This window comes from Schistocerca cancellata, chromosome 3 (genome assembly GCF_023864275.1).
Source record: "Schistocerca cancellata isolate TAMUIC-IGC-003103 chromosome 3, iqSchCanc2.1, whole genome shotgun sequence".
Classification (NCBI taxonomy): Eukaryota; Metazoa; Arthropoda; class Insecta; order Orthoptera; family Acrididae; genus Schistocerca; species Schistocerca cancellata.
The window spans coordinates 357,942,521-358,086,699 of record NC_064628.1 but is presented as its reverse complement, the minus strand read 5'-3'; the positions used below and the strand labels follow the sequence as shown (position 1 = coordinate 358,086,699).

Here is a 144,179-nt window from a genome sequence, read left to right as displayed (position 1 = left end):
GTGAAGACGACTAAAACATTAACAAAAGAGCGTATCTTGTCGTCTCTTTAGATCATTTTGTTATATTTCTTTGCACTCGAAACTTACACAGAGAAATTATTATTTTAAGGGGAACATGATAAAAATATATATTATTCAGTTATTAAATGTCTCTTCTTTATAAATACTGTTTTTTAAGTCTTTTCGTATTATTTTACTTGGGACGCTATATTGCCCCCCCCCCCCGAAATGTTTATGTCATAAAAAAATGTTCGTGTTTTTTGACATAAATACTTCCTATTTCGTGTCCACAGAATCCACACGCAGATTTTTCTTTCACAGTTTACATATGTCACACGAAGTGTAATACAGCTAAAGTTATTTACATAACAATATAATACACTCCTGGAAATTGAAATAAGAACACCGTGAATTCATTGTCCCAGGAATGGGAAACTTTATTGACACATTCCTTGGGTCAGATACATCACATAATCACACTAACAGAACCACAGGCACATAGACACATGCAACAGAGCATGCACAATGTCGGCACTAGTACAGTGTATATCCACCTTTCGCAGCAATGCAGGCTGCTATTCTCCCATGGAGACGATCGTAGAGATGCTGGATGTAGTCCTGTGGAACGGCTTGCCATGCCATTTCCACCTGGCGCCTCAGTTGGACCAGCGTTCGTGCTGGTCGTGCAGACCGCGTGAGGCGACGCTTCATCCAGTCCCAAACATGCTCAATGGGGGACAGATCCGGAGATCTTGCTGGCCAGGGTAGTTGACTTACATCTTCTAGAGCACGTTGGGTGGCACAGGATACATGCGGACATGCATTGTCCTGTTGGAACAGCAAGTTCCCTTGCCGGTCTAGGAATGGTAGAACGATGGGTTCGATGACGGTTTGGATGTACCGTGCACTATTCAGTGTCCCCTCGACGATCACCAGTGGTGTACGGCCAGTGTAGGAGATCGCTCCCCACACCATGATGCCGGGTGTTGGCCCTGTGTGCCTCGGTCGTATGCAGTCCTGATTGTGGCGCTCACCTGCACGGCGCCAAACACGCATACGACCATCATTGGCACCAAGGCAGAAGCGACTCTCATCGCTGAAGACGACACGTCTCCATTCGTCCCTCCATTCACGCCTGTCGCGACACCACTGGAGGCGGGCTGCACGATGTTGGGGCGTGAGCGGAAGACGGCCTAACGGTGTGCGGGACCGTAGCCCAGCTTCATGGAGACGGTTGCGAATGGTCCTCGCCGATACCCCAGGAGCAACAGTGTCCCTAATTTGCTGGGAAGTGGCGGTGCGGTCCCCTACGGCACTGCGTAGGATCCTACGGTCTTGGCGTGCATCCGTGCGTCGCTGCGGTCCGGTCCCAGGTCGACGGGCACGTGCACCTTCCGCCGACCACTGGCGACCACATCGATGTACTGTGGAGACCCCACGCCCCACGTGTTGAGCAATTCGGCGGTACGTCCACCCGGCCTCCCGCATGCCCACTATACGCCCTCGCTCAAAGTCCGTCAGCTGCACATACGGTTCACGTCCACGCTGTCGCGGCATGCTACCAGTGTTAAAGACTGCGATGGAGCTCCGTATGCCACGGCAAACTGGCTGACACTGACGGCGGCGGTGCACAAATGCTGCGCAGCTAGCGCCATTCGACGGCCAACACCGCGGTTCCTGGTGTGTCCGCTGTGCCGTGCGTGTGATCATTGCTTGTACAGCCCTCTCGCAGTGTCCGGAGCAAGTATGGTGGGTCTGACACACCGGTGTCAATGTGTTCTTTTTTCCATTTCCAGGAGTATATATAATTGGTTACGAATATAGTCATGTACAAAAGAAAAGGACGTAGAATACAATTAGTTTGACAGTTACGTTATGATATTTCATATTGGTACATTCATTTTGGCTGCTTCTTTTTGTGGTTGCAACTTCTGCAGTGTTCGAAGGTATACAATCACGAGTTAGTCTGTAATTCTTGAAGTCCCAGGGGTGTCAACTGTTCGCTCCCGATTTGGCGCGGCCGGAGGGAAACCCTGGGGAAATCCTCGGCGGAGTGACAGACTAACTGCTTTGGTTACTTTCACTTAATTGTTTCTGGGGTGTCATTGGAGTACAAGATGTGCATACGTTACGAACAATTTTTCGTTGCATTATGCAAAGAAATGAGGTCATTATAACAATTAATATGTCGTCGTTATTGACTGCGGTGTCGTTGATGATCTACGCCGCGACGTTTAGCTCACGACGTCGCCGGTTGGTGTGTTCGGTGCTCGGCGTTCGCGGCGGCTGCGGAGAGGTCAACGCCCGCTCGACGCCAGCGTGTCTCTCGCCGTCGCGGAACGTCAGAATCAGCCGATCGGCTGCTCGGTTGGCGATGCGCTTCTGTCTCGGCCGGGCGTGGCGGAGTGGGATGATATCCGCCCCCCGCGCTTGTTGGCAGGAGTCAGCTCTGCTACGCGTCTCCGACGTAGTACATGAAACATACACGCAACCAACGTAATATTTCCCTTCCGCAGGAGGTGGTTATGCTAGTGGGAAAGAAGCATTTATTAGTGCGGCAGTTGTTAAGATTTCGCCAGTTTCCGAGTGTCAAGCCAGCATTGTCTTGCAGAATACATGACATGGATCTTCTCCCGTGAATGCAGTTTTGATGCGCCACTGCTTACGCGTCAGTTTTTGTCTTGATAAAATTATTTATGTTTTCGCCGCACTCGCAGGCACTGGTGAGTGTCCCAATACGAGCTTAGCACAAACATTCGCCGTTTCTGCGGTTGCTGTTTTGCAGCAGTCCACGCATCGCATTCCAATCTCGCATTATTGTACTTACTGAAATTACAGTCTGTCCCAAAAATATTGACTGTGGGTTCACTTCACGTTAACAGTTCACATTTATAAGTAAATTCACAGTTTTTCGTGCGTAATATTGGCGTTTGGCGTCTTCACCGCTGTTGAAGTTCAATACTAGCACTTCACTGTCCGTATTACAGTTTCACCTTCACAGTTTTTCACACTGTTTAAAGTAACTGTTTCGATTAGTTCACAAACACTAACGTATTTCATTCAGTCTGAACTGGATTTTGGATCATGCTGGATTTTACCAGTCTCTCGCACTAATTACCTCGTTCCATTTTCCACTATAGTCGTACTTGCCTTCAGACTTTTGACTATACAATTGTATTTCCGTCTCATCTGAGGTAAGTCCCCATGTCATGTCTGCCCAATCATTGCGTACTTGCCCACCAGAGCCGGGCTCGACTTTACAAAGCTTTGCCTCTCGCATTATTTTACACATTTTTTAATCTAGGTCTAGCGTGCAAGTTCCTACATTAGTGTTAGATTTATGACTTATGTTTACACGATAAATTCGTGCAAATCTCTGCCTTAGAGGATGGCAGTGTATTTTAACAGTGCTTAGCGTTAGTCGCGTTTACTAATTTGCTTTGTACCTTGTCCGCAACACATGAGGTACCTTGGGTGATGTACACCCTGCACTCATGTTGTTTAGTAAATTACGATTGAGCATATTTCGGGAACGGTATAGACATAAATACATGAAACAACATATACACTATAATATTGAATTTCATAAGTTTCATTACTACTACAGTTCAAAAATATTCATGACACACTAATGAAAAGTTCTTTCATCATTACATGTTGTTGAAATTTTTTTAAATATTTTTAAAGCATTTTTAAAAATGAAATTTGTGAAGTATTTTATGTTCATTTTCTTTCAAAATGTAATTACTTAAAAATACTGTTATTCCTTAACATCTACAAAATTGAATCGCACTAATCCTGTGTGGCTCACTGTCTTGAAATGTTACACTAAAATCTGAACATTTACACACAGAAAAAATACACTCTAAACTTAACCTACTACTCACATATGTAAAAGTTCTCTACTGAGCGAATTTTTTTAAGTCTTTGTAAGGATTTTCCTTATTTCCTTCGTAACTGCCTCCTTATTTGACCACGGGATGGTGTAGTCTGCGTGACAGAAAGTATCGTGAGGTACCCCCTCGATGTTATAGGTGTAGCCCTCGATAACACCGTGTTTTTCCGAAAACACATTCCCATAATCTGTAAGTAGCTGAGTCAATTCGTTTTGTTGTGCTTCAGTCAGATGGTCTGACTCCATGACTTTCATGGCTATCAGTTTCCTTTTTTCCTCTCTATCTTCAGTAATCAACTCTTTAAAATATGCTTGTCTTGTACTTAAGTCAGAATATAAATTCATTATCTGTATTCCTCCGAATCTAGACCGAAAGCTCCGGCAATATTTATCGTGCACTTCCCGTGTCCTCAACAATGACAAAATTACACGTCTACCCTCATTCATAAGGCTTACTTCCCCTTACAAGAGATCGATTTTTGCGTCCCTCTGGCGTAAAAATTCCATCCCCAGGATACAAGCAACACCTAATCCCTTAACTACATTGCTTCATTTCCTACCGTACACTCGACTTGCACCTGGTGCTTTACGATATGAGATTGTGCACCTATTGCACCTGTTACACGGCAATTCTTCACTGGCAATACTGGTATTCTATTATTTTGACTCAAGTGCTTGTGAAAATTTGCACTCATAACATTGGTTGACGCACCGGTATCGACTATTATCTGTATTGGTGCTCTGTACATATCTGCTTGCAATATAGCCTGCACAACACTTTTGTCGGTTCGGTTACATTTCTGCGGTATGTCTACAAGTTCCTTTTCTATTTTTATTCCTTCATTGTATCTCAGCATACAAAGTCTATGGCTGTCATCCGTGAATGTGCCCTCACTACACCATCCTGCAGCCAACAACAGAGAGCGTATTGTGGCTGTCTTTAGTTTAACGGATGAACGTTAGTGGGTTGACAGTTGTCTGTCACTTCCACTAACCTCACATTGTGGTTCTGGTTGTTGTTGCTACTGTTGGGTTGGCCGCCCTGCCTCCCCGATGGTGTATTTTGAGGTTTTGCGGTGGTCGGTTGTAACTTCTTGACATGTTCTGTGATGGACCTGGGTTGGCGTTCCATTGTGGCGCTGTGTTTTGTTGCCACTGTGGTATCGGTTCATTACTACCACGCCACTGGTTTCGGTTGTTCCGCCATTGCGGATTGCCGTTACCATTATATCCATTAGTCATGCGTCCATCATGATGTCTCTTCCGATTTTGACGATTATAACCGTTGCCCTTATAACCATTGCCATTGTTTATGCCTCGATTCTGTTGCCGGTGCTCTTGCCTAATCCCGTTACCATTTGGTACTAAGTTACTACCGTTACTGGGGCTGCCATTGTAATCGGCTTTTTGTTGACTACAGCCTGCATGGTTCCACTTGTTTTCGGTTTTCATGTCTTCGATCAATAAGTCAACAGAATCCACTATTTCCATGAATTGTTCTGTATGATATTCCGGAATATTGATGAAATATCTTTTAATTTCGCTGGGCAACTTCATTTTTAATAATCTGATTATGTCACGATCGGACATGGGCTCGTCCCAGTACCTGGTTTTGTTTATATACTTTTCAAAATATTTGCGTAACGTTCCCATCCTAGGATTGTACATTTCTGGACTGTACAACTCCTTCCGTAGTCTTTCTTGGACGCTATCGGACCAGAATTTTTGCAAGAATGCACCTTCAAACTGTTGCATCGTTAGACATTTTTCGGACACGTCGGTGGCCCACAGTGCCTCTCCACCTTGAATAAAGGAGACCATGAACTGTATTCTTTCTCTTTCCGTCCATATGCTGGGAAACACATTCCTGAAGCTCTTAATGAATTTCCTTTTTCGCTATTGGAGGGTTGGAATGTCCTGTGTTTTATCCCATTGTCCTCCTTTTTGCACATCAGATTGCTACCTTCTGTGGTATTCATTACTTCGTGATGTGCGCTGCACGGTATCGCATATTGTTCGTGCCCGTAATTCACATTAGGTTGCGGTTGCGCACTCGCACCGTGCATACAGTCTGCGATATTATAGTAATCAGTACGCGGAGTCGGATTCATCTGTCCGCCACTGTTTACATTGCTTTCCAGCGCAGACAGTCTCCACACGACCTCCTGTTGCCAATTCGGCAACTCCGCTGTCACACGGGATTTGATCTGTGTTAATTCGGCGTGTAGTGCGACAGCGCTAGCGTCAGTATTTACACTCGCGGCCGCAGTCGCTTGTTCTACAGCTGTTTTTACGTCGCTTTCAATCTTCGCAGATATCTCGCGATCCTTTACTTCTAGCCATTCATTAAATACTTTTTCGACTTTTTGAGCTTGCAATTCCAAATATGTATCAATACTTTTCCGTGCATCTATCTCCACATTATCCACGCGGTTGGTTAAAGTTTGGACATTGTCTTCAAGCCCAGCCTGCGATATATACACAAATAGACACAATTTAATTTGTACTTTACTTACTATTTTTTCACCGAAGGTATCTCATGTGCATATGGGTTCAATATTCCGCACAGAGCTACACAGGATGCTTGCACAATAGGCCTTACCTTAGTTATTTTTCTTTCTCGTAATCTTTTTCCTTTTCTACACTTTTTCTTCTCCAGATCTCCTCAGGGTGTGGTTTTGTTGTTGTACATATAAAGGAATTCATATAGACATTAATATTTCACAATTAGGCACATACATAATTACATTCATTACAATAGAATCATATTGATCGGGCCCCGCGTTGGGCGCCAATCTCGTGTCCGTCGGCCGTCGTAATTTAATATATTATTATTATTATTTTTATTTCGATTGTTGCCGACTTACGTGGTGGGCCTCAATAAAAATGATATTTCATTCAATTTTGATTTACGATTAAATGCTTTTGTGAAGTTCACCTTTTTAACAATATTAATCTTAAATTATTTGTTACATTAATGAACGTTAGACTCGCTGAATCTTAAGATTTGAGCATATAAGTTGAACAATGGAATAAACTTTTCATATTAATTTCCTCGGCTAGTCAGTTCGCTTTAAAGCAAAAAATCTTTAGTTATTAATTACAATTGCGGCCCACACACGCGCGAGAGTATTTTTTCTTACTTCCGTTAACTATTGCATTGTAGTCGGAGTCCTAGCTCTGGCTCTCGGCTGTGGTACTGAAAATAAGAACCTTAAAGCTACGTATTTTCTGCAACGTCGGGCGGCTGTGGAGAAAAATGTATATTATGTTAATAGCGGGCGAGTTTTTCATCATCATCATCATCATTTAAGACTGGTTATGCCTTTCAGCGTTCAGTCTGGAGCATAGTCCCCCCTTATACAATTCCTCCATAATCCCCTATTCAGTGCTAACATTGGTGCCTCTTCTGATGTTAAACCTATTACTTCAAAATCATTCTTAACCGAATCCAGGTACCTTCTCCTCGGTCTGCCCCGACTCCTCATACCCTCTACTGCTGAACCCATGAGTCTCTTGGGTAACCTTACTTCTCCCATGCGTGTAACATGACCCCACCATCTAAGCCTGTTCGCCCTGACTGCTACATCTACAGAGTTCATTCCCAGTTTTTCTTTGATTTCCTCATTGTGGACACCCTCCTGCCATTGTTCCCATCTACTAGTAGCTGCAATCATCCTAGCTACTTTCATATCCGTAACCTCAACCTTGTTGATAAGGTAACCTGAATCCACCCAGCTTTCGCTCCCATACAACAAAGTTGGTCGAAAGATTGAACGGTGCACAGATAACTTAGTCTTGGTACTGACTACCTTCTTGCAGAAGAGAGTAGATCGTATCTGAGCGCTCACTGCATTAGCTTTGCTACACCTCGCTTCCAGTTCTTTCACTATGTTGCCATCCTGTTAGAATATGCATTCTAAGTACTTGAAACCTTCCACCTGTTCTAACTTTGTTCCTCCTATTTGGCACTCAATCCGTTTATATTTCTTTCCCACTGACATTACTTTCGTTTTGGAGATGCTAATCTTCATACCATAGTCCTTACTTTTCTGATCTAGCTCTGAAATATTACTTTGCAAACTTTCAATCGAATCTGCCATCACAACTAAGTCATCCGCATATGCAACACTGCTTATTTTGTGTTCACATATCTTAATCTCACCCAGTCAGTCTACTGTTTTCAACATATGATCCATAAATAACATGAACAACAGTGGAGACAGGTTGCAGCCTTGTCTTACCCCTGAAACTACTCTGAACCATGAACTCAATTTCCCGTCAACTCTAGCTGCTGCCTGACTATCCATGTAAAGACCTTTAATTGCTTGCAAAAGTTTGCCTCCTATTCCATAATCTCGTAGAACAGACAATAGCTTCCTGCTAGGAACCCGGTCATATGCCTTTTCTAGATCTATAAAGCATAGATACAATTCCCTGTTCCACTCATAACACTTCTCCTTTATTTGCCGTAAGCTAAAGATCTGGTCCTGACAGCCTCTAAGAGGCCTAAACCCACACTGATTTTCATCCAATTGGTCCTCAACGAATACTCGCACTTTCCTTTCAACAATACCTGAGAAGATTTTACCCACAACGCTGATTAAAGAGATACCTCTGTAGTTGTTACAATCTTTTCTGTTTCCATGTTTAAAGATTGGTGTGATTACTGCTTTTGTCCAGTCTGATGGAACCTGTCCCGACTCCCAGGCCAATTCAATTATCCTGTGTAGCCATTTAAGACCTGACATTCCACTGTATTTGATGGGTTCCGACTTAATTTCATCCACCCCAGCTGCTTTATTGCACCGCAATCTATTGACCATTTTCTCCTATCCCATTCTATCTCGAAATCTGAAACATTTCTGATCGTATTTTCACCTACATTGAGCAACTCTTCAAAATATTCCCTCCATCTGCCCAAGGAATCCACAGGATTCACCAGCAGTTTTCCTGACCTGTCCAAAATACTTGTCATTTCCTTCTTACCTTCCTTTCGAAGACTGCTAATTACCCTCCAGAATGGTTTTCCAGCAGCTTGACCCAAAGTCTCCAACCTGTTTCCAAAGTCTTCCCAAGGTTTCTTCTTGGATGCTGCAATTATCTGTTTGGCTTTGTTTCTTTCTTCAACATAACTTTCTCTTTCTACCTGAGTTCTAGTAAGTAGCCATTTTTGATACGCCTTCTTTTTCCTTTTACATGCTGCCTTGAATGTGTCATTCCACCAAGCTGTTTGCTTCATCCTGCTTTTACACACTACTGTTCCAAGACATTCTTTAGCCACTTCTAGTACTGCGTCCCTGTACCTTGTCCATTCCTTTTCCAGTGACTGTAATTGACTACATGCAACTAACTGGTACCTTTCTGAGATCGCTGTTATGTACTTGTGCCTGATTTCCTTATCCTGAAGTTTCTCCACTCTTATCCTCCTACATATGGAGTTTTTTGCTTCCGCTGAATTTTATAAGTTAATATCGCCACGTAATGGCGTCGTTGGCTGCGTTGGCCGCTGCGATTGTTGAACTGTAAATTACTCGAATGCAGGTTAATTCAAAGGAAGGCGGACATGAACTCGGGATCACCTCTTACAAATTAAAAGTGAACAATAATATTAAATCAATATATTATCTTCTTAATTAGTACAAATATGCTTACATTTGCCAGCACTCGCAAGATGTCCGTCTACACGCAACCAAGACAAGAGAAGAAGTGAAGACGACTAAAACATTAACAAAAGAGCGTATCTTGTCGTCTCTTTAGATCATTTTGTTATATTTCTTTGCACTCGAAACTTACACAGAGAAATTATTATTTTAAGGGGAACATGATAAAAATATATATTATTCAATTTTTAAATGTCTCTTCTTTATAAATACTGTTTTTAAGTCTTTTCGTATTATTTCACTGGGGACGCTATATTAGTGTGCATATTAGGGTATCTGTAATCGCAACGAAAACGACAAGGCTTGGTTCCATCTGAAAACTTCCTTGGGATAATCACCACTGAATGGTACTTTCCTCACGTGTCTCATAACTGCTGGCTAACAAATCTGTCCATCGCTGGTTGTAGGTGGTGAGGCACATGGTATAGTTTACGAAACATAACTGCAACATTTCTAGTTTGGAATCGATGGTGTGTTACCATCGTGGCTGGCAGTAGCCCACGAGGATTATATAGATCCTCAAAGTCTAATAAAAACTGTCCCACTGCTAGCTTTTCTGTTCCTAGAGTCGAAATGTGCTCTATCCAAATCATCTCCCTCTATAATCTCCAAACTGGTTCCTGTGAACCCTTCAGACAATTCTACGTCCACGCACCCAAAGTTATCTATTCTGATGAGCACTACCTGCTCGTCACTTAATTTCTGTATGTGTACCACACTCCGGCATGTGAAACACTGTGTCTTATCCAATCTCTCATTTTCCTTTAGTGGCTCTACCATACACAACGTTTACTGGACAGTCAGTTTCCATACTCACCCATAGTAGTTTCCCATACTTTGCAGAACATTATGGAGCAAACTGATCCTTGGTGCCCGAGCACACAGTTTAAACGGTTCACTTTGCAGTTGGGATGAACCATAGGGCAGTGGAGTGCTGTATGTGGTTTTCCCAAATGGAATGTTTCCCACTGAGTACCACTAAGCGACAGTCAAATGGTTCAAATGGCTCCAAGCACTATGGGTCTTAACATTTGAGGTCATCAGTCCCTTAGACTTAGAACTACTTAAACCTAACTAACCGAAGGACATCACACACATCCATGCCCGAGGCAGGATTCGAACCTGCGACCGTAGCAGCAGCGCGGTTCCGGACTGAAGCGCCTAGAACCGCTCGGCCAATGCGGCCGGCAAGCGATAGTCAACGTCAATTTTAGAGTGAAGTTTAATCAAGAACTCTAACCCTGAGATAGCACATTAACCTTGGCCTATATGAGGCAATACAAGTGTCATAATAAGTGGGCTGATCACCCACAATGGTAATTCTTAATTTACACAGAAAAGATTCCCCTTCTATCTCGAACTTGGATCACTGCATCCACTTCTTCCAACGCTGTTGCAGTTCCTAGGGAAGTCTCCTGTACAGTCCTCGACACATACCAGGCATCCCCGCAAAAATGCAACCAGTACCCTCTGTTCTGCATTTTGCAGAAGGACCCAGTTAATGTCATCACTCTCTGCCCTTCTTCTGTGACACATTGCTCAAGTTTCAATTTAATACCTTTAGCAGTTCTTTCTTCTGTACTGTTGTAACAACTGTGACCTTAGACTCTCAAACACTGGCGCATTTCGTAACTCCGCCTTATATATTAAACACAAGTTAGCGATCCCTACCAAACTTAATTCAGCTATATACAAAAGTTGTTAATCTGACCAATTTCCAAACTTAGCGTCTGTTAACAAGTTATCCACAAATGCCAACACACCTTCCCCTGCTTTACTCGAAAAAGTAGAGACTAAGCGATTGGTACTTACAGCTAGGATGGGTATTGATGTAATGAATGAAGATTGTTCCCTTCTATCTTGCTCAATGTGAGATTCTGTACCATTTAATTTAGTAAGAACTGAACTGCCTTCGCCATGATAACTTCTCTATTCCCGGTTCTGACATTGTACAACCTGTGCCTGCAAGCAAGGAAAATATTAAACAGGAAAGGAACCAACACTGAAACCAAAAGTGTGAAAAGCAGTGCATTCCACTCACCATGCTGAATTGTCATCATAGACTGATCCCCCACGATTCCCTCGCTGGTTTCCGGGAAAACTTCTGATAAGAAATTGTAGTAGACTAGGCTGCTGACTCCCACATCGCCACCCAAGGATAGGAGGGTGGCTGCCTGACCGTCAGGATGTCAAGCGTGGGTGACCTCAGGGAATGGGTAGTATCAAGTCTGTGACATCAGAGAACACAGAGAATTGCCTCATACAGTAAACAGTTTTCAGTGACTCATTCTATACAGCAGACAACAGAATTGGCCAGCGCTTGAAATCGGGAAGCTGTGAGGCAGTGGAGTGCGATGTCAGCAGTGCTGTCAGTAGCCAGCTTGGGCGGCCTCGCTGAGTCAACGGTGTCATCACAACCTTCTGCAGAGAAACAGCCAGCGCCGAGTTCTGTTGGCAAGCCTGGAGGTGACAAGTTGGACTAGGTGTGGTCCAGGACGAATCCAGTATCTCTGGAGACGACAGCATGCTAGGTGCCAGCGTGCACTGAACAGCTCCACCATAGTGGACCCAGTTCGAGCCCAAGAGTATCACACTAGCTGGCTCTAGCAGACACTTGCCTGCTTCTAGGAGCTGGTACGGATGGAGGGGGTAGCCAAGAGAAAAATGGGCTGCATTGGTGCTGAGGTGGAGCCGAACTCCTGACATCAGGAGAGGATAGGTCTAACGTCGGGTGATGAGAGACAGGTCTCCAGTACAAGTGATCCTCGGCTGGGCTGGAAGCCAGATATATTCGTCCAGGTGGCACTGTTGTGTCAAAAAAATCTGCTTTTCTCGCTGCTCCAGGAGTTGTATGTGGAATGTGGAACAAACCAGCCTGCAGAGAGCAGGAGACTGAGATAGCGGTATTACAGAGATTGCCGATGGATTGTCGTTACTGTCGTCCCACTTGTGACCCACTTGAGTAAATGCTTCAATACGTGATTGAAATTTTGCGATTTGTTTGTGTATCAGTGTGAACAGTCTTGTATGTAAGCAAGGATGGTTTACCACTCGTAGTCAAACAAGAGGATATAACAACAGTGGTCATAAAAAGGGCCTAACCGACAGGGACAGGAGACAAGTGACACGCCTTGTCAAGGACAAACGGTTTCAAACACGAGAGGAATTGCGATTGTCAGCGACTGCAAACCATTTAAATCATTTTCCAAGCGATCATTGCTTGGAACTGCTTGTAGTGAACATCTTAAGTCGGGTATCTCCAAAAAGGACATTATTTTCTAGGGCACATAAAACTGCACGTCCGCAGTGGGTCAAATAACAGACAAAGTTTACTGGAGATGCGTAGTACATACAGTGATGCAAGGTGTTGAGTGCATTGATGGCCCAATGAGGAGTTTAACCCGTAGTGCGTTGAAGATGTAGTTCAGATCCAATTTGGTTCTGAGATGTTTTGGGCTATTTCATGTATCATCACTGTAACCGACTAGTGCACATCACTGTGGACGTTAATCAAATGGTCCAAATGGCTCTGAGCACTACGAGACTTAACATCTGTGGTCATCAGTCCCCTAGAACTTAGAACTACTTAAACCTAACTAACCTAAGGACATCACACACATCCATGCCCGAGGCAGGATTCGAACCTGCGACCGTAGCGGTCACGCGGTTCCAGACTGAAGCGCCTAGAACCGCACGGCCACACCAGCAGGCGGACGTTAATCAGAACGTTTATTTCAACATTGTCGATGAGAAAGTGTAGACCTTTGTTCTACATCTCCATGATAAGATCGCTGTGTACACACTTGTCTTCTAAGTGGACAACAGGCGTGTCACAGTTCTTGGTGTGAAGAACACTCAAGCAACTTATCTCATCACAACTGGCCCAATAACTCGTCCGATTTTAATCTAACAGAGAATATCTGGGAATATTTGTAACGCCAGGTGACATGTACACTCATGCTCATAAATTAAGCATAACCGCAGAATGTGGTGCCACACAACGTGGCACTACACAAAACTGGCCCTATAGCATAGGCACATAGTGAACACACACGACACAGATCTGTAAGTCTACGGTATTGGTGATAAGTTGAGAAAACCGTCCCGAAACACATGTGCTACAGAACGCCACTGTTTCCTACGCATGTACCCCGACATGAACATGGGATATGATCACCATGCACACATACACAGGCCGCACAACGGGTTGGCATACTCTAGATCATGTGATTGACCAGCTGCTGGGGTATAGCCACCCATTCTTGCACCAGTGTCTGTCGGAGCTCCTGAAGTGTCGTAGGGGTTTGAAGACGTGCAGCAATACGTCGACTGTGAGCATCTCAGACGTGCTCGATTGGGTTTAGGTCTCGAGAACAGGTAGGCCACTCCATTCGCCTGACATCTTCTGTTTCAAGGCACTTCTCCACAATGGCAGCTCGGTGGGACCGTGCGTCATCATCTATCAGGAGGAAGGTGGGACCCACTGCACCCCTGAAAAGGCGGACATACTAGTGCAAAATGACGTCTGATACACCTGACCTGTTACAGTTCCTCTGTCAAAGACATGCAGGGGTGTACGTGCACCAATCATAATCCCACCCCACACCATCAAACCACGACCTCCATACAGGTCCATTTCAAGGACATTAAGGGGTTGATATCTGATTCCTGGTTCACGCCAGATGAAAACCCGGCGAGAATCACTGTTCAGACTATACCTGGACTCGTCCGTGAACATAATCTGAGACCACAGTTCCAATGACCATGTACTGTGTTCTTGACACCAGGCTTTACGGGCTCCCCTGTGACCAGGCGTCAGTGGAATGCACCTTGCAGGTCTCCGGGTGAATACCCCATGTCTGTTCAGTCGTATGTAGACTGTATGTCTGGAGACAACTGTTCCAGTGGGTGCGGTAAGGTCCCGAACAAGGCTACCTGCAGTACTCCGTGGCCGTCTGTGGGCACTGACGGTGAGATATCGGTCTTCTTGTGGTGTTGTACACTGTGGACGTCCCTGTACTGTAGCGCCTGGACACGTTTCCTGTCTGCTGGAACCGTTGCCATAATCTTGAGATCACACTCTGTGGCACACGGAGGGCCTGTGCTACGACCTGCTGTGTTTGACCAGCCTCCAGTCGCCCTAGTATTCTACCCCTCGTAACGTCATCAATATGTATTCTTTGAGCCATTTTCAACACACAGTCACGATTAGCACGTCTGAAAACGTCTGCACACTTACTCGCTACACCGTACTCTGACATGCACCAACACACCTCTGTGTATGTGGACTGCTGCCAGCGTCACCGTGCGACGACCGCAGGTCAAATGCACCGCATGGTCATAGCCCGAGGTGATTTAAACCCGCAAACCGTCGACCAGAGAGTTGTTTCACCACGTATCCGCATTATTCTTAATTTATGAGCATGAGTGTAGCTATCAGCATACCCTAAATTTGGTAGTTCTACAGTATCTAATCATCATTAAGTGGCCTCTGCTCGATATGGCTTACGTGAAGGAACTTGTGAAGACTCTTCGTTACTGTATTGAGGCGACTATCAAGACTAGAGGCAGCGTTTCTTGGCACTAGCGTGATGTCTTCTGGGGTGACTATTCTCATGAACGGTATTGTCATGCTACAGAATGAAATGAAGTGACGGTTTAACCATTTCTATCAAACACTTTGAAGACTCTTCAGCAAAACAGTGTTACTGCTGAGTTTCGACAAGTAAATATATTTCAATTATCTTAAAACTTTCGTGCATTTGCGATTAGGCTCAGTTTCTGTCTAATACCAATTCTTTCTACTGATCATATACACTAGCTTGCAATACTCTGGCACCGGGTGCTGCAAATAACAGAGACGTTTGTGCAGCAACCGTTGTGTGAGACTTTTCCAAAAACCAGACAGGGATGGATTCACTGGACTGTATACCTCGCACAAAAAGGACATCCCAATGTGGAACCTAACGGACGGTAATACTGGTGTCACAAGCACCTGGAGGCATATGAACGAAGCGAAGGCATTCCCATTACAAACAAGAGGGTTTATTGTTGTGTGGCTGCTTTCTTAGTAACTCATGAATGCAGACAAGCACTTGAAACAGTTTACTTGGGGAGACTGTCACAAACAGCGACAAGATGAGACGGGGGTTCACAAGTTACATTACAGAGCGGAATGAATACACAGCCCTGCCGCATTTGGCGTTGTGCAAGATGAGTCATTAGGCTCGTCGTATGTGACTGTGTGGTATGGATTCACGTGCAACTTTATTCTCTATCCGTTCTCCTTCGAAGGGAATACATCAAAAGGGTTTGTCAGGTGAACCGTGACGTCTGGACGTTATCGAGACCTTCTTGCACACATGTGATTCCTGCTTTATAAGAGCGCAGCTGTGTGGAAACCACCGTTTTCATACAAGATGGGGTAACACCTCATGTCACTCACCGAGTGAAAGATCTGCTTAAAGCAACCTTCCACAAACGTGTTATCTCCAGAGGTTTTTCAGATGCTTGGCCCATTATTTTTCTCGAATAAGAAACATACAAATTTACAGTAGCCATACACATCAGTATAAACAAGTTGTATTTATATTACATGTGCCCAGTACTTTGCAACCTCCAAGGTGCTTGGAGTGGCTTGCAGGAGATCATTCTTCGTGCAGGATGTAGGGCACAAAAGGCACTGGAGCATGTGGCTTGTGGTTCGTCCTTCTCCACAATCACAGGACGTATCTTCTACATCTACATCTACATTTATACTCCGCAAGCCACCCAACGGTGTGTGGCGGAGGGCACTTTACGTGCCACTGTCATTACCTCCCTTTCCTGTTCCAGTCGCGTATGGTTCGCGGGAAGAACGACTGTCTGAAAGCCTCTGTGCGCGCTCTAATCTCTCTAATTTTACATTCGTGATCTCCTCGGGAGGTATAAGTAGGGGGAAGCAATATATTCGATACCTCATCCAGAAACGCACCCTCTCGAAACCTGGCGAGCAAGCTACACCGCGAAGCAGAGCGCCTCTCTTGCAGAGTCCGCCACTTGAGTTTGTTAAACATCTGCGTAACGCTATCACGGTTACCAAATAACCCTGTGACGAAACGCGCCGCTCTTCTTTGAATCTTCTCTATCTCCTCCGTCAACCCGATCTGGTACGGATCCCACACTGATGAGCAATACTCAAGTATAGGTCGAACGAGTGTTTTGTAAGCCACCTCCTTTGTTGATGGACTACATTTTCTAAGGACTCTCCCAATGAATCTCAACCTGGTACCCGCCTTACCAACAATTAATTTTATATGATCATTCCACTTCAAATCGTTCCGCACGCATACTCCCAGATATTTTACAGAAGTAACTGCTACCAGTGTTTGTTCCGCTATCATATAATCATACAATAAAGGATCCTTCTTTCTATGTATTCGCAATACATTACATTTGTCTATGTTAAGGGTCAGTTGCCACTCCCTGCACCAAGTGCCTATCCGCTGCAGATCTTCCTGCATTTCGCTACAATTTTCTAATGCTGTAACTTCTCTGTATACTACAGCATCATCCGCGAAAAGCCGCATGGAACTTCCGACACTATCTACTAGGTCATTTATATATATTGTGAAAAGCAATGGTCCCATAACACTCCCCTGTGGCACACCAGAGGTTACTTTAACGTCTGTAGACGTCTCTCCGTTGATAACAACATGCTGCGTTCTGTTTGCTAAAAACTCTTCAATCCAGCCACACAGCTGGTCTGATATTCCGTAGGCTCTTACTTTGTTTATCAGGCGACAGTGCGGAACTGTATCGAACGCCTTCCGGAAGTCAAGAAAAATAGCATCTACCTGGGAGCCTGTATCTAATATTTTCTGGGTCTCATGAACAAATAAAGCGAGTTGGGTCTCACACGATCGCTGTTTCCGGAATCCATGTTGATTCCTACATAGTAGATTCTGAGTTTCCAAAAACGACATGATATTCGAGCAAAAAACATGTTCTAAAATTCTACAACAGATCGACGTCAGAGATATAGGTCTATAGTTTTGCGCATCTGCTCGACGACCCTTCTTGAAGACTGGGACTACCTGTGCTCTTTTCCAATCATTTGGAACCTTCCGTTCCTCTAGAGACTTGCGGTACACGGCTGTTAGAAGGGGGGCAAGTTCTTTCGCGTACTCTGTGTAGAATCGAATTGGTATCCCGTATCCCGTATCTGTTACGTAGTCCCATCTCTTCAGGTTGTCTCTGGATCGTCCAACTCCTGGTCGTAATCTGTTTAAAGATTTCCACACCAGCCAGCTCTCGTTGTGTCCAGGAGGTAGTTCTTCAGCTTCTGGCGTCTGCAGGTGAGGCGTCGACTTCTTCCATAACTCCAGCCTTGCCTTCTCTGGTGAAATGGTGAGCTTCTCGGATGTTCTCAGGAAGCTCTTTCGCTATCTCAGTCGTTGCTGTGGTGGATTATGTCCGTGCAGTGGATGGGCACTGTCCTGTTCCACTTTCAGTCTCTCCTTGTTGGCAGCCACTGTTCTGCGTATCCATGGCGGCGCTATTCCAGCTAGGCAGTAGAGCTTATCAGTTGGGGTAGGTCTTAAGCAACCTGTGATCAACCTGCAGGTTTCATTGAGAGCAATGTCTACTTGTCTGGCATGAGATGACCTGTACCAGACTGGAGAAGCATATTCAACAGTAGAAAAACACAGTGCCATTGCAGAGTAGCGAATAGTTTGTGGATGTGAGCCCCACTGTGTCCCCGCTGGTTTGAGAACTAGGTTGTTTCGAGTGGAGATTTTCAATTTTGTGTTCTTGCAGTGGGTTTTGAATGTCAGAGTTCTACCGAGGGTGGCTCCCAAGTATTTAGGGGCGTGACGATGCTGCAATTGGATGCCTGACCATTCAACATGTAGCTCACGACTAGCTTCCCTGTTCCTTAAGTGAAAGGCACACACTTGTGTCTTCGAAGGGTTTGGTCTGTGTTGGTTCCGAATGTAGTAGCTTGACAGTGTTCTAAGTTCAGTTGCCAGGTTTCTTTCCACTGTTTCAAAGCATGAGCTCTGCGTAGCAAGCGCTCGGTCATGTGCATACAAGAATCTCCTCGTGCCCGGGGTCAGTGGCTGGTCATTGCTATAAATGTTGAAGAGAAGTGAAGCCACGACGCTTCCCTGCGGTAGACCATTTTTCTGCGCTCTCCAGCGACTACGTTGTCTTTGAAATTCAACAAAAAACCTGCGGTTTTGGAGGAAGGTGCTGATTGGTCTAACTAGTTGGGCGTTCTTGATCATACTGTATGATTTTGCATGCAGTAACCGATGATGGACGTTATCATATACTACTGTGAAATCCACGAAGACCACGCACGTTACCAGTCGGGTTTCAAAGCCATCCTCTGCAAACTGAGTGAGATTCAAAAGTTGCCCTGTGCACCTTCTATTTGATCGAAATCCTGCTTGTTCGCTTGGGCTGTAAAATCGCCTGATCTGAACCTGTGTGACATCTAAATGAACGCTGTTACCAGGAACAAGTTCGGTCCCTACTTGATCTGGAAGGTCAGTATACAGGAACACGTTGGTCAGGTTCCACCAGAAATGCTGCAAACAACTGGTGATTATGTCGTTTTACGGATGCAGCGTGTCGTCCACGTCTCCGGTGGTCATACTGAACAAACTGTGTTGGCGCTGGTCAGTTACAAACTCAACATTATGCCTTTCTCACGTGTTTGACCATTTCTGTCTCTGTCCAGTTCCTAATCCATTACACATGGAAACATATTTTACAAACTTCTTTTGTGCATTCGTAGAGCTAGATTTGCACATGGTGGCCAAAACCTGGAACTAATTATTTTTCAACGTAAATCGGTTCCGTAGTAACGCATTAGTACATCTACAACGTCTAAACGAAGTTGCCAACTGTAGCGCCAAGCTATGTGCTCGAATTTCGTGGAAAATCCATGTGATGCCGCTGCTCACAACACTATTTTCTTCGCTTGAGACAACTGTTCCTTGCCCGGAGCCGTAAGTCCGCAGTAAACTCTTTATCAGGGCGTTACGGGCTTATCTGCCTGGTTTACAGCTCTTGTGCGTTTTGCGTTCTCGAATGTCCGTGATTGCCACAACGTTTAAAATGTCTGGCACAAGGAACCTACTTTTTTTAAAGCTGTAGCGCGAAAATTCATCTCCTCAACTAAGCTAAACTCCACGTGAATTCAAACAGAATGCACAAATTTGCTATTTCTTTTCTTCACCGCGAAATATTATAAGTAACTGAATAAAGACGCTGGCTACGTAAGGTAATTACTCGTTAGCAATTGCAGTGAAGAGTCAAAGAAAGTGGTACACCTGCCTAATATGGTGTAGTGCCCCCGCTAGCAAGCAGAAGTGCCGCAAAACGACGTGGTATGGACTCGAATAATGTCTGAAGTAGTACTGCAGGGAATTAAAACCATGAATCCTGCAGGGCTATCCATAAATCCGTAAGAGTATGAGGGGGTCGTGATCTCTTCTGAACAGCACGTTGCAAGGCATTCCAGATATGCTCATGTCTGGCGGTGTCTGGTGGCCAGCGGAAGTGTTTAAACTCAGAAGAGTGTTCTGGAGCCACTCTGTAGCAATTATGGGCGTGTCGGGTGTCACATTCTCCTGCTGGAGTTACTCAAGTCCGTCGGAATGCACAATGGACGTGAATGGATTCAGGTGATCAGACAGGATGCTTACGTACGTGTGATCTGTCAGAGTCGTACCTACACGTCTCAGGGGCCCCGCATCACTCCAACTGCACTCGCCCCACACCATTACAGAGCCGCCACCAGCTTAACAGTCCCCTGCTGACGTGCAGTGTCCGTGGACTCATGAGGTTGTCTCCATATCCGTACACGTCCATCCACTCGATAGAATTTGAAACGAGACTCGTCCGACCAGGAAACATGTTGCCAGACATTAACAGTCCAATGTTGGTATCGACAGGCCGAGACGAGGCGTAAAGATTTACGTCGTGTAGTCATCAAATCCATATCGATGATGTTTCATTGAATGGTTCGCAGGCTGACACTCGTTGATGGCTCAACACTGAAATCCGCAGCAATTTGTGGAAGGGTTGCACTTCTGTCACGTTGAACGATTCTCTTCAGTCGTCGTTGGTCCCGTTCTTGCAGGATCTTTTTCCGGCCGCGGCGATGTCGGAGATTTGATGTTTTACCGAATTCCTGGTACTCACGGTATACTCGTGAAGTGGTCGTACGGGAATATCCACACTTCATCGCTACCTCGGAGATGCTGTCGCCCATCGCTCGTGGGCCGACTATATCACGACGTTCAAACTCACTTAAATCTTGATAACCTTGAATTTTAGCAGCAGTAACCGATATAACAACTGCGCCAGACATTTGTTGTCGTATATAGGCGTTTCCAAAAAAAAATTGTTCAAATAGCTCTGAGCACTATGGGACTTAACTTCTGAGAACTTAGAACTACTTAAACCTAACTAACCTAAGGACATCACACACATCCATGCCCGAGGCAGGATTCGAACCAGCGACCGTAGCGGTCGCGCAGTTCCAGACTGCAGCGCCCAGAACCGCTCGGCCACTCCGGCCGGCTAGGCGTTTCCTACCGCAGCGCCATATTCTTCCTTTTTATGTATCTCTGTATTTGAATACACATGCCTATACCTGTTGGCGCTTCAGTGTATTAACGTCTGTGACGTTGAGAAAAGGTCTGAAACCGCTAAAATTTTACAATGTCCTCAAGGCCTGATGGAATCAAAGTCAGATTCTATAAAGAATTCGCAAATGAGTTAGCCCTCTCTTAGCTGTAATACATCCCCCCGATAAAAAACTATGCCCTCTGGGTGGAAGAAAGCGGAGGTCATATCCATCTACAAGAACGGAAAAAAGAAGTAATGTACAAATCTACCATTCACTGCCACTGACATTAAGCTGCCACTAATTCTTATAACGTATTGTGTCTCAAATATGATGTATCTCGAACAGAGTCACTCTTCCACGCCGATCTGTATGGAATCCGAAAATATCTATCATACTAAACTCAGTATGAGCTGTTGGGACCCCGTGGTAACTCCAACAATGACGAGGAAACGACTGTGCTGGGGTCAGAATGAAACACCGAATCAAAATCGCTTCCAGACGCGACAGAAATTGCCGCAGGCAGTGAATGGAGCTCCATCCTCTCCTGTTAGCGAGGGAAGATTGCGACTAGAACTGCAAGCAATGACCGACTCCGATCACCTCGCAAGAGGCTGTTGTTCGCACAGGCACATAACGGCGCGCTTCTTCAATGGGCTGCAAATCATCGAACGTGATCAGTAGCTGACTGGTGGAACGTAATGTTATCTGACGAATCACCATTTTGTCTATATTCAGATGACGCACTTCATTCTGAATGTGTGCAAGGTCAAGATTAAGCTGGAGATGGTTCTGTGATATGTTGGTGGTGTTTTTCTTATCATGAATTGGGCCCGGTCACCGAGATGACCACTATCATGAACCACCAGGTTTATTTAAGCTTTCTGTAATGATCAGGTGTTACCTTCCAGTCAATATCTCGATGATGTGTATGTGATACCCCTATTTTTCAAGACGGCAACAGTAAAATTCATCGGGATGGAAGAATATGTGATTGGTTTTCTGAACATTTCCTCACTCTATTACATCTCGATTGGCCTGAAAAATTACCTGACTAGAACCCCACAGAAAATTTGTTAGACATGCGATAAAATTGCCAGCATCAGCATCCCTGTAATTTGGTGGAATTACTCTATCAGATTCTCAGTGAATGGGTTAGACTGGATGGGACGTACCTGCACAACCTTATGGACCGACTTCCTAATCGAATCCAGGCACATATCAAGTCCAGGGGCGAAATTACTCGATTTTAAATTCACTCGGTACCACACAAACCTCCACTACCAAACTTATGGTTATACAGAGTTACAAAAAAAATGTGACTTGATTGAGGCTTTCTTGGTAAAGAATTTTATTTTATTTTATTTACATGTCTAGTTCCGTAGGACCAAATTGAGGAGCAAATCTCCAAGGTCATGGAAAGTGTCAATAAATGAAATTACAACAAAAAAGTAATAATAAATAAAATAAAACGTTTATCAATCCAAAAAGTCAAGCCCTAAGTTTAAGCAAACGCAATGAACAATGTAACATAGGTATCAGCTTAATTTTTCAAGGAACTCCTCGACAGAATAGAAGGAGTGACCTATGAGGAAACTTTCAGTTTCGATTTGAAAGCGAGTGAAGTACTGCCAAGATTTTTGAATTGTTGCTGGAGCTTATTGGAAATGGATACACAAATGCGATCCAAATGCGGATTGGATTTCTGCCTAGTATTAACTAAGTGAAAGCTGCTAATTCTTGGGAATAGGGTGATATTGTTAACAAGAAACGACAGTAAAGAATGTATATATTGACAGGGCAATGTCAGAATACCCAGACTAGTGAAAAGGAGTCGGCAAGAAGTTAGCGAACTTACAACAATTATTAACCTAACTGCCCGTTTCTGAGCGAAAAATATCCTTTGAGAATGAGAAGAGTTACCCATATGACATAAGCGAATGAAAATAAGCAAAGTAGACTAATTTTCGAGTCGAATGATCACTTACTTCAGGCACCGTTCGAATAGTCAGAATGGCAGCATTAAGTGATTGAATAAGATCCTAAACGTGAGCTTTCCCTACAGTTAACTATCTATTTGAACACCTAGAAATCTGAACTGTTCAGTTTCACTAATCATATGCCCATTCTGTGAAATTAAAACTTCAGGTTTTGTTGAGCTGTAAAAACTGAGTCTTACTGTGATTCAGTGTCACTCCATTTTCTACAAGCCATGAACTTATGTCATGAACTGCACTATTTGAAACAAAGCCAATGTTGCACAAACGTCCTTTACTCCCAAGGTAGTGTCATTAACAAACAGAAATATTTCGGAATTACCTGCAATACTAGCATCTTCTCTTGTATGGAGAATCATTGACAGAAGTAGAAATAACTTCGTGTGAAACCCAGGGTCAGTGTAGGCGGACCCATTTTGTTCACGTTGTACACTGACCACCTGGTGGGCAATATTAATGGGACGTGGCGGCTTCCGTGAGGGAGCGCGCGCGATCCTGCTGGAACCACTTGTGCGCCCGTTCCATCGACTCTGGCCCTTGTTGTGTCATCTTTTGCTGGCTTATGAGTTCCCTCTGGGGCTTTGTGTTGGTGAGTGGTGTGTCGGACACCGAGCAGGACCGGTGTGCCTGGAGTATTCGGCGTCTTGGCGATTGCAGGGAGTTGACGCTGTTGACCGTTGGGCTATGGGGGCCCGCGTTTTGCTGCAGCGTTGACCTTTGCTACCGGCGAATTTAGTGGGCAAGGAGCGGCTCTCGTCGAGTGCAACTTGGTTACAACGTGCATCAGTCAATCGTGGTGTGCTAAATACACCGAGACGTACTGAACATGTTAGCAACCACGAGAAGCAGAGCAGTATTATCCGGTGCCTACCTGGAAAAAAATGGTTCAAATGGCTCTGAGCACTATGGGACTTAACATCTATGGTCATCAGTCCCCTAGAACTTAGAACTACTGAAACCTAACTAACCTAAGGACATCACACAACACCCAGTCATCACGAGGCAGAGAAAATCCCTGACCCCGCCGGGAATCGAACCCGGGATCCGGGCGCGGGAAGCGAGAATGCTACCGCACGACCACGAGCTGCGGACGCCTGCCTGGAGTCCTGAAGCTACTGGCCTCCTCAGCATTTGTTTGAAATTCCCTGTGAAGACTGTTTAGTACGCACTGTAGTTAAAATTTGTTAAAGTCACTTGCTAGTGAATCTGCTTCAAAAATTCGATTTTTTCCCGTCTTAAATCAATATTTAGAGTTTTGTGAACAAAATGGTAGTTAAATGAATCGATCCGGACATCGGAAACCCCTTTAAAACAAATTTAAATATATGTCAGTATGCAGCAACGACCATGTTTCCGCTGTGGTCGGATGTCAGATGGCGTCATTATTATTTTGCCACTTCGAAAAGATACACTGCGTGTTCGTTTTTTGTGTTGGCAGCCCTGTTAGCACACACACTTTCCGATTCTCCTTTGTTTTCTTTTGTATATCTATGGTTTTCGAGAGTTGTTTGTGTTCAAACTTCTGTACATTGTTGAGTTGTTGGTGCTGTGTCATTCTGGGAATGTGTTTTGGAACGGGAAAATGTAAGTTTTATGGTAATCGGTTTACTTCGTTGCAAACTAGAGACTGTGTAATTACATCCACATAGCAACTGGATGTTATGTCGTCTCCGCCAAGTGCCTCAAGACAGAAGCTAAAATATTTGAGAACCCAGAGTGACATTTCTATTAAATATGATGAAAACACTGTAACGGAATGAGTTTCCATAATTGCTGAATTGAGTGCTTTATGTTCGCTTCTAAAGAATGCTGCTGTGTGTGCGCTTTGTGGAAAAGGTGGTATCAAAATCGTCGATTATTTTGAAGGCAGGGAAGGTGTGGCTAGTAAGTTACAAGTGTTTTGTGATTTCTGTGGGGTAACTAGAACTGGGTATTCTTTTGGGTTGTGCAAAGGAAGAGTTTATAGCACAAATATCAGATTTGCATATGGAATGAGGTGTATTGGGATGGGTAGAAAGGCAGCTCAAACATTTTGTGCTATCATGAATTTGCCCCCACCTACAAGATTTGAGAAATACACACAGTTACTTCTTGAAAGTCTTCATCAAGTGAGTGCTGTGTCAATGAAGAGAGCAGTAGAAGAAACTATATTATGCAATGAAGGCTGTGTTATGCAGCCTTTGGTGGGACATGGCAGAAGCGTGGTCAGCTATCGTTGAATGGTGTTGTCACCGCAACACCCCTAGAAAATGGAAAGGTGATTGGTATAGAATGTATGACAAAGTACTTTCATGGTTGCAAAAGAAATAACCAGGCTCATGTTTGTGTTCAGAATTTTTCTGGGTACAGTGGTGGAAAGGAATGAGAGGAGTTCTCAGAATATTTCAAAGGTCAGAAGAGAATTATGGTGTACAGTATGTGAAGTACCTTAGAGATGGAGACTCCAAAGGGTTTGCAAATGTGTTGGAAAATAAGCCTTATGAAAGAAAAGTTAGAGTGTGTTGGTCATGTCCTAAAGAGGGTGGGCACACATTTACATAAGCTAATAAAAGATATGAAGGAGAGAAAGCTCAGTGATGGCAAACCAGTTGGTAGTCAGTCGGGGTCGTCTTGCTAAGGAAGAGGTGGACAAACTGTAGCTCTGTTATCGTTTAGCCATAAGAAGGAATCGAGTTAATATTAAGGCCATGAAGAAAGTACTATGGACTACCTTTTTCCATAAAGCTTCTACAGATAACCATTCACAGCATGCTCTCTGTGACAGTGGTGTAGAAACATGGTGTGGATACAAAAAAAAAGCAATAGCAAATGGTGATACTTATGCACACCATCACTCCCTGCCATTTGAGGCATTGGAAGCAATCAAGCCCATACACAGGGAACTAAGTGACACTAAACTGTTGTCACGGTGCTTACATGGAAAGACACAAAATGTTAATGAATGTTTTAACCATGTGATATGGGACTTCAAACAAAGACCGTCAGGAAAAATTTTAAATTACTGACCGACATAAACGTTTATATAATAAACGTTTATATCAAAAAAATATAAATTCTTATACTAAAATCATCATCCTTAAAACACTTTCATTTTCAAATGGTTCAAATGGCTCTGAGCACTATGGGACTTAACATCTGAGGTCATCAGTCCCCTAGAACTAAGAACTACTTAAACCTAACTAACCTAAGGACATCACACACATCCATGCCCGAGGCAGGATTCGAACCTGCGAGCGTAGCGGTCGCGCGGCTCCAGACTGAAGCGCCTAGAACTGCACGGCCACTTCAGCCGGCACTTTCATTGTCCTAAAATTTCTTTGCATTCAGAACTCACATTATGTAGTTAGACCCTCATTAACTTTATGAAAACTGTTACTGTTTTTCCAGCCGTTCACTGGCAAGTTACCTTAATATCCGCCCTGTGTGAGCTGATCAGGGATCCTGTTTCTTTATGCCTTTCGGTGATCCGTTTGGGGCTATGTGTCTCAATCTGAAGGTTTCTGTATGTGTTAAGCTAGTACTTTGTAATGTTAATCTTGTACTTGAAATCATGGTTTGTTATTATTAAGTATTTGATACTACTGATCGTAATATCTGATTGTTGTAAACTTCATGGCCCTTCCTGGGGCGATTTACTGGATTTGGCCTGTAACTAAAGTTTTGTGCACTCATCCTAAAGGTATGTACGTGTGGGTCATGTGTGTGTGGGTGCTTGGATTTGCACACTCTCTTACTACGAGTTGAGGAGTCCTTTGGGTTACAGGTACACAGTATAACCGGCCATCTGCCATTTGGCGCGTATCCCAATGACAATGTCTGTTAGCCACTAAGAGGCCCCAGTAAAGGCAAACCTTGATTTTTTTTTTGTTTGAATTACACTGAAACGCCAAAGAAACTGGTTTAGGCATGCATATTCAAATACAGAGATATGTAAACAGGCAGAATACGGTGCTGCTGTCGGCAACGCCTATATTAGACAACGAATGTCTGGCGCAGTTGTTTGATCAGTTACTGCTGCTCCAACGGCAAGATATCAAGATTTAAGTGAGTTTGAACGTGGTGTTATAGACGGCGCATGAGCGGTGGGACACAGCATCTTCGTGGTAGCGATGAAGTGGGAAATTTCCTGTACATACAATCCATGATTGTACAGTGAATATCTGGAATCCGGTAAAACAGCCAATCTCCGTCATCGCTGCGGCCGGAAAAACATCCTCCAAGTATGGGACCAACAACGACTGAAGCGAATTGTTCAACGAGATAGAAATGCAAGCCTCCCGCAAATTGCTGCAGATTTGTATGCTGGGTCACCATCAAGTGGCAGTATGTGAACCATTCAACAATTATCGATATGGGCTTTTGGAACCGATAGCCCACTCATGTACCCTTGATGACTGCACGACGCAAAGCCTTACACCTCGTCTAGGCCCATCAAAATGGACATTGGACTGTTGATTACTGGAAACATGTTGCCTGGTGGAACGAGTCTTGTTCCAAACTGTATCAAGCAGATGGACGTGTACGGGTATGGAGAAAACCTAATGAATCCATGGACCCTGCATGTCAGCAGGGGACTGTTCAAGAGGATGCCGGTTCTGTAATGGTGTGGGGCGTGTGGAGCTGGAGTGATATGGGATCCGATACGTCTAGGTACGACTCTGACAGGTTACATGTAAGCATCCTGTCTGATCACCTGCATCCATTCATGTCCATTATACATTCCGACGGGCTTGGGCAATTCCAGCAGAAAGGTGCGACACCCCATGCGTCCAGAATTGCTGCAGAGTGGCTCCAGGAACAGTTTTCTGAGTTTAAACACGTCTGCTGACCACCAACCTCCCAGACATGATCATTATTGAGCATATCTGGGAAGCCTTGTAACGTGCTGATCAGAAGAGGTCTTCACCCCCTCGCTCTCTTACGGATTGATGGATAGCCCTGCAGAATCCATGGTGTCAGTCCCCTCCAGCACTGCTTCAGATGTTAGTCGAGTGCATGCCACGTCGTGTTGCGGCACTTCTGTGTGCTCGCGGGGGCCCTACACGATATTAGGCAGGTGTAGCAGTTTCTTTGGCTCTTCAGTATATTATGTAATTATTCTTTTAAATTACCTTGCAATGTTATGAGTTGCCTTCTCCCATGCTGAAGTTTTAACAGCTGAATTTTTAATTGCCCGTTTGGGTATTGCTGTGTATGTTACTTTTCATCTAATTATGTTTGCTGTTTGTTGTTTCGTATAGGTTGATAGTCCTGTATCGGCAGCAGCTGACGCGTTGCGGTTCTGCTGGTTCGAAACAGAGACATGTTTTCCTTTTGCTGAGTCCTAAGTGCTGGCAGGTCACATGCGATTCTGCGGATCTCCCATTCCAGCCTCAAATTGAGTAGCTGTTATTATTATGGTATAGTGCCACGGCGGGTGCATCGATGGATTATAAAGTAATTGACTCAGGTTTCTGTTAATGTAAGGTCATTGTGGGCCTGTGATTAAAGTCTTTGGACAAACTGAGCACTGAGTTCCTCGATTTCTTTCAAAAAAAAATACAGGGGTTAATTGTCACTATCATTTTGATTGCGTTTTAGGAGGCCAGTAATTTATTTGAGTACTTAACGTGATTTATGAAATGTATGATGAGATAAAAGATATTATTCAGATAGTGAAGGCAGACGAAAATTAGTGAATATGGAATGGGGGTAAGGAATGAAAGAGGAAGTCGCCTGGTAGAATTTTGCACAGAGCATAACTTAATCGTAGTTAACACCTGGTTCAAGAATCATGAAAGTAGGTTGTATACATGGAAGAGGCTTGGAGATACTGGAAGGTTTCAGATAGATTATATAATGGTAAGACACAGATTTAGGAACCAGGTTTTAAATTGTAAGACATTTTCAGGGGCAGATGTGGACTCTGACCACAATCTATTGGTAGATTGTAGATTAAAACTGAAGAAAATGCAAAAAGGTGGAAATTTAAGGAGATGGGACCTGGATAAACTGTCAGAACCAGAGGTTGTAGAGAGTTTCAGGGAGAGCATTAGCGAACGATTGACAAAAATGTGGGAAAGAAATACAGTAGAAGAAGAATGGGTAGCTTTGAGAGATCAAATAGTGAAGGCAGCAGAGGATCAAGTAGGTAAAAAGATGAGGGCTAGTAGAAATCCTTGGGTAACAGAAGAGATACTTAATTTAATTGATGAAACGAGAAAATATAAAAACGTCTGGAAGTGCAAATTGGCTATGCAGAGACAGCTAGAGGACAAATGGTTCAAATGGCTCTGAGCAGTATGGGACTTAACATCTGAGGTCATCAATCCCCTAGAACTTAGAACTACTTAAACCTAACTAACCTAAGGACATCACACACATCCATGCCCGAGGCAGGATTCGAACCTGCGGCCGTAGCGATCGCGCAGTTCCAGACTGAAGCGCCTAGAACTGCATGGCCACAACGGCCGGCACTAGAGGACAAATGCAGGAATGTAGAAGCATGTATCACTAGGGGTAAGGTAGATACTGCCTACAGGAAAATTAGAGAGACATTTCGAGAAAAGAAAACCACTTGTATGAATATCAAGAGCTCAGATGGAAACCCAGTTATAAGCAAAGAAGGGAAAGCAGAAAGATGGATGGAGTATATAGAGGGTCTATACAGGGGCGATGTACTTGAGGACAATATAATGGAAATGGAAGAGGATGTAGATGAAGATAAAATGGGAGATATGATACTGTGTGAAGAGTTTGACAGAGCATTGCAAGACCTAAGTCGAAACAAGGCCCCGGGAGTAGACAACATTCCATTAGAACTACTGACAGCCTTGGGAGAGCCAGTCCTGACAAAACTCTACCATCTGGTGAGCAAGATGTATGAGACAGGCGAAATACCCTCAGACGTCAAGAAGAATATAATAATTCCAATCCCAAAGAAAGCAGGTGCTGACAGATGTGAAAATTACCGCACTATCAGTTTAATAAATCACGGCTGCAAAATACTAACGCGAATTCTTTACAGACGAATGGAAAAACTGGTAGAAGCCGACCTCGGGGAAGATCAGTTTGGATTCCATAGAATTGTCGGAACACGTGACCAATACTGACCCTACGAAGATACATTAAGGAAAGGCAAACTAAGTTTCTAGCATTTGTAGACGTAGAGAAAGCTTTTGAAAATGTTGACTGGAATACTCTCTTTCAAATTCTGAAGGTGGCAGCTGTCAATACAGGGAGCGAAAGGCTATTTAAAATTTGTACAGTAACCAGATGGCAGTTATAAGTGTCGAGGGGCATGAAAGGGAAATAGTGGTTTTGAAGGGAGTGAGACAGGGTTTTAGCCTCTCCCCGATGTTATTCAATGTGTATACTGAGCAAGCAGTAAAGGAAACAAAAGAAAAATTTTGAATAGGAATTAAAATCCATGGAGATAAAAAAATAAAAACTTTGAGTTTCGCCGATGACATTGTAATTCTGTCAGAGACAGCAAAGGACCTGGAAGAGCAGTTGAACGGAATAGACAGTGTCTTGAAAGGAGAATATAAGACGAACATCAACAAAAGCCAAACGTGGATAATGGAATGTAGTCGAATTAAGTCGAGTGATGCTGAGGGAATTAGATTAGAAAATGAGACACTTAAAGTAGAAGATGAGTTTTGCTTTTTGGGGAGCAAAATAACTGATGACGGTCGAAGTAGAGAGGTTATAAAATGTAGACTGGTAATGGCAAGGATAGCGTTTCTGAAGAAGAGAAATTTGTTAACATCGAGTCTGGATTTGTCAGGAAGTCGTTTCTGAAAGTATTTGTATGGAGTGTAGCCATGTATGGAAGTCAAACATTGACGATAAATAGTTTAGACAAAAAGAGAATAGAAGCTTTTTAAATGTGGTGCTACAGAAGAATGCTGAAGATTGGATGGGTAGATCACATAACTAATGAGGAGGTATTGAATAGAATTGGGGAGAAGAGAAATTTGTGGCACAACTGGACTAGAAGAAGGGATCGGTTGCAAGGACTGCAAGGACATGTTCTGAGGCATCAAGGGGGGATCACCAATTTAGTATTGGAGGGCAGCGTGGAGGGTAAAAATCGTAGAGGGAGACCAAGAGATGAATACACTATGCCGATTCAAAGGGATGTAGGCTGCAGTAGGTACTGGGAGATGAAGAAGCTTACACAGGATATAGTAGCATGGAGAACTGCATCAAACCAGCCTCTGGACTGAAGAGCACAACAACAACGACGTGATTTATGTGGATCAGGCTTGTGAGCAATCAGTAAACTACTACTGTTGTATCGGTTTTACGTGCCAGTAGCCTTTGAGCAACTTGGCCGTATGTTCTCTATATGAGATCAGAATAACCAGTGGAGATGCATGCACTGTAATGTCTTTTATTTAATGTTTGTTGAATTTACACTATGTAATCAAAAGTATCCGGACACCTCCAAAAACATACATTTTTTATATTAGAAACATTGTGCTGCCACCTACTGCCAGGTACTCCGTATCAGCGACCTCAGTAGTCATTAGACATCCTGAGAGAGCAGAATGGGGTGCTCCGCAGAACTCACTGACTTCCTAAGTGGTCAGGTGATTGGGTGTCACTTGTGTCACACGTCTGTATGCGAGATTTCCACACTCCTAAACATCCCTAGGTCCATTGTTTCCGATGTGATAGTGAAGTGGAAACGTGAAAGGACATGTACAGCACAAAAGCGTACAGGTCGACCTCGTCTGTTGATTGACAGTGACCGCCGACGGTTGAAGAGGGTCGTAATATGTAATAGGCAGACATCTACCCAGACCATCACACAGGAATTCCAAACTGCATCAGGATCCACTGCAAGTACTATGACAGATAGTCAGAAAGTGAGAAAACTTGGATTTCATGGTCGAGGGGCTGCTCATAAGCCAGTGAATGCCAAACGACGCCTCGCTTGGCATAAGGAGCGTAAACATGGAACGATTTAACAGTGGAAAAATGTTGTGTGGAGTGACGAATCACGGTACACAATGTGGCGATCCGATGGCAGGGTATGGGTATGGCGAATGCCCTGTGAACGTCTTCTGCCAGCGCGTGTAATGCCAAAGTAAAATTCAGAGGCGGTGGTGTTACGGTGTGGTCGTTTTTTTTTCGTGGAGGGGGCTTGCACCACTTGTTGTTTTGCGTGGCACGTTCACAGCACAGGCCTACATCGATGTTTTAAGCACCTACTTGGTTCCAACTGTTGAAGAGCGATTCGGGGATGGCAACTGCATCTTTTAACAGGATCGAGCACCTGTTCATAATGCATGGCGTGTGGCGGAGTGGTTACACTACAATAATATCCCGGTAATGGACTGGCCTGCACAGAGTCGTGACCTGAATCGTACAGAACACCTTTGTGATGTTTTGGAACGCCGACTTCGTGCCAGACCTCACCGACCAACATCGATACCTCTCCTCAGTGCAGCACTCCGTGAAGAGTGGTCTGCCATTCCCCAAGAAACCTTCCAGCACCTGAGAGCCTGCGACAGTGGAAACTGTCATCAAGGCAAAGGGTGGGCCAACACCATATTGAATTCCAGCATTATCGATGGAGGGCGCCTCTAACTTGTATGTCATTTTCAGCCAGGTGTCCGGATACTTTGGCCACATAGTGTATATTCAAGTCCTGTTGTGGGATTAGCCCACAGTTGTGTTCTAGTTGTGAGGATAGATTGCCGCCGCAGGTTTATTTAATTAATTAACTGTTTGTACTCCGGCCGCCTTTGTGTTGCACAGTTGATATTTTTTTAATACTGTTTGTAATTTTATGTGCAATGTAAATGTCATTATGCACTGTGAATTTAATTTAAAAGTCGTAACTAATTATATGTATTTTTTAAGAATATTGGATGGCTCGTGATTGAATTGTTATTAAATAAAAATACTTGTTTGGGAATGATAAATGATGCATCAAGTTGGGCCACCCTTACACGTGTTTTCCGTAAATTGATCTCTATCGCTGTTAAGGGTCTCAATTAATAGTAGCTCAGGCTTTTTAAATCAAATGGCTCTGAGCACTATGGGACTCAACATCTTAGGTCCTAAGTCCCCTAGAACTTAAAACTACTTAAACCTAACTAACCTAAGGACATCACATACACCCATGCCCGAGGCAGGATTCGAACCTGCGACCGTAGCAGTCCCGCGGTTCCGGACTGCAGCGCCAGAACCGCTAGACCACCGCGGCCGGCTCAGGCTTTTTACAGTGGGTGGAGTTATAGTGAAATATTTCTCGGTTATCCAGTCAGATGTGTAAAAGATCTCAAGGCGTTGCAAAATGTTCAGAAACATAAAACGGCGCACTTCACAAAACGCCAAACCTTAGCATCCCATAACTGTATTATCAATGGAACACAACTGGAATACCAGCTCATACAAAATACCTGTATGTAAGATGCTATCTCACCAAATAAGTGAAGCTTCTGGAAGGAGAATGTGAAACCGATTGACTCTTCACAACTGAGAGGGTACGACATGTTATTTTAGTGATTACAGTATCGAGTCAAATTTACAAGTTGGTGGTATAAGTCAGCTTTTCAGTGTGACGTTGTGTCACCTCCGACCTGGATGCAGACACTCATTCCCTTTTGGAAGCGAGTCATAAAGATGTTATATCCTCTCCTGACGCTAGCTGGCCCATAACTGTTTTAACTGGTCCTCACTATCCAAGATACTGCAACTGGGACGGATTTCACATCCAAGCTTTTCCCCCACGTATTCTACTGAGGACAGAAGAGGAGTTGTTGCTGGCCATGGGAGCAGCTCAGCATCACGCAGACACTTCATAGAGACATATGTGGACGAGCATTGTCCTGTTGAAAATGTCACCACGACGCTGTCAAGTGAGACGTAACATATGAAGATGCAGCGCTTCCGTGACATACAGTTGTGCCGTCAGAGTTCTCTCAGTCACTAGCAGCCGTGACCTGAAGCCATATCCGATGACTCCCCACGCCATGACTGCAGGAGTAACACTGGTGTGCCTCGCCAAAAACACTGGAATGGTGGAACACCTCCTCAGATCGCCACCATGCTGCCGATGGTAATCTGGGGCAGTGCAGAACAGCGATTCAGAACTGAACACAGTGCGACGCCGTTCATCAGACAGCTGTGCATTCCAGTCACGACACCATTCCAAACGCTGACGTTTGCGTTGTTATGTTAACGGCAGTGCGCATATGGGACGGTAATTCGCTAATCCGGCTCCTGCTAGTCTGCCACCATTGGTGCAGGATGTCACATAATGTTGCGAGGAGTCAATTTCTTGTTCTTGGATGGCAGTCACAGATGGGAAGGAGTTTCGATGTGCTTCGTGCACGATACGGCGATCCTCCCCTGTAGTGATGAAACGTGATCGATGGGAACCTTGACGGCGGGTAGGCTCGCCCTCACGTTCCCATGCAGTCCAACATCAGGCCACTCTCACAACCAAATGCCCCACACATCTGGATACTGCACGATTCGAACCACAATGAGGTCCCTTCCAAATTCTGTCCAATGCTGAAAACGTTGTCTGACGCAAGTACACGCCACCACCTTGTGTTTCAGAGTAATCGCTCAAATTTTGACGCTATTCACAGCCCTTATACAAGGTGAAGATTCGCGCTCATGGACTTCGAAGCGCGATTCCTCGCATGCTAGCAATACAAAAATGTCTGTTACAGAATTTCGTCCTGGGCGTATTTCGGGCAGTAAATGGACGTTAAAAACTGTCAGTTGGCAACACTGTAATCATGTGTACAGTAACTGCCTCTGCAAGATACAGCAGGAGAACGATCAATATGGTGCAGTGAATAGCGTTTTGGAATAGCATGCAGGAGGTTGAGAGTTCGATTCTGGATCGATGCGTATCTGTTTTTATGTGTTAAAAGTAGTCTGCGTGGTACGGTATCTGGCGTCTTAATCGTCATATAGCGATTACTGTGGTTCTTCTACAAAACGTTAACAGTTACGTTCAACAAACACGGAAATGGAAATACAATTGTCTTCATTGGTCAGCTTTTAAAGAAACCTTTTGCACGTCGTGGACGCGAATTGTTTCGCACCACTGAATCTACCAGAATCCAAACTCGTTTTGTGTGTACACTCCCCGAATGATCCCCATCGATTAATAGCAATATATTCTTGCCACTTCCAGGGACATTACATTTCGTTAGGGCTTTGCGTGACCAATAAGGCTAGCAACGTGCTTTGTAAATAATTTCGATGGGATCATTGAGGGAGAGCGTACAGAAACAGGCTTGGAATCTGCACTACTGGCCATTAAAATTGCTACACCACGAAGATGACGTGCTACAGACGCGAAATTTAACCGACAGGAAGAAGATGCTGTGATATGCAAACGAGTAGCTTTTCAGAGCATTCACACAAGGTTGGCGCCGGTGGCGACACTTACAACGTGCTGTGATGAGGAAAGTTTCCAACCGATTTCTCATACACAAACAGCAGTTGACCGGCGTTGCCTGGTGAAACGTTGTTGTGATGCCTCGTGTAAGGAGGAGAAATGCGTACCATCACGTTCCCGACTTTGATAAAGGTCGGATTGTAGCCTATCGCGACTGCCGTTTATCGTATCGCGACATTGCTGCTCGCGTTGGTCGAGATCCAATGACTGTTAGCAGAATATGGAATCAGTGGGTTCAGGAGGGTAATACGGAACGCCGTGCTGGATCCCAACGGCTTCGTATCACTAGTAGTCGAGATGACAGACATCTTATCCGCATGGCTGTAACGGATCGTGCAGCCACGTCTCGATTCCGACTCAACAGATGGGGATGTTTGCAAGTGGTTCGACGACGTATGCAGCAGCATGGACTGTCAGCTCGGAGACCATGGCTACGGTTACCCTTGACGCTGCATCACAGCCAGGATCGCCTGCGATGGTGTACTAAACCACGAACCTGGGTGCACGAATGGCGAAGCGTCATTTTTTCGGATGAATCCAGGTTCTGTTTACAGCGTCATGATGGTCGCATCCGTGTTTGGCGTCATCGCGATGAACGCACATTGGAAGCGTGTATTCGTCATCGCCACACTGGCGTATCACCCGACGTGTTGGTATGGGGTGCCATTGGTTACACGTCTCGGTCACCTCTTGTTCGCATTGACGGCACTTTGAACAGTGGACGTTACATTTCAGATGTGTTACGACCCGTGCTTCTACCCTTCATTCGATCCCTGCGAAACCCTACATTTCAGCATGTTGCAGGTCCTGTACGGGTCTTTGTGGATACAGAAAATGTTCGACTGCTGCCCTGGCCAGCACATTCTCCAGATCTCTCACCAATTGAGAACATCTGGTCAATGGTGACCGAGCAACTGGCTCGTCACAATACGCCATTCACTACTCTTGATGAACTGTGGTATCGTGTTGAAGCTGCATGGGCAGCTGTACCTGTACACGCCATCCAATCTCTGTTTGACTGAATGCCCAGGTCAGAGGTCGTTGTTCTGGGTACTGATTTCTCAGGATCTATGCATCCAAATTGCGTGAAAATGTAATCACATGTCAGTTCTAGTATAATATATTTGTCCAATGAATACCCGTTTATCATCTGCATTTGTTCTTCGTATAGCAATTTTAATGTAGTGTAATAGAAGCAGTGGCTGAAATAATTCGCGTCCACGACGTGCAGAAGGCTTCCTTGAAAGGTGACTAATGAAAAGGATTGTACTTCCATTTCTGTGTTCGTAACGTAACTGCAAATGCTTTGTAGCGGACCCACTCTAAGCGCCGACGAATAAGACGCCAGATACCGTACATCCAGACTACTTTTAAAAAATAAAAACAAATAAGCCTCGAACCAGAATCGAACCCTCAACTTTCTGCATGCTAAACCAAAATTCTATCTAACGCACCACCTGCACAGAATTGATACAGATGCTGACAGAGGTGGTTTCCGTACACGTGACTACAGTGTTGCCAGATTGCCAATCTTTAACGTCCTTTTACTTCCCGAAATAGGCGCAGGACGAAATTTTGTGACACACATTTTTGTATTGCCAGTATATGAGGATTTTTTCTTCACCATGTACACTCCGCCACGTCTGCTAATAGAGGCTGTCCGACAGGTTAGGGACGAATATTAATGTTCTATAGAACATACAAAATTTATTGAAAATGTAATTTTTTACAGACACATTAAGCAACTTCTCCCATTTATGTATGAAAAATTATATCTTCCATACTGTCACCCTAGGCCGTGCGGCAACAGCAATGCAGTCCTTGAAGTTATCGATGACGCGTTGACAAACACTTGGTGGGATGCCGTTAATAACACTTTTAATTTCATCCTCCAATTGGTGCGTTATATGTGGTTTGATCACGTAGACTTTTGACTTCACAATCCCCATAGAAAAAAATTCACAAGGGGTAAGGTTGCGTGATCTGACAGGCCATTCCTGGTTTCCATGCAAAGAGGTAATTTTTTTGAGAAAACTCTTCATTCGGCACAGCAATCGTTTTGCGGGATGTGTGACCTATCGCAGCGCCTTGTTGAAACCAAAAATCGTTCTTTTCATCAATAAGAGGGTAAAACTAATCACAAAAGCGTATTTCGGTAACGGTCGCCGTTCACAGTGGCGGCATCTCCCTCATCATGTCCAAAAAAGTACGGGCCGACCACTCCTCCTGCCCAGAACCCACACCACACAGTCGTGCGTTGTGGATGCGTCTCATCTTCCATGGTTACTCCCAGATTTTCGTTACCCCAAATTCTGCAATTCTGCTTACTGTTGTACCCACCGGGGTGGAAGTGCGACTCATCTCCAAAAATGATTCTTTTTGTGAAGTTCTCGTTCTCCGCTTGTTGACCCTTGGGCAAACCGATGTCTTTTTCCATGGTTTGCAGGCCTCAACTCTTGTGTAAGTTGAATCTTGTACGCATGAATTTTCGGATCTTTTGAAAGGTTCAGATGGTTCAAATGGTTTTAAGCACTATGGGACTTAACATCTGAGTTCATCAGTCCCCTAGACTTAGAACTACTTAAACCTAACTAACCTAAGGACATCACACACATCCATGCCCGAGGCAGGATTCGAACCTGCGACCGTAGCAGCAGCGCGATTCCGGTCTGAAGCGCCTAGAACCGCTCGGTCACAGCGGCCGGCTCTTTTGAAAGGATTTCATGCTGTGCACTTGGTGATAAATTCAATTGTTGAGCTCGTCGGCGAACCGAATTTCTGGGGCTTACGGTCACATTGTCAGCAATGTTTTCTTGTGTTCGTACAGAACGCGGTCGTCCTGTTTACGTAACGTTTGAAACAGAACCCACGGTCTCAAACATCCGGATCAACTTCCAAAGTGATGATTCTGTTGGAGCTGCGTTACGTCCGAGTGTCATACGCAATTCACGAACGTATGCCGTAGAACTTTCACTGTTTTTGTAATAACTTTTTATCAGTTGGATACGTTGCTCAGTAGTCATCTGCTCCAGGATGAAAATAAATATCAAACAACAATGCTCACTACACAAAAGCCATCAGGCTACTAATGGGAGGGATCGCAGATAACAAACATGAAAAAATCACGGCTGCCAACCATCATATGACAATACGGCGTAAAATTCAAATTCGTCCTTACTTCCCGGTCACCCGTTAATACTAAACGCGAGCAACAGTAATGCGCCCTGGTGGCCGTTCTACCTGCTGGTGAGAACTGCAAGATATTACGAATGTTACTGTTGTTTTCTAACGGTGATTGATTGTTGACAACAAACGTCACTGTTGTCAGTGTGCTTGTTTGAAGAGCCGTCTCCAAAAAGTTCTAGATTGGTCACGACATACTATCCTTATCACACTTGTCAAACACCTTCTTTCTCAGTTAGTTATCCGTAGAACATGATGCCGTAAGACATTAATGAATGAAAGGAGGACAGGTAAGTCATCTCTTTTACATTTAATCTACAAAATCATATGTTATCCGACACAAAAAAGTTACAGAGCATAGACGTTTAAGATCCGTAAGATGCGACTTCCAGTTCAGGATCTTGTGGATAGAAGCACCAAAGTACATTACTGCCCATTAAAATTGCTACACCGCGAAGATGACGTGCTACAGACGCGAAATTTAACCGACAGGAAGAAGATGCTGTGATATGCAAATGAGTAGCTTTTCAGAGCATTCACACAAGGTTGGCGCCGGTGGCGACACCTACAACGTGCTGTCATGAGGAAAGTTTCCAACCGATTTCTCATACACAAACAGCAGTTGACCGGCGTTGCCTGGTGAAACGTTGTTGTGATGCTTCGTGTAAGGAGGAGAAATGCGTACCATCACGTTTCCGACTTTCATAAAGGTCGGATTGTAGCCTATCGCTATTGCGGTTTATCGTATCGCGACATTGCTGCTCGCGTTGGTCGAGATCCAATGACTGTTAGCAGAATATGGAATCAGTGGGTTCAGGAGGGTAATACGGAACGCCGTGCTGGATCCCAACGGCTTCGTATCACTAGTAGTCGAGATGACAGGCATCTTATACGCATGGCTGTAACGGAACGTGCTGCCACGTCTCGATCCCTGAGTCAACAGATGGGGACGTTTGCAAGACAACAACCATCTGCACGAACAGTTCGACGACGTTTCCATCAGCATGGACTATTAGCTCGGAGACCATGGCTGCGGTTACCCTTGACACTGCATCACAGACAGGAGCGCCTGCGATGGTGTACTCAATCACGAACCTGGGTGCACGAATGGCGAAGCGTCATTTTTTTCGGATGAATCCCGGTTCTGTTTACAGCATCATGATGGTCGCATCCGTGTTTGGCGACATCGCGGTGAACGCACATTGGAAGCGTGTATTCGTTATCGCCATACTGGCGTATCACCCGGCGTGATGGTATGGGGTGCAATTGGTTACACGTCTCTGTCACCTCTTGTTCACATTGACGACACTTTGAACAGTGGACATTACATTTCAGATGTGTTACGACCCATGGCTCTAACCTTCATTCGATCCCTGCGAAACCCTACATTTTAGCAGGATTATGCACGACCGTATGTTGCAGGTTCTGTACGGGCCTTCCTGGATACAGAAAATGTTCGACTGCTGCCCTGGCCAGCACACTCTACAGATCTCTCAGCAATTGAAAACGTCTGGTCAATGTGGCCGAGCAACTGCTTCGTCACAATACGCCAGTCACTACTCTTGATGAACTGTGGTATCATGTTGAAGCTGCATGGGCAGCCTTACCTGTACACGCCATCCAAGCTCTGTTTGACTCAATGCCCAGGCGTATCAAGGCCGTTACTACGGCCAGAGGTGGTTGTTCTGGGTACTGATTTCTCAAGATCTATGCACCCAAATTCCGTGAAAATGTAATCACATGTCAGTTCTAGTATAATATATTTGTCCAATGAATACCCGTTTATCAATTGCATTTCTTCTTGGTGTAGCAATTTTAATAGCCAGTAGTGTATTTAGAATATTCCCGTTTTATTCATTGATTTACCCTCGCGTATTATTCATAATGGTGCAATCAGGCTTGCACTTTTCAGTACTAGACTGAAGGTATTTCGTTTATCTAACTTCAATTCAAAGAATCAGTTATTAATTTTCAAGAAAGTTTCCTCCATTAGCCATGATTATAATCACCTATATATAACAAGAACAACAGCGGATCCAATGTTCATCCACGTGCCACATCTGTAGTGATTATTCCAGTAAGATCTCTGATACCACAATACTTGGGCTTCTGGAGGAGAATACTATGAACTGGATTTAAATACTTTTGACAAGTCACGTCTTCCCTACTCCATGATCTCTTGTAAAATTGTGCTCAAAAACGTCTCTGCACTCTGAGACACCGCCTCTGTTTGCTTAGATTATGTCACACAGAAGTTTTCCCCTTCCGGTGAGATTTCCATTTTGTAAACAATAACTACAGCACTTCTGGTTGGCAAATAAGGAAGAGTACACAGGCACATGTGGAACATAAAGGCAACAAATCCATGAAGATCGTCCATTAATGCGTATCATTGAGGGATGTGTATGTCATTTCATCGAAGAATTAATTATTTTTACTTTCCCTACATTCTTTCTGAGTAACACTGATGCTCTCCAGCACTGCAATTTTTTACTTTCGTTACATTAGTGACAGTGTACCATGAAAATGTGACCATCTAAGGTGACCCACGGTTCTTACCTACTAGTGTAAACAGAGAATTAAAACGATACAATGGCAACTCTGGCGAGCGTTAACTCTGTTACGTGCCTGCATATATCTAGTGGCATGAGCATTACATGGAACAGCAACGTGCCTGATGCTAGTCCAGCAAGTGGAGGACCCATTGAGTTACTGATCGTCTAGAAAAATGAGTATCGTCAAGCCACGTGTTTCATTTTAAAACGTGAAATGAAAACCGTACTTTACGGAACTTCTTCAACCATGACACACATCTGAACCTGAATAGTGTTTTTGACGCTTGAAACAAATAAATTAGTCCAGAATTAATATCTTACTCTACAACGAAGTACTCACTGTTTTCTAATTCTCTGACATTAAAATTCTGCGCCGGAATGAGATTCGAAACCGGGTTCGAGACCTGATGCACCGGACAATTTTCCTATTGCCACTCTACATCTACATCTACATATATACTCCGCTAGCCACCAAACGGTGTGTGGCGGAGGGCACAATTCGCGCCAGTCAAATTTCTTCCCCCCCCCCCCCTCCCCCTCTTTTCCACGCGTGGATCGCGCGAGGGAGAAACGACTATCTGAACGCCTCAGTACGAGCTCCAATTTCCCTTATCTTTGAGTGGCGATCATTGTGCGATTTGAAAGTTGGTAGTAATAATATTATGCTCTACATCCTCGGCGAAGATCGGATTTAGGAATTTAGTGAGCAGCCCCTTCCGTTTAGAGCGTCGTCTAGCTGCAAGTGTGTCCCACTTCAAACTTATTATGAGATTTGTAACGCTCTAGCGATGGCTAAATGTACCAGTCACGAATCTTGCCGCTTTTCTTTGGAGCTTCTCAATCTCTTGAATCAGACCCAACTGGTAAGGGTCCCATACAGACGAACAATACTCTAGGACTGGACGAACTAACGTATTGTAAGCAATTTCCTTTGTTGAAGGACTGCATCGATTCAGGATTCTACCAATAAACCGCAATCTAGAGTTCGCCTCACCCGTTACTTGTGTAATCTGATCATTCCATCTGAGATCATTTCGAATAGTCACACCCAGATACTTGACGGATGTTACCGCTTCCAAAGACTGGACATTTATTTTCTACTCGTACATTAATGAGGATTTCCGCCTTGTTATACGCAGTAGGTTACACTTACAAATATTGAGAGATAACTGCCAGTCATTACACCACGCATTTATTTTCTGCAAATCCTCACTGATTTGTTCACAAATTTCGTGTGATACTACTTTCCTGTAGACTACAGCATCATCGGCAAACAGTCTAATGCCGCTGTCAGTACCATCAACCAGATCGTTTATGTAAATCGTAAAAAGCAGCGGACCTATTACGCTGCCCTGGGGCACACCTGAAGTTGCGCTTGTTTCTGTTGAAGTCACCCCTTTCAGGACGGCATACTGCTCTCTGTCTGTTAGAAAACTTTCTATCCAACCGCATATGTCATCGGATAGACCGTAAGCGCGCACTTTTTGGAGCAATAGTCAGTGCGGAACTGAGTCAAACGCCTTTCGAAAGTAGAGAAATATGGCATCAACCTGGGAGCCGTTATCTAGAGCCTGTTGTATATCATGCACAAGAGGGCCAGCTATGTCTCGCATGGCCGCTGTTTCCTAAAACCGTGCTGGTTTCTACAGATGAGCTTCTCAGAGTCTAGAAAGGTCATTATGTCTGAACACAAAATATGTTCCATGATTCTACAACAAATCGATGTCAGTGAAATTGGCCGGTAATTATGTGCATCCGATCTTCTCCCCTTTTTATAGATTGCTATGACCTGGGCCTTCTTCCAGTCCCGTGGAACTTTCCGCTGTTCCAATGATCTCTGATAGATGATGGATAAGAATGGTGCTAAGATCGGCCTGCTGTCTTCTGGCGCGGGCGTCATGAAATATCTCTCTGACGGTGAGTGAAAGATTCACTTTATAACAAATACCCTAGGTTGTGACTAAGCCACTTCACCGTAATATCCTTTCTTCCACGAGAGTTAGTCCCACAAGATATGCAAAACTATGAGGTCGGGAATTAGAAGAGAGGTACTGGCGGAATTAAAGCTATTGGGGCGAATTGTGAGTCACACCTGGGTTGCTCTGCCGGTAAGAACGTTGCAAGCCAAAGGCAAGGTTCCGGGTTCGAGCCCTGATCTGGCAGGACTTTTCAAGTAAATCAGCGATAAAGTCCCTTCAACTACTGGTAACAACAGGAATAAACATTAGTATGGCAGAAACGGGATTAAATTGCGCAGCCATAAAAGCGTTTGAGAACGTTCCAGTGAATTAAGGGCGCTGACAGACAGTGAATATATTTTTGCCTGAGGTCACGAACGCAGTGTGCAGTGCAGTGATGTTCGATTGGGAGGTAACTGGTTGGAACCACCTGTATCGGGCCAGGAAGGGAAAGAGATACTTGATCACCAGATTTCGCGCCAATGGCCTGGGGTAAAATCAGTACTTCTCCACGATATCTGTCTGATGGAATGAGAGCATGTTGAGCTATTGATGGAGATCCTGCCGTAGAATAGAGGCGCTAAAATAGACGGTTTCCTTTTGCTATTCGAGAGGAGTTGCTTCAAATCAAAATTTAGGACGATACATTGGTAGAATGAATAGAATTAGTCTCCTGTGTGAAAGCTACATTGAACGGAATATCAGGAGCAAAGACGGTATGGGAAACAGATAGCTGCAAGTGAAAAAAGCTTTCTCTCATAAATAAGTCTCTGCTCGTATCAAGTATTGGTATGGAACTTGTAACGTTCGCCACACTCTGATCAGATAAACCACATTACCGCGTGATCATGTACCTAAGGATTTTGGAAGCAAGGCTATTGGCTCCAAATACTGCCGAATCGAAATGGGGAAACATATGCCAATCGATGTGGGGAAACATATGCAACTCACAGCCGAGAATGGCAATGACAACTCATTCAACTATAATATTTCGTTACATTTAATTATTAAGGAATCAAATATTTCACGGAAATAAATATTTACACTTGCTGATTAATTTAGTTGCTTTAAATGAAATTGTAAAATTTTGAAATAACGCAGTCTCCCGTCCAACTGGGCAAACTTCACTGCAAAATCAGTTGATTACAGCAGTGGCATATGTAGTCTCCGATTGCCTGTGCAGCTCGATGGCCTAGTTTTGTATCATGCCTGCTGTTACAAAGACGAGGGTGTCCTGAAAAGTAATATGTGAAAATCTTCAGGGGAGTATGAATGGCCTATCCCACTAATGTTAAATTTGCTAAATCAATGACACTCAAGAACTACTTCATGCAACATTATGAAACTTTTGTGGGTTACTTATACATGCTCTGAGTACTTACTCCTCTAGTTTGATTGACGTATATATTACATAAGTTAATATAGAAATTTTTCTCTGTTGTACTTTTTTATTACAATTTTCTATACGTTTTTGTGCATTTTGACAGAAATGTGCAAGTTATCTCTAACATTCTAGAGGTCTAGTACAATAAGGGTATTTCAAATTAACTGTAAAAATATGAAGAGTCTATCTTTTACACTTACTGAGAAAACGGGTCAATTGTCTTAGAAAATTGCAAGTGAAAATTATTTTTAAATAAAACTCGCTTTAAAATATAATCAACAGCTAAAATGCACCAGCACTGTAGTCTTTATCTTCATCTACATTGGCAGAATGCATCCTCTTCCTCCTGTTCAGAGATCCTGCCTCCTTGGACACTTTTTGAACTAGTAGCTCAGCGTTCATGACTCTCTGCTTGTCCAGTTCCTCTAGTATGTTTTGCGTATTCCAACCAGTCATCACTCCCACTTCCTCTAAGACTTTTAGTCTAGCAGCATTACCATCATTAAATGTGGTGACAGCATCAGACACACCAAGCTTCAATGTATGGTACCCCACAAATACAGTTTTAGGTACTCGTGTCCACACTACATTGTTGAATGACTCATTCACATTTTGTTTTTCCCCTAATAGACATTTCTTCAATAGATCTGGATTTGCCAAATCTCTATAAACTGGCTTTATAGCCAACACGATAGCCTCAGGTAAAGAGTTCTGTGGGTAAACTTATCTAAAGTTCCAGCTGCTTCAGCTTTTTCATATTTACACCACTCACCTGAGCAAAGGTTGTGGATCGGATTGTCATCCATTGATGTTGTTGTTGTTGTTGTTGTTGTGGTCTTCAGTCCTGAGACTGGTTTGATGCAGCTCTCCATGCTACTCTATCCTGTGCAAGCTTCTCCATCTCCCAGTACCTACTGCAACCTACATCCGTCTGAATCTGCTTAGTGTATTCATCTCTTGGTCTCCCCCTACGATTTTTACCCTCCACGCTGCCCTCCAATACTAAATTGGTGATCCCTTGATGCCTCAGAACATGTCCTACCAGCCGATCCCTTCTTCTGGTCAAGTTGTGTGACAAACTTCTCTTCTCCCCAATCCTATTCAATACTTCTTCATTAGTTATGTAATCTACCCATCTAATCTTCAGCATTCTTCTGCAGCACCACATTTCGAAAGCTTCTATTCTCTTCTTATCCAAAGTGTTTACCGTCCATGTTTCACTTCCATACATGGCTACACTCCATACAAATACTTTCAGAAATGACTTCCTGACACTTAAATCTATACTCGATGTTAACAAATTTCTCTTCTTCAGAAACGCTTTCCTTGCCATTGACAGTCTACATTTTATATCCTCTCTACTTCGACCATCATCAGTTATTTTGCTCCCCAAATAGCAAAACTCCTTTACTACTTTAAGTGTCTCATTTCCTAATCTAATTCCCTCAGCATCACCCGACTTAATTCGACTACATTCCATTATCCTCGTTTTGCTTTTGTTGATGTTCATCTTATTTCTTCCTTTCAAGACACTATCCATTCCATTCAACTGCTCTTCCAAGTCCTTTGCTGTCTCTGACAGAATTACAATGTCATTGGCGAATCTCAAAGTTTTTATTTCTTCTCCATGGATTTTAATACCTACTCCGAATTTTTCTTTTGTTTCATTTACTGCTTGCTCAATATACAGATTGAATAACATCGGGGAGAGGCTACAACCCTGTCTTACTCCCTTCCCAACAACTGCTTCCCTTTCATGTCCCTCGACTCTTATAACTGCCATCTGGTTTCTGTACAAATTGTAAATAGCCTTTCGCTCTCTGTATTTTACCCCTGCCACCTTTAGAATTTGAAAGAGAGTATTCCAGTCAACATTGTCAAAAGCTTTCTCTATGTCTACAAATGCTAGAAACGTAGGTTTGCCTTTCCTTAATCTTTCTTCTAAGATAAGTCGTAAGGCCAGTATTGCCTCACATGTTCCAGTATTTCTACGGAATCCAAACTGATCTTCCCCAAGGTCGGCTTCTACTAGTTTTTCCATTCGTCTGTAAAGAATACGTGTTAGTATTTTGCAGCTGTGGCTTATTAAACTGATTGTTCGGTAATTTTCACATCTGTCAACACCTGCTTTCTTTGGGATTGGAATTATTATATTCTTCTTGAAGTCTGAGGGTATTTCGCGTGTTTCATACATCTTGCTCACCAGATGGTAGAGTTTTGTCAGGACTGGCTCTCCCAAGGCCGTCAGTAGTTCCAATGGAATGTTGTCTACTCCGGGGACCTTGTTTCGGCTCAGGTCTTTCTGTGCTCTGTCAAACTCTTCACGCAGTATCGTATCTCCCATTTCATGTTCATCTACATCCTCTTCCATTTCCATAATATTGTGCTCAAGTACATCGCCCTTGTATAGACCCTCTATATACTCCTTCCACCTTTCTGCTTTCCCTTCCTTGCTTAGAACTGGGTTTCCATCTGAGCTCTTGATATTCATACAAGTGGTTCTCTTATCTCCAAAGGTCTCTTTAATTTTCCTGTAGGCAGTATCTATCTTACCCCTACTGAGATAAGCCTCTACATCCTTACATTTGTCCTCTAGCCATCCCTGCTTAGCCATTTTGCACTTCCTGTCAATCTCATTTTTGAGACGTTTGTATTCCTTTTTGCCTGCTTCATTTACTGCATTTTTATATTTTCTCCTTTCATCAATTAAATTCAATATTTCTTCTGTTACCCAAGGATTTCTACTAGCCCTCGTCTTTTTACCTACTTGATCCTCTGCTGCCTTCACTACTTCATCCCTCAAAGCTACCCATTCTTCTTCTACTGTATTTCTTTCCCCCATTCCTGTCAATTGTTCCCTTATGCTCTCCCTGAAACTCTGTACAACCTCTGGTTCTTTCAGTTTATCCAGGTCCCATCTCCTTAAATTCCCACCTTTTTGCAGTTTCTTCAGTTTTAATCTACAGGTCATAACCAATAGATTGTGGTCAGAGTCCACATCTGCCCCTTTAAATGTCTTACAATTTAAAACCTGGTTCCTAAATCTCTGTCTTACCATTATATAATCTATCTGATACCTTTTAGTATCTCCAGGGTCCTTCCATGTATACAACCTTCTATCATGATTCTTAAACCAAGTGTTAGCTATGGTTAAGTTGTGCTCTGTGCAAAATTCTACCAGGCGGCTTCCTCTTTCATTTCTTAGCCCCAATCCATATTCACCTACTATGTTTCCTTCTCTCCCTTTTCCTACAGTCGAATTCCAGTCACCCATGACTATTAAATTTTCGTCTCCCTTCACTATCTGAATAATTTCTTTTATTTCATCATACATTTCTTCAATTTCTTCGTCATCTGCAGAGCTAGTTGGCATATAAACTTGTACTACTGTAGTAGGCGTGGGCTTCGTATCTATCTTGGCCACAATAATGCGTTCACTACGCTGTTTGTAGTAGCTTACCCGCATCCATTGATATTTTATGGAAAAAGATTGCCCACACATCCTTTTTCATACCATATAGGTTATTTTGTTTGCTTCTTATGGCTTCACCAAAGTACTCCGATAGCTGATTGATGTTTTTGTCTAGTAGACGGCCCCGAATAGTCTTCTCACCAGACACCAGCGTGTTCAACAACTCCTATCTCCTCCGTCGAAGTCGTGTGCCCATTCTTTGCTGTGCGTGGTTGACACACTCCAACTTCTCTGGTATCTTGTTGCCTTAAGGTCTGCTATCAACAACAGATTTGAATTAGCTACAGTCACCATCTCCAATGAACTGCACATAGCGAACTCCTCGATTTTGTACAGAGTGATGAAAAATGTTTACAGCTGAGGTACTGTCCATTCCTCCACTAGAGCCTGTATAATTATAATTCTTGATGCACTTTCGTTCGTGCAGCCTCTTTTTTGTCTACATTTGACTTAGCAATATTGCATCCATGCCAATGTTTGCATAAAATTTCTACATCTAGGATCTTACCTGTATCAATACCTGTGACAGGTGCACAGGAGTTTAGAGACTGGTGGCACATCTTCTGCCAAGTACCATCAAATGCAACTGTTATGTTTGTAGGTGTCTCACTGTCCCTATTTTCCTCGAATGCCTCCTGTGTTGCGGTTTTCGTTGATTCCTCTGCTACCTTTTCCACTTCATCCAGTAAAATGTCTCCGTGTTTTGATATGCTTGTAGTGGGGCGGTGGCAGATTCGTTATACTGCATAATACTTTCCCAGCAGTAGTCCCTTTTCCAATGCTCGTCAGTCCATAAAAATACCTTTGTTCATCTCAAATAATTCGTTATGTTTGCACTTTTCTGAAGTAAAAAATTGCTTCTGAAGTTTACAATTTTCACATGAAACTGTCAAGCTACAAACTAAACCATATCGATTTGAGGCATCCTCAGTTACGTTTATTTTTCCGCCACGTAAACTACAACTTGTAAATTCAGTGAACACGGAACTGAGAATGCTGATATCTTTAATGATGTTGACGTCTTTATCATTCACATTTCTCTTATTTGAATACATTTCATCATATTTCGCAAGTTTCTTTTTGGAAGAGGAACTTGAGGGTGTAGCAGTGGGTGGGATTGTAACTGTATTGACTGAACTATCATTCCTAACCACACTTGTAACCTCTGGTACACGAGAATAAGTTCTGCAGTGCCGATTTCCTCGGTTTTTTACTGTCTTGAAAATTCTTTTTGCTTTTGTCATTGTCAAATGTAATAATTAGCTTACAGCATCAAGAGTGCACTAACACAACAGCAAACAGAATAAAGTACTCACGAACTTTACACCAACAATATCGCATGCACAACACAAACAAGACTCGCAACCATCATGCAAGTCCTAACAACTTACGCAACAAAGTTTCCAATACAAATTAAATCAAATCACAGCCTTCTAGACCTTATGGTTCTTGAGATACAAGGTTTTAGCTGACCAATGGTTTACGAAATCCTAAAAAAGTCCTTTGCAACTAATTAGATTAAATAGTATTAAAAATACTTCCAGTCAAACAAATTTAATAAATCGCACACCAAATTAATCAGCAAATTCAAAATAATATTTCAGCATGAAAAAATAAAAAATTGAAAATTTTCGACAAAATGACCTTCAGGCTTTTTAGATAAAACAAATGTTACTACCATTCTACATCTTTATTCTTCATGCCTACAAATGTATTTCTCAACAAAATCACGAACTCACATCACCTAATGAGAGACATATTTCTTGATACCCTCTTTGTGTAGAATGTTTGACATAATTGACGGAGCCACAACCTCACCTCTGCTTGCACCGCTTCATCACTATCAAAGTGAAGTTCTTGAAGTTGTTCTTAAGGCTTTAGAAACAGATCACAATCGGATGGGATCAAGTTGGGACTCCATGGAAGATGATCAATGACAGTGAAACCATTGAATCAGATTGCTGCAGACGTTGCAGTGCTCGTGTGTGGTGTGGCATTGTCATGCTGAAGGAGAGGGTGCTCCATGTGTGAACGAACTCCTCGAATTGGAAACTCGATAAAAGCACGTCGTTTCTGTTGCTCCGAAATAGTTACATTATACACAGAAAAATTATACGCTACAATTTGGAGCCTTCTAGCATCAGAGGCCTGCAAATATGTAGACATGAAGAATAATGATGTAGAATGTTAATAACGTTTGTTTCATTTAAAAAGATTTAAGCAAAAAAATCGGAGACATTACTTTTCAGCACGGTCTCGTGTTATCTGTGATTACTGAATTTAATATGTCTGCGTCACTCAACTTGAATGTAGTATACTGGGGCACATTGGTATGTGACACCTGAATATGATTCTATAAACGATGTATGTCTTTGATAGGCTTTATATCGCAGACCCAGAGATACTGCTAGTGTTGGAGTAAAAGAGCGCTTGGCGCTCAGTTGTAGGTATCTGTCTGTGAGGGAAAGACGATCAAATAAGCAGTTTTTAGTTGTGTGCTCTGTGAAGCCACCAAGTGTTAGATTAATTTGGGTATGTCAATATTATTGAACATGGAAGCAGAAGTCTTCATGTACTCAAGGTAAAGATGTTAAATACACACATCAAAAAAGTTTTGCATCACCCCGGTTCCCAGAACTCCTGAAGATAGATGTTGACTGAGGATTTTGTATCACAGACAAAGTCCCTTTGACTGTTCAGAAATGTCACTAAAACCGCCCAACGATGTAAACAACCGTGCATGAGCTATTAGAAGGAGGGGTCCGATAGCCGATCAGTCCCACTCGTTCTACAAGGAAGGAGGTACACAGCACGTGTTGCCTGTAGTTCAACGATGCCTAGATGGGCAATACCGTGGTTTGATCGCGTCCGTATTGTTACTTTGTGCCAGGAAGGGCTCTCAACAAGGGAAGTGTCCAGGCGTCTCGGGGTGAACCAAAGCGATGGTGTTCGGACATGGAGGAGATACAGAGAAACAGGAACTGTCAATGACATGTCTCTCTCAGGGCCCCCGGAGGGCTACTACTGCAGTGGATGACCGCTACCTACGGATTATGGCTCGGAGGAACCCTGACAGCAACGCCACCTTGTTGAATAATGCTTTTTGTACAGCCACAGGACGTCATGTTACAGCTCAGACTGCACGCAGTAGCCTGCATGATGCGCAACTTCACTCCCAACGCCGATGACGAGGTCCATCTTTGCAACCACGACACCATGCAGCGCAGTACACATGGATCCAATAACATGCTGAATGGACCGCTCAGTACTAGCATCATGTTCTCTTCACCGATGAGTGTCGCATATGCCTTCAACCAGACAATCGTCAGAGACGTGTTTGGAGGCAACCTGGTCAGGCTGAACGCCTTAGACACACTGTCCAACGAGTGCATCAAGGTGGATGTTCTCTGTTGTTTTGGGGCAGCATTATGTGGGGCAGACATACGCCGCTGGTGGTCATGGAAGGCGCCGTATCAGCTGTACGATACGTGAATGCCATCCTCCGACCGATAGTGCAACCATATCGACAGCATATTGGCTAGGCATTCGTCTTCATGGACGAAAATTCGCGTGCCCATCATGCACATCATGTGAATGACTTCCTTCAGGATAACGATATCGCTCGACTAGAGTGGCTAGCATGTTCTCCAGACATGAACCCTACTGAACCTGGCAGGGCTAGATTGAAAAGGGTTGTTTATGGACGATGTGACCCAACAACCACTCTCAGTGACCTACGCCGAATCACCGTTGAGGAGTGGGGCACTCTGGACCAACAGTGTCTTGATGAACTTGTGGATAGTATGCCACGACGAATACAGGCATGCATCAATGCAAGAGGACATGCTGTTGGATATTAGAGGTACTGGTGTGTACAGCAGTCTGGACCACCACCTCTGAAGGTCTCACTGTATGGTGGTACAACATACAATGTGTGGTTTTCATGAGCAATAAAAGGGCGGAAATGATGTTTGTGCTGATTTCTATTCCAATTTCCTGTACAGGTTCCGGAACTCTCGGAACCAAGGTGATGCAAAACTTTTTTTGATGTGTGTAATTATTATTTCTGTTTTTCCAGTGCATTGGTATAGATGAGTTGGCCAATAATTTGTAATTGTTGAATAACCCCAGAATGTACATGAACCGTTTTGATAAAAAGGCTAGTTAGATATTTCACTTTGTAATGTTTCTAAGATTTGTTAACAGAGCTACATATAATTTGATGATATGCATTTATGTCGGATTAGTGAAGGTAGATAAAATGTGCTGCTTAAATCTCACTGTTTGTGATTCAGTTATGAGTGATGTAACGTTTTTTTGAAAATGATTAATGTTTTAAGATTATATTGAATGTATGTCTGAACTTTTATGACGCAATTCTTAAATTTATGCTAATGTCTTATGAATTATTACTACATTTTTTGTTGGGTTAGTCGGTCTTTGTAATTTATAATTTGCCATGTTTCATTTATGTCTAGTCTTGTGCTCTATATTGCTATAAATCTCTTGTACTTGATGACGACTAGTTTACTTGGTTTCACCTACGTAGATTTAAGAAATCAGTGTACTATGTAACTCTTGTCCATTGCATATACTCATCCATTTCCTATATTTTGCAGAACCAATGTACTCAAGTCTCATTGTGTCCAAACGAGACATTATGCTCATAAATAGAAGCACATAGAAGTGCAGGAAATGCAGCACATAGAAAGCATGACATAAGCAACTTGTATGGAATATTAAATACCATTGACACTTCTCACACTGTTTCCTAGCAGGCTTTTATAACCATTTTCCCATTAATGTACTAGGTAAATTAGACTGATTGCCTGTAAAGATCTAGGAATAAGGATATTTTTTTCTCTAATTTTGTGTTAGGTATAAGAGTATTGTTAGATGAGTGTTCATGCCGTGAGCTGCACCAAATTTTTGGAATAATGACGGAATATTGATGTTTAATGAGTGTTCATGCTATGAGCTGCCCTACAGTAATGATAATTATGTTGATATATTGATGATTTTTCTATAATGGTACTGTATAATGTTAATACGTATTTTGTGTACGATGTGTGCCTTCTAGGAAACTCTGTCTTACCTTGTGCCAAATAATTGGAGGTGTTTGTATGAGAGTGTCAGAGAAGCTTTACACCTAAACTTTTTCTCCACCATTCCTTATGAGACCGCATATGGTACTGCCTTCTTATGTTAATATGCATATTTCCAGGTTCACTGTTCATGCAATTCATTTGCATCTTTGCATATTTGTCTCATGATTTACTGTAAATACTAAAGCCACTAAGCTATATTGCACTTAGTACTCCAGTCTTTGCATATACTACAATCACATTATTTCTTTGGTTTGGCCATAGCAGTTCTTGACTCAAGATGAATGACGATTGACTGTTAATCATTTTCTTTATCAATCATGCCCATATCCTTTGCTGTAGATATGCGCATTGGTAGAGATGTAGGTCACTTAATAGATAATTTTATGAAACCCTGAGGGTGCTACACAACCTGTAAATATTGTGATGTTACATGATATCATGCTGTGACCCTATGATTCTACTTGTCTAATATGTACTCATACAGGCCATACAGAGCTGTAGTTTTATATAATACTGCTATTTATGCACTTCTTTCTTGTAAAAGACGTGCTCGGTTATGTATTCTCATTATGAATTATGCATAGGCCTCTGAGTGCCATATAAAGTTATAGGCAAATGAGATTTTATGATACTTTCTAATCTTTATGTTTATGCTTTGTAAAACTAGGCTGCCTTGAGCCAGAAAGATGTTTTCTGTCACATATGCTATTAAGGTTAGCATTTATGTTATGTAAAACCAGGCCACTAAGAGCCTCAAAGAAGATTTTTTGTTACTTTTAGTTATCAAGGTCAGCAATTACTTCACGTAAAACTAGGCCACTTCAAGCCCCACTCATTTTATGGCTACTAAGATCAGCATTTATGTATGTAGAAAGGCCAGCTGGAGCATCTGATTGAGATTTTCTCTACAATTGTTTTATTGGTTAAGATTTGCATGTAGTTCAACTACAAGGCCACCTGGAGTCTTTCAGTTCTTGATTTTACTGTTAGGTTTCCTTACGTAATTATATCACAATATTGCATATACAAGGCCACTGAGAGCCACATTATAATATTATGAACTAGTGATGTTCTCTGTCATGTTAGGTTATTCTATGTCTAATTGGCAGCCTAATGCCACACTTATTGATGTTGTTTTATTCAGAGTTCACTTTCAATTTTGTCTATTCACTCTGATGTAAAGCATTATTGCTTCATCCAGTCTGTAACTTCTTTAGGATACTGAACTTTTTCTGAACAGATGGATTACTCGATGCTGACATAGGTAGAAATGGTCATGTTGAATTACCTTACCTTTGCTACTTTTTTGTACCTTCCATTATCTAGTCTCCTACCTCTGCTCATGATATTGGAGCAATTTACTGCTGGTATTCATACCTCAATATAAATGACTATATATGTTGTTTGGATCTCAGAAAAATCTCTCCCATGAAGAGCAGTGATGACGCCACTCATCACATTACTGATATTATGGTAATCGCCAACTATGGTTATTGGCAATTTGTATCTTTGCACATTCCTGAAGAAAATAATATGTAGTTCAGATGTATTGGTACACTGAATGCAGTACACATTGCTCACTACTAATTTGTTGAACCTGCACAAAACAAAAAGAAATGGACTTTAAGATGCAGTCACTTCAACATGCTCATAGTTTCAGCCATGACTCTTTCTTCCCTTGCCTAATCCTGTACCATTACCTTAACAATTAGGATTGTATACTGATTCTGCTTTAGGTGATTTATTTGTCAGCAACTTTGTTTATGAGACAATTTACTCATAATATATCCAGATTATGATTTATACTAGTGAGCCTGAGCCCTATCAATTCTTTCAATATTAATGATGTTATACAGCTAGGTAAATTTACCCCACATCTGTTGTACAAAGTACCTCCAAATATGTGTCAAATCTGTAAAACTCCCCTGGAGAGTTGTGAAAGGAGTAGACTGCCAAAAGAATTTCATGTGTATTTCAAGTATTATGGCCAGGATTGCACACTGCTGAACCTGTAGCTAGCATATTTACATTCTTGTGAGAGACCAGAATATATCGCATTCCTCCATTGCTGCTCTAGAGGTAAGACATTTTAATTTATTTGTTAAATGCACAGGGACCAAAGTTATCAGTTTTGAACAGGGCCACATGATTCAGTGCCTAAGGGGCTGAATGTATTTTGCAGTGACTGTATTAGTTTATTGGTTTTGGGAGTAGCATTGCTCAATCAGTTTGTATAAAATTTTGCTAACAATAACACAGAGTAAGCACACCATTTGCAGCTACAACTCCCTACATGATAACCCGAGTTTTATATCCATTCTACAGTTCAGACATTCATTCAACGTAATCTTAAAGCATTCTTTATTTTCAAAAGAATGTTACAAACTCAATAATTTTGACACAACATACAACAAAACGAACTTGTTGCAGCATGCTGCAGGTGAAAAATAGGTCCGCAACATGTTTTACAATTGAAATAATCGCTTGTAGCTCCATGATAAGTTGTGTTGCAACTTACACTACTTGAAACAAAGCTACAAAAACTTATTTCAAACATAATAAAACGAACTATGATTACAATACTGTAACACTGAAATGACCTTGAAAACGACAATACACACTCATCACAGCTAATCAGAAAGGATACACTGGAATGGATACACTAATCCATAATATATACAGTCCTTAGGGTTTCAGAATTAAGATATAGTGATAATCTTCTTAATACATATAGAAAGGGTGTTATTTTTTTACAGACATAATCAGCTTACTGCTCCCATGAAAGTCGATCATCTATGCATAAAACCAAGAATTTACAATCTGTACAGGTTTTTGGTAGAATTTCATCAATCACAGTATTTTGCCTGCTTGGACCACTTGTTTTAAAATGAATAATATTAGTTTTTCTATATTTACTTTTCACTTTCAAATTGAGTTCTTGCCTTTCCAGTAAAGTTATATATCTCTTCAACTAGGCTGATATCATTGTCTGCTTAGCAGACACCAAATGTATTGTCTGCATACATAGTGATCAATTGCTTATTGTCAAGAGAACTTGGGGAATCATTTACATAGCATACTAATAGGACTGGGCCTAAAATGGAGCTCTGAGGAACACCAAAATGTATATTTCTTATAATTGACCTTCTCCTCTCCAGTATTTCTCCATTAGAGTACATAATCTCCGTGCACTGTTAACTACCCTTTAATAATGTTTCTAGCAATTGTATGAGTTTTCCAATGACACCACTCTTCGCAATTTTTCATAAGAGCGTATCATGGTGAACTCTATCAAAAGCCCTTGAGAGGTCCAGGAAGACTCCTCCTGCTTGGGATTTTTCATTTATTTTTTCAGGTACATTGTGCACAAATTGTACTGCTGCAAGTATGCTACTTCGACCTCTTCTGAAACCATGCTGGAAATCACCTAATATGGCAGCATTGTTGTAATGTTACAAGATTTTTTAATATTTTTTTCTTTATCGGTTTGCTGAAAGTTCAGATTAAGGCAATGGATCTGTAGTTCTGTACATGCTTATTTGCCTCTTTCTGTGTATTGGTTTCACTACAGAAAGTTTCAACGTGTCACATAACACGCCATCTTCGAGAACACAGTTTATTAGATGAATTAGTGATTTCGTTAGTTCATGTTTGCATTTCTTCAATAGATATGGAGAAATTTCATCTAATCCTGCTGATTTTTTTGTTTCTGAGATTATCAGTAAGCTGAAGAGCGTCATATGTGCTTACTGCATGTACTGCAGTTCTGTTTGGTACAGAACTGAACTGAGTGCTGTCTATCCTGTTTCATAGAGACATCATTTTCAACAGTATCCATGAAGTAATTATTAAAAATATTGCTAGAAGGGGATCAGAGATATCTTCATCATTCACAGTTAATTGTACATTATTAATTTTAGTTTCTGTTTCCTTGTTTCTGATTTTATTTACAATGGACCAGCAAGTCTTTTAAGCATTATCTGAACCTCATATCTGTTGGCTGATTCTTTCTTATTTTGATCTCCTGACTTCTTTGTGGTACTTATATTTGTACTGCTTGCAGAGTTCTTTATGTAACTCTGAGATAGTCAGACTGTGTAAGCTATACATGTTTTCCATTTTTTCTTTCACATCTTTTGTTTTAAAATCTAATGGCACAGATTTTTTATTTTGAAGGATGATTTTTCTGAATACTCACTTTTTTAATGGGATGGCTCTATTTAAGTGCTCAGTCATAATTTCTGTGAACATGTTACATTTATTGTTGATTCCAATGGTAGTCATTACTGATTCCCATGATTCCTGTCTCAGACTATGTCTTAGTGTAGCACTGTTGTTTGCAGATAATATTCGCCTGTGCTCATACATTTTTCTTGGTTTTAATTTGGTGTTACATTTCAGCACTAGTGTTTGGCCTAAATTATCTGAGAGGTGACCATTTATTATGTCTGTTGAGATGATGTGGTCATAATTTGTGATAACATGATCAGTTAAACTACTATGTGTGTTAGCTATTCTGGTGGTTATTGGTTCAAGAAGATCTTCAGCCCCATAAGGCAGGATACAATCTGTAAAATGTTTGCTTTCCTGGCCATCATGTAAAGTGTTGATGTTCAAATCTCCCAGTATGACAAGATTTACACTTCTACAGCCTGACATTAATTTACTTAAAATTCCATCAAGTGATTTCAGAAAAGCATGAAAGTTTCCACAGGGAGATCTATATACACCTATGGCATAGAAAGGAACAGTGCAAAATGTGATTTTAAGAATTACAGTTTCGAAATCTTTGTCAACAATGAAATTGTTTTCCATGATGGTTATGAACTTACAGCCAGCCGGAGTGGCCGAGCGGTTCTAAGCGCTACAGTCTGGAACTGCGCGACCGCTATGGTCGCAGGTTCGAATCCTGCCTTGGGCATGGATGTGTGTTGTGTCCTTAGGTTAGTTAGGTTTAAGTAGTTCTAAGTTCTAGGAGACTGATGACCACAGCAGTTAAGTCCCATAGTGCTCAGAGCCATTTGAACCATTTTTTATGAACTTAAATTTTATTGAATAGATGGCAACACCACGACCTTTGCTGGTCGAAGTGGCTGAGCGGTTCTAGGCCCTACAGTCTGGAGCCGCGCAACTGCTACTGTTGCAGGTTCAAATCCTGCCTCGAGCATAGACATGTGTGATGTCCTTAGGTTAGTTAGGTTTGAGTAGTTCTAAGTTCTAGGGGACTGATGACCTCAGATGTTAAGTCCCATAGTGCTCAGAGCCATTTGAACCATTTTGAACCACGACCTTTATTGTGTGTTCTGTAGTAGAATGTAGCTATGCTGTAGCCTTCCAATTTGCAATATTGAATGTTGTTCACTGTTTTCTGGTGTTCTGTAACTATTACTACCTGTAGAGATAGTCCTGCAATAAATGATTCAAAATCATCTGTTTTGTTTCCTAAACCCTGTGCATTATAATGCAGAAGTGATAAATTATTCTCGTGTGGACTAATATCTCTTTGAGGCACATATCAAACACATTCACTTGCATCTGGTGTTGCGCTGGTGGAAAGTTTTATTGTCTTAAATAAACATCTCTCTTGTCCTGCTGATGTATTGTTTTACTGACCTGGCATTTCGTGGTTGATTCTCCCAAGCATTCGTTTTTTTGTCCTTGAGAGGGATGACCTCTGTAGCACAACACTGCACATTCAATGTTCACTATTTCCTGAAACCGTTTTAAAACTAAGTCCTTCCCCAGCCTGTTGAGATGTAAGCCATAGGATGTGTGGAATCTTCTTCCTACGCAACTAATGCAACATTTTCGAATCTCGTGCTTATACTTTGGATCTGTTTATTTGCCCGTTTCGCACTTCTTTGTTTACACACGACCAAACTGGCAAGATATGTCGGTGTGGAAAAGAGAAGACGATCACGTTTGAACTTCTCACCACATGTAGCCTTCTTTTAAGTGAGATCACTATGTCTTTCGTTTCATTTTTTGCTATGTCGTTTGTTCCCGCTAAGAACACGAAAAATTCGTTACTTGTTGTTCCTGTATCCATGTTATAGCTCTTAGAAGTCACTGTCTGAAATTTTGCGCCTGGTTTCACTATGCTAGTTATTTTGTGACCGCTTCTAGATTGAAATTTGGCTGCTATGTTCCGTCCTTGACTGTCTACAAATAGGTTTATTCTACACGTTTTTGCTGGTTGATGATAACTGTTTTTAGGCCTGCCGGTACTTGTATGTTGCGCGGTTGCACTGTTTGTTGCGCGGTGGCACTGTTTGTTTTGTCTTTTTTGTGTGTATTAGTCGATAATCCATCTTGAGGGACACTTGATTTAGATTCACTGTCGGCGACTACACTCAAGATTGAATTTTTTTTTTTTTCCTGTGACTGAAAGCGACTCTGTCATTCTTAGTATCTCATGTCTTTCTTTCCATATGGTCCGATGCAGCTCGCTGAGATATCACAGTCTACAGCTGAAATCACTTCAAAAGGGTTTTCGTGCACAAATGTCGTGTATCGGTACTTTTATCGTTTACAGTATTTTGCAGTTCTTGCGTGTTGTTTTTGTAAATGACTTTAATCAACTTTTCGCCAGCAGGCGCGATGCTTTGCGGAACTTGTCGAGTATTAGGCTCACTTTTTCCAAGCTGAAAATTCGAAATATCCACTTTCAGAGCACTGATTATAAATTATAATTTGGACACACTTTTGTTTAACTTCGTGGTTTCGTATTTACAATTTGCACACGCCTTCTTTTTAACGGCAAAATTAAATCTATTCCAGGAGGAAACTGGTCGAACTTTCACGTTGGCCGCCATGTTGAACATATGACTGTTATTTTTTCCAAAATAATATTGTATGTTACTGACACAGAAATTTTCACAAAACCAGTTATGTGTATCTTGCAAAAGATCATCGATGTTAGGATAAAATTTACGAATTAGAGAATCAGTTGTCCATATTACGTTACTACATTTCTCATCAACGGATATACAGCCATGCTCGTGTGGTATAGTTCCTTTTCCAATACTGAGCAACTGTTTGTGTTACTCCAAACGACACCTTGATTCACGTACATCTAACTGGTAAATCAGTTGGGATCACTAGTATATGGGGTATAAAACAGACCTCTCCAGCTGCTGGATCTGTGAGAATACTAGCTGCAATGACATTACTTGTAATAGTTAAACATGGAAAAGAATATAATTACAAAGTTTGGAATGATGCAGATTGTGTAGTAATATTCTAATCATTAACCAATAACCCCTAGATACAATTTTCCTAATATGCAGGTTTTCTGTTGAAACCAACCGCAAAGAAGAAAACAAAACAGCACATTATTGTATAAGAATTTTTGTTTAAAATTACATATGTGGAGAAACAATGTATATGAGTAACAACCTCTATAATTGTTTTAATGCCCTGCTATCATAATTAAAACCGACTGTGAGGAAGACAGTGAAACCTATACTGTCTCCCTAAATAAAGAGACTAATTTCCGACAGTATACAGTCCTGTCACGGTCGCCACTTTGTAATATAATAAAAAATATAAGAAGGTTTTTCCATGTGTCAGACAAGCACAATAAGCTGGGCTATGCCTGTAAATGGGTAAAGAATTTTCTTATATTAGTTCTACCAGGAAAAAATAGTCTTTCTATTGTAGATTTATGCTTTCCAATTAATAATACTACGTCCGTTTGCCGTATCCACCTACAAAATCTTGACCATGCCCATCATTCCTTTCATAATCGGATCTTCATAATAACTCCAAAGTACGCAGGTGGCCTTCCTGGGTTTTTATATATTACAGTACTACTTGGAATAATAACTCAATTTTTCACTTTTGAAATATGACTGTATTATTTCTTCTACACACATCAAAAATACAGACTTTTTTCGTATTCTCATACCCAAAATGGCTACCGCCGATTTCGCTCTAAAATAACGTGAGTCTACCATCGTTCATTAGCAGAGAGCGAGACCTTCCTCTGACCAAGGAACAGGAAAAGCATCTTATGATTTTTAATACTTGAAAATAAAAATACATGATGGTAGGTGCAGGCTGTACACTGGGCTACTGCTTCACCTTTTCTCTTTGCCTTTGAAGAAAACGAAAACATAAAAGCAAGAAATGCAGAATGTACATCACAAACTGCATATTTTCACACCAAGCATAGTATAGCATTTCCTTTTTCACAGACGGCTTTGAAAGAAAATCTGTACATTTTTTATTCAAAAAACATATAGAGTATGTCTGTCCAAATATATATTACAGTATTGTGTAGTAATTTAATTTAAATTGGTGAAGAACGTTTCCAGATTTTTGCTAATAATATTTCCCCTTTATGTACTTATGGTGATATGTTACATTATTTTCACCTAATCAATGACACCCATACAATCTGTTCTGTTTGTTTAACTTGGACTGGTACATATACAATACAGTACAATGTCAAAACGTTCTTCATGAGAAACCTTGATGTTGACATCTTGTCTTGTCCCATTCCAGTCTGTTGACAGCCTGTATGAATGCTGCAATTTAAAATGCATTGTGGAATATTTAGGTGTTCCATTCTGTAAATGTGAACCAAACTTCATAGGAAACATAACCAAGTCCACAAGGGAACTTTGCAATGTGTCATGAAAACAAATCAAACAATAAAGTAAAGATTAAGAAGGAACAAAAGCACAAGATGCACTGTTAAACATGAGTGAGTGTGGTGGCAATAGGTTAGCTTCCGATGTTAACAGACGACACACCACTGTCCTCCCAGTATCAAGCTGGGTTTTCACATGCAACAAAAGTGACTCCACTTGAGTGGCATCACTGAAGTTGCATGTGTGAACACCCAAATTCCTGGTGTGCCACTTGAGTGATGTCACCTCTAGCCATGCCAAAAATCTACTGTCACTTCAACTTTGTTACACCACTTTCCTTCCCCCACCACCAATTAGTGTCATCAGACTGCCACCTCATAGCTAAATTTAGAAGCGTCACTGAAATATTTTGATTTCTGTGTTTGTAATTTTGTTGCATGTATGTTTTTCAGTACTAAGTGGTGTCTAAAACAGTTGTTAGCATCAACTGTACAGTTTATTGAATGGTACAGTGAGCAATTAAACTTGAAACCAAGCGCTACAGAAACAATGATTGAACTTGTGGTTGGCATGTGGTAAAACGTTCACAGTTGTGGTTTATGTGTTGAAAAAGTGAAAACAAGGTGCATACACAAAGCCTACATTAATGGAAACAACAAAGGTCCAACCTGCAGGTCCATCTGGCACCCAAAAAGACTGAGTTCCGGAAATTATGTAGCGACTGTATAGTTGTAAATGAGATAAATTATAGACTACTTGAAAACCTTATTACTTTTTCATGTGTACTTACGAAAAAACTCTACATTACTTAAAAAATACAGTTGAGATAATTGTGAAAGGTCGATATAGACAATGTTAGTACTGTACTTAAACCAGTGCAAAAAATTGATCATGTTATGCTATATGGTTAGTGAACAGCTACCATGACAACAAAATGATGTGGAGTATGATTCCATTATGTATGGTGAATACCAAGCACCTCTGAGAGTATGATGTGTACGTTTTTTATTCTATGTGGTATGGGTCATGAACCATCTTAACATGGTTGTATTTTAACAGAAACATTATATTAACTTTCTGCATTTAAGGTTTCTAGTAATTAAAGGTTTTTCCACTGTAGTTATGTGCACATCATGGTTAATTTGTGGTTAAAGTATTTGGTGTTTGTGTTATATGATGTATATATAATATTTGTATGTGAAGAAGCAAGAACTATTGAGTAATTAGAAAAAATATGATTCTTTATTTCACAATAGCTCACTTAATTTCATAAATGGTTAAAATTAATGCAATACTGAGAGTATATTCAGAGCCTAGTATTGACAACTTCAATGCTCTTAAACACTTTGTGGCTTTTAGAAAGGGAATATGGAGGTTTCTGGTGGCAATATAATTCCAGCTTCACTTTAGCTTTTAATAAATGTGTTGACCTTTGATACATAATGATGTCAGATAATAAAGAGAACTATAGGTATAGATTACAAAAGACACTTTATTAAGCACAACATGATACATGTGTATCAATAGTAACAGACTGAACTGCCCAGTGAGAGAGGCTATATCGTACCTCTCACTGGCCAGCGATATTGTTGTTCCCATGGACCCCCCCCCCCCCCCCATGGTAGTTTATATTGCAGAAAGTGATGGTAAGCTGATGGCTGGGAGATGTCGCCATAAGTAGTAGGTGTAGACTGTAAGGCACAGAGTTCATAATTATGCAGATATGCAGGTACATGGATAGCACAGCTGGTGCAAGAAAATGCAGTGGCTGGCAGGGAAGAGGGAATGTTGGTACATGCATCAGGACCAGATGGTACCAAGGCAAGCTCGTGGCCCTGGGGTTGAAAGCATGACACAATGATGTCGAGATGGCTGTCGTTGCTGAAGCAAGCAGAGAAGGTCAAAGTGGGTTGTGAGAATGTCTGACAAAAGTCTCACATTAGACAAGGGGCATGCAGGAGGTGATGAGGTAAAATGGTAACAAGTTCGTTATTGAGTGTCCAAGCCAGTTTGAGTCTGCTGAGTGAGACAGTGACAGGCTTACCATGTTGCAAGATATCAAATGTATCAGCTCTGCAATGAAGCAATTTGTGGGGGGGGGGGGGGGGGGAGGGGGTTGAAAAAAGGAGGATTAAGGGCTGCACCTATCATTTTGACATTAAGCATGACAAATTAGCAGTTTGCAAGCTCCTTGAACAGGAAGATCTTCAGGGTAGTGTGACAGGAGGGGGAAGGTATATTGTGATAGGAGATCTGCTTTCTCACTCAGTCAGAGAGGGTGGGCAGAGGAGTTGTCATGGGGGAAGGTTGGTGCAAAATGAAATCTCTTGGAAGTGACAACATCTCACCATAAAGCAGCTAGGCAAGTTGAGCTTCTAGTCCACGTTTATGAGCCATGAGCAAACCAACAAGTACCCACGGGAGGTCGTCGGTCCACTCACTAGGGTTGTCTTGAGGGTATTGTGCCATCTCTCAACGAGCGTTATGCTTTGCGGATGATATGAAGTCGTTCTGTAGTGAGTGATTCTACACAAATTTCGAAGTTCGAGGAATAAGGGAGATTCGAACAATCTGCATTGGTCTGTGATGGTGGAAGAGGGACATCCAAAGCCGGCTGGAGTGGCCGAGCGGTTCTAGGCGCTACAGTCTGAAACTGCGTGACCGCTATGGTCGCAGGTTCGAATCCTGCCTCGGGCATGGATGTGTGTGATGTCCTTAGGTTAGTTAGGTTTAAGTAGTTCTAAGTTCTAGGAGACTGATGACCACAGCAGTTAAGTCCCATAGTGCTCAGAGCCATTTGAAACATTTTTTTTAAGGGACATCCAAAACTAGCAAACCAATAGACATCAGATCCTGCACAACAGTCTCTGGAAGGGGATCACCTCTATCCATCATGTCATGTAGTCAGTGACTGACAGGATGTAACATTAGCCTACTGAGAGAGGCAGGGACCCAATGAGGTCCACATGTACACGGTGCAGCGCTTAAATCTGAACAAATGAATCTTTTTTAAAGCAAATTTATTAAAGTAAAATACAAATAGAAATCAAAATTCTTTTACATATCTTTCAGGAGTAGCATTATTCTGTTTAACCACCTTCAGTCCCAATGACCACATCCAACCTTGTTCTGAAGTGATCGCACACACTCTTTAAAACAACGCTGTCCATATCCCTTAGTACTGCTTCGACAGTGGTGAGTAGAGATGCGACATTAGGGTGCCTCGTCCTATTGGTAACTCTTTCGACTACAATCCAAATATAGTAGTTGAGGGGGTTTAAATCCAGGCTATTCAGGATTAAGACCTCCTTTGATCAGAACATGTTAGCACCATCCGAGAACCAGTTTTGGACTAAACAGCTCGTATGAGGTCTTCCTCTGCCATCTGATGCATTGTTCGCGCGCTGACATTCAATACTGACGCCAAGTTCCTCAGCGATTGCCCCAGGTCCTCCGAAATTAGCGCCTGAGCCTTTTCGATGACTGGTGCAGTTCATGACACGCGTTTCCTCGAATGATGATTCCTCGCCAGGTTAGCGGAACCTTCCTCAGACTTCTCTGAAGCATTATACGTGGCCTCAACATCGTAAACAGTTGATATCGGGTACCCGAAGAATCGAACTACTTCAGTGGGCGAACACCCAGCGCTGACACTCTCGATTATCTCGGCTCCTCGGTTGTACTCCACACTTGTCCGTAACATCTCGGCCATTTTGAGGTTCTGACTGTTTACCAGGTGCCTATGGCTCTCAAGAACACCAATATTGGCATCCAGTGGAACTACAATATGGTGGGAAATACAAATTGAAATTTGCCTGGATTTAAGTGCCTCACCTTGTGTACGCTGGAACAGACCCTTCAGTACTTCAGAGTGGCCCAGAGATGGCTGGCTGTGTAGTGAGATTTTGCTTCATTTGCAGGAAAAACACACTCTTTTCCACAGCTTACAATCTGTCTTGATGTTCGGCCAAACAAAATGCTTCGTGATTAGGTGTGTGGTTAGTTGCAATCCAGGACGTGCAACACTGTGATACTACTCATGGACCAGGTGATGGAAAGATTGAGGGAAAAGGGGGTGAGCCAGGTTCTATGAGGTGTCACAGGGAACCCGACGATTCACACCTTGTATGAGCCTGAGTTCGATGCAAGGGTTCATCGCAGGATCACTAAGAAATTCTTTCAGCTGCTGGTCGCTGTGCCATGCTTGTGCAAATTCCTCGTAATCAATGTGAGCGGAAATAGTTCCATTGTGCAAGAAATAATCAGTTGCAATGCTGCCTGCATCTTTTACATGCCGTACATCGGCTGTGTATTGTACAATGTACTCTAAATGTCTGTATCGCCTAAGGCACTTGTCTTCAGGAGGGTTGTGAATAGCATCTACGAGTGGTCAGTGTTCAGTGTACACAACAAGAGGACGTCCTTCAATGTCCTCTCAAGAGTAGTTCACAGCTTCATAAACTGCTAAAAGCTCCCTGTCATAAAAGGACCATTTGCACTGGGAGTGTTTCAACTTGCACGGAAAGAAGAGAAGGGCCTCTGGGAGCCGTTTACTTCCTATTGCCAAAGAGCGCTAATGGACAGGTTGCTAGCATCTGCAGTAATTGAGAACTGAGCGTCAAGGACTGGATGAAACAAGGTGATGGCATCCAACACGCACCTCATCGAGAAACTGTCCAACCGTGTCTTGCTAACGCGTCAGCCACAGCATGGTCGGTCTGGCGATCTCGCCCATGACCAACTATCGACTCAGTTCAATGTGCTCTGCAGTCCCTGTTCTTTGGGAACATCAAAAGCTTCGACAGCTCGAAACATCTATAACATCCCAAGGAGACGATCTCCAGACGAGATTAGCAGTACGTTTTGGACGCTGTAAGCGTGTAGACCATCTTTAAATTCACTCTGCAATAGAACGATTCATGAGTAACTGTGTTGTGCATCATACGGCAGTGGTTCTAGTGTGACTTAGTACCCTGCTTTCACAAGTCTTTAGGGCATTGTAAATAGTATTCAACACATTACATGAGAACTTTGAAATTGTGCTTTTCATAATGCGGCATAAACGTTGGAAAGTCGACAGGTAATTACTAGATATCAAATATCGTAGTGTCACTTCTAGCTGCACTCGATCCAGGAGTACATCTGTAATGTATCGGATTTTCTAATACAGCTCGAGTCACAGATCTACAAGTAGATGTTTAAGATAATTCTCATTTAATGTTCCATATCAGCTGCACACATTTTTATTCGATATCATGTTTCGATCCCACTGGATCATCTTCAGATCTAAGTAATGCATCAGCCACCCATCTTGTCTACATAGCATAACATATCAGAATATATGTTGTTCTGAGTAGACAAGACGGGTTGCTGATGCAATTACTTAGATCTGAAGATGATCCAGTGAGATCTAAACAGGTAATCGAATTTTAAAGAATGTGCAGCTGAGATGGAACAATAAATGAACATTATCTTAAGTATCTACTCGTATATATTTCCTGAATTCTCTCAAGACGATTACATAGACTATAGTGGGATCTACAAATATTCGAAATTGGCATTTGTTATTCTTAAGTGAATCACGAGTGTCTTCATTTAAGAGTGCTGCTGCCTTTATAAGTTTGTTTAATGCCGCTGTATTATTTCTGCATAAAATTCACTTCCAAATCCAACATTTCTGCTTCCTCTACTTCCTCTACTTCTTTCTGGATTCTTAGTTCATTTCTAATACCATAACTTCAGTGACAACACAAGTGTCCATACGAATAACATCTGTTAACGCTATCCTGAAAAATAGAGCCCCAAGAATTTATACAGGACCTTGTGGAGACAGGACCACACGGCCCCACTGCTGTATTAGGCGTCATGCGACTAGCTGTGGTGTCACTTTTGTTGCATGTGGAAATCCGCCTTCAGCGTCAATACTTTCTTCCCGAGGAAACATGACGTTGACGTACTGTTCCGTCCCGTTCTGTTGACGGCTTGTGAGAGTGCAGTCATTTGAAATTCATTATGGAATAATCTAACGTTCCATCTGTTTCATTTATGCACCGCAACCAGCTGTTCAAATACTTGCCAGTGTTTTTATTCATTTAAGGAGTAGCTTCTTTATGTTGGAAATTTTAGAGATGTAGAATTATATTTCATATCACCAGCTCAGAAGGTATCGATGGTTCTGTCACGAATGCGTCAGATTAAATCACTTGACAATACAACTCAAAATCATGTGTCTAGAAGGCTGTGGCGTAGCAGAACACATGTGAGTTGTCAATTGCGTAATGTCTGCTGTGTGAAACAGATCTGCGGGATCAGTTTGGTGTTGTTATTTAGTGTGACGTGGAAATATGTATATTCAGACATGAAGCAAACAAGTTTATTTAACACGAGGGCATTCAGCCTGTTCCGTGCGTTTGTTATACCTGTCATTTTGATTTTGTATTGTTATGCTGTCGATGCACAAAAAGTGGACACAAATTTAAAACATCAATGTGAGACCATAAACTGTTTATTTGGTGAAGTACCATTCGTTCAGTCTGTGGCAACAGAGACTAGTGTGGTGCGGAAAAGGGAAACCGGTGATGAGAAGGACGGTAAAGTGAAGCCGGCAGTGTCTGAGGCAAAAATGGAGAATGACAAAAATTCTGTTTCTGGAGATACGCTACTTAAAAGCTCAAATGGCACTAAAACCTCGAACGCTACTTCGACAGAGGGACCACCAAGTGCAAATGTCAGTATGCCGCCGATGCCACCCATGCAAGCACCAACGAATGCTACTAATGTGACGGTTAGTTCCACAGAGTCGCCTGGTGAACCTGTTCTCCCCGACAAAGGTTCTGCAGAGGAAGAACACAACAGCTCAATGTCAATATTTTTTGTGCTTTGCGTGCTAGCTTTAGGCATTTTATTGATTCATTTTATGTTGCAGTTCAACTTCCAGTACTTACCAGAAAGTGTCGCTATTGTATTTCTTGGGGCATTGATAGGCCTTATAATCAATCTGATGTCAAATCAAAACATTGCAAACTGGAGAAAAGAAGAAGCATTTTCACCAACTGCTTTCTTTTTAGTTTTACTTCCTCCAATTATATTTGAATCAGGATACAATTTGCACAAAGGAAATTTCTTTCAAAACATAGGTTCCATTCTTGTTTTTGCAATATTTGGTACTACTATATCTGCACTTGTTATTGGTGCAGGAGTCTATTTGCTCGGACTAGCAGAAGTGGCGTACCGTCTAAGCTTCGTTGAAAGCTTTGCATTTGGATCTTTAATATCAGCTGTGGATCCTGTGGCAACTGTAGCAATTTTCCATGCACTGGATGTGGATCCTGTTCTTAACATGTTGGTTTTTGGTGAAAGTATTCTGAATGATGCTGTTGCCATTGTGTTAACAACATCAATTTTGGAATCAAACAATCCAGCAATGACATCATCAGAAGCTGTCCTAACAGGAATCAACAGATTTTGTTTGATGTTTTTTGCATCTGCAGGAATAGGTGTTGTGTTTGCACTTGTGAGTGCTCTACTCTTGAAGCATATTGATTTACGGAAGAACCCATCTCTTGAGTTTGGAATGATGTTGGTTTTTACTTATGCACCATATGCTCTTGCTGAAGGAATTCACTTGTCAGGTATGTATCAGTTAATTTGTCCTATTTTTTCTAGTTTTTAAAATAAATATCTAGATTTTATGATTAGTGAGTGCAGGCTGCCATTGAATTTCATCACACAATATCTTTTTAATTTCTGTACGCAGTCATCTATAAATGAGATTATGCAGTTACATTTCACATTGCAGAGCAAAACTGCTATATTAGATAAAACATTATAATCCAAGGTAATGCTGCTAAGCATATTGTAATTACATTTGTGAGTTCCTAAGAATCATGGTAAGCTGCCCTGTACAGGTTCAGCATTCTGGGTGTAAGGTTGCTTTTTTTTACACGAGAAAGCACAAAAGATTACATAATTAAGGAATGATACAAGTGTGGTCACTTGGCAGTTTTGTTAAGTGCCATGTCTGATGACCTGTTCTATCCTTGTAAAGCATTGTTATGTATTCTGCATATATTTATGTTTTGAGCTATAGATTTATATTGCATTAGCTTGACAATTCCTATATCATTATGAGATGATCATTGGATGAATGAAAGTAATAGTAGAAGTGATGAATTGCTGATAGGCGCGCACCCCCCCCCCCCCCCCCCCACACACACACACACACACACACACACACACAGAGAGAGAGAGAGAGAGAGAGAGAGAGAGAGAGAGAGAGAACTTGCTAGCTTTTGAAGTAATCCGTTTTTGAGGTAAAGTAAAAGACACACACCTGCATGAGCCTATGTCCATACATGGTGCCAGCTGAACAAACATTGCCAATGCTGCATTTTGACAGCTGGTCTAGGTTGTAGTGGGATGATGTTATTTGGGATGGGTAGAGAGGATTTGGTAGGTGGGAGGTAGGAAAAGGGGTTGGGGATGGGTAGTGAGCAGCTCATAGCTGCTTTGTTGGCTAGGAATGCATGAGGGAGGAGTGGCAGGTACGTGGTCTAGGCATTTGATGCACAGTTGTCAAAGCCAGTGTAGAGCGGTGCATGCTGAAGGTGACATGGGGATGTGAACTGGGGGAGGTAACAAGGAGGAGGAAGGAGAAACTGTAGGTAGAGGGTGTGGAGACATTGGGTTAATGGATATTGAGGCCAGGATGATCGTGAGAGCAAAGAATGTGTAACAAGGGTAACTCTCATCTGTGTAGCTCAGAGAAGCTGGTGGTCGTCGAGGGAAGGATCTGGATGGTCTGGCTTGTGAAACAGCCATTGAAATTGAGTATGTTATACTCAGCTGAATGTTGTGCCAAGAATTGGTCAGCTTTACTCTTGGCAACAGTTTGGCAGTGGCCATTTAGCCTGATGGACAGCTGGTTGGTAATCATACCAAAATAAGAAGCTGTGCAGTGTTTGCAGCAGAGTTGGTCTATAACAGGGGTAATTTTTCAGGCAGCCCAGCCTCTGATGTGGTAGGATAAGCCTGTGACAGGATCGGAATAGTAATTGCTGGGTGGGTGGACTGGGTAGGGCTTACACCATGCTCTGCCAGTGGCATAAGATCCCTTTGGCTAGGGAGTGGGAGTGGCATAATGAAGGACCAGGGTGTTGTGTAGGTTGGGTGGACAATGGAACACCACTTTAAGAGGGGTGAGAAGGATCTTGGATAGAATGTCCCTCATTTCAGGGCATTAGGAGAAATAATCAAAACTCTGACAAAGAATATAGTTCAGCTGTTCCAGTCCAGGGTGATGATGGGTGGTGAGAGGGTCGTTTATGTGTAGCTGATTCGTGTGTGTGTGGGGGGGGGGGGGAGTATTGGGGAGGGGGCAGGGTGAGGACAGGGCACAGGAAATCTGTGGACTAGGTTTGAGTGCACTATTCATATAATTCTCTCATAGTAAGAATCTATTTGTGGCCCTGTCATGGCATAAATTGAAATTGTAACTCCTTTATTCATTGCATTCTGTAAATGTCATCATTTAGTAGCAATATTTATTTGTCCTTGGAAAGTTTGGGAAACTGGTGCTATACACTTCAATTCATAGAGTTGCAGTTGAGGATATAATTAACATATTCACACTAATGACACTGCTGTCATATTGCAGTATTAGGGATTAGAATAAATTCACTTCTAATACCCACACTTAGTAATGTTTCCATTTGTTGCATTACTAGTTCTGGAATGTTACCTTTCTTTTTCAAATGTGTATCTGTTTTGAGACAAGAGTCTGCTATCTCATCAGTGTTATTTAGATTTAGAGGAGACTGATACAGTATTTGATAAAAATGGTCCTGAAAGGAATCCAACTGCGAGGCATTTGATTGTGTTAGCCATAATTTCTATTATGGAAGTTAAGTTTTTATGGAATAAATAGTTCATCAAATACCTGGTTTAAGTTTTATTTAACAAACAGACTGCAGAAAGTTACCGTAGGCTGTTCAAATAATACAGATATACAGGGTCAGCACAAAGTCTTGCACTGATTATAAAAAGTTATAACAGAATAACTGTTTGACATAATAAGTTACATTTGATGCCGTTACATAGGTTAGTGTTACTAGTCTTTTTAAGACCACTTATGTTAGTAAACCTTAATGTGTACTCCCTTAGTAGCTCTGAGAATGTTGAGGGGTATTCCAGTTCCCGCCAGGTGTTTCGTAACATGTGTTCCATCACAGTACCCACAGCAGCTTGTATCCTAGCCTTCAGTTCGTCGACGTCAGCAACTGGTGTGAGGAAGACTCTGTCCTTGATGTAGCCCCAGAAAAAAAAAGTCAAGGGCCGTAATGTCTGGAGAGCGGGGTGGCCAGGATGTTGGACCGTTCCTTCCAATCCACCGATCCAGACATTGCTCCCCTCTCCAGACATTACACCCCTTGACTTTTTTCTGGGGCTACATCAAGGACAGAGTCTTTGTCACACCAGTTGCTGATGTCAACGATCTGAAGGCTAGGATACAAGCTGCTGTGGGTATTGTGACAGAACACGTTACAAAACACCTGGTGGGAACTGGAATACCGCCTCGATATTCTCCAAGCTACCAAGGGAGCACACGTTGAGGTTTACTGACATAAGTGGTCTTAAAAAAAACTAGGAACACTAACCTATGTAGTGGCATCAAATGTAACTTATTATGTCAAACGGTTATTCTGTAATAAATTGTTATAATCAGGCGAAGACTTTGTGCTCACCCTGTACACCGTATCATCTGCATAGGGAGAAATTACAATGGGAGTCCCACAGAGTTGGTCATTAGCCTGCTACTGTTCTCACTTTATGTTAACTATCTGACATTTTATTTGAATCATGAGGTAGAATAATCCTGTTTGCAGATGATAGAAGCATTGTTGTGAAGCTGAGCAAAAGAGCATCAACAGAGAAAATAGTACATGATGTTTTTATGAAAGTTACTGAACGGTTTCGCACAAATGGGCTAGCTTTAAACTATGAAAAAAATACAGTTCATCAAGTTTTGTATCTTCAAAAAATATCCCACATCCTATTATACTAGGATACCAACAAACAATAATGTGAACAGTATAGAAAATTGTAAGTTCTTGGTTGAGCATATTGACCAAAACTTAAAAAGGAAGAAACCATACAATAGTCCTGATAAAACATTTAGGTTCAGATACTTTTGTCATGAGGAGAATTTTCAACTTTGGGGATATAGAAGTCAGTAAGTTAATGAACTTTGCATATTTTCTTTTAGGATTATGATCTGGGGTAACTCTTTGCTTAGGCAAAATGTATTTATTGCACCGAATAAAGTAATTAGAGAAAGGCAAGTACTTACCTGTAGAGAACAGATGTGTGGCACATAGAAAAATGTAGTAGAAAACAGTTAACACTAGCCATTGAATTATTGTACTACTTCTAATAAGCGTATACACATTCACACAGAGACACCAGATGTGCATACCCACAGACATTTCGTGCCTGGGTGGTTGTGTGTGTGAATGTGTGTACTCTTGCTAGAAAAATAGCAAAAGCTTTCCTGTAGTTAAGTGGTTGCCTTTCCCTTATTTCAGTTATTTTTCTGTCCAGGGATTTCCTTTATTGTTAAAGAAAGTAATTACAATTATGTTTGGAGTTCACATACTTACACCTTGCAGGTGTCTTTTTGAGCAGCTAATAATATTTAGGAAATACGGAAGTGTTCGATCCCGCCCGTCTGCTTTGACCCATGACGTCACAAATATGGCGGAGACGACCATAAACCACGATTCCAATATGGCTCATATAAAGTCGTTATGTACACATTATGAGGACGAAAATACATCGAAAAACACACACACGCACACACTCTTTCCACAAAAATCCTAATGACACTAACAGAACAAGAGTGGGAAATGGGGTGTTTTTGGGTGGGGGCAAACTAAATATAAACAAATTTAGACACCCACCCCCATGCAAAACCACACAAAACAACGAAAAAAACCGACATCACAAAATTTCCCAAATACCACTAAACACAATATCATCTGGAATCGGACACATCCCTTGACCTATATAGCTCAACAGCAGCTCCCGATCCCATAAATTAGGATCAAACACTTTCCTTGACCTATATAGCTCAAAAACATCTCCCAATACCAATACCAACATACACAGCCACACATTGGGATCGAACACTTTCCTTGACCTGCTCACTGTTAATTTTATCCATCATATCCATTCCTGAACAAAACAACAACCGACTGATTTTACTAAAACTACCACACGACGTACAGTGAACAACACTAAATTAACCTTCACACAAAATTGTTAACTCACTGAAACGAATTCCACTACAAATACAGCCGACACTCGAACAGTTCTGGATAATGAGCAAAAGCAAACTGAGCCCATAACACCACACAAACGAAAACCCTGAACATACCACCAGAGAGCACAACAAACCACAACACGACAACATCTACAAACACGCCACACTCACGAACCAAACTCCGCGCCGTAATGACGTCGCACACGACAACACCCTTACGTCACGGGTCAAAGCTGACGCGTGGGATCGGACATTTCTGTCGACCCAATATTTAATCATAGTGTCACAGTAAATTTATTGACTTATGAAATTTATTATCAACAATCCACCTAAGTTTGAGAGTAACAGAGGTATTTACAAGTACAACACTAGAAGGAAAAATGATCTGCATTGTCCTTTACTGAATCTACTTTGGAACAGAAAGGGGTAAAATATGGAGCTGTAAAGCTCTCTGAGAATGTACCTATGGAAATAAAATGTGTGACAGATAGCAGAAGTTTTTTTAGATGCAGATTAAAGATGTTCCTCCTTGACAACTCCTTCTTAACTATAGAGGAATTATTGAATAGAGACAGCTGATCTTAAAAAAAAGAAAAGAAAAAAAAGAAACTGTAAATGGCCACCAGCATGTAGCAGTATAAATGTTTTCTTTTATTTTTTTAGTTATGTATAAATGTTTTGTGTGTGTTTTCTTGGCACATTCCACATCATAATGTTAATGGTGATTTTGATCTGTGGGACAACTAACAAATTATACTCCTCTGTGTGGATGATGTAAGGCTAATAGGCAATTGCAAGACACGTATAAACAGAACGATACACAACTATTACATTATGTAGTTGCTAAGTAAGCAGGAGTAATTGCTTATGAAGAGAAGACAGAATCTGTGGCAAATAAAGACAAACCTGGTTGACGCACCCCTGGCTGTAGGTGAATTACCTTCAACAGAGTTGATTGCTTTAAGTACTTTTAATGTCTCTTCAATCAGAACTGGTGTATAAGTGCAGATGCATACCTTACAGCTGTTAACATAACAAATTTAGAAGCCTAAGAAAAATAAAGCTTAATGCCGACATCAAAACTTATTTACATCAGTCTGCTGTAATGATGGTAGTATTACTGAAGTTTGAAGTTTCAACATTCAGGAAATAGTTGAGGAAAATCTATTTATATTAGAAATAAAATCTTCAGAGTTTTGATCTGTAAAGGATTAAGATATAAGAGAACGGCGGATCGGAAAAGATGAACTACAGAAGCTATTCAACAGTGGAAAGTTCCACATTGCTAAAATAGAAAGTTATGCTGTGTTGGTTATATGGTAAGAATGCCAGAGAGTAGCATACCCCATATAGAATTCTCTAGAAAAATACATGGAACACAAGAAAGATCCAGAAGCTAATGACAGTACAGCTTCTGGGATGATGTAATGAGGGTGAATATCAATGCCAAATGGATTTCCAATGCAGTAGATAGAAATTCATTCAAGATGCTTGTGGTGCAGATGTGTAGTCAATAATGTCCTTGCCAAATGAAAGAAAGAGAAATGCTCCCCAACAGCACCGAAATCCCAGTGTAGACTAACACCCAGTACTAAATTTAGCTTATTTACTTTACTTGTTTTCACTCTGTTGTGTCCAATGGTAACATATTTTGGGGCACCTATCTGCGTTCACAATCTACATCTGTACTCGGCAAACCGCCGTGAGTCATATGGCAGAGGGTACATCCCATTGTACCAGTTATTAGGGTTTTTTCCAGTTCCATTCACCTATGGAGCACAGGAAGAATGACTGAATGCCTCGGTGCATGCAGTAATTATTTTAATCTTATCCTCATGATCCCTTTGTGCTTAGCCCTCAAAATGTTGTCAATTTACAAACTTTGTGCAGGCTGATGTTCAATTACCTCTGAATTTTTATTCTGCCTTCTGTCATTAGATGTGTGATTAATAATATAGAGTCATTTAAAGAGAACTGCACCTTGCATTTAATGGGCAGTTATGCAAGTTTTATTTTTGATAGGCTTCCTCCACAACCAAAAAATTTGAAGTATAAATCATAGAGTTCCAAGAAGTTACAAAGATTCTTGTGACACACTTCTTACGATAGTTCCTCACAGTAGTTCCTCTGTAACATGTTATCCATTTATATAGATGAATGCACTTCATTTCTTTCCTCACTAATTTGTTTTATATCTTTTGATTTTCTATCAGTATTGTGTGATTAATTACTACTTCCATGACTGAACTGCTTTGGCGCAGAAATTGTTAGAAAAATAATTATATAAGCATTCAATAGTGTGTATGGCTGTTATTACTTTTTATTGTTTTCAGCATTTAGGAGATGTAGAGATTCAGTTTTATTTTCTGTAAGATACATTTGGTGTCTGATAGATACTATTGCTGTAGTGTTGTTGGACTATATTTCCCCTTGTAGTCTGATAGAGTGTAGGACTTAAGAGAGTACCTGTACAGTTCTACAAATTCTGAAAATAAACTTTCTTACTTAGCATAATCCAATCATAGATTTAATCTTTAAGGGCTACCATTATACTAAACTGCAGCCTGCAGTAGACTTACAATTATTTGATGAGGAAAATCATTGACATATGTGCATAGCTTACCAAAAATTGTGTCAAGAAATGGAACAGAGCCTTATTTGAAATTGAATTGCCCCAGATATTACATTCTGTGTCTTGTAGCCATTGTACTTCTGGATATTTGTGTAACATTTGGAAAATCTGAAGTAACTTCTTCGCCCTTCAAAAGTAATTATATATTTTTTTACGTCTTCACTACCCCATCAGAATTCTGCAGCAGAGTTTGATTGAGAATTGTTACTGATCCCCAGCATATATGCAAGCAAAATATATACATAGCCACTGGTTCATTGTTCTTAGCATTTTGATTTTTGTGTTTGTTGGTGAAAAACTTCAGTTTTTCTGTTGGGTATCAGAGATGGTTTTTTAAAATATGGTAATTTTATATTTTGCTCATAAACTTTTTAGATACATGATGGCTACATCATCAGGACAAAGCATGTTCTAAGAATGAAAAAAACTGCTTTAAGAAATGTTTTTCTTACTCCAATTTTTTTCTTACAGGTATAATGGCAATACTGTTCTGTGGGATTGTTATGTCACATTACACCCACTACAATTTGTCCACTGTGACTCAGATAACAATGCAGCAGACGATGCGCACATTGGCTTTCATTGCAGAAACGTGTGTATTTGCTTACCTGGGTCTTGCATTATTCAGCTTCAGACACCGTGTTGAGCCTGCACTTGTTGTTTGGAGCATAGTGCTTTGCCTTGTTGGACGAGCTTGTAATATTTTTCCCCTGGCTGTATTGTGCAATCGTTTCCGTGAACATCAGATCACGAAGAAGATGATGTTCATTATGTGGTTCAGTGGTGAGTGTCTTGTGTTGCGTATTACAGTCTTTGTCCTTCAAAACTTAAACAGTAGAGATGAAATAGCAGGAAAGAATTGTGTGTGTCACACATTGCACCCTGACAAGAAAAATGACACAGGTCGGAAAAGGCTATGTTTAGTTTGTCACTGATACATACACGTGAAGTGCCACAACTTCCACTAAAATTACAATGGAATTTACAGCCTCAATAATTACTTGAAATTTGAGGGAAACTTATATCATTTGAGCTGACTTTCTTTAAATACTCCATTTTTTTTAGTTGTGTCACTGTTCTTGCTGGGGTGCAACATGTAAAACAGTGATTTTGTCAGAAATGATGTACAGAATATTTTGTTGCCAATAGACAGTGAATAAATTAGAAGATTTGGCAAGAGAAAGTAGTATTTGAAATTAGTGGATCGCAAAGGAGATAAAGTTAAATGATCAGGAATGTTCCAAATGTCATTGTTGACTGCCAGTTAATTTTACTGACACTGTTAGTCAGTAAAGCTGACTCCACTCATGACAGCATTAGCATCTTGACAAGATATAAAGAACATAATGAATGAATGACGTTATGATTCTATTAAAGAAATTTTCAGCTGGTTCCTTCTAAATGACTGGTGTAAAGTGATTGACATTTAATTGTGGTTTTGTAAAGCCTAGTTTTACGCAGTTAATGTAGGTAAATAGGTTTGTTAGAAAAAGAATTTTGAAACACATTGCTATAAATTTCTTTAGCTACAAACTTGAACACTTCCAGTATGATGGAGTTTCTGCAGTGACCTATTGTAGATGGTAAGCAGAGACAAATACAGGGCAGTCATGATCAGACTACAGCTAGCCCCACCCCCCATAATGACAGCTGTTTCTTCTGAACCTTTGGAACATAGCTTTCAGACTTAACACTCAGGTTGTATTATTTAACGTAGTGGTTCATGAAAGGCCTGCACAGTGTAAGAAGTATGGCAGTGCAAGTCAAATCTCAGAAAAATTGCATGTGATATATTGATGTTGTGGTGGTCTTCAGTCCAAAGACTGGTTTTTCCTCTTCATCTCTGAGTAACTAATGCAACCTGCATACGTTTGAATCTGCTTAATGTATTCATCTCTTGGCCTCCCTCTGCAATTTTTACCTCCCATCCCTCCCTCCAGTACTAAATTGGTGATCCCTTGATGCCTCAGAATGTGTCCTACCAACTGATCCCTTCTTCCAGTCAAGTTGTACCACAAATCTCTCTTCCCCCAGTTCTATTCAGTACCTCCTCATTAGTTATGTGATCTACCCATCTAATCTTCAGCATTCTTCTGTAGCACAACATTTCAAAAGCTTCTATTCTCTTCTTGTCCAAACTATTTATCATCCATGTTTCAATTCCATACATGGCTACACTCCATACAAATTCATTTCCTTATCTAATTCCCTCAGCATCACCCGACTGAATTCGACTACATTCCATTATCCTCGTTTTGCTTTTGTTGATGTTCATCTTATATCTTCCTTTCAAGACACTATCCATTCCATTCAACTGCTCTTCCAAGTCCTTTGCTGTCTCTGACAGAATTACAATGTCATCGGCGAACCTCAAAGTTTTTATTTCTTCTCCATGGATTTTAATACCTACTCCGAATTTTTCTTTTGTTTCCTTTACTGCTTGCTCAATATACAGATTGAATAACATCGGGGAGAGGCTACAACCCTGTCTTACTCCCTTCCCAACCACTGCTTCCCTTTCATGTCCCTCGACTCTTATAACTGCAACTGTGACTTATTAAACTGATAGTTGGATAATTTTTGCACCTGTCAGCATCTCCTCTTCTTCTTCTTTTTTTTTTGAGTTATTATATTCTTCTTAAAGTCTGAGTGTGTTTTACCAGTCTCATACATCTTGCTCACCATATGGAAGAGTTTTGTCACGGCTCTCTCTCCCAAGGCCATCAGTAGTTCCAGTGAAATGTTGTCTACTCCTGGAGCCTGGTTTCAACTTAAGTCTTTCAGTGCTTCATCAAATTCTTCACGCAGCATATCATCTCCCTTCTCATCTTCACCTACTTCCTCTCAAGTACATTTCCCTTGTATAGACCCTCTATATACTCCTTCCACCTTTCAGCTTTCCCTTCTTTGCTTAGAACTGTTTTTCCGTCTGAGCTCTTGATATTCTTACAGGTAGTTCTCTTTCTTGAAAGGTCTCTTTAACTCTCCTGTAGGCAGCATCTATCTTACCCTAGTGATATATGTGTCTACATCCTTACATTTGTCCTCTAACCATTCCTGCTTAGCCCTTTTGCACTTCCTGTTGATTTAGTTTTTAAGACATTTGTATTCCCTTTCACCTGCTTCATTTACTTCATTTTGATATTTTCCCCTTTCATCGATTAAATTTGATATCTGTTGTTATATCCAAGGATTTCTTTTAGCCCTTGTCCTTTTAAGTGCTGGATCCTCTGCAGGCTTCACTATTTCAACTCTCAAAGCCACCCATTCTTGTTCTACTGTATTCCTTTCCCCTGTTCTTGTAAATCAATCCCTAATGCTCCCTCTGAAACACTCTACAACCTCTGGTTCTTTCAGTTTATCCAGGTCCCATCTTCTTAAATTCCTGCTCTTTTGTAGTTTCTTCCATTTTAGTCTGCAGTTAATAACCAATAAATTGTGGTGGGAGTCCACATCTGCCCCTGGAAATGTCTTACAATTTAAAACTTGGGTCCAGAATCTCTGTCTTACCATTATACACTCCTGGAAATTGAAATAAGAACACCGTGAATTCATTGTCCCAGGAAGGGGAAACTTTATTGACACATTCCTGGGGTCAGATACATCACATGATCACACTGACAGAACCACAGGCACATAGACACAGGCAACAGAGCATGCACAATGTTGGCACTAGTACAGTGTATATCCACCTTTCGCAGCAATGCAGGCTGCTATTCTCCCATGGAGACGATCGTAGAGATGCTGGATGTAGTCCTGTGGAACGGCTTGCCATGCCATTTCCACCTGGCGCCTCAGTTGGACCAGCGTTCGTGCTGGACGTGCAGACCGCGTGAGACGACGCTTCATCCAGTCCCAAACATGCTCAATGGGGGACAGATCCGGAGATCTTGCTGGCCAGGGTAGTTGACTTACACCTTCTAGAGCACGTTGGGTGGCACGGGATACATGTGGACGTGCATTGTCCTGTTGGAACAGCAAGTTCTCTTGCCGGTCTAGGAATGGTAGAACGATGGGTTCGATGACGGTTTGGATGTACCGTGCACTATTCAGTGTCCCCTCGACGATCACCAGTGGTGTACGGCCAGTGTAGGAGATCGCTCCCCACACCATGATGCCGGGTGTTGGCCCTGTGTGCCTCGATCGTATGCAGTCCTGATTGTGGCGCTCACCTGCACGGCGCCAAACACGCATACGACCATCATTGGCACCGAGGCAGAAGTGACTCTCATCGCTGAAGACGACACGTCTCCATTCGTCCCTCCATTCACGCCTGTCGCGACACCACTGGAGGCGGGCTGCACAATGTTGGGGCGTGAGCAGAAGACGGCCTAACGGTGTGCGGGACCGTAGCCCAGCTTCATGGAGACGGTTGCGAATGGTCCTCGCCGATACCCCAGGAGCAACAGTGTCCCTAATTTGCTGGGAAGTGGCAGTGCGGTCCCCTACGGCACTGTGTAGGATCCTACGGTCTTGGCGTGCATCCGTGCGTCGCTGCGGTCCGCTCCCAGGTCGACGGGCACGAGCACCTTCCGCCGACCACTGGCGACAACATCGATGTACTGTGGAGACCTCACGCCCCACGTGTTGAGCAATTCGGCAGTACGTCCACCCGGCCTCCCGCATGCCCACTATACGCCCTCGCTCAAAGTCCGTCAACTGCACATACGGTTCACGTCCAAGCTGTCGCGGCATGCTACCAGTGTTAAAGACTGCAATGGAGCTCCGTATGCCACGGCAAACTGGCTGACACTGACGGCGGCGGTGCACAAATGCTGCGCAGCTAGCGCCATTCGACGGCCAACATCGCGGTTCCTGGTGTGTCCGCTGTGCCGTGCGTGTGATCATTGCTTGTACAGCCCTCTCGCAGTGTCCGGAGCAAGTATGGTGGGTCTGACACACCGGTGTCAATGTGCTCTTTTTTCCATTTCCAGGAGTGTATAATCAATCTGAAACCTTCCAGTGTCTCCAGGACTCTACCATGTATACAGCCTCCTTTCATGATTCTTAAATCAAGTGTCTGCTATGATTAAATTATGCTCTGTTCAAAATTCCACCATGCGGCTTCCTCTTTCATTCCTTTCCCCCAGTCCATATTCACCTACAACTTTTCCTTCTCCACCTTTTCCTACTTTAGATGATCTAAACGTCATTAGCGATAGGAAAGAATCTGTAACAGCAAATGCGAATGCGTTAATTAAGGCTAGTGAAGATGTAGGTCTAAGGATAAGTGAAGATGAAACTAAATATCTGGTTACTTCTAGAATGCCAACAGCAGTAGATCAGGAAATATTAAGAGTGGGAGACGTGCAGTTTAAAAAGTGAACACATTTAAGTATCTAGGCGTGGACATCACTTCGAGAAATGAGATTGATTCCAAACTGAAGAAGAGATTATGGGCGGGAAATGCGTGCTACTTCTCACTGAATAGATTACTTTCATCACGGATATTTTCTAGGAATTTAAAGATTAGAATATACAAAACTATTATTCTACCATTTATGCTGTTCGGGTGTGAGACTTGGGCTCTCATTGTGCAAAATGAAAAGCCGTTACGAGTATTTGAAAACAAAATTTTGAGGAAAATTTTTGGAGCAAAAAGGGATGACATTAGCAGAGAGTGGCGAAAACTGCATAATGAAGAGGTTCACGAACTCTATTCAAGCCCTGACATAATCAGTATTATTAAATCACGTAGGCTGCGATGGGCGGGTCACATAGCTCGAATGGATGAGGGCAGGGCAGCGTGCAGAGTACTGGTAGGGCACCCAGAAGGAAAACGTCCTGTGGGGAGACCGAGGCGTAGATGGGAGGACAATGTGAAGGCTGATTTGAGGAGCTTAGGTATTGAAGGTGAATGGAAGGAAATAGCCCAAGACAGGGACAGATGGCGAAAATACGTTGCTGCAGTAATGGACTCTCGAGTCCGGTATGACCAGTGAGTAAGTAAGTAAGTAATAAGTACCTTTTCCTACTTTCAAATTCCAGTCCCCCCATGGCTATTTAATTTTTGTCTCCCTTAACTATCTGGATAATTTCTTTTATCTCATCATACATTTCTTCAATCTGTTCATCATCTGTGGAGCTAGTTGGCACGTAAACTTGTACTGCTGAGGAGGGTGTGGGCTTTGTGTCTGTCTTGGCTACAATAATGGATTCACGATGCTGTTCATAATAGTTTATCTGCATTCCTATTTTTTTATTCATTATTAAACCAACTCCTGCATTACCACTATTTGATTCTGTATTTATGTACAATGTTGACTGGAATACTCTTTCAAATTCTAAAGGTGGCAGGGGTAAAATACAGGGAGCGAAAGGCTATTTACAATTTGTACAGAAACCAGATGGCAGTTATAAGAGTCGAGGGGCATGAAAGGGAAGCAGTGGTTGGGAAGGGAGTGAGACAGGGTTGTAGCCCGTCCCCGATGTTATTCAATCTGTATATTGAGCAAGCAGTAAAGGAAACAAAAGAAAAATTTGGAGTAGGTATTAAAATCCAGGGAGAAGAAATAAAAATGTGAGGTTCACCGATGACATTGTAATTCTATCAGAGACAGCAAAGGACTTGGAAGAGCAGTTGAACAGAATGGATAGTATCTTGAAAGGAGGATATAAGATGAACATCAACAAAAGCAAAACGGGGTGATGACACATACCATAATGAGGAAGGTAAAAGTGTCTTAATTAAAACTACTGAAATTGTTTGATTGTTTGAATGAATAAAAGCATGAGTAAATAGATTACAGACCAATGACCTCGCAGTCGGGTCTCTTCCCTCAAAACAACAAATATATTACATTCTTACAGTCAATTTGTTAGTATTTTGTGTGATACGGTGCCTAGATAGCCAATCCTGAGTTAGATTTTCCCTAAATCACTTCAAGTAGGGCCTAGTTCAGTCCTTCAGATGTCCGTTTCCAGATCCATTCTTGTTGGGTAAGCTTATGTTCATTTCTATCAAGTTTAATGTTAATGGAATGCCAGACCCAAACCTTCTCTTCTTCAGCTCCTAATGGAAACATTTATTTTTGTTCAAAATATTCCTACTGTAACATTCTCAAAAATGTATTATGCCTGTTGGAGAATCATTACAGTTAATACGGTACTTCTAATACATTATTAATTGAACTTATAACAACATTTTTCTTAAAAGTAAATATTTGTATTTACATGTAAATCAACTATTATCTATGGAAACTGCTGAAATCCATACCATTTTAATATATTTCTTTTTTAATTGTTATTATTGTTCTGTTTTATTTCTGTCAGGTCTACGTGGTGCAATTGCATATGCACTTTCATTACATTTGCAGTTCAGTGATGAGACTAGACATGTTATTGTGACGACTACTCTCATTATAGTGCTCTTTACAACACTTGTCTTTGGAGGATCAACTATGCCTCTAATGAAGGTGAGTCACATTCAGCCTTCTATATCTTTATGTATAACTTTTGTCCATTTCAGGGATCTACATAGGATACTGTATTTTTCACAAAGTTTATTCATAGTTCGCAAGTGTTATCCATTCCCCATTATTATTTGCTAACTTCATAGAAATGTTTTTTTAATTTTTATTCGTGTGTTGTGTGGTATGTGTTTTAAGTGAGATAATGAGTTAATGTAGTTAAAACAGTCAGTAGCAAGAAAGGAGATTAGAAAATCAGCCAGCAGTCGAATAATGTCCACTTTCTGAAAATTGTGTTTGCTGGGGACCCAGAAAAGAATTTAAAAAGATATTTTTGTTTTTGATGTGGTTTGGTAGTTTGCATCAAAGAACAAGATAGCCCTGACTTAAATTCCATTAGCTGAATTGTCAGGTTGTTATATAATATTGTTGCACCAACTTTAGCACTGACGTTGGACTGGCAGTCATGTATGGAAACGTCGTGTGTAGATTTACAGCAAATGAGAAATACCTGTGGCTCTGCCATCATACTGATATCAAAGTCAACTGCAGATAAGCAATAAAGAAGCTTGCGTCTCAAATTTTCTGCATAAGTTGATGATATCAGAGACATAACAGTTGACAATGGCTGTAGCTGTTAACTACAACTGTGGAAGACACCAGTAGTCAGTACATAAAATGTATAAAAATTGAGTTGAGATATTTTCTCTAGGATCCTCAAATCTGAATTGAGCTGTAGCCTGTGAGACATGACAACTGTTTGTACTTAGATTAAACCCACATACAATATTGGGCACAATTTCTGTAGTAATGTGAATAGTTGGCTAATAGTTTCCAGCCAGTTTCTGCATCTATTTTAGGGAAAGTGTGAGTGGTGTCTTAGATGTTGAGGAGTATCATACTTTCTGTCGTAATCATCTTTCCTTGAAACAACGGCATTTTTGACATTGTCTTGCAGTTTATACTGATGAGAACTTTCACACCACAGTTCTGAAATAGTGACACTCATCTTTTATTACCCACTTCATGTACAGCTCTTACAGAGTGTCATAATCTATTACAAAGTCGCAGGACATTCCCTTCATCCCTTTTCATTTCAACATAAACATTGTCATAATCTACCTGTTAGACATCTGTTCGCAATTCCCACAGGGGCATGCCCCTTCTCCCTGCTGCACAAATTGGTCACAACAGTAGTTACTCTTTTCTCCATGCGTAAACATGAATTGTGGTGGCCTGGTGAGACTATATTCAGATTTAGGTATCAGAGCAATTTTAGTAGACTCTAAATAACTCTGTCATTTTGTATCCTAGGTGTGCTCATACATGGGGAGCCAGGACAACAGTTGTAAAGAAAATTTTAATGGCAGAAAAAGAATAAAATTTTGAAATTTCAAAGAAGTGTACCTTCTAGGACTTTGTATTGTCTCGAATTTCATGCAGCTCAACACAGCAAAACTTGCTATCATACAGCTACAAATTGTGCAACCCAGTTGGCATGGCTGCAGAGTGACATGTCAGATTAGGGGAACAGGTCCATCTTGGTTCTGTCCTAACGTGTTAAATCAGTTCTGTCAGTCAGTTAATTTAAGGGTGTTTGTTGGATCTTGCCCATTGTCTCTTGTAGTGTGCCTAAGGAATGCTCCATTCTCAGATTGCTGTACAACAATTCAAGCAAATATCATTAGTAGTTTTATTTCTATAATCCAGATTGACAATACTTAATTTTAATGTACAAAGGTGTCGCAAGTGATGGGCGACATGCAACATAAATCCAAGTCCTTGCTATACACAATGTTCCTGAAAGTTGAGACACTTCACTGATAACTGTTCTCGTAGCACTGTCTGCTAGGCTGTGCTGATACTCCACGAATCCTGTCCTCTAATGTCCAGCCGAGGCTGGCAGGAATGGTGCTTATATTCACATCTTGCAGAGGTTGCTCCTGATGCAGCAAAGTCCTAATCAGCGCACCATTGGCCGATGTCTTTCCACCACCTTCTCTGGTCTTTGGTTCTTTTTCTTCGTTCCAGCACTTGTGATTACACCAGAGCATTCCTCCCCCCCCCCCCCCCCCCTCCAAAGTGACGGACCACCATTGTGTAGGGAGTGCGACCAAGGCAGGGGATGCAGAAGTGTGGGCGCATCATCAGGCCAGAAGCTATGGCTGCAGGGGACATCAAGCTTCCGGCCGTACCCCACCATCTGGCCTGCATTCTGGCAGAAATGTCCCGTGGAAAATGACCAGAAGGGTACGTGTCCACCTCCTGCTGCCATGAACCAGATGAAGAAGGCAATGACTGCTGTGGTGTGGATGGGTCCAGCTCCATTCGTAGGACAAGAGGAGGCCAAGGCCTCGTGTCCATGGGGTCGTCCCGCAGTGTCGTGTCTCGTGATGATACCCTCTGTGGCCACACTGCCATCTGGACCCATGAATCTGGGGGAAGAGAGATTGAAAGATCATCACCTACATGACAGAGGCGAAGTTGATTTTGATGGCAGTGCTGCAAGCCATCGGGACCTGAAATAAGAAACATGCAAGCGCCAAGTCGACCCAAGATCTTGCCTCGTGCCCACCGTCTGCTGCCACTAATAACCCTGTAAAAGACAATATCATACAGCACAAAGTGATACTTGCAGCCTTCCTTCAGTGCCGGATGCTAAGGAAGGTGGAGCAGTGTCCAATGGCGGCTGCTGGCGATGGTTCATCTCGTGGGTGCAAACTATATGAGGCGAAAAACAGTTGCAGTGCTTGATCCCTAGTGTGTACGGAGTGAAGTTTGGCCATCTGCTGCTTGAAGGTTCTGACAAAACGTTCCACTTTGCCATTTGACTGTGGATGGAATGGTGCACTAGTGAGATGCTGTATGCCATTGCGTTCACAGAACGTTTCAGTTTCATTTGACGTGAATTGAGGTCCATTGTTGGACATGATTACTTCAGGTAAACCTTATAGCCAAAAAAACGATGACAACACCTGAATTGTGCTATGTGATGTTATCGAGTTCATTGGCACTGCAAAAGGAAACCTGCTATATGAGTCAACACCAATCAACCAGCAGGTGTTCCAAAAAGGTCCCGCAAAGTCTGTGTGCACGTTGCCATGGCAATTGTGACTTAGGCCAAGCAGAGAACTTTTGTGGCGGTGTGGACTGATTTTCCACACATGTGTGACACTGTGATGTTATCTTTTCTGTTTGGGCGTACATACCCTGCCAAGTACAGTGTTGACACGCTAACTGTTTCGTATGTACAATCCCCCAGTTCCTTGGTGAAGCAACTGCGGCACTTCATTTTGCAACGGTTTAGGGGTTAACACACATGGATGTCCACTTTCATTTTGAACAAGAATCACACCTTTCTGTACAGTGAGGCTATCTCGACATGCAAAGTATCGGTGCACTACAGAGTTCTTTATGCAGTGCAAGGAACGAGGCCAAGATGTGTGTATGTAGTTGAGCAAAATGTTCAAATTTGGATCAGCACCTGTGGTCTCAGCAATTTTCTTATAGTTCAGCAGAAAAGACTCAAGTAATTCAGACTCCTGTGCATTAATATGACAACAAGATGCAGCAGAAGAGTCAAAGTCTATATCAGGACCAATCGGAAGACGGGAAAGTGCATCCGCATTACCATGTTGAGCTGTTGGATGATACTTGTAGTGGTATTGAGACAACAACAAAGCCCATTTTTGCAATTTTTGGACAGTTTGTACAGGAACTGGTTTCGCTGGATGAAACAACCACTGCAAAGGAATTTTCTGCCATACAAATAGTGGTGAAATTTGGTGACACCATAGCCAGAGCCTCTATTTCAATTTGTGAATAATTACACAGAGCTTTGGACAACACTTTTGATGTGAAAGTAATAGATCTGTCTTCATCACCAATACACGAAAGCATGGCACAGATTCCTTAAGAGGAAACGTCAACTTGCAATACAATTGTTTTGGTAGGACCAAAGTGAACTAAGCATCAATCACTAAGCAATGCTTGCGACACAAGCAATGCAATGGAGCTGCTATTTGCACAGCATTCAGTATGAACTGAATATAATAGTTCATTTTCCCTAACAAGGGGAGGCCGCCAATTGTGAAATTCAGATTCGATTCATACTGCGCATAATAAAAGCTCATGGCCAGACGTGGAATGTGGCAAAGCACTAAGATGCACTTCTCAGCCGTTGTCGAGAAAATCAACAGTTAAAAGAAACCGTTGCGGTGAAATACTCTCTACGATTAATAATTTTCTACAGCGTCGTGGCAAAGCGGTAAGCGCTCGGGTTCGTAATCCGAAGGTCGCCGGATCGAATCTCGCGCCATGCAACCTTTTTTTTTAATATTTGTTTTTTGTAATTCAAATGCTAATTATCCAGGTGGGAAGAGCAAATCAAATGTGGCGGTAGCAAATTTGATAAATATTGTACCATCGATTCAAGGGTGCATGATCGCATCGTAGAAGCTCGACAAAACTTCCAGCAAGTTACTACCAGAAACCTGCAGCAGTGGGCCTTGGGCGCTGCGAGTCAGTTCCCAGATTTCAACTTCAAAGCTTCAAAAACATGGGTCACCGAATTTAAAAAGAAGCATGGGATTTGGCAACGGAAAATCACAAAATTTGTTTCCTGGAAAGAGACGGCTACCCAAGACGAAATTTTGGCTGCAGCGGACACATTTCGGATCCAGACGCGAACGTTGATAACTAACTTCGACAAAGATTTCATAATTAATACTGATCAAACAGGTACGTAAAGAGCTGTTCACAAATGTCATATGACATGATGATAGAATATGATAATCTGATATATGATAGACAACACAGATTTCGTATATTTCTTATATAAATGATATTTTTATATTTTGTTTGTGAGGGTGCCAGTACCAGTCCACGTTCAACAGAACTCTCGCCGATAAAGGGTCAAAGGCTGTCCTGGTAACCCGACACGACATAAACAAGGTGACGCATTCGTATACGGCACAATATTCAATCACGATGTGTGGACGAGTCTTGCCTCTTGTTTTCGTATGCCTCCAAGAGTCCACAGGTACGTTTGAATCCAGAGTACAGAAGACAGTCGACGAGTACGCCAAGAAGTATACCAATGTTGTTATTACAGCCTCCAAATCCGGTAAACTAACAACGGGTTTGTTCATGGACTTCTTGCGTAATGCTTTGCAACCATACGTACAAAAGAAAGATTTTCTCCTTCTGATCGACTCTTGGGGTGGGCAAACGAACACGGCGTTATACGATGAGACGTTCCAGGACGATAAGAAGTTACCAACGTGCACTATAAAAGTCATTCCTCCAAAGTGCACTCCTCTCGTCCAACCGTGTGACGTGTATTTTTACCGGCAGGTAAAAAATTTGATCAAGCGCCTTCAAAATTGTGCTTTTTTAATCGAGCGAAACCGTGACATCAACTCCAGAGTCGATTGTATAAAAATCCAATCCATCGTCCACCACCAATTGTCTTCTCCGATTTTTGCCGATATGATACGATACGCGTGGTATGCATCAAACCTGACGAACGATAGAACAGTTTTTCAGAATCTCAATCAGGTGTGTTTCCCAACAGATAATTTAAAAAAAAAAAAATTGTTCTTGTAAAAACGCATCGTTTATCAGATGTGCTCGATGTCGTGCTGTTTTCTGCTTTCCATGTTTCTATGATAACTATCACTATGGTTCGTGCGATACTCCAGCTACTTCTGGTCACTAATTGTTAATTATGTGCGAGTGTATACCGAACTTTTCAATAAATTGTATCGACTTGAATATTATTTGTGATATTGTGTTTTATTTCAAGTATTATTTTTTCACGACAAAAGACTTTCAACAACTTATTACATGCATGATTGTTGCAACTGATTGCTGGAATATATATATATATATATATAATAGAGGGAAACGTTCCACGTGGGAAAAATATATTTAAAAAGAAAGTTGATGAGACTTACCAAACAAAAGCGCTGGCAGGTCGATAGACACACAAACAAACACAAACATACACACAAAATCTAGCTTTCGCAACCAATGGTTGCCTCGTCAGGAAAGAGGGAAGGAGAGGGAAAGACAAAAGGATTTGGGTTTTAAGGGAGAGGGTAAGGAGTCATTCCAATCCCGGGAGCGGAAAGACTTACCTTAGGGGGGAAAAAGGACAGGTATACACTCGCGCACACACACACATATCCATCCTCATATACACAGACACAAGCAGACATTTGTAAAGGCAAAGAGTTTGGGCAGAGATGTCAGTCGGGGCGGATGTACAAAGGCAAAGATGATGTTGAAAAACAGGTGAGGTACGAGCGGCGGCAAATTGAAATTAGCGGAGATTGAGGCCTGGCGGATAGCGAGAAGAGAGGATATGCTGAAGGGCAAGTTCCCATCTCCGGAGTTCTGACAGGTTGGTGTTAGTGGGAAGTATCCAGATAACCCGGACGGTGTAACACTGTACCAAGATGTGCTGGCCGTGCACCAAGGCATGTTTAGCCACAGGGTGATCCTCATTACCAACAAACACTGTCTGCCTGTGTCCATTCATGCGAATGGACAGTTTGTTGCTGGTCATTCCCACATAGAACGCTTCACAGTGTAGGCAGGTCAGTTGGTAAATCACGTGGGTGCTTTCACACGTGGCTCTGCCTTTGATCGTGTACACCTTCCGGGTTACAGGACTGGAATAGGTGGTGGTGGGAGGGTGCATGGGACAGGTTTTACACCGGGGGCGGTTACAGGGGTAGGAGCCAGAGGGTAGGGAAGGTGGTCTGGGGATTTCATAGGGATGAACTAAGAGGTTGCGAAGGTTAGGTGGACGGCGGAAAGACACTCTTGGTGGAGTGGGGAGGATTTCATGAAGGATGGATCTCATTTCAGGGCAGGATTTGAGGAAGTCGTATCCCTGCTGGAGAGCCACATTCAGAATCTGATCCAGTCCCGGGAAGTATCCTGTCACAAGTGGGGCACTTTTGGGGTTCTTCTGTGGAAGGTTCCGGGTTTGAGGAGATGAGGAAGTGGCTCTGGTTATTTGCTTGTGTACCAGGTCGGGAGGGTAGTTACGGGATGCAAAAGCTGTTTTCAGGTTGTTGGTGTAATGGTTCCAGGATTCCGGACTGGAGCAGATTCGTTTGCCACGAAGACCTAGGCTGTAGGGAAGGGACCGTTTGATGTAGAATGGGTGGCAGCTTGTCATAATGGAGGTACTGTTGCTTGTTGGTGGGTTTGATGTGGACGGACGTGTGAAGCTGGCCATTGGACAGGTGGAGGTCAACGTCAAGGAAAGTGGCATGGGATCTGGAGTAGGACCAGGTGAATCTGATGGACCCAAAGGAGTTGAGGTTGGAGAGGAAATTCTGGAGTTCTTCTTCACTGTGAGTCCAGATCATGAAAATGTCATCAATAAATCTGTACCAAACTTCGGGTTGGCAGGCCTGGGTAACCAAGAAGGCTTCCTCTAAGCGACCCATGAATAGGTTGGCATACGAGGGGGCCATCCTGGTACCCATGGCTGTTCCCTTTAATTGTTGGTATGTCTGGCCTTCAAAAGTGAAGAAGTTGTGGGTCAGGATGAAGCTGGCTAAGGTAATGAGGAAAGAGGTTTTAGGTAGGGCGGCAGGTGATCGGCGTGAAAGGAAGTGCTCCATCGCAGCGAGGCCCTGGACATGCGGAATATTTGTGTATAAGGAAGTGGCATCAATGGTTACAAGGATGGTTTCCGGGGGTAACAGACTGGGTAGGGATTCCAGGCGTTCGAGAAAGTGGTTGGTGTCTTTGATGAAGGATGGGAGACTGCATGTAATGGGTTGAAGGTGTTGATCTACGTAGGCAGAGATGCGTTCGGTGGGGGCTTGGTAACCAGCTACAATGGGACGGCCGGGATGATTGGGTTTGTGAATTTTGGGAAGAAGGTAGAAGGTAGGGGTGCGGGGTGTTGGTGGGGTCAGGAGGTTGATGGAGTTGGGTGAAAGGTTTTGTAGGGGGCCTAAGGTTCTGAGGATTCCTTGAAGCTCCGCCTGGACATCAGGAATGGGATTGCCTTGGCAAACTTTGTAAGTAGTGTTGTCTGAAAGCTGACGCAGTCCCCTCAGTCACATACTCCCGACGATCAAGTACCACAGTTGTGGAACCCTTGTCAGCCGGAAGAATGACGATGGATCGGTCAGCCTTAAGATCACGGATAGCCTGGGCTTCAGCAGTGGTGATGTTGCGAGTAGGATTAAGGTTTTTTAAGAAGGATTGAGAGGCAAGGCTGGAAGTCAGAAATTCCTGGAGGGTTAGGAGAGGGTGATTTTGAGGAAGAGGAGGTGGGTCCCGCTGTGACGGAGGACGGAACTGTTCCAGGCATGGTTCAATTTGGATAGTGTCTTGGGGAGTTGGATCATTAGGAGTAGGATTAGGATCATTTTTCTTCGTGGCAAAGTGATATTTCCAGCAGAGAGTACGGGTGTAGGACAGTAAATCTTTGACGAGGGCTGTTTGGTTAAATCTGGGAGTGGGGCTGAAGGTGAGGCCTTTGGATAGGACAGAGGTTTCGGATTGGGAGAGAGGTTTGGAGGAAAGGTTAACTACTGAATTGGGGTGTTGTGGTTCCAGATTGCGTTGATTGGAATTTTGAGGTTTTGGAGGGAGTGGAGCTGGAAGTGGGAGATTGAGTAGATGGGAGAGACTGGGTTTGTGTGCAATGAGAGGAGGTTGAGGTTTGCTGGAAAGGTTGTGAAGGGTGAGTGAGTTGCCTTTCCGGAGGTGGGAAACCAGGAGATTGGATAGTTTTTTAAGGTGGAGGGTGGCATGCTTTTCTAATTTGCGGTTGGCCTGTAGGAGGATGCTCTTAACAACCGGTGTGGATGTGGGAGAGGAAAGATTGAGGACTTTTATTAGGGACAGGAGTTGATGGGTGTGTTGATTGGCTGAGTGGATGTGTAGGTGAAGGATTAGGTGGGTGAGGGCAATGGATTGTTCGGTTTGGAACTGGTATAGGGACTGATGGAAAGAAGGGTTGCAGCCAGAGATGGGAACTTTAAGTGTGAGGCCTTTGGGGGTGATGCCAAATGTCAGACAAGCCTGAGAAAATAAAATATGGGAGTGTAATCTGGCTAGGGCGAAGGCATGTTTGCGGAGGGAATGTAAATAAAACTTAATGGGGTCGTTGTGGAGGTGTTGTGAGGGTGACATGGTACTAGAAGGTGGAAAGTGGAACACGAGGCTGAAATGAAAATGAAAATAAATATAAAAATATATGGGGAGAGATAAAGGTAAAACTAGAAAGCAAAAGGAGATCTGGTGTGAAAAAAGGCGAAAAAGGGTTGGTTAGAGCTGGGCTTTTGATCCTGTGGTGAACTTGTGTAGGTAGATAATGATGTGCATAAAGGTTAGGTGGTTGTGTTGCCGCCAAAACACGTTAAAGGGTGGAGAAATACGGGAGAATTTCGAAAAAACTACGTGAGGATGTATTAAAAGGGTGGTTTGGTGGTGACAGATTATGGAAATGAAGCTAACAATTGTCTGATGAAGAAATAATGACGTTAAAACCTGTGGGAAGCGGCTAGAAATGATCGATGATGTGAGAAAAACGGAAATGGAAATAAAGCAAAAGATATTAAAACTAGCCGAAAAGGTTGTTAAATAGCTGAAAGGAACTGTTTGTGAACTGGAAACGGTGGATTTTATAGCAGCGGTAGTGTTGAAAGCGGAAAAAAAATTTTGGTTTGGAAGTGGGTTACGTATTATTGAGTATATATCGGCGGGATAAAATTGTATACTGGATTACGGTAAAAAAGGAGAAGGTGAATAGAAAGTAAAACTGCTGGCAAAAACAGGAGGAGGAAATAAGATGACAGAAAAGACTACGAAATGTAACAGTGACAATAACAATAACAAACGTGATTGTTGGGTTCAAATTAATGATATGAATATAATAGAGGGAAACGTTCCATGTGGGAAAAATATATTTAAAAAGAAAGTTGATGAGACTTACCAAACAAAAGCGCTGGCAGGTCGATAGACACACAAACATACACACAAAATCTAGCTTTCGCAACCAATGGTTGCCTCGTCAGGAAAGAGGGAAGGAGAGGGAAAGACAAAAGGATTTGGGTTTTAAGGGAGAGGGTAAGGAGTCATTCCAATCCCGGGAGCGGAAAGACTTACCTTAGGGGGGAAAAAAGGACAGGTATACACTCGCACACACACACATATCCATCCTCATATACACAGACACAAGCAGACATTTGTAAAGGCAAAGAGTTTGGGCAGAGATGTCAGTCGGGGCGGATGTACAAAGGCAAAGATGATGTTGAAAGACAGGTGAGGTACGAGCGGCGGCAAATTGAAATTAGCGGAGATTGAGGCCTGGCGGATAGCGAGAAGAGAGGATATGCTGAAGGGCAAGTTCCCATCTCCGGAGTTCTGACAGGTTGGTGTTAGTGGGAAGTATCCAGATAACCCGGACGGTGTAACACTGTGCCAAGATGTGCTGGCCGTGCACCAAGGCATGTTTAGCCACAGGGTGATCCTCATTACCAACAAACACTGTCTGCCTGTGTCCATTCATGCGAATGGACAGTTTGTTGCTGGTCATTCCCACATAGAACGCTTCACAGTGTAGGCAGGTCAGTTGGTAAATCACGTGGGTGCTTTCACACGTGGCTCTGCCTTTGATCGTGTACACCTTCCGGGTTACAGGACTGGAATAGGTGGTGGTGGGAGGGTGCATGGGACAGGTTTTACACCGGGGGCGGTTACAGGGGTAGGAGCCAGAGGGTAGGGAAGGTGGTCTGGGGATTTCATAGGGATGAACTAAGAGGTTGCGAAGGTTAGGTGGACGGCGGAAAGACACTCTTGGTGGAGTGGGGAGGATTTCATGAAGGATGGATCTCATTTCAGGGCAGAATTTGAGGAAGTCGTATCCCTGCTGGAGAGCCACATTCAGAATCTGATCCAGTCCCGGGAAGTATCCTGTCACAAGTGGGGCACTTTTGGGGTTCTTCTGTGGAAGGTTCCGGGTTTGAGGAGATGAGGAAGTGGCTCTGGTTATTTGCTTGTGTACCAGGTCGGGAGGGTAGTTACGGGATGCAAAAGCTGTTTTCAGGTTGTTGGTGTAATGGTTCAAGGATTCCGGACTGGAGCAGATTCGTTTGCCACGAAGACCTAGGCTGTAGGGAAGGGACCGTTTGATGTGGAATGGGTGGCAGCTGTCATAATGGAGGTACTGTTGCTTGTTGGTGGGTTTGATGTGGACGGACGTGTGAAGCTGGCCATTGGACAGGTGGAGGTCAACGTCAAGGAAAGTGGCATGGGATCTGGAGTAGGACCAGGTGAATCTGATGGACCCAAAGGAGTTGAGGTTGGAGAGGAAATTCTGGAGTTCTTCTTCACTGTGAGTCCAGATCATGAAAATGTCATCAATAAATCTGTACCAAACTTCGGGTTGGCAGGCCTGGGTAACCAAGAAGGCTTCCTCTAAGCGACCCATGAATAGGTTGGCATACGAGGGGGGCCATCCTGGTACCCATGGCTGTTCCCTTTAATTGTTGGTATGTCTGGCCTTCAAAAGTGAAGAAGTTGTGGGTCAGGATGAAGCTGGCTAAGGTAATGAGGAAAGAGGTTTTAGGTAGGGCGGCAGGTGATCGGCGTGAAAGGAAGTGCTCCATCGCAGCGAGGCCCTGGACATGCGGAATATTTGTGTATAAGGAAGTGGCATCAATGGTTACAAGGATGGTTTCCGGGGGTAACAGACTGGGTAGGGATTCTAGGCGTTCGAGAAAGTGGTTGGTGTCTTTGATGAAGGATGGGAGACTGCATGTAATGGGTTGAAGGTGTTGATCTACGTAGGCAGAGATGCGTTCGGTGGGGGCTTGGTAACCAGCTACAATGGGACGGCCGGGATGATCGGGTTTGTGAATTTTGGGAAGAAGGTAGAAGGTAGGGGTGCGGGGTGTTGGTGGGGTCAGGAGGTTGATGGAGTCGGGTGAAAGGTTTTGTAGGGGGCCTAAGGGCTCCTGACCCCACCAACACCCCGCACCCCTACCTTCTACCTTCTTCCCAAAATTCACAAACCCAATCATCCCGGCCGTCCCATTGTAGCTGGTTACCAAGCCCCCACCGAACGCATCTCTGCCTACGTAGATCAACACCTTCAACCCATTACATGCAGTCTCCCATCCTTCATCAAAGACACCAACCACTTTCTCGAACGCCTGGAATCCCTACCCAGTCTGTTACCCCCGGAAACCATCCTTGTAACCATTGATGCCACTTCCTTATACACAAATATTCCGCATGTCCAGGGCCTCGCTGCGATGGAGCACTTCCTTTCACGCCGATCACCTGCCGCCCTACCTAAAACCTCTTTCCTCATTACCTTAGCCAGCTTCATCCTGACCCACAACTTCTTCACTTTTGAAGGCCAGACATACCAACAATTAATGGGAACAGCCATGGGTACCAGGATGGCCCCCTCGTATGCCAACCTATTCATGGGTCGCTTAGAGGAAGCCTTCTTGGTTACCCAGGCCTGCCAACCCGAAGTTTGGTACAGATTTATTGATGACATTTTCATGATCTGGACTCACAGTGAAGAAGAACTCCAGAATTTCCTCTCCAACCTCAACTCCTTTGGGTCCATCAGATTCACCTGGTCCTACTCCAGATCCCATGCCACTTTCCTTGACGTTGACCTCCACCTGTCCAATGGCCAGCTTCACACGTCCGTCCACATCAAACCCACCAACAAGCAACAGTACCTCCATTATTACAGCTGCCACCCATTCCACATCAAACGGTCCCTTCCCTACAGCCTAGGTCTTCGTGGCAAACGAATCTGCTCCAGTCCGGAATCCTTGAACCATTACACCAACAACCTGAAAACAGCTTTTGCATCCCGTAACTACCCTCCCGACCTGGTACACAAGCAAATAACCAGAGCCACTTCCTCATCTCCTCAAACCCGGAACCTTCCACAGAAGAACCCCAAAAGTGCCCCACTTGTGACAGGATACTTCCCGGGACTGGATCAGATTCTGAATGTGGCTCTCCAGCAGGGATACGACTTCCTCAAATCCTGCCCTGAAATGAGATCCATCCTTCATGAAATCCTCCCCACTCCACCAAGAGTGTCTTTCCGCCGTCCACCTAACCTTCGCAACCTCTTAGTTCATCCCTATGAAATCCCCAGACCACCTTCCCTACCCTCTGGCTCCTACCCCTGTAACCGCCCCCGGTGTAAAACCTGTCCCATGCACCCTCCCACCACCACCTATTCCAGTCCTGTAACCCGGAAGGTGTACACGATCAAAGGCAGAGCCACGTGTGAAAGCACCCACGTGATTTACCAACTGACCTGCCTACACTGTGAAGCGTTCTATGTGGGAATGACCAGCAACAAACTGTCCATTCGCATGAATGGACACAGGCAGACAGTGTTTGTTGGTAATGAGGATCACCCTGTGGCTAAACATGCCTTGGTGCACGGCCAGCACATCTTGGCACAGTGTTACACCGTCCAGGTTATCTGGATACTTCCCACTAACACCAACCTGTCAGAACTCCGGAGATGGGAACTTGCCCTTCAGCATATCCTCTCTTCTCGCTATCCGCCAGGCCTCAATCTCCGCTAATTTCAATTTGCCGCCGCTCGTACCTCACCTGTCTTTCAACATCATCTTTGCCTTTGTACATCCGCCCCGACTGACATCTCTGCCCAAACTCTTTGCCTTTACAAATGTCTGCTTGTGTCTGTGTATATGAGGATGGATATGTGTGTGTGTGCGAGTGTATACCTGTCCTTTTTCCCCCCTAAGGTAAGTCTTTCCGCTCCCGGGATTGGAATGACTCCTTACCCTCTCCCTTAAAACCCAAATCCTTTTGTCTTTCCCTCTCCTTCCCTCTTTCCTGACGAGGCAACCATTGGTTGCGAAAGCTAGATTTTGTGTGTATGTTTGTGTGTCTATCGACCTGCCAGCGCTTTTGTTTGGTAAGTCTCATCAACTTTCTTTTTATATATATATATATATGTGTGTGTGTGTGTGTGTGTGTGTGTGTGTGTGTGTGTATATATATATATATATATGTGTGTGTGTGTGTGTGTGTGTGTGTGTGTGTGTATGGGTATAAATACATTTGAATTACAAAAAACAAATAATAAAAAAAAGTTATGGCTCGAGATTCGATCCGGTGACCTTCGGATTACGAACCCGAGCGCTTACCGCTGCGTCACGACGCTGTAGAAAACTATTAATCGTCGAGAGTATTTCACCGCAACGGTTTCTTTTAACTGTCGATTTTCTCGACGACGGCTGAGAAGTGCATCTTGGTGTCTTGCCACATTATACCTCTGGCCATGAGCTTTTATTATGCGCAGCATGAATCGAATCTGAATTTCACAATTGGCGGCCTCCCCTTGTAAGACTGACTGCAATTTTGTGACATTGCGAGGAACTGGCATATCTCATATGGCTAACAAATGCAACTAGAGAGGATGTACACCTTGACTGTTTGACATGACCAAGATACTGCAACTCGGGTTTAAAAAAATCCCACCTGTCCAGTCTACATCTTATTCCAGTATCAGACAACACACTAAACAAAGCATGTAAATTTGCAATATGTTCTTCAGGTGTACGACCTGCTACTACAATATCTTCCGAATAGTTTGAACAATTTGGCACTTGTGCAGTCAGCTGTTCGTAACACCATTGGAAAATGGTGGGTGCAGAATCACTGCCAAAAGGCAAATGCACATATGAGGGTGGTTTTAAAAGTTCTCAGAACGAAATAGAAAAAAAGTACCTACATCACTGAAACATTTTTTATTTTTCAATGTAGTCTCCTTGTAGATTAATGCACTTGGTCCAAAAATGTTCCAGTGCCTTCATCCCATCTCGAAAATGAGTTTCCTCCAGGCCTGCAAAATAGTTGTCAACTCTGACTATCAATTCTTCATTTGAAGTGAATCTTTGTCCACCAAGAAAAATTTTCAGTTTTGGGAAGAGATGGAAGTCTGACAGAGCCATACTAGGTGAATAAGGTGGATGTAGCAAAAATTTGCCATGGCGACGGCACAAATGTGCAGGCACGCATTGTCTTGTTGCAGCACACATCTTGGAGATAATTTTTTCATTTCTGATTCTTCAGTTAAAATGTGGTACACACTTCCAGATGACATCTGGCAAGCACGAGTAATTTCTCGCGCTTTCAATCGGCGATCCTTCATGACCATTTTGTGCACTTTTGCAAAAATTTCTGGAGTAGTGACACATCTTGGCCAACCACTGTGCAGATCATCATCTAAGCTCTCCCAACCAAATTTAAATTCATTTTTCCATTTGGCAACAGGTGAATATGAAGGAGCAGACCCCCCCCCCCCAGTGTATCCAGGAAATTTGCATGAATGTTCTTTGGTTTCATACCTTTCTTTATGAAGTACTTAATGACTGCTCAAACCTCGCCCACCCCCCCCCCCCTCCCATCTTCGCAAATCTCTATACGGGAACAACCTCAGAGCCACATCACCGCCACAGCTTTCCTCCAAGAGCACTGATGTGGCAGGTGTTCACAGGCAACAGTCCAATGAATATCACATGAACAACTCATGGCGTTACTGCTAATCTCTCATGGTGATTGCGAGAACTTTTCAAACCACCCTCATATTTAAACAAGCCCAAGTGAGTATTTACTACACACACGTTCTGAGATTGTTTATTGAGCGGTATTTGAAGATATGCATCACACAAATCAATTTTTGAAAAGTAGTGTCCAGGGCCTAATTTGTTCATGGTATCCTCTGGGTGTGGCAATGGATAAGTATCAATGACAATTTGTGGGTTAACTGTAGACTTAAAGTCAACACAGAGGCAAATGTGACCTGAAGGTTTGGGGAGCAAAACCAGTGGACTTGCCGGTGGACTAGCTGATATGGGTGCAATAACTCCATTACCTTGCAATTCTTTAAGTTCAGCAGTGACTTTGTCCCATAATGCAATGGGAACAATTCTGGCCCAGCAAAATTTTGGCTGAGCATAGTCTTTTAGAGTAATATGTGCTACAAAATTGTTAGCCTTTCCTAAACCTCCAGAAAATATTTCTGGAAATTCTTTCAGCAAGCTAGCTGCACTGTCTTTTGCATTCATTGCAGACACTGACAACACACTGTCCTGAATATTAAAGCCAAACAAATCAAAAGAATCAAGACCAAATACGTTCTCACAGTCGCGTGATTGAATCACTGTTCACATATGTGAGTGATACATGGCAGGCAAAGTACACTTTCCAAATATGGGAATGTCTTGTCCATTATCAGTCGTCAGTTGCATGCTAGTTTTAGACAGGTGTGGGGAGCCTAACAGTTCACATGTGTGACGATTGAGCAATGTGAGAGAGGCACCTGTATCCAACTGAAATTTCGCACAGTTCTTACAAATAAGCAAATGAACAAAAGGTTTGTTTGACTAGCGTATCACTGAAGAAACTGCAGACTTGAAATATACTGCATTAATGACATGGGTCTTGTGACTAGATTTTCGTGAGTGAGCTGAATTCTTATGTTTGTTCCTTTGAAAACATACAGATGACACATGTGCTTTCCTACCACAAGTGTAACACTGAGCCTGTCGGAAGGGGCAGTCTTGGCATTTGTGCCATGAGTAACAGCGAGGGCAAGACTTAATTCTGTTCACCTGTGTAGCCACCTGGTTAGCAAGCGGCTTATGCGGCATGGAACGTTGTTTACTCAGTGTGGCTAGCACAAGCCACTGGTGTGGAATGGGGCAATCACAAGCAAGGGACTTAACCAGACAAATAGCTGGCTGCTCAAATGTATGAGCCGAAAAGGCACCAGAATCATGCTGAACTGGTATTTGCACTACCTGCTGAAATGATGGATCAGACTGTTTCAAAATTTGTTATCTGAGTTTGAAAATGGTTCATATGGCTCTGAGCACTATGGGACTTAACATCTGTGGTCATCAGTCCCCTAGAACTTAGAACTACTTAAACCTAACTAACCTAAGGACATCACACACATCCATGCCCGAGGCAGAATTCAAACCTGTGACCGTAGCGGTCACGCGGTTCCAGACTGAAGTGCCTAGAACCACACAGCCACACCGGCCGGCTATCTGAGTTTGACATCAGGTAAATTGTACATAATCACATCACGCAACGTAACATTGGAATATAAAGCACCGCAAGTACATTTGAATTTGCATTTCTCTGTCATACCTTGCAAATCTGTTACACACTAGCGATAAGTTTGTTCTGGCCATTTTTTGTGATTGAAGAATTGTTACTTAGCTGCTTCCACATGCACTTGCTGTTCATAATAGTTTGATAGTGATTCTACCACTGCGTCGTAAGCTGGTTCACTTGGAAGTGGCACTAGGAAAGAGTTTTTTTAATTAATCTGAACACTGCTCTTCCTACCGTGGATGATAGATATGGTAGTTTCACAGTACCTGTAACATTGTGTGCTAGTAAATGTGCCTCAAACTGTGATAACCACTTGAGCCATTCCTCTTCTTGGTCACAAAACTGTCGAAAAGGCGGTATAGCTTTGGGCATGCAGCGTTGGCCAGTAATCTCTGCATCATGTTGAGCAGTGTAGATATTTGCTGTGTCTGAAACTGAAACATCTGCATTAGCTCTGTGGGATCTAATGCTTGCAGCTGCAGTGCCTGAACAGGGGGCGGGACAGGTGGGGGAAGCCTCATGTTGAAAGACACAAATGCAAAAAACAGACAAAAATATATACAAAGAAATTTTCTGAAACACCCACCTGAAAACACAAATTAGCAAAAATGACAAGAAACTGTTAAAGCAAAGTAAAGACAAGAGAAAACTAAGGCGCCAGCACAATATAAATGAAAAGTTCGTGGCTGTCGGGCACTGGGTTCGGAGGATTCTCATTGCAGTTGTTGGGTCTGGCCCACTCGTCTCGTATAGGGTGCCTAAGGGATGCTGCATTCTCGGAATACTCTACAACATTTCAAGCAAATAACATTAGTAGGTTTATTTGTATAAAGCGGATTGACAGTACTTAACTTTAATATACAAAGGTGTGGCAAGCGATGGGCAACATACAACATATCTGAGTCCTTGCTATACACAGTGTTCCTGCGAGTTGACACATGTCACTGATAACTGTTCTCATAGCACTCTCTGCTAGGCCTTGCTAATGCTCCGCAAATCCTGTCCACTCATGTCCAGCCAAGGCTGGCAGAAGCGGCACTTATATTCACTTCTTGCAGAGGTCGCTCCTGGTGCGGCGCGATCTTAATCAGCGCACCATTGGGCAACATTGTTTCACTGCCTTTTCTGGTTTTGCATTCTTCTTCTTCTTCTTCTTCTTCTTTTTCTTCATTCTGGCACTTGTGGTTACTCCAGAAAAGTCTTTTTGGGAGCTTTTCTATACTCATTTAGTTGAGCTCTTATCATGGGTTACACTTTGTGCAAAATAAACCTAAAATGAAACTTTCATAATTCATTTTGCTCAATTTTAAGTATGCTATTCAGCAATAAAAATGTAGAAGACACAAAATAAATCCATTAACAACATATTAATAATCAATTTTTAATGTATAATGTAAGTGGATAGATAAAAAATCTACTCATCAAGGATAGTGTGTGTGTGTGTGTGTGTGTGTGTGTGTGTGTGTGTGTGTGTGGTTTGAGGTTTTCGGACGCTAAACAGTGTGGTCATCAGTGCCCAAACGCATAGAAACAGGAACACATGCGGTGAAGGGACGAAGACAGACAGCGAACAAGGACAACGGCTAAAAGACACAGGCCTGACGTAGTTCCAAATCCTCACATACAGAGGCAAAACAAGAGGAAAAGAAACACACTAAAAAAGGAAAGGAAACACAAGGAAAAGAGAACAGAAATCGAAGTGAAACAAGTAGGTAATCGTGACTGGCGGACCTCTTACCTAAAACCTGGGTGAGCCAGTCACCCAGCAGCACATTAAAATCCTCTCCCTAAAATCCGAGGCAACAAATTGGACAGGACACAAAAATGTAAGACCTTAACCACAGCCGTTGCGTCGTCTTGCAAAATAGAGGGCAAATCCGGTGGCAAGGAAACCACCGTCCTCTGGTCAGAGAATAAAGGACAGTCAAGTAAAATGTGGTGGACAGTAATCTGGATGCCACAAGTACTGCATATTGCGGAGGGTCCTCCCGCCGGAGTAAAAAACCATGCGTTAAGGGACTGTGCCCGATGCGGAGCCGAGTGAGGAGAACCTCATCTCACCTGCATGACTGGTAGGACATGCGCCATGGCCGCGTGGTGGCCTTATTTTCACTGACTGCCAGCCACTCCTCTTCCCATTGAAGCATAACACGAAAACGCAAATGGGAGGTAACAGCATGGCGGGGGACGGCACATTCAACAACGTGAGGGAGGGAACATGCATCTTTGGCAGCCACATCCACCAGTTCATTTCCCCTAATACCCATGTGCCCCGGCACCCAGCAGAAAGAAACATCCTTCCCCTGCCGTTGCAGGTGGAGTAGGGCATCATGGATGTTCTGGACGACCGTATTCGCTGGGTACAAGTGTTGCATGGTCTGAAGGGCACTCAGGGGGTCAGAACAGATGAGAAACTTAAGACTGGGAACACATCTCATCTGCTCCAATGCCCGCAAGATCACAAACAATTTGGCATCAAAGATGGTAAACGCCGCAGGAAGCCGTAACTTGACGACTCGATCAGGGAAAACAGCAGCACATCCAACAGAGTCCCCCTGTTTAGAGCCATCTGTAAATACTGGTACATGGTCGGGATGCTGATTTAAAATATCGTAAAATAAGGAGGTAAATACAAACGCAAGAGTGCAGCTCCTCCGGTACTCTGACAAGTCTAAAATGACGCTGGGCCTCTGGAGCAACCAGGGAGGCAGGTGGGTAAAACCCTGGAGTTGGGGTGCCACATGCTCCACACCAAGGGACTCAAGCAAATGCTTGGCACGAATCCCAAATGGTCATGTTGCCCTGCGACGACTGGAAAAGAGAAGTTCCGTAGGCGGTCGGGCAACAGTAGGGTACGCAGGGGAGGTAGGACAGGCAAGGAATTGACACACCCGTTGCACCATGAAGAGTTTCCGCCGGATGGCGAGCGGCAGTTCCCCTGCCTCAGCACACAGGCTGGGGATGGGACTGGTACAGAAGGCACCAGTGGGCAGCCTGATACCCTCATGGTGTACTGCATCAAGAATCTTCAGATACAAAGGTCTTGCTGACCCATACACGGTGCATCCATAGTCAAGATGCGACCGAACGAAAGCCCTATAAAACTGCAGCAGACGCTCCCGATCTGCTCCCCAGGACCAATGGCTCAGACACTTCAAAATATTCAGGGCCCGCACCTTGGGGTCTTTAAGGCGCGGCAACCACGACAACTTGGAATCAAAAGTGAGACCCAGGAACCTCACAGTGTCTCTAAAAGGAAGAATGGTGTCCCTCAGACGCAATTCAGGGGAGGTAAAAGCACGTCGAGAATGATTAAAATGAACACACACACATTTGTCTGCAGAAAAGGTAAAACCCATCTTCGCAGTCCATGCCTCTAATCGCTTTATCGTAAGGTGCAGCTGCCGACTAGCAGTGACAAGACTGGAGGAAGAACAGAAAACAGCAAAATCGTCCACAAACAAGGAGCACTGGGCCGGACTCCGGATAGTGGATGTGATACTGTTAATGGCGATGGCAAAGAAGGTGACACTTAAAACACTTCCCTGAGGAACACCATTCTCCTGCATGTACAAATCAGATAGCACATTACCAACCCGATATCAAAAGAGGCGGCGGGAAAGAAAGGACCAAATGAAGATGGGGAGATGGCCACGAAAGCCCCACTGATGGAGTTGATTGAGGATAAGGCGGCGCCAAGTAGTGTCATACGCCTTATTAATGTCAAAGAATACACCTAGACAATGCTGGTTACGTAGGAAGGCCTGCTGGATGGCCGCCTCAAGCAGGGTCAAGTTGTCTATTGTTGAACGACATCTCCGAAATCCACACTGAGAGTGGGTAAGGAGCTGCCTGGTCTCGAGCAGCCAAACCAGGCAATGGTTGACCATGCATTCCAATGTCTTCCCGACACAGCTCATCAAAGCAATACTCCTATAACTACTGGGATGCATTCAGTCCTTTCCCGGTTTGAGGAGGGGAATCAAAATCGCCTCCCTCCACGAGTCAGGGAACGTGTCGGATGACCATACCATATTAAAACAATTCAGGAGAACTTCCTTGGATGGTAGCAACAAGTACTGCAGCATGCTGTACAGGATTTGATCATCACCTGGCGCAGTATCATGAGCCACAGACAGCGCCGAATCCAGTTCCCACATTGTGAAGAGGCAGTTGTTTGGGTTCAGAATTTGGAGACCGGAAGTCCAAATGATCCCTCTCAATGGCAGTGTGGTAGCGGCAGAAATCTGGATCACAGTTAATAGTGGCAGTAGATTCCGAAAAATGCATGGCCAGTGTCTGGACAATGTCTCTCGGCGCCGTGAGTAGACAACCCTGATGCAGCAATGCCGTGACAGGTAGTTGGCTGCATTTCCCGGAAATCCTCCTGATGGCTTCCCATACTTTCGTAGAACTAGTGGAGCAGGAGATGGAGTTCAAGAACGATTGCCATGACCGTCGTTTGCTCTCTTTAATCACTCGCCGCACCTTGGCCCTTGCCACCCGAAAGGCCGCAAGATTGTCAGCTGAGGGACGGCACTTAAAGCGGCGCAAAGCTGCACGGCGGGCTCGGATGGCTGAGCGGCACTCAGTGGTCCACCAAGGGACAGGACGCCTCTTGGGATGACTTGAGGACTGTGGGATCGACAATTCAGCAGCATGGGAGATCACGGCTGTAACATGGTCGACCCATTCATGGACGCTGGCACGGTGTTCCAAAACAGCTAAATGGCTGAAAAGTGTCCAGTCAGCTCTGCAGAGGTGCCACCTGGGTGGCACTGGTAATGCCACAGCCTCATCCAGGAGGCGAATCCAAATGGGGAAGTGGTCACTAGAATGGAGGTCAGTGGCAACCTCCCACAGAGCAGAATCCGCGAGTGCTGGAGAGCAAAAGGAAAGGTCAATAGCTGACGACGACCCAGAAGCAGTACAGAAACAAGTGGGAGCACCAGAGTTGAGGATGCACAGTTCTTCGGACGCCATGAGGCTTTCCAGAATGCGACCCCTGGGGCAAGTAGTCATAGAGCCCCATAAGACATTATGAGCATTGAAGTCCCCCAGAAGGAGAAATGGACGGGGGAGTTGGCTAGTAAGGTCTGTGAGAGCCTTAGAGTCTATTGCATCCTGAGGTGGTAAGTAAACGGAACAGATTGTGAGCCTCCGCCCCACAAGAAGGTCAACTGCAACTGCTTGCAAGTCCGTAACGAGAGGGGCTCAGATGAGTGGTGCATGTCACGGACAAAAACCGCAACACCACCCTTTGCCCTTTCCCCCATCAGATCATCTTTTCGATACACGGTATAGCCCCGTAAAGAAGGAGCATCAGTGGCCCGAAAATGTGTCTCTTGGAGACATAAGCACAAGGGGCACTCTCGGACAAGGAGTTGTAATTCGGCCACATGCGTCCTGAACCCATTCAGGTTCCACTGTAATATGGGAGCCAGTGATCAGGGTGGCTGAATTTTCACCCTGCCTCTGTGCTTTGGAGGAGAGCCCGTACTGGCTGGAGATTTATTCCTGGGGCGAGAATATCGCCCCCAGTCGACATCAATGTCCATCAGCTCCGATGGCGACCCAAGGGAGATGTCAGACAGTATGATGGCATCGTCATCGGACTGGCCCTGATTAGTCTCCTCAGGTGGCAATACCTTCACCTTTGGCATCTTCGTCTTGGGGGGCTTAGAATGCAGAACCTTGTCAACAGTTGGAGCTTTACTCGCCTGAGCAGAAGGCGCCATATAGGGAGGGGCAGGAAGTACCCCAATGTCAGCAACCACGGCCTTGTCCGATGTTGTGAGGAGAGCTGCAGGTTACAAAACAACCACAGCAGCACAAGTGCACTGGCAAACGCAGGTATTAGTGCTGATGTACAAGCTTTCAGTCAAAGCCCCCTTTATAAGAGAGAAAATCACACACACACACACACACACACACACACACACACACACACACACCTGATACAGATTATGGCCCAGTATGTGGAAAGGAGCATCTCAGACACAGCAAAGATGATTAGCTGTTAAAGTGCTACTGCAGTGAACATCTGTGGAAGTGGTTGAAGGACAGAGAAACCACGAGTAGGCAGAAATATGTTGGATGTCCACATCTCATCACAGAATGTGGAAGTTGGACGCTTGCTCTCTCTGTAAAGCAGTATACATAGCAGTCTGTAGCAGTTATGATGACAATATATAATGCTGGCATAGGCAGAAATGTTTCAGAACATGCTGTTCAGCACACATTGTTTAATATGGGACTCCACAGCAGACTACCCCTATGTGTTCTCATGTTGACCCAATAACACCATCAGTTATGACTGCTGTGCTCACAGGATCATAGAGACTGGACCACAGGTCAATGGAAACATGTCACCTGGTCAGATGAATCATGTCTCTTGTCACACCAGGTCAATGGTTGTGTCTGGATACAAAATTATCCAGGTGAATAACTGCTTGAAACATGCACCACGCCACAGACACAGGCCAGTGGGGACGTTATTATGCTATTGGAGGCATTCACCTAGGTTCCTCCATCACAACAATGCTCCAGCTCACCCCATCAAAGCATGCACCAAATACTTGTGGGGTACAGGACTGAAACTTCTTCAGCACCCTCCTTATAGCCCAGATCTTGCTCCTTGTGACATTGCACTGCTCTCGCATGCAGGGGCGATTCTGGAAGTCGGTCAAGGGGGAGCTAATGGGGGGAGGGGATAGTTTCTGGTAACTGTTTTGGAGTTCAGGGTAAAAAATGTGTATTAATAAATAATAAGACACCCATTTTAAGTTAAATTATATTTATGGGTTTAGATAGTAAACTATTTCCTGCTCTTCTTCTTTTGTTAAAATATGTTTGAAATATATTGCAACCTATATTGCTACATAATTATAAAAAAAAGAATGAAATTGTTGAAGTAATATATTCGCTGATTTCTAAAGTCATTTTATCCAGTGTAATATGATGCTCCATTGGGGGGGGGGGGGGGTGCCTATAGCCCCCATACCCCCTCCCCCCCCCCCACACACACACACACATTTGCCACTGCCCATGCCCATATGTGAAAATGAAGCTGAAAGGAATGCAGTTTTCAAGCAATGAGGACCATCTGCAGGCTTGGAATGATTGTGCCTTACTCCCTACAGAAACTTTGGAGAACTGACTGAAGGATTGGTGTCAGAGGATGGAGAGGTGTATTCAGTGTGGCAGGAATTACTTCAAAACAGTTAAATAAATAAAGCTGTGTTTGCAAAACTTTCCTAGTACCCTTTGTATGTGAAAATCTTGGTCATACGAGACTTCTGAATAAAAAAGGTTACTGACAAAATGATCTTGGGGTCTGCTTTCAACATTAAATGGCCTGACCCTACACTTTTTTTTTTGTTTGCTTTTCTGTCTTTTGCATTCTTGTCTCTTCAGTTATTTAAAGTTTTGGTCTCAGTTTTGAGAGATTACATCTGACAGCTCTCTGTCCCTTCTGTTATGAAATTTGGGTATTGATTGTTGACCATCTTTATTTCTGAATTGTTTCCAGTATACTTCTTCTCCCTCTCATTCAAAATATTTTAAATTTTTTATTTGTCATGCCCCTGTTGTTTCTTTTTGCTGATTAGTAAACATATGTACAGGTACTCCTTTGTTGCAGGTGCTGTTCCTTACCTTGATTTGTAATAATAATAATAATAATAATAATAATAATAATACAGTAATAATAAATTAAATTTCAATTAAGCTTTTGTTTTTCTCTGGCAGTATGTGTGAAAAAATGTGTATGGTTTTTTGCAAGAAAAGAAAAGTTTTTTGAATTGCTAAACACAACAAAAAATGTAACGTTATTTATTCCAAAGATGTTACATATTACAGAATCGAATCATACAGTCAGAGATATTTATACACACTTTATAATTTTATGGGTTAGTGTGAGAGCATGAAACTATTTGGGCCTGCACTCTAATATTTAACAACACATTTTTAGTTATTCCAATTATGATTCTTTATAGGATCACTAAATTTGATTTAATCCTTCAATACACCCAGTTTGAAGCTATTCCTGAAACACTATAGTGTCTTCGGCTAGATAATTAATACCTCTCTCAGAAAACTCTTCCACTCCCTTTCGCCTCTACCCATTAAAGACTACTGAAATATTATTTTGCTCAATGTTATATATTTCTGTTTTAAATTTTACAGTTACTACTTGCCAGTAAGAAGGGTCGAAGCCGTCGTCGACGCCGTGAAAAAGAAATTACTTTGAGCAAAACAAGAGAATGGGTATGCTTTTTTCTTTTTCTTTATTGAATTTATATATATTAGGCAATGGTAAATCACTCATGATGTGGACTAGTGGAAATTCCAGCATGTAGACAATAAAAATAAACCTAAAAGAGAATGAGTAAATTCAGCACTTACTGACTGATGCTTGCAGGGCCAGTTTAAGGTCCAATAGACACAAGCAGCCATTTTGGGGTGCCAAACTGAGAAGGGTGCCAGAGGTGTCCAAGTGCAAATTTTTTTACAGACTAAATCACAAGTTGTACCAACAACTGATATGGGTTAAAATATACAATAATAGAAGCTTAACCTTCAGTTTAACATGGATCCAAAAAAGAGCTGTTTGCAAAGTTATCAAGTGTGTGGTTATGGGCAGCACTGACTTCAGTATCAAATACTGTCCTCCTTAGTATACACTTACTTGAAATACAAATGTAACAGGGTTAAAATTTCACCCATGGCCTACTTCAACAAGATGTACAGTACTACTTCAGCATGTTGTATGTTACAGTTTACTGTGCACTTACACCTGTTAAAGGAGGTGTTTCATGTGTTGTTATCACATTTGGAGGCACTACTGCACTCATCTCTGCAGTGTATTATGAATTTTTCAAACAGCCCAGATTACATCATAAATGTTGACAAGACTGCAGCGTACACTGCCCCTGTTAAAACGTATTACACTCCACCTTTGAGACAAACCCAGAGGACTGCGGTCAGGTAACTTTGAAGATCAGGGAATGGGCTGTGCTTGACATGTCCATCATGGATCATATTGCTGCATTAGCTGGCTTTTTACATCAGCAGCAAAACTTGCCAGTACACAATCATGCGTGTAACTCAGTTTCCAATGATACGCAAGGTAAGATAGACCATGGCTGAAATTTGAACCCAGTTACCAGTATATGGGGACTTAAGAAAAAAGTTTACATTCCAAATCTATTTGTTCTAACTAGGACATTTCATGTGGTGACTCTTAGCCACACAGTCATAATTTTTTGCAAAAATGGGTCATGTGTAAATCCATGTTTATTAGAACTTTGTTGTTTCTGTAACCATATGCTTTCTCATATGTCATTTTTCTCTGTTAATTGTGATCTGCCCTAATATATATTTTTATTATAATGTTCAGTGATAACTAAATTATAAATCTTGTGTGGCTCACTGCTCGATGCAAATATTTTCGTCTGATGTCATATCAATGCTACGCACGTCATTTTAAATTGGTGTTGGCTGCTGACAACTGACAAAAATATTCCTGAGAAAAAGAAACTATCTGGTGCATATTATAAGAAAGAAAATCAGAAGTAATGAAGGAAAATGAAAAACAAACTAACGGTATGAAGTGTTTTTTTCTGTTGCATATTTCAAGCCGCGAAACATCGTGTGAATATATTATTTCTCCAAATAAAAATGCCATAAAGTTAGGTGTTGAAATCCCAATAGCTACAAATGTCCCATCAAGATTTGAACCATTGCTGGTTAGTTACATACATGTTGCCAAACTTCATTTCTTATTTCTAAAAAATTATGAATTTTATGAGAAAAAAATTAATTTTGCTAGTGCATGTCTTTATTACTACAATCAGTAGACGGGTTTTTGTAATTAAAGGAGTGAAAATTAAACAATCGTTAAAAATTGATAAATACCTTAGTCTCAGCTGTGGCCTTCACAAAAATGTGGATTTACGAACCAGTGCTGGATGCATGATGCATAGAAAAATGTAACAGCACAGCGGCTTTATTAGCTTTAGAATCAGTGCTCTTTTAATAATTTATGTATACATTCTCATACACGTGAGCAATGTGTGTGCAGTATTTATTTGTAAATTGCTTGCACTTCATAACAAACAGTTGCTTGCCGTATTGATGTTGATGATGGTGTTACCTGGAAAAATAGCAAATAATCTTCTGTGATGTGTTCACAGTGGAGTTTATCATCTTTTATAGCTCATGACTAATTGTCAGAGATGAAGCGTTACTTGCTTTCGTATTTCATTGTCATTACTGTAGATAATATGTGGAATTTGGCTCAAATATTTATCTATGCACTTATTTGTTGTTCTAATCAGAAACATAGGTTGCATTACCTCAGGTAGGGCAGCATCTCGTTAGCACGTGGATGGTCTTGTCTTCTACTTTTATTCTGCCTCATTTTAACAAAAACTACTGTCAGATTGATTTAGTTCACTGATTAATAAGTACAATGGGTTCATAAGATAAAGTCAGCCGAAGCATGAAATGACACTTTCTTCACTGAGACTTAGTGAGGTGGCGGAGTGGTTAGCACACTGGACTTGCATTCAAGATGATGATCATTCAAATCTCCATCCAGACATAGGTTTCTCACGATTTAGGGAAATCACTTTAGGTAAATGCCAGGATAGAAAACAACTAATTTCCTTTCCAATTGTTCACAAATCTGACCTTGTGCTCCATCTCTGATTACGTCATTGTAGATGGGACATCAAACACTAATCTTTCCTTGTTCCCTCCTGCCTTTCTCTGCTTAATAGTGGGACTTAATTTCTTCTTCTGTTTATCTTGTAATGCAATTGACCTTTCAACAAACTGTATGTTTAATGTTACTATAAATGCAACAGATCATATGATACTTTCTTGTAAAGTCCAGTATTAATAACTCAGTACTTGTTGCACATATAATGGCTTACTGATTAAGATAATTTAGTTAAGTCACAGATGTTCAAGGGAAATAAGTGATAAGAGACAGTACAGACAGTAACCAGCTAGCATGTTAAATTTATTTGAAAAGTGCCCCAGGTGTGTAGTGAGAGAAATGGAAAAGGAGCTGGCATAGTAGTATGAGGTGGAACTATCTTCAATGAATTTTTTTGCTATTTGTAAAATTCCATATAATTGTCATAGGTAAATCATTGGTGGTGACTGAGCATGCAGACAGATCAGATAAGTATGACTTAAGCCTTTACCTTATCTGTGTGTGGATATGCATCATGCACAATTCTTCTGCTAGTGAGTGATTGTCTATCATTAGTTTATGAAATTTTTTTCTGTCTAGTTACTTCCATTGTTCTAATACCAAACATGAGCTTCACTGAGTATAAAAAGAGTTAATTCTAAATTATGCAGATTCAATTATACGATGAAAAATGTAATAATTTTTCTCTCAAAAGAATATGAAGTAATAAGATAAAAGTAATTTGAATACATTGTGGAACAGTATGGTGGCATTGCTAAACAACCATCTCCTCTATTTGATGAAATGTAAAAATATGTGACAAATATCAGAAGAGTGTGTGTGTGTGTGTGTGTGTGTGTGTGTGTGTATTTTGGAAAACAATAATCTAAACTTTTTAAAAATTTTCAGGGGCAAACAATTTTTGGAAAAAAAATAATCTAAGCTTTTTAAAAATTTTCAGGGGCAAACAATTGATTCAGAACATTTATCTGAATACACAGAAGAAGAGATGGAAGTTAGCTTCATTCAGTCTAGGATAAAGGGGTTTGCAAAATGTGACATAAAATATTTTATTCCATTTTTCACTCGCAGATTCACTCAACAGGTAATTGCTTTTACATTATTCTTATTCTGCTATTGTAAACTCTTAATAGTACCTGTATGTGTTGTACTAATTTGATTTAACATAGCACAGACAATAACAAACTGTGTGGAGGTCGACAAAGCGACATATACTGTGGATGTTAGTCTTCATTTGTATCCACTATTCTGTATACATTCAATCACTGTTATTTATTGAAGGACAGATCATACATTGTACTACTCTCCCTCCCTCCCTCCCTCACTCACTCACTCACTCACCCACTCACCCACCCATCCACCCACCCACCCACCCACCCACCTCGATGGAAAAAATAACACACGACCACATTCTCAGGCAGTGACTTAGTGACTTCAGCTGCCACAGACTGTGGTTAGTTTTGTGTGTGTGTGTGTGTGTGTGTGTGTGTGTGTGTGTGTGTGTGTGTGTCAAAAATAGAGAGACACACAAAGGCCTTGTTGGCCATAAGCTTATTTTGTGACACTCTTTTTGTTGTGCCTATCTGTGACTCAGCCTCTCCACTATATAGTGAGTAACAACTATCCTTTTCAGAATATTGTAGAGCCAACAAAAATATTCTATAGGCTATCTCAACTACCATTTGTCTAAATTCAATCAACAAACTTTGATGCGAAGAACAGTCTTTTGTTCAGAGATTCTGTTGTAAATTTTCCAATAATAATCATTACTAGTAATCTGAAAAATTCACTTTTTGTGATAAATGCTAATATAGATGTGGACTCTGTCTCAAAATGTAAAATTACCAAATAAAACCTACTTCATAGAGAAATGTATGCAGACAAACTATTTCAACAAAGATAGTCTGAAATAGCTTTATTTTCTGTATATAAGTATCAAAAATGTAATCAATTTGTAGTAGCCACCAGAAAGATCGCGGGAGGCGCACATTGGCACGGCGCGTCATGGACAGTAGTTGCCGCAAGTAGAGTCCCGTCCACCAGAGGGCACGCGAGAATTCGGACGCGCCCTCTGCCGGCGTAACAACAACAACTACTCCGGCAGGACAGGCAGAGGCAGTCAGTCAACATCGGGCATGCCTAGGACACAGTCCCGGTCTACGCTAAGTGAAGTGCGACGTAACGTGAACAGTGTTACTACACAATTGGCGACGAGTAGGGTCGTTCTTTCGCGTGTTGCGTCAGTGTTCCGGTTTCGCAGTTTCTCCATGGCATGGAGGATTTGGTGCGGGTTTTGGTTGCGCAGCAGACGGAGCTCATGGCCACCATGAAACAAGTGCTTCCGGCGTTGCTCACACCACCGTCTGCTCCGGCGCCGTTCCCTCCTCCCTTTCCCCCGTATGACGAGACGGCGGAGGATTGGGACGCATATGAACATCGCCTTCGGCAGCATTTCCAGGCGTTTCATGTTGCCGATGCGGAGGTATGTCATGCTCTCTTCTTGTCTTGGGTATCTCCCTCGCTGTATCAAGTTTTGCGGCAGCTGGCGCCGTTGCAGGAACCCTCGTCCTTGTCTTTTGACACATTGTGTTCATTGCTGTCTTCATATTATCGCCGCCACACGCATGTTGTGGCGGCTAGGGTCGAGTTCTATCAATGCAAGAAACAGCCCCATCAGTCTTACCGGGCGTGGGCCGCAACCCTGCACGGTCTTAGTCGCAAGTGTCATTTTGTCACGGAGCAGTCGCGGGAGTCGTATGCCCATGTTATGGTACGCGACGTCATTGTTCGTTCGGCCCCTGATAGGGAGGTCCGGCAACGGGCCCTGCAGTTAGAAGACCCTTCCCTCGAAGAAGTCCTGTCCATTGCTCAATCGTATGAAGTCTCTCACGCAGCAGGTCAACAGCTGGAAGCGTGGTGCGACGTCGCGGAGGTTCAGGGCGGCGCGGCCGCGTCCACTGTGTCCGAGGTGGACGACGTGCGAGCGGTACAATCCGGCCGTTACGGCTGCTCCCGCGCGGCGCGTAAACAGAATTCCGGCCGCCGGTCCCTGTTGCCGTCCTGTGCGTTGTGCTATATACATCACGATCGGTCAAAGTGCCCCCAGCGTTGGGCCGTTTGTCGCAAATGTCATAAAAACGGTCACATTGCTAAAGTTTGCCGCTCAGCCTCAAAGGAATCGAAGGAAGCAAGTACAGAGGACATGGACGTTGACATTCAGGAAGTTTCATCGGGCCAGGCTCCCGACGCATCGGCACGCAAACTCTTTATCGAGGTGTCAGTTCGGTCGCGCCGGTTACAACTGCAAGTAGATACGGGCGCGGCAGTTTCGTTGTTGAATGCACAAACGTATTCCGACCTTGGATCGCCCCCGTTGGCGCCGGTTTACCGGCGTCTACGCGGTTATGGTAAACAGTTCATTCCCCTACTGGGTCAATTCACTACCGACGTGACTTACAAATCAGTCACTCGGCCTATTGCTTTTATTGTTGTCAGTGATGCGAGCTCCGCTAACCTTTTTGGCCTGGATGCCTTTCAAGCTTTCGGTTTTTCTATCGCTGACACCATACAGTTGGTCTCCGAAGACGTTCCCTATCACTCATTAGAATCTTTGATCTCAGACTTTCTAGACATTTTTGAGGAGGGCCTGGGGCGTGTTTCAGATTTTGAAGCTCACTTAACGTTGAAGGCGTCGGCTCGCCCGCGTTTTCTACGCGCGAGGCAGATCCCCTTGGCTCTCAGCCCTCAGGTAAAGGAAGAGCTAGACCGGCTGACAGCCCTAGGGGTCGTTCTTCCTTGTCAAGAAGCCCTCTGGAAAATTACATCTTTGTGGCGATTTTAAGGCCACCATTAATTCCCAATTGGTGGTGGACACCTATCCTTTGCCTCGTGCTGATGAATTGTTCTCCGCCGTGGCGGGAGGCCACTATTTTTCGAAAATCGATCTGTCAGAGGCTTATCATCAGATACCACTTGATGAGGACTCCAAACGGCTGGCAGTCGTCAACACCCCGTTTGGCCTTTACCAATACCAGCGGTTGGCTTTTGGAATATCCAGTGCCCCGGCGATATTCCAGCGTTATCTTGAGCATGTCACGTCGACAATCCCTCATTGTATTAATTACCTGGATGACATAATTGTCACGGGCCGCAGCACGACGGACCACTTGCACAACCTTCGCACCCTCTTTCTCAAATTCAGGTCTGTGGGCTTGCGTTGCAACCTGCAGAAGTCAACCTTCTTCCAACCGTCCATTGAGTATGTGGGCTACACCATCTCTCGGCATGGCATCCAGCCACTAGGAAGTTTGGTCCAAGGTATCGTCAACCTTCCTCGGCCCACATCGCTGAAGGAGTTACAAGCTTTTTTAGGCAAGATAGCCTATTACCACCGGTTCATTCCCAGGGCTTCCACTATAGCCCACCCCCTGTACTGCCTTCTGCACAAGGGTGTTCCTTTTGATTGGTCGCCAGCATGCGAGCGAGCGTTCACCTCGTTGAAGGGCCTCCTCACGTCAGCCCCTTGTTTGGCTACTTTTGATCCCCATAAGCCGTTAGTCCTGGCTACGGATGCTTCACAGTATGGGGTGGGGGCGGTCCTGGCCCATCGCAACGCCGATGGTTCCGAGCAACCACTGGCGTTTGCGTCGAAAACGCTTAGTCCCGCGCAGGCCCATTACTCCCAGGTGGAAAAAGAGGCTTTGGCCATTGTCTACGCTGTTACCAAGTTTCACCCTTTCTTGTATGGCACGAAGTTTCAGTTAATCACTGACCATAAGCCGTTAATATCGTTATTTGGCCCCGCCTCTCAGATTCCGGATAGGGCGGCCCACAGACTACAGCGCTGGGCCTTGTTCCTCTCTAAGTACCATTATGACATTCGTTTTCGCCCTACAGGCCAGCATGCCAACGCCGACGCTCTTTCCCGTCTTCCGGTGGGCCCGGACCCTACATTTGATCAAGAGGAGATTATGTGTTTTCATTTGGATGTGGCGTCCCGCCAGGCGGTTGATGGCTTCCCGATCACTAGTTCTCGAGTCGCCAGGGAAACAGCGGCTGACCCGGTTCTCCGGCAAGTAGTTCGCCTCATTCAGCAGGGGTGGTCGTCCCGCCCTCCGGGCCGGGCCTCAGACCCTCTTCGTAATTATTTTCTTCTACGAGACCGTCTCTCGGTCTTGGAAGGAGTTCTCCTTCTGGCTACCGATGATACAGCTCCTCGCGTGGTTGTTCCTGCAAGTTTACGACGGGAGGTCCTCAAGTTATTACATGCGGGGCACTGGGGTGTTTCCCGTACTAAAACCTTGGCTCGCAGACATGTGTACTGGCCCGGTATTGACAGAGAAATTGAGCACTTGGTGGCCGCCTGTTCCCAGTGTGCGAGCCAACAAGCATCTCCCAGGGCAGCGTTCTCTTCATGGCTGCCGGCAACCCAGGCGTGGGAACGTGTTCACATCGAATTTGCGGGGCCGTTTCTCAATGGCTTTTGGCTCATTGTCATTGATGCTTATTCCCGATTCCCATATGTGGTGCGCTGCTCCTCAACCACTTCAGACGTTGCAATCCAGGCACTAGCAAAAATCTTTTCTGTGGAAGGTCTGCCACTCACCCTGGTCTCGGACAATGGAACACAGTTTGTTTCGCAGACCTTCCAGGATTTTTGTAGGCGCTTCGGTATTCGGCACGTTTGCTCTCCCCCCTTCCATCCACAATCGAATGGGGAAGCTGAGCGCATGGTGCGCACCTTTAAGACGCAGATGAAAAAGTATGTGCACGAATTTCCTGCAGAGGAAGCATTGACGTTTTTCTTGACGGCATACCGGACCACACCAATGGGAGACCGCAGCCCCGCAGAGCTCCTCCATGGGCGTCAACCTAGGACTCTGCTGCACCTCCTCCAGCCTGGTCCTCGCCAGTCTTCCCAAAACGGAGTACCTGGCTTTCCACTGGGTATGTCAGTCTGGGCCCGTGGGTTTGGTCGCAATCCAAGTTGGATACCGGCGGTGGTCCTGCACCGACATGGCCGCCGGCTCTATACCTTGCAGGTGGGGGACCGGGTGGTACGTCGTCACCAAAATCAGCTACGTCCACGTTCGGGCACCCACCCTCCGCCCTCTCGGACACCGGCTTCCCCATTGCCGGCACCTGTATTGGTTTCACAGGGGACGTTACCTCCTCTCCCCGCTGTGACTCTGCCGCACTGTGATGGTTCTCAGCCTTGGCAGCCTCCAGTGGCTCCAGCACCGGCATCGCCGTCATTCGAGCTGCCCCAGCGAGAGCTGGCCCCCCTAGCCGGCCCGGTTTCGCAGGGGGCTAGTTCCCCTGTGGTCGTCCCTTCCCCTTCGTCCCCGCCACTGGGTCTTGACCCTCCTGAGGTGGAACAGGATCCAGAGTTCGACAGCTTGTCGCCCGTTCTGTCCCGGGCTCCGGTTGTGGGACGACGGGGGCCTCTTCGTGTGGGTCATTTCCAGCCATATTCGAAGGTTCCGGCTCGAGGGTTGGCAGATTCCCTCGACTCCGGCCATCCCCTGGATGTGGAGGTCATCGCTCCTGCCCGACGCTCCACCTTTCGACGCAGTGGATCACAGTGGCTTCACCCCCCGAAGGAGGAGGAGTGTAGTAGCCACCAGAAAGATCGCGGGAGGCGCAAATTGGCACGGCGCGTCATGGACAGTAGTTGCCGCAAGTAGAGTCCCGTCCACCAGAGGGCACGCGAGAATTCAGACGCGCCCTCTGCCGGCGTAACAACAACAACAACTCCGGCAGGACAGGCAGAGGCAGTCAGTCAACATCGGGCATGCCTAGGACACAGTCCCGGTCTACGCTGAGTGAAGTGCGACGTAACGTGAACAGTGTTACAACACAATTTATAGTTACTGGTATTGCACATCATCTGGTGCAGCCCACATTGGAAAGATAATGTGCACAAGAATGTGTTTGCAGAAAAAAAGTGCACATATACAACAATGGGTCAGTGTGTTTGATGCTTTGGTGCCAAGTCAGTTGTATCCAGCTGAATAATCTCCATCAAATGTAAGCTGCCTAATGCAACATAAGACTGCCATGGGACCTAGTGTCTTAGTATAAAGAAACGTACTTTTGTCTGATTTCTGAAGTTCAGAAGTTAGTATAATGTGGATGCTTTTAAAATGGCAGGTTTAGGTGTTGAGTGTTTTGAATTTAAGTGCGTCTAATACTGGTAGAGGTCGGGCCTCAACTATCGTGTTTGACAGAGCCAGCCTTAGCAAGCTGTTACATGGCAGCCATTACTGAAAGCTTTCTGTTGGGCATTGATCATTGTTTTCGAGTTTTGAAATGAGTAAAGAGACTAATCCTGGTCCATCAGAGTTTTGTTATGATTGTCAAACACCAGAAGGGATCTGCGATTCCTATGACTGTTTGACAATTTTGCTTTTGCAGAAACATACAACACAGGTGAAAACTGGCTATGAGAGGGGGTAGGGCATGTTTCCCCTAACTACTCCTCCTCCTCCGCTGGTGGTCATAATTCTAGTTTGTTTACACTCATGGCCAATTGCCTGTTTATAGTATTCACACTCAGCACTAAACTCCAGGTAACAAAACCTGTCAATCTTTGATCACACCAAAAGTCTTCCCCTAACATGTGAATAGAGTAATTTAAGTTCTACTTCCATCTAAGTACCTTATTGGTTGTATAAGTAATGTTGTTGAGTATGGGTTGGAACGTTTTGAATGCCCACGGAAGGTAGATATCAATGTTCTGCAATTTTTTTAATTATTGATTTGGGCAGGAAAAGAAAAAATGAAAAAAAAACACTTTAAATCAACAAAGCAATCTGTTCACCTGCATAAGAATGCTGCTGCTTCTCAGCAGAATTAAATAAAGCAAAAAGAAAGAAAAAAAAAATAAAAGAAAAAAAATTATCGAAGTTTCTGCAAAAGTAAACATCCAGTCACATAGTTCCTGATCACCACACTTCATAAAAAAAGAAAGAAAAGTAACAGACAGTTTCAGACACATAGCTTGAAAACCTTTTAAATATACATCTAATCATTTAAAAAAATATGAATTTTCCAAAAATACCAGCCCTGTTACATCTTCCAGGAATGCATAATAAACCAGTGTTTCCACTTACATACTGTAGATGTTACCTATTTGAATTTTTTCAGTAGTACTGTCTCCAAAGGTATAATACTTATGCCACGGACTCCAAATGTGTAATACTTAAGCCTGGGGATCCAGCCTTTTAGCTTATCTGGGCCACACTGAAAGATGGGTATTGGACTGCACATAATATACTTAACACTAACAATAACCAGAAAAAAAGGCTGGTCAGAGATATATAGTTACGACATTTAAGTAAGTTAGAGTTTATTAATTTATGATTCTTTATTCTAAACAAGCAAGATGCAGCTAATTTGGCATTTTATTTATGAGATTTCATTAATAATTTTACATGTAAGTAATTACAAATCATAGAAGTATTGTAACATTTGACTTCGAATTTGGGAAAATAATCTATCAGTATCAGGTTTGATCGAAGTGGTTGCTATTTTCAAGGCGTTCCCAACTTGTTTGTCTGAGATTTTGCTTCTGTTTGTACTCTTTGTGTGCTTTACTCCTAAAAATAACTCTTCACACATGTATGTGCTTCCAAGAAAAAGAGGACATGTGTAACACATGACTTTGCAATGAGGGATATATTGTTTGTAAAAGGTATCACTTAAATACAAAAATTTTGAGTATTTTTTGAAAAATGTTGAAATAAATTTTTAAGTTATTGCATCAAGTCCAAAAGAATTACAGTGTATTTCATCCCATCTTTATGATAATGTTTCAGTTTATCCTAGCTTGACTAAATGGATTTATTTTTGTTACCAGTTGTGTGATAGATGTTCACTTCTTGGGCCAGATTAATACTTGCTTTGGGTTGCATGCAGCCCATGGGCCGTAGCTTGGACACACCTGACTTAAACTTTAATAAAGCTAAATGTACTTTTCCCCTCTTGTTTTGCAGTTACTGCTATTTATTGAGGTGCAATCCAATATGTGGAATTATTTTCAAATAGTTCTGTATTTCCATATATCAGTGCTGACAGTTTCCTGTATGTGAGCATTCATTCATATTAAAGGGGAGAGAATGGCTGGCTAAAACTTATTACCAGGATGCAAAATTTCAAGTACTGCCCGAAGGCACATGTACACAGTTGACCAAAATTGAAACAGCACGTAGGGGGTATGCAACAAATCTCAAATTGGCGACAAGTGTTCTACATGCTTGGATATGCAAATAAGAAGCATTCCAAAACTACCACACAAAGTAGGTCAAAGTAACATCATCTGCACTTGTTATGTAAAGAAAAATTATGCAGTAGGTTTCTGATTCAAAAATCGCATTTGATATTGGCTGGTTGTGACAAGACCATGTTACGTTTCATGTAAGAAAGAGTAACGTCTACCAGCATGGTGGCAAGACCGCACCCCTACTGAGACATCAATTCATTGCTGCTTGCATTGATCAGGATACCACTAGTGCCATATGAGTAGGGAATCAATGTATTCAAGGGACCATACAGGATCTCAGTGGCCCTCATGACTAGTGCCAGAGAGAAGGGACACATCGTTACTCAGCTGTGCAAGTCACTCTTTAAGAATATTTCTACCACTTTATCGCTCACGTGTTTGCCCAATATTATTCAGACTTCATTTTTACTTTTGCCTGTTCCATTGAAATCAGTTTGAAATTTTCCTCAGTCCACCGTTACATAGTCCCTTTTCATTTTATTACTTGTACTCAGCATATATTTACAACATCTTTCTATAATCATGCTTAATTCAGCAGTACATTCCATCATAGTATCAATAATGCAGATAGCAATATGCACTTTTTTGTAATGACAGAATGCTGCACATTTTGCCATCATTTAAGAAGTACACACTAGCATTTATCGCATCCATATTCTTGCTTTAGGGAGTGTGATGGCCTTTTCAATCTTCCTTTTCATATAGTGTCTCTTAATTAGTATAAAATTTGGCTTTCAATTTTACAGTTGATTACTTTCTGAAAACTTGCTGTAGCAATCCTTGGACACCTAGTCTTGCAGTTGACCAGTTTTGTTTGTCTCAGATGCATGCCCCAACAACATGCACCACAGCCCTGAATCTCACCCCTGAATATGTTTGAGAATCTCCCGATTTGAATTTGATAACTGAGTTTTCTTTTGCCTCCAGCCTTGATCCACAGAAGGTATTTTATTTCCCTCCTGCCATCTGATAGCTTTTAGCCACTCAACCGATGAGCTTTCCCATTTCTGCCAACCAGTGGATGCACAGTCTAATGATCAGGCTTTGCTGAGGTCATGGATCATTTGCAAGTAATAAAGAAAATTGTAGAATGGAACAATTACCACTTTACCTTGAATAAATGAGGCATTGTTTCAATCTCACAGCCAGCAGTGGCTACCCCTCCTCCCTCCTCTCCCCTGTGTCCATCCACACTCTCGCCCTCCCCTCTCCACCAACCCCTCCTCTTCTTACGCCAATCCACTGCCCCCTCCTCCTCTCCTACTTCTCCCACCTCCCCCTGTGCGCACCCACTCCCGTCCCCCCTGTGCGCACCCCTCATCCTCCTCCCGCCCTCCCCCATTCTTCCCCCTCCCCCATTCTTCTCCTCCCCCATTCTTCCCCCTCCACCCCACCCTCCCTTTACCTCCCTCCCCACTCTTCCCTGCCCCACTCTCCCTCCCTGCCCCCTCCCACCCTCCTTCCCCTCTCCACCCCAGGCTCCCTCCCTGCCCCCTCCCCACCCATCCCTGCCCCCACCCCCACCCACCCCTCCCCACCCCCACCCAACCTCCCTCCCTGCCCCCACCCCTCCCTCCCACCCTGCCCCCTATCCACCTCTCCCTCTCTGCCCCCTCCACACACTCCCCACCCCTCCTACCCTCCCTCCCCACCCCCTCCCACCCTTCCCCTCCCACCCTTCCCCTCCCTGTGCCCCTCCCACCCTCCCCCTCCATCCCCTCCTGCCTCCACCTTCCCCTTCTCTCTACCTCACCATCTGTCCCTCTCCACACCCTCCCACTCTCCCTCTTACCGTGTGTGTGTGTGTGTGTGTGTGTGTGTGTGTGTGTGTGTGTGAGTGAAGTTATTGTTATTTAGACCTTAAGTTTCTCATTTAATAATGAACTTTTTTCCACTTGGTGCAATTTATAAAAACATAGTTTGCTGTTGTCATTTTTATTTTGCTTGCTATTCTGCTATAGCAAGAATACCTACTAACACTTTTTGTAGCATAGTTTATGAATTAATGAACTCAACAATTTTCAGGAGCTGAAGGACTGCAAAAGTCAAATGACAGATTTAACAAATCAGTGGTATCAAGCAATTCGTATATCGCCCACAGAAACAGATGATGAATCTACTACGGCATCACGGCAGTAAAATTTCCTGTATAATGCCATCATAATTGTATTTCTTGTATATATAAAACAGAAATTCCAGTACAGGAGGAGATTTTTATTTAGCAGAAACTGATAGGCATTGAACACTGTGTGCAATGAGAGAGTAAAGTTGTCACTGTTTTCCCGAGTTCTATGAATTACTTTCTTTGGTTTTCACATTGTCAGAGTAGAACTTGGTCCCACCTGAACACAGTTTTCTGAAGCTGAATAGACTTTTAAGTACTATTTTATTGTAAGTTCTTTTTTGTGATTTTTGATAGTTACCAGAAAGTGAATGTTTTTTGTGTTGTTCAGTGTTTTATTTATATATGTGTGACTGAAATGCTTAAGGTAAAATTTCTGTCTATGGTGTTATATATGAACAAGTATTAGTGCCACGTGACCATGGATTCTGCATCTTGTTTTATAATACATCACTAATTGCAGAAAGTGATACCATTAATTTGGTTCAGATCATACAAGGAAATTCCTTTTCTGGATGTGTAACAAATCTGCTCTCACTTGTTTTCAAAAATCTCATTATTTATTTTCTTTTGTGTGACAAGATTTACAAATCTGTGTGGATGAAATATTACTATGAATCTTTCTAGAAAATAAACTGAAGTAAACGACATTGTTAAAGCTCAAACAATAGTGCTAAAATGTGGGAACCATTCAGTGTACAATATCTTCATCTTTTTACTTTCCACATTTTTTGCTAAACAGATGTCTCACAATCTGATTCATCTCTTTGACACTTGAGAGTAAACTCTAAAAAAACTGAAGAGCATTACTGACCACAAATAAATTTTCTCCAGTTCTTAGTAAACATCTCTTTGAAAATTCAGTCTAAACCATTGTCTTTCTAGTAAATTAATTACTGTAACTAAACCAACCAAACAAAATATCCCTTTTGTTTAACCAGCCACATACAACTTTCATTGATTGTGGGCTCACTTGTAATTGTGTTCCAAATGGATCATTACATGAAGTCAAAAAATCAAACAATGGAAAGTCCAGGACAGGAAAATAACTATGTGGAAAGGATAGATTGCTAGTCACCACATAGAGGAGGTATTGAGTCAGACAGGCACAATAAAATAGAATACAAGAAATATTCTAGCATCTTTTTTCACTTGCCTGTCTGTGACTCAGTGCTACCTCTATGTGATGAGTAGGAATCTATCCTTTCCACATTGCTATTACTATCTAAAAAGCATAGTTGTATTTACATTTTTGAAAGACAGATAGCTCAATCTTCAGAAATGTTACTGTGCCACAAAGAGTGCTTCAGATCAGAGAGACAGATATTTGTTTTCAAATACTTTAGCAGAACAACAAGCTCAGATTGAAACTACTATGCAAACACTGAAATTAAGATGGTGCACAGGCATAATATTTACAGCAAAAATTCTGTGATTGACATGTTTACATCAGACATAGTAACAATAAGTGTCACTTAGGTATAAAACATGACTGCAGTATTTATGAACATGTGTTTTTGTAAGAACCTTATGAAGTACTTAAAAAGAATATTTATGTTTATCTAGGTCTAGTAGTTTTAAGAAAAGCAGAGACATGTTGGAATTTACCAATATTTGCTACAACAAAAGTGTGATATGAAAGATCTGTACAATCTTCTTGCTTCTGTAGAGTGTAGCTATTTTCATATGTGAAGTGTGCAGTCATTTTTAGTACTGTAAATGTATTGAGTTTTGTAATTGCTTTGTAGGAAGTGGGCAAGGAAGCACGCCTTTAATAGATTACTGCAGGTATTTTATTAATTATAGTGCCTATAATTCAGTCTGTGATGTCTTGTGCGCACATATTAATATGAGAAGCTAAATGTGAATTGAGGGACCATGATTTCAACTTTATTACCTTTTCTTAAAATAAGTAAATGGATTATCAAACTGTTATATGTAACTATATGCAAATGTTGTTTCTATGTCAACATATTGGCCAAAGTATAAGTAAATGTTATCAAAACAAAATTCTCTGTCAAGTCTAATACCATGAAATTAATGAACAGTATTTGTAACTGCTGTCTGTCACATATGGCCAGTAGATAACAAACTATATACTATTGTATCTCAGACTGCTGCTTAGTGTCATTTGCTAGGTGACTAAATTATATCTGTGTGAACATATACAAATTTATTTGATAATAAAGTGAATAATTAATTAAAAATACATAGAAGATACAGAAAATAAGTAGACAAAATATTATCCCTTCACTTTTCCATTACCACTCAGTATTTCAGTCTAAAGCAAAAGACTTCAGGCTTGTAGTGTGTAACCCCCTCAGTGGATATTTTCTCTCTCTCTCTCTCTCTCTCTCTCTCTCTCTCTCTCTCTCTCTCTTTTGTTCCCTGGAATCCAGTATGATGAGCTGGACTTCCACTGCCAATGTAATTTTATGTTTAGTCATTTATCCAGGACAATTTTCTTCCTACCAGTAGAAGTAGCCATAGCGCAAACAGTAATCTGAAACATTCATGAACTTTTGAAAAATCAAGAGTTTTTCTTTCTGTAGATGTATGTAAATAGAGCAACAGGGAAATGTACATAAAATAGCAAAAGGTAATGGGAGAAAGGATAAGTCACCCTGGCAACAAGAAGAGTTAGCAGGTAGTAAGGTGATTTGTTGCCTCTTTTTGTAGCTCCATATTTACAGTTTTTGTAACTCAAACTGTTATCATAAATAGTTGAAGGATTTTATTAGGTAAATAGTATGTATGGTTCGTATCAGAAACCCACCTCAATTTACAACTGAGTAAGTTTTGGGAAATGACAAAGAAGTAATCAAATTGTTTTCCAGAATAGCAGTCACCAAAAATTTTCTCAAATGGTGTAATTAACTGAACTTCATAAGCTAAGACCAAAGTAGCAGACTGTTTGTCACACTGCAATAAGTAATAGCTCTGTATCCGATTTTCAGTACTTATTTTGTCAGTGCTGTAACTCCTATTCAACCACTATCACTTCCTCAAGAGCATGAGCATTCAGCTTGTATGATGTGGAGCAATTTGCACAGTTCACCCAAGACAGGATAATGAACTGTTACCTCACTATGCCTTTCCTCATTATTTCTGTTACTATTCAAAATGAGTTGGGCCCTAGAGGTCATTCATTCCTGAGATTAATTGTATCAAAGGAAAATTCAATCGAAACCTTCAACATTTGAAATGTATAGTACTGCATATTGATACATATGAAAGTGATAAACTTTCTAGCTTTTGAAACTAATAGTTCCTGTCTTGTGTAGAAGAGTTGGATAGGTCAGGAATTTTTGTTGTTGTGGGGGGGGGGGGGGGGGTCACTACCACAAAATATAAAGAATCATTTAGTCACAATATGAAATCAAAATATACTGTCATCTGATCAGTGAATAACTGTTTTGTAGAAGGTTTAAAAATTTCTGCAGTGTCAACACTCATTACCTAGTATTAAGCAGTGTCTATATGCTGTTATAAAATATATCTAAAAACAAAGATGATGTAACTTACCAAACGAAAGCCCTGGCACGTTGATAGACACACAAACATACACACAAAATTCAAGCTTTCGCAACCAACGGTTGCTTCATCAGGAAAGAGGGAAGGAGAGAGAAAGACTAAAGAATGTGAGTTTTAAGGGAGAGGGTAAGGAGTCATTCCAATCCTGGGAGTGGAAAGACTTACCTTAGGGGGGAAAAAAGGACAGGTATACACTTGCACACACACCATGGATATGTGTGTGTGTGCGCGCGAGTGTATACCTGTCCTTTTTTCCCCCTAAGGTAAGTCTTTCCACTCCCAGGATTGGAATGACTCCTTACCATCTCCCTTAAAACTCACATCCTTTAGTCTTTCCCCCTCCTTCCCTCTTTCCTGATGAAGCAACCGTTGGTTGCGAAAGCTTGAATTTTGTGTGTATGTTTGTGTGTCTATAAATGTGCCAGCACTTTCGTTTGGTAAGTTACATCATCTTTGTTTTTAGATATATTTTTCCCACGTGGAATGTTTCCCTCTGTTATATTCATGCTGTTATAAAATGTTATTTGTGACATATTCTACTTCTTCTGCTGGTCAGTGTTTCATTAATTATGGAGACACATATTATTTTATTACCATATAATGCAGAACTGTAAACATCAGTGTAAAGCTTGAGTTTGTTTGTTGGTTATTACAACAAATTAATGAGTATTAATAATATTGTGAATGTTTCCTATCTGCCAAACTGTTTACAGTTAATACAACTTCTCTCTGTTGCTAAAATACAAAGAATATCAGTATTATATTTGTCGATGACTGTGAACAAAAGGAACTTATTTTAAATTACTGAAAATAAATGTTATTTATTTGTATTTTTGCTGACTGAAAATCAGCTCACTTCAAAGATTTGTAAAAGATTCAGCATCATTCATATATTGAGAATTCAACAAACTATTTTTTGGAAGCTAATAAATTATTCAGACCGTGATGAAATTTTGTGTTATTTCCTTCCTTAGCATTGATCCTGTCTTCTGGAAAAAATTTTCACTGACTTATGTTCAGATATCTGCAAAGCTAGTTAGGAAATGGAAACTCATTTTTATTTAGCTTTTGCTAGAGTTGCAGAAGCAGGTGTATATAATTCCAAAGAGGTTTCAATTTTTAACTAACATAGCAATCCATAAGAAATGTCTGTACTAAATGTAAACCACAGGAAGAAAAACAGGAACCCAGACACAATTTTATGAAGCATATTTCGTTCAACACATGGGACAAGTTGTCATTTTGATACATTTTTTGTAGATACATTACAATGAATTTACCTACATTTGATTGACTGACATCTCTCATTATTCCTAAGCATCCATGATGAGGTAAAGAACTTGTCAAAGAGTTACAGAAACAAGCAAGACATCACATTACAATATAATATGGTGGGAGTTTAATTTGACAAGACAGAAATGATTGAATGAGCTTTCAAATGGACACTAGAAAGGACACAATGTCACACATTAGTAGAAATTTCCAAGAACAACATGTCTGTCCTTAACAATACTGTGAAAAGGAAAGCAGAGATGCTGAGTCCCAGATAGGCACAACAAAAAGACTGTCACAAATAATAGCTTTCAGCCAGTAAGGCCCTCATCAAAATTAGACTGCAAACACACTCGTACAAACACACGAGTGCAGTCTCAGGCAATTGAGGCCACACTGCAAGCAATAGCACTGGTGCATGATGGGAGTGGCAACTGGGTGGCGGACAGCGACATGCTGTTGCAGAGTGCGGAGGGACAATGTGGAAAGAGGGTAGGGCAGCTGTGTGTAGTCAGGAGGTTAGATGGAGGGGGCGGAGAGGTGGAGGGGATAGTTCAAAAGGAGAGAAGTAAAAAGACTGCATGTGATGGAGGAATGAAGGCTGTCTAGTGCTGGAATGGAAACAGAGGAGGGGCTGGATGGGAGAGGACAATGACTAATGATAGTTGAGGCCAGGAGGGTTATGGGAACGTAGGATATATCGCAGGGAAAGTTCTCACGTGGACAATTCAGAAAAGCTGGTGTTGGTGGGAAGGATCCATGTGGCACACGCTGTGAAGCAGTAATTGAAATGAAGGATGCCGTGTTTGGCAACAGGCTCAGCAACAGGGTGGTCCACTTGTTTCTTGGCCACAGTTTGTCGGTGGTCATTCATGCGGTCAGACAGCTTGTTGGTTGTTATCCCGAAACAAAAAAGCAGCAAGCACAGTGGTTGCAGCTTAGCTTGTAGGTCACATGACTAGTCTCACAGGTAGCCCTGCCTTTGATGGGATAGGTGATGTTTGTGACTGGACTGGAGTAGGCAGTGGTGGGAGGATGTATAGGATAGGACTTGCATCTAGGTCAATTACAGGGGTATGAGCCATGAGGTAAGGGGTTGCGAGCAGGGGTTGTGCAGGCATGGACAAGTATATTGTGTAGGTTCGGTGGCCAGTGGAATACCATTGTGGGAGGGGTGGGAAGGATAGTGGGCAGGACATCCCTCATTTCAGGGCACAACAAGAGGTACTCGAAACCCTGGTGGAGAATGTAATTCAATTGCTCCAGTCCTGGGTGGTACTGAGTTACAAGGAATGCTCCTCTGTGGCCGGACAGTGGGACTTTGTGAGGTGGTGGGAGACTGGAAAGATGAGACATGGGAGAAGGGAGATTTTTTTTTGTACAAGGTTGGGAGGATAATTACCATTTGTGAAGGCTTCAGTGAGACCCTCAGTATATTTCGAGAGGGACTGGTCATCACTGCAGATGTGATGACCATGGGTGGCTAGGCTGTATGGAAGGGACTTCTTAGTATGGAATGGGTGGCAGCTGTCAATGTGGAGATATTTCTGGTAGTTAATAGGTTTGATATGGATGGAGATACTGATGTAGCCATCTTTGAGAGGTGGAGGTCGACATCTAGGAAGATGTCTTCTTAGGTTGAGTAGGATCAAATAGAGGAGAAGTTGTTGAGATTCTGGAGGAATGTGGATAGGGTGTCCTCACCCTTGTACAGATAACAAAGATATCATCAGTGAATCTGAACAAGGTGAGGGGTTTAGGATTGTGGGTGCTTAGGAAGGATCCTCTAGACGACCCATGAAACATCATGAAGGCATTGCCTACAAACAAATCCGCAGTATGGCTATGGGTACCCACATGGCAACATCCTGTGCCAACCTATGTGTGTGTTGGCCATCTAATTCTGACGAAGGCCTTACTGGCCAAAAGCTATTATGTGCGACAGTCTTTATGTTGTGCCTACCTGCGACTCAGCATCTCCACTATATGGTGAGTAGCAACTTTCCTTTTCACAATATTGTTGCATTCCATCCCAGATTTTCCAATGTCTGTCCTTAACACATTCTTCCAGGACAGTACAAATAGAAAATGGATTTGGCAAGGATCAAATGGATCTATAAATGAGTCGCAGACAGGCAGAATGCTAAAAATATTTCAGCTTTTGAATAAAATCCTTTAGAAGTAGAAAACTCAGACAAATTCACTGCTCAACTGGAACTGTGCCTGATGTGAGCAGCAGTCTAGCTGGGGTGGGTAGTGGGAAAGACGCATAGGACAGGGATTGGGATGGATAGTAGGGTAGGGATGGTAGAAGATACAAGTGCTCCCTATGGAAGGCTGCAGGGACAGGACAGGGCTGCAGCATCGTAAGGCTGTGCTGGGGGACGGGGGCTGGGGAGGAAATGCTGAAGGTGCACTGGTGGGATAGAAAAAGTCAGGCCTTAGCACCTGAAGACAATGGCCGTGTGTGTGTGTGTGTGTGTGTGTGTGTGTGTGTGTTTTTCTACTTCTGAGGAAATATTTTTTCTACTTTTGAAGGAGGACCTTGTCTAAATGCTGAAATGTTTCTAGCAATAATAATAATAATAATAATTATTATTATTTTATTTATTATTATTTTTTTTTTCATTGCGTGTACCTGTGACTTGGGACCTCCTTTATGTCGTGAGTAGCAATTTTTATTTTTTTATTTTATGATGTTGGAAACTAAAAATGAAACTAACTAAATTTTATCAGACAAGAAAGAAACTATGAAGTATGTTAATCTTAACTTTCTTTAGAATTTCCAAAGAACATAGACTAGTGCGATGAACAGTAGAAGTAGATACAAAACTGGTAAATGATGAAGCATATAATAGAAAATCATAAATGTAGATTATCAGAGCTTTTAATTGCAGGAAAGCATAGCAGGTTAAATTAAGCAACAAGTAATACTTCCTAAATTCTGAGGATGTTATAGGCATAGAATAAAGTGTAAGTTATGTAATGAAGGTGTTCGTGTAATTAGTGACAGATGTCCCAGATTCAAATAAAGCAAAAGAAAAACTCCAATGTGCCAACTACTAAAGAAAAAGGTGAGAGCTGTAAGCAAACATTAATAGGAATATGATATATTTAATCAAGTAAAACTAATGAAAAATGTATTCAAGGAGACAAAATGAAACACTGCCGTGAGAAGCACTTTAAATCTAGAACAGTATAAAGAAAACAAGACAGAAGTGTATGTTGGATAGACAACAGATTTCATAGCTTAAAATGACAGATACCAGAGCAACAAACAAAAGAGAATTTTTCAAACATTCAAAGGTTGTTTTAATTATTGTTTAGATGAAGAGATGAATCAGAATCACAGGTAGTTAATAATGAAAATAATGATATTTCATAAGTAATACCACACAAGGTATTGAAGGTATCAGTCAGCCCATGCTAAGTCTGCCCAGCATTCTGACTTCGATCTCTACAATGATTTGTGCTGGTTTGTGAGTAATACAGCTATGTGCTGAAGACTGCACAAGCAGGAAACATTAGGAAGACATGTATGTAACACAGTGGGACTAATTCAAAGAGGCTTGCAGCATACTTTTACAAGCAGTATTTTATCACTAGTGTTTGTTTTCACCATTTTCTCCTTCTGCACGGCAATTACTTTATTACTAACTCAAATAACCACATTAGATAGTGCTAATATGATAAGAACTACACATTCTGTTTATTAAACAAAATGCTATAAATACCGGTAATAGATAAGCAAGAAATGCTTATAACCTCAATATACAATGTCCTAAATGTAAACTAAATAGCGTAAACAAAAATATGGATGTACTCCAGACCACTGAAGACATCTTGTAAGCAATAAAGATGGCACACATATGGCACAAAAATTGAGACTTACTCAGTTATGATTAAATAGTTCCAAAGTAATAACATACTGTATTATTGCATGCACCAGCGGATGACAGGACTACAAAATCTGAAGATGCTATATAGGCATTTATCATTAAGTTGTGACATTTATAAATTCTTATACAGTTCAGTTTTATGATAATGAGTCGTTGATAGGCAGACACACAAGAGTTAAAACATGCTAGCTTTTCGAGTTACCCTTTGACACATGACTATGCCCCCACATGGGCACACTGTCAGTGCCAATGCTGTTTTGTGGCAGATGTGTTGGTTCTTGGGGGGGTTGTATTGACGGAATGGGTAGAGGAGGAAGGAGGTGGTAGGTAAGGAGAGGGACTGCTAGGAATGCAGGAGGAAAAGGTAGACACTGAAGACTACAGGGGGACATGAACCAGGAGATGTGAAAGGCCATGGGAATGGTTAATTGTTGGATGGATGGTGCAGGGTCAATGGGTTACCCGAGACTTGTAATGGAACTGACAAATAGACACCATTTTATTTTATTATACACTGAAGTCGTGTTAAAAAAGCTTTTGCTTAAGATAATACTAAGTTAGGTGTTGCGATCAGTAATCGATATTGGAATTGTATGTTCTTTGTAGCTTATGACCGTGATCTTTGGTCTACAACGGGTTTTCGGCCACTAGAGTGTTGGCCGCGGTTGAGTGTAGTTGTGTATATAGTTTTGGCAATAAATGTGTTTTTGATACAAAGAAACCGTGGAATACTGCGTCATTTTTCAATAGTCCAGTAATAATTAAAAAACCCGCACCTTTTCTTGGACCCAGAGCAGCAAAGGAATCATCGCCTAGACAACGAGAAGCCACATGGACAACGCAGACTCAGCAGCATCAACAAAGGAGACATCATGGCCAGCTCTACTAAAGTACTATACAGCCATTAGCCACACCGTAACTGTGTCCTTATAGGGTTAACTTTTCCTACACAGTAGAGCGGGTTCGTGACAACTGGGGGCTCTTTGCCGGGATTAAGACATTTATATGTACTGGATTGATGAAATCTGTTTTGCAGAAGTCTAATGACCACGTGGTACGAAGAAGTGCAATACATGGAAGTCAAGGGAGACGAAACGAAACAGTAAAGTGGACTGACCACACGAGTGAGGACCCAGACTGAAAAGATAAGTACATTTGTGTAGTGCTGTTTATTCCTTTTATTATTTTGCGTGTGAAATTTCACGAAAATGACCATTGTGAAAGAGGAAAGTGGTGCTGAATCTGAGCAGGATTGTGAAAATTTGTTTGTCTTTGGGGACGTAGACATACTGATAAAAACGGAAGATGAGCCAGTCAAAGAAGCGGATCAGAGTCTTAATTCATCAGAATGTGAGACGTTGGACATTAAATCACTGTTACAAATGATGGAACAATCGTTAGCTTTAAATCAGACTGTTGCAGCCCGCTTACAAGCTAATGAAGAACAATTGCAAAGCATGAATCAGACGGTCGCGGACAGTTTTTGGGATATAAATCAGAAAGTGTAGCGTCTAGAGGGAGCTATGAACAAAATATTTGATAATGTCTTACTTTGGGGTAATAAACTTCACAACGATATATCAAAGACAGACAAGAAACTTAGCAAGGCGGAAACAAAGATTTTGGCGGTAGAATCTAAAGTGGGAGAAGTAAAATCTAGTCTGAGTAACAAAATTCAGTCTGTAAAAAATGAACTGGTCACAGACAGAGAGAAAAATGCAAAGTGTTTTGTTAATGTTAATAGTCAAATAGATACAGTTTGTGTAAATGTAAAAGCTATGGCAGTAGATCTTGAAAGTAGAGTAGATTCGAAACTAAATGTTGTGAATGATAAAGTGGAAAAAGTCAGTAACACAGTAAAACTCCACGAGATTGAAACTAAGACAGACGTTAGTGAATTAAAAAGTACAGTATCAGAGTTAAACCAGAAGTTTGAAATACACTCCAGGAAATTGAAATAAGAACACCGTGAATTCATTGTCCCAGGAAGGGGAAACTTTATTGACACATTCCTGGGGTCAGATACATCACATGGTCACACTGACAGAACCACAGGCACATAGACACAGGCAACAGAGCATGCACAATGTCGGCACTAGTACAGTGTATATCCACCTTTCGCAGCAATGCAGGCTGCTATTCTCCCATGGAGACGATCGTAGAGATGCTGGATGTAGTCCTGTGGAACGGCTTGCCATGCCATTTCCACCTGGCGCCTCAGTTGGACCAGCGTTCGTGCTGGACGTGCAGACCGCGTGAGACGACGCTTCATCCAGTCCCAAACATGCTCAATGGGGGACAGATCCGGAGATCTTGCTGGCCAGGGTAGTTGACTTACATCTTCTAGAGCACGTTGGGTGGCACGGGATACATGCGGACGTGCATTGTCCTGTTGGAACAGCAAGTTCCCTTGCCGGTCTAGGAATGGTAGAACGATGGGTTCGATGACGGTTTGGATGTACCGTGCACTATTCAGTGTCCCCTCGACGATCACCAGTGGTGTACGGCCAGTGTAGGAGATCGCTGGCCCTGTGTGCCTCGGTCGTATGCAGTCCTGATTGTGGCGCTCACCTGCACGGCGCCAAACACGCATACGACCATCATTGGCACCAATGCAGAAGCGACTCTCATCGCTGAAGACGACACGTCTCCATTCGTCCCTCCATTCACGCCTGTTGCGACACCACTGGAGGCGGGCTGCACGGTGTTGGGGCGTGAGCGGAAGACGGCCTAACGGTGTGCGGGACCGTAGCCCAGCTTCATGGAGACGGTTGCGAATGGTCCTCGCCGATACCCCAGGAGCAACAGTGTCCCTAATTTGCTGGGAAGTGGCGGTGCAGTCCCCTACGGCACTGCGTAGGATCCTACGGTCTTGGCGTGCATCCGTGCGTCGCTGCGGTCCGGTCCCAGGTCGACGGGCATGTGCACCTTACGCCGACCACTGGCGACAACATCGATGTACTGTGGAGACCTCATGCCCCACGTGTTGAGCAATTCGGCGGTACGTCCACCCGGCCTCCCGCATGCCCACTATATGCCCTCGCTCAAAGTCCGTCAACTGCACATACAGTTCACGTCCATGCTGTCGCGGCATGCTACCAGTGTTAAAGACTGCGATGGAGCACGGTATGCCACGGCAAACTGGCTGACACTGACGGCGGCGGTGCACAAATGCTGCGCAGCTAGCGCCATTCGACGACCAACACCGCGGTTCCTGGTGTGTCTGCTGTGCCGTGCGTGTGATCATTGCTTGTACAGCCCTCTCGCAGTGTCCGGAGCAAGTATGGTGGGTCTGACACACCGGTGTCAATGTGTTCTTTTTTCCATTTCCAGGAGTGTATTTAGCAATGATGTAGCTAGCAAAAATTTTCCTATGAACACATGTACCTTATTATCCAACATTCCAGTTAAAAACTTTTCTAATGAGTGTAGTTTGCATCCTGTTGACTTTCTGCAGAGTTGTAGAGACAATTTTTTGCCCAATATGAGTGAAAGTTTCAAAATTAAGTTTGTTAAAAAATTTTTGGAGGGGGAATCTTTGTCATGGGCCAATCAAAATTTTTCTTTGGACATGTCTTATGCAGAATTTGAAATTGAGTTCTTAAAACGGTTCTGGTCTGAAACTGAACAAGCCAGGATAAAGAGCGAGTTCCTGAATGGGCCAATTTATAAAGTAACACAGGGGACTATGAAACAGTTTTGTAAGAATCAACTGAAGAAACTTGTACATTTGAGTAAACCCTTTGATGAGCTCACACAGATATATGCTTTAAAGAGAAGGTTGCCAACAGATGTGCAATGGGACCTAGTGTATGGACCAGATGACAACATTGAACAATTTCTAAACTACATGGACAAACTTGACAGGATTATAGACAAAGTGGGGAAACCAAAAAACTATTTCAATCACGCACAAAGAGGTGGGGATCATAGTTGGGGAAACACTAATTTTAACAGGAGGGAAAACAGTAGGCCCAACAATCATAGTTTTCATCATAGGGAACAAAATAGTCACAATATTAATAATAATTTCCATTCAAGGGAAAACTATAATTTCCATTCAAGAGGGCAATCTGGGAACAATTGGAACAGAAGTAATTACAGGGATTCTGAAAACAGGAACTGGCGTGAACATAGTGACACCAGGAGTCAAAATGCTATGGGAAGTCATGAAGTAAAAAACTAGCATGCGCTCCATTGTCGGTCCACAAGGCAGGAGCGAAAAGCATAGATAATAGATGGACCAACAACAGTGACTACGTTGCACAAAGAGATATGTCTCAAGTAATGAGTAATTATCTTATGAATGTGTACTACCCTCTAAACACAGTACCTGTTAAGAATGAACACATTGGTTGTAATAAAGAGCAGGAGAAAATAATTGACTTAGTTGAATTTTATGAATGGGCAGAAGCTTGTAGTTTGTCAGAGGACCAGCAGGTTAACGATTTAAATGATTTAGGAATTGATGCACTGATGAAGGAACCAGGTGAGCAAATTGTTGACACTGATTTAACGAGCAAAGAATTATGTACACTTTGGTGTGAAAGCAACGTTTTAAGTTTTCGGGAGAGAGAGGTTGATTGTAGTATTTTGGAAAATGAAGATTTAATGATACATGATGATGGTGAAAAATATTTTGTTTGCTTGAAAGAGGAAATGGAGGCATTAGGTGTTGTGGGAGAAACTGATATGCATGTTGTAGATGTACCCAAGGATGTTATTAACAGTTCAAGTGGTGTTAATGCCAGTGGCTCTGTAATCCAACACCTTATGAAGGAACCTGGGCAGTTGATAAAGATTCCCTGAAAAGTAAAACTGACTGTGCAAGTAGTCTACCATTTGCAATGAACAAAGGTGAATTATTTCTTTATAATATGTGGCTAAATAGTGATACAATTAAAAATGATAGCAATTTTAGAAAAATGATTCTTAATATGTCTCAAATTTTATATCGTGATTGGTGGCAAAACAGTAAACATATTATTGTTGAACAACTGAAGGATAAATACCTTAGTGGTGAACGATGTTATATGGGTGAAAATATTTGGATCAATGAAATTATCAATGCAAGCGACAGTGCTAATGATGTGTGTGTTAATGTAATGATCGTAGATAATAAACTTGACCGTAATATAGGTACCTGTAAGTCAGAAAGTCATTGTTTCAGTGAAATTCAAAATGATTTATTGTATGAATATGTTCAGCCTGAAAAAGGTGATGACATAGGTAGGCCATCCATTAGAGCAAAAGTTGGTACCTGGGAAGGCAAGTGCCTTATAGACACAGGGAGTCAGGTGTCAGGAATATCTGAAATTCTAAGCAAAAAGCTGAAGTACGAGAAAGATTACATTGAAATGCCAGTCATTGGGGTGAAAATAAGAGGGGCTACAGGAAAACATAGTAAAACTGTGAAAAGACAAACTTTGTTATCTTTTACTATTGAGGAGTCACATTTACACATGGATGCCTAATTATACCAGGCCTCAGTGAGGACTGTATTCTCGGGATGTCATGGATTCGGAGAGTAATTGCAAGATTTGACTGGGGAGGACAAAAACTTATCATAACAACACCAAATGGGGGATGTATCTCCACCAAGTTTGTCAGATCAAATACAGTTTTGTGTAATGATAAATTTAACACTATAAATCTTGTAAAGGAGAAAAGATATGTTGACAAACACATAACAGAGCTAGATTTAAGTGAAGTAGATTTCAACACCCTGGTAAATACTAAGATTTCAGAAACTAGCGGTCTAAATGATGAGCAAAAACAGGAACTAGAGTCTTTGGTATGGGAATACAGTGATGTCTTTAGCAACATTCCAGGGAAAGTTAGGGGTTACAAATGTACTTTGCTAGTAAGACCACATAACCCATTTTTCATAAAACCATATGGTGTGCCCATTGCAAAATGTACAGCAGTTGAGAAAGAATTACATAAGATGGAAGTGTGTGGCATTATTGAAAGGAGTATCAGTGCTTATAATAACCCACTGGTAGTTGTGTCAAAGAGGGATGGGGGAGTGTGAATAGTTCTTGACTCCAGGCCTTTAAACAAGATCTTATACAGGGAAACAGACCACCCTGAAAACATTGATGAGCTGTTGCACAAGTTCAAGGACATAAAATTAATGTCAAGTCTAGACTTAACCTCAGGCTTTCACCAAGTACCCCTGGCACCCAAATCTAGGAAATACACTGTTTTTCTTTACAATGGCCGTTGCTATCAGTATTGTGTAGTTCCTTTTGGTTTGAACTCATCGGTAGCAGAATTCGTTAGAGCTTTAGACCATGTGCTTGGGCAGGAACTTGTTTCCAAATTAGTGATTTATGTAGATGACATTTTAGTAGCTGGACAAGATTGGAATGAGCATGTTGGGCTTTTAAGACAGGCATGTGAGACTCTTAGAAGTGTGGGAATGACACTAAAACTAGAAAAGTGCAAATTTGCAGTACCTGAGTTAAAATTTTTGGGACATGTCATAACAGAAAAGGGAATTTTGGCTGATCCAGACAAAATTAAAGCTATTGCAGAGTTTCCTATACCCCGTAACAGAAAACAACTGAAATCATTTTATGGGCTATGTGGCTTCTACAGAAAATTTGTAAGTAAACAAAGCTTAAACACACCCTGTCTAAGTAACTTGTTAAAGAAGGACACTGTTTGGATATGGAGTAAAGATTGTCAAGAGGCTTTCGACATAATAAAAAAGGAACTGAATAACCAGAACCTGTTCCACAGACCAGATTTCAATTTACCTTTCCGTTTACATACTGACAGCAGTGATTATGGGCTAGGTGCTGAATTATTTCAAGTAAAAGAAGTCAATGGGGAGACAGTTCATGCAACAATTGCATTTGCAAGCAGAATGTTACTGAAGCATGAAAAGAACTATACAGTAACAGAAAAAGAGCTATTAGCCATACAGTGGTCATTTTCAAAATTCAGAACCTATTTACTTGGACATAAGGTAATAGTGTACTCTGATCATAAAGCCTTAAGCTATATACAGGAATGCAAGCTCTATCATGATAGGCTTACAAGATGGGCATTGTATTTACAACAATTCAACTTTGAAATTAAGTATATTAAAGGCACTGACAACATAGTTGCGGATGCTCTATCAAGGCTACCAGTAGGAGGAGAAACAGAAATTTTTGATCAGAATGAAGAAAAACAGTTTAAAATGAGGTATATTAAAGGGGTCACAGATGAAAAAGTTGTTAGATCATTGTGTGATAAAATCAGGAGCAGCCAGAACCGGGATGCAAATTGGAAATTAGTAAAGAGCTGTTTAGGGAAAAAGAACTATGAAAAATTAGACAAGTACTATAAGGTGTTTAAAGGTACTCTGTTTAGAAGAACTGACGAAGACTCGGACAATTGGAAACAATGCTGGCCTGAGGAGGAAGCTGAGAGGTTAATTAGGTATACTCATGAGAGCTATGGTCATTGTGGCATACAGAAGTGCATGCAGAAATTACAAGAAAACATATACTTCTACAATATGGCCAAGAAAGTTAGAAAAGAATTGTCAACTTGTGATAAGTGCCAACGAGTCAAAGTAAGTAACAGAACATGTCAAGGTGAAATGCAAAACATTATTCCTGCACAACCTCTAGACTTAGTCGCTGTTGATTTCTATGGGCCGCTTCCAAGGAGTAGGAGTGGCCACTGCTACATTTTTGTCATTGTGGATGTATTTTCTAAACTAATCAAGTTGTATCTTGTCAGAAAAGCCACAGGTAAAGAGATAGTTACAAAAGTTGAAAAAGACTATTTCTTAAATGTTGGGAAACCAAAAGCAATCTTGTCAGATAACGGTTCTCAGTTTTGTCAAAAGTTTGGAAAGCCTTTGTTGATAAATCGGGAATCAAACATGTTCAAATATCTGTATATAATCCATCGTCAAACCCAGCTGAGAGGTATATGTGCGAGATTGGACGTTTATGTCGTACATATTGCAGTCATAAACATCCTACATGGTATGACCATGTACGAGACTTTGAAGATGTTATGAACAGCTTGCAGCACACTTCCACAGGATTTTCACCTTATGAAATTATGTTTCATCTAAAACCAGACAACATTATCACTGAACTCGTAGAATTTCCCCATAGTCAAAGAAACAATGATAAAACAGGGGGAAATTAGAAAAAGACGACATGATGGCAAGATCAAAGCAAGCAAGTTTAAAGTAGGAGATTATGATTTAGTAAAATCACATGAGAAATCAAAAATTCTAACTTCTGAAATAAAGAAATTCTTTGATATATACATGGGTCCATTCGAGATTGTAGAGCATCCACACCCAAATGCATACCGGTTGGTGTATCCTAAATCAAGGAAAGTTCTTGGGCTAAGGAATATTGTTTCGTTGAACTTGTATAAACAGAAGGGATAAGACTAGTCTGAGAAAATTAAAAGGTGACTCAACAAAAGTTTTTCACTGGAAATTTCGAAATTGTGTATAAAAAATTGTCTGATTTTGATACAGTTTTGTGCCCTTGAAAATGTTTATTATTTGTTTAATATGTATTCACTGTAGAAGTGTTTGCAATGAATTTTCTGTGTAATATGGTAGCCATGTTAATTTTTGATCTTTCTGAATGTTTAAGCAATTTGATTGATGTTTGATAATTTGTGTAATTTTAGTTTGTGTGACTCTCACATCACACTTGCTGAGACATCATTTAAAATGCAAGCCACTAATCAGCACTAAATCTGTCTTGCAACAATTAAGTTTTTTTTTTAATTTTTTAATCTTAAAGGCAGAGTCCTAATTACTACACACTTCAGTGCTTGAAATGTCCAACTCTACAAGGAGACAATCATTTTCAGTAAACCACATGAATTACTGTATATTTCTCTCTCAACCACTGCAAATGCATAGGCAGTAATATTTTTTAATTTTGATAGATACGTACCATTCCAAAACTTTCATCCATGATTCTACCTTTGCGCTTTTACTGTGAATATGAACCCTTGTAACAAACTGCCTGTAACTTTACTTTTGAAAACAATTTAATTTTTTTCTTCTTGGAGTAATGTCTTTGTGATAAGATATTTTACACCCAATGTGTTAATGCATTTGTATTACATGTTTATTGAATTTATTAGTATTTAAATAATCTTTTTTTGGACCAGTTCATATCTGTGTAGTATTACTCAGACAGATACTGTAAACTTCTCCCACTAGATAAACATTACCAGAAGGGTAACTATGTATCCTAACGATGTACTTACATATAAACATTATGTAACCAAAAGGTGATCTCTGCATGTGATTTTTAGATAACATGGCATTATAGTCAAAGAAGCGATACAAACAGCTAAGCTTCGGAAACAGACGCACTGCTTTGGAAACAGACCTTTTAACGGACGTCACTTCATGTGCAGATGGACAATGTGGGACAGACTGTGAATAGTGTGAAAAGTGGGCAACAAAAGAAAATAAAACAAGCCTGCAGTTAAAAGTTACAGTCTTTCAATGGTTTCGTGTGAAGTGCTACGACATTATGGACTCTTCTAAGTGAAAATTGTGAATCTTCTTTTGTATTTCATTTACTCTAAGGTTAAATTTTAAAAGGAAGCAGTCCTATTAAAAATTTTAATTTATTTAAAATCATATTCTTGGCAGTTCCATTATTCTCGTGTCAGAATTTTGTTCGCACTTTCATACTTACAAAATTCTTGGGGGGCTATTGTAATGGAACTGACAAATAGACATCATTTTATTTTATTATACACTGAAGTCGTGTTAAAAAAGCTTTTGCTTAAGATAATACTAAGTTAGGTGTTGCGATCAATAATTGATATTGGAATTGTATGTTCTTTGTAGCTTATGACCGTGATCTTTGGTCTACAACGGGTTTTCGGCCACTAGAGTGTTGGCCGCGGTTGAGTGTAGTTGTGTATATAGTTTTGGCAATAAATGTGTTTTTGATACAAAGAAACCATGGAATACTGCGTCTTTTTTCAATAGTCCAGTAATAATTAAAAAACCCACACCTTTTCTTGGACCCAGAGCAGCAAAGGAATCATCGCCTAGACAACGAGAAGCCACATGGACAACGCAGACTCAGCAGCATCAACAAAGGAGACATCATGGCCAGCTCTACTAAAGTACTATACAGCCATTAGCCACACCGTAACGGTGTCCTTATGGGGATAACTTTTCCTGCACAGTAGAGCGGGTTCGTGACAGACTGAAGCTAGGAGGATGTGTTGCAAGGATAAATTCCATCTGCATAGTTCAGAAAAGCTGGGGAAGGGAAGCGTCCAGATGGCTCGAGTTATGAAGCGTGTTGTGACTTTGTGACTTGCCGATTGTTCAAAGTGCTGCCGCGCAATTACGCGCGTGCTCTACGTGCGGCGCTGTCTGCCAGCCATGCAGCAGCTGCGCCACCTAAGCGGCCAGCCGAGCAGCGGCCGCTAGACTAAGAGACAGTGCTTATTCGAATGCGAAAGAGTACACATGTCAACTGACTCTGTGACTTGTATGTGTTGTTGTGTCGTTCCTACATATATGTGTTAAACTTGAAGTTCTAACAATTGGCGACGAGGTAGTGGATTTTTCCTTTTCACCATTGACTCACAGGGTTCCATGGCTACTGTCGAGCAACTCTTGCAAAATCTCCTTGAACAGCAAACGCTTCTCACAGCAGCGATTCGCGATTTCGTCGCGGTGTCAAATGCGGGGCGTTTCTCGTCGTTGGCTGTACCTCCTTTTCCTCCTTACGACAAGACGGCGGAAGACTGTTCTGATTATGAAAAACGTCTTCGACAACACTTCTTGGCATTTCATGTCACGGACGAACAACCATGTAAGTCTCTGTTCCTTTCCTGGATTTCACCTCAAATGTATCGGTTGTTGTCGCAATTGGCTCCTTTGAAGGATCCTGCGTCTTTGTCCTTTGCTGAAATGTGCTCACTTCTGTCTGTCTATTTTCAAAAGCAAACGCACTGCTGAACTTCACGGCCTCAGTCGAAAGTGTCAATTTGTTACTGAAGTTCACAAAGAATCCTATGCTGATTCCATGGTACGGTATGCTATTATCCGGTCAGCGCCCGACAAAGAAGTTCGGCAACGTGCCCTTCAGTTGGCGAATCCGACTCTGGATGAAGTTCTCTCCATTGCGCAGTCTTTTGAAATTTCTCATGCAGCTGGGACGCAAATAGAAGCGTGGGGTGATGTCGGGGAAATACAACCGCTGTGCGCTGTTGACGACGCGTGTGGCGCGTCCCCGCCGGCCGACGTGGCCGCAGTGCACTCCCACACGCAGCCTCGGCCTAGCTGTAAACAATCCTCTAAGAAACTGCAGCAAAATCCCCGGCAACTTCCTTCATGTCCGCGGTGTTTTACGAAACATTCACGCGAGGATTGTCCCCAACGTTGGGCTGTGTGTCACAATTGCAAAAAGAAAGGTCATGTGTCTTCCGTTTGTAAATCCGACCGCATACATGATGTTCATGAACATGACACTGATTCTGATTCTGTGTTGTCTGTCAATTGCACTTCTTCCCTTTCGGGGAAGTTATTCCTCACTGTCCAAATCCTTGGTCAAGATGTTCGCATGCAGGTGGATACCGGTTCTGCTGCCACTATAATTAATTCTCAGACGTATCTTCAGCTGGGTTCTCCACTAATGTCCCTGTCACTCGGCAATTACGAACGTACAGTAAACAGAAGATTTCTCTCTTGGGACAGTTTAACGCTGAGGTATCTTACAAATCCGTCGTTCGCACTGTGCCCATATTTGTGGTCGACCAGAGCAACGCAGAAAATCTTTTTGGTTTCGATGCCTTTCATGTTTTTGGGTTCTCCATAGATGATTCTGTCAATATTGTCTCTGACGCTATTCCTTATGCTCATCTGGATTCCTTGTCGACGACATTTTCGTCCCTTTTTTCTCCTGGGTTAGGCCGTGCAAACGACTTTGA

The 144,179-nt window shown here is 42.4% G+C and overlaps 1 protein-coding gene across 1 annotated transcript; it reads left to right on the top strand.

The window, feature by feature from the left end:
- The first annotated feature begins 68,113 nt into the window (after nucleotides 1-68,113).
- LOC126175048 (sodium/hydrogen exchanger 8) lies at nucleotides 68,114-127,150 on the top strand. The gene is made up of 6 exons (XM_049921559.1): nucleotides 68,114-69,484; nucleotides 77,276-77,587; nucleotides 84,077-84,219; nucleotides 109,582-109,662; nucleotides 113,061-113,204; nucleotides 123,429-127,150. The coding sequence occupies exons 1-6, from the start codon at nucleotides 68,212-68,214 to the stop codon at nucleotides 123,540-123,542; spliced, it is 2,067 nt and encodes a 688-aa protein (XP_049777516.1). The 5' UTR covers nucleotides 68,114-68,211; the 3' UTR covers nucleotides 123,543-127,150.
- The last annotated feature ends 17,029 nt before the right edge of the window (nucleotides 127,151-144,179 follow it).

Coding starts and splice junctions, on each gene's coding strand:
- LOC126175048 (XM_049921559.1), top strand. CDS start 68,212: ATGAAGCAAACAAGTTTATTTAACACGAGGGCATTCAGCCTGTTCCGT. Junction 69,485..77,275: donor TGAAGGAATTCACTTGTCAG/GTATGTATCAGT, acceptor TTTTTCTTACAG/GTATAATGGCAATACTGTTC. Junction 84,220..109,581: donor CAACTATGCCTCTAATGAAG/GTGAGTCACATT, acceptor TAAATTTTACAG/TTACTACTTGCCAGTAAGAA.